General features: G+C 43.9%; 2 protein-coding genes and 3 long non-coding RNA genes across 17 annotated transcripts; 3 read left to right on the forward strand and 2 right to left on the reverse strand.

Annotated features, from left to right (window-relative positions):
- The first annotated feature begins 5586 nt into the window (after nt 1–5586).
- Nucleotides 5587–20195, forward strand: LOC136366066 (uncharacterized). Of its 2 annotated transcripts, none has more exons than XR_010744463.1 (2): nt 5587–6254; nt 19557–20195. It is a non-coding gene; the product is annotated as an uncharacterized lncRNA (long non-coding RNA). The 2 variants fall into 2 exon arrangements; XR_010744462.1 differs by lacking the exon at nt 5587–6254 and adding an exon at nt 6778–7727.
- Nucleotides 12598–19550, reverse strand: LOC136366065 (uncharacterized). Its single transcript, XR_010744461.1, has 2 exons — nt 15294–19550; nt 12598–14766 (listed from the first exon to the last, which is right to left on the reverse strand). It is a non-coding gene; the product is annotated as an uncharacterized lncRNA (long non-coding RNA).
- Nucleotides 20196–26616: 6421 nt separating the features above from the next.
- On the reverse strand, nt 26617–35626 carry CISH (cytokine inducible SH2 containing protein). 4 transcript variants are annotated; one of them, XM_066326882.1, is made up of 4 exons: nt 34822–35626; nt 34483–34644; nt 30101–30324; nt 26617–29617 (listed from the first exon to the last, which is right to left on the reverse strand). In XM_066326882.1, exons 3-4 carry the CDS (start codon nt 30246–30248, stop codon nt 29115–29117), a joined length of 651 nt encoding a protein of 216 aa, XP_066182979.1. In that variant the 5' UTR covers nt 30249–30324; nt 34483–34644; nt 34822–35626; the 3' UTR covers nt 26617–29114. The 4 variants fall into 4 exon arrangements, with proteins under 4 accessions (XP_066182979.1, XP_066182978.1, XP_066182977.1 ...); XM_066326881.1 differs by lacking the exon at nt 34483–34644 and having other exon boundaries at nt 34822–35121; nt 35301–35625; XM_066326880.1 differs by lacking the exon at nt 34483–34644 and having other exon boundaries at nt 34822–35625.
- A 379-nt stretch (nt 35627–36005) lies between these two features.
- On the forward strand, nt 36006–95996 carry MAPKAPK3 (MAPK activated protein kinase 3). 9 transcript variants are annotated; one of them, XM_066326895.1, is made up of 15 exons: nt 36012–36138; nt 36996–37103; nt 38936–39023; nt 42157–42408; nt 43455–43559; nt 43635–43984; nt 77838–77977; nt 78811–78875; nt 80937–81016; nt 82392–82515; nt 83978–84053; nt 84232–84356; nt 86171–86256; nt 88865–88945; nt 90247–95996. In XM_066326895.1, exons 6-15 carry the CDS (start codon nt 43751–43753, stop codon nt 90403–90405), a joined length of 1170 nt encoding a protein of 389 aa, XP_066182992.1. In that variant the 5' UTR covers nt 36012–36138; nt 36996–37103; nt 38936–39023; nt 42157–42408; nt 43455–43559; nt 43635–43750; the 3' UTR covers nt 90406–95996. The 9 variants fall into 9 exon arrangements, with proteins under 9 accessions (XP_066182995.1, XP_066182992.1, XP_066182991.1 ...); XM_066326894.1 differs by having other exon boundaries at nt 37006–37103; XM_066326892.1 differs by lacking the exon at nt 36012–36138 and having other exon boundaries at nt 36511–37103.
- Nucleotides 95997–112006: 16010 nt separating this feature from the next.
- Nucleotides 112007–116058, forward strand: LOC136366174 (uncharacterized). Its single transcript, XR_010744484.1, has 2 exons — nt 112007–113696; nt 115418–116058. It is a non-coding gene; the product is annotated as an uncharacterized lncRNA (long non-coding RNA).
- The last annotated feature ends 17896 nt before the right edge of the window (nt 116059–133954 follow it).

Below are 133954 nucleotides of genomic sequence, written 5' to 3' on the forward strand. Positions count from 1 at the left end.
AGCTGACAGGTCTGGGCAGAAAGAGAAATAATCTCTAGGTCTTCTGAGTCTCAGCCAGCAGCTCTGCTGCCCATCACCTTAGGGTAAAAGTCTCTGAAAGGAATGGTTTGATCACTGTTGGCTCCTTCTTCCATCTCTCTTCATTCATATTCGGTAGCTTGTTTGTCAGACAATTTTATAGGGTCTCCAGAAAGCAGAGGGTTGGAGTTTGAGACTTCAGCTGCCATCAAGCTTCCAAAGGTGCCTGTGAGCTTTACTTGTACTTCAGAAATTTCCAGAAGCCTTCTGGTGTCCTAAACCTTTGCACCAGGTGCTGTGCTGGCACAGCTTGGGAGTGCCAGGAGGAAAGAGAGAATCCTCTATGGTTGGACAAGGGCAGTGGTTTGTATCTTGTTGCATCCACTGGCTTTAAGGCTTTAGTTGTTTTTCAGGAATGGCACTTAGAGGTGAGCAGGGACCCAGAAATGCGAGCTCTGGCTCTAGTGTCCACTTGAGAACTCAGAAGGGACAGAGGCCTCTTTCCCTCAGTGTGACGTTTTTTTGCTCTCTCCACCCCAGGGGTATTTTGTTATCGCTGGACTTCCCTCATCACCCCTAAGGGACTCTCCCTGCGATCTTATCTCCCTCCTCCCTGCCCTTCTCTTTGCCTTTGCTCGGCCTGCACTCTTTGCTTCTTTCCTCCAGTATCTTGTGCTCCTGATTGTCTCTTCCCCAGTCCTGGGCAGCACAGACTGCCTCCTCCCTGCTCGTGTCCACTTCTGTCCTTTCTTACATGCTCTCTTTCTTTTCCTTCCCTGCACTTTATAGCTAGTTCCTCTGTGGCTGTCAAGTACTCTTGTCCCCTCACAATGCGTTGAAGGAGAACAAACGGACCAGTCAAGGTTTGCCAGGTCTTTGCTGTGCTCTTGATAAATGTGGTGTTTCTGTTGCTCCTGGTTCTTCCGAGAGCGCAGGCAGGGAGCCCAGCACCCCCTCCCACGCGGTGAGCTCACAGGGAGCTGTCACAGTTTATTCTAAGAAATCAGCTAATGTACAGTACTCGGCAGAAGCACCCCTCCCCTGGGAGGATCAGCAGAATTAGGATGTGCAGCAAGTTATCTTGGGGATTACACAATCTTATCACCTCCTCCAGGGCACCAGGGAGAGGCTGGCCGAGCACTCTGAGTCATACTTCCCCTGAAACGTGGTACAGGTTTCCTGACTCATTTCCTCCCAGGTCTTCTGTTTCCTTAGGTCTTTTCACCAACAGCACAAGAAAAAAATTGAAAAGTGATAGAGAAAGGAAAGTCAAGGCATCCATGGCCTGTGAGCCATGGGAGCGCCTGGCCCGTGCTCATTGTCTGTTCTGAATTGGGGTGGGAAGTTTCAGTTCTGCTCAGCAGGCAGTGTATGGAGAGCCACTCGCTGCTCAATATTTTGTTTGGCTCCCTGAGACAGCTGGGATGTAGCTGAGCACTTTCAGTTACATGGCTGGTTTCTATTATTTAATTTGGAAACACCCCATCATATATCTACAAATTAAATGCACCAGTGATTATCCTCCTGTGACTGGCAGTTTGTTCTCGCATCATCTGAGTCTGGAATGGAGAGAAGGGGTAGGAGCTGGGAGTGGGCAGAGCTGATGTGGGACACATCCTGCCCAGGAGCCTGCTGATTACTAAAACCAGATATTCTGAGCACTGATGGTGGGCCTGTCTTGCTGCTGGCTCTTAGTTTAGGCTGGTGCCAGCTCTGAGTCTCCAGCATGAGGAGATTCTCTCTGCATAGCTGCTGCTTTTCTTCAGGCCTCTGGACATACAAGTCTCTCTTGTTATGAGATAGTCTAGGATATGATTTTTTTATTATTATTATTTTTTAGCATATTCTCAGCCCTTGTAGTGATAGAGGGAGCTTGAAAAATACAACTCTGTGAAGGATGAGCAGCCTGAAGGCAAATAACCAGTCTCATGCAGCTGTTCCACCCTGACACCCCAACTCTGAGCATTTGTTCAGTTGTGCTCTTGAGAGCTGACTGCATTGAGAGCACTTGGAATGAGCCTTGTGCACTTGCTCACCTTACTTCAGTGGAGTGGGAGGGGATTGCTGAGTTACTGAAATAGCTGCCTCTTCAATACCTGGAAATTCTCTCTCTCTGCAGCACAGCCTAGTTCTAGAGCGCACTTAGTGGCATGAATAAATTCAGGTTGCCAGTCATCCCCAGGGCTCAATTTTGTCAAGCCTTTATGATGAAAGAAAGGACCTGTCTGAGATCTAAGAAGTCCTGCTTATCTCCACTGTGGCCTGCCTGGCAGTGTGGGTTTCCAGGACACTGATAGAAAGTCAGAGCCTGGTTTGGTGTCGCACTGCCCTGCAGAGCTCTGGATCAGGCTAGAGCTGCTGCTCAGTATCTGCCCCCAATACCATCTGTGTGCCAGTAGTAGGAAATCACCCTCCTGACCTCCAGCTTGTGTCTCCCTGCTGGTGTAGAGGGAAAGTGGAAGTGAGCAGGCCTTTCCATTCTGTGTTGGATGACTTCTCTGAGAACACTGCAAGGAGCTGAAAAGAGAATAAATGTGACACTGAGTTCCTGTGTTTGTGTGCTTGTAGCTTGGCAGGGAAGTGTGACTGTGTGAGAACTCCCCCCTCCTACGCAGGATGTGTCTTGTTGAATGAAGATTTACTCACACTCGTCAGTGAAGAGCTTGTCCTAGGGAGATGGATGGGGTTAGTTCTTTAGGAAGTTTGGCTTTCTGTGCAGGTCAGAAGGAGAGCATGTACAACCAGGCTTTATTGAAACACCAGGAACTTGCATTCTGCCTCCCAAAACAGCACTCTAAAAGGGATGAAACACTTTGGTCTGCTCAACACTTTTGAGCACAGAATTTTCTGTTGTTCTGACAGCAAAGATCATAGAAAGTTTGTTTTGGTTTTTTCGTTGGTTTGTTTTTGTTTTGTTTTTGTGTTCATTAGCAGGAGCAAGTGCTGCTCATCTTGTTAGCTAGTAATAGTCCAGGAATGCTGCATTCCAGCAGTGCTGGCCCTATGCCTGAGCCATAGATAATAGTCATGTTTTTCACTCAATTACAGGTGTACAAAGCCAGCAACAGCACTCCTGCAAGGATCACAGAGTACCAGCTGGAGTGTCTTACAAGACTGAGACATACCGAAGGTTTCCTGGCTTTTAGAAGGGGGAGCAAGGAGAGCCTCCGAGCACATCTGTGTTTGGAGAACAGGAGTAAGAGCTTTGGCCTGTGCTTTAGGTGGAGGGAGATGGTCTGGAGATGCTCAGTGGCAGGAGAATAGAAAAGTCGTGTTGTGGAATGTCCCAGCCAATGTCAGGTTCACTGCTGGTGGAAGGAGGGATGACAGTCATGGTCAGATCTTAACCATGAGCATGTGAGGTGACTGATGCGTCCTCTTGGAAATCTGTAGCAGGAGTTTACATTTCTGTGTGCTTTATGTGGTTGCCCTTCTTTTTTTTTTTTTTTTTTTTTTCCTTTTTTTTTTTTTTTTTTTTTTTTAAATCTCCTCTTTATTGACCTTTTTTAAAAAAAGCTACAGGTTCTAATAGAGTATCAAATTTATATTAGGAGTGATGTAACCCGACAGTGACTGCTATAGGTGCATGTTAAAGTGCTTCTAGCAGGGAAAGCCTGACCTAACAGCAAAGTCACTCTTCCCTTATGCTCCCAGTGAGTAGCTTGTGTTTGGGGGCAGGGAGTCAGGTGGATGGGAGGGACAAGGAATAGTTTGTGTGTGTCCAGGTCACCCTGCAGGAGAGTGGAGGAGAGGCTGCACTTCTAAGTTTGGAAAACAACCAGTTTAGCTCTAGCTGTCCTCAGTTTGGAGAGGTGGAAGGATTTTGTGATAGAACCTGGTCTCATTCTTTATTCCCCCTCTGACATCCCTGAGCACTCTCTGGGACACTGGGAGTTTATTCCCCATGTCTGTAAGGATTGTCTCCTAATACAACTGATAGCTAAGGAAGTTGTTTTACCGCCTTGTCTTGTTCTTTGGGTAAGACTCCTTGCTTGGCAGCACTTGCAGTCTAAACAATGCAAGATAAAACCACAGCTGATAAAACCCAGGGCACAAATCGAATGAAAGGTTAGCAAAAGGGCGGCTCAGACGTAAAACAGATTACATACTGAACTTCCCCTCCCCACCACTGGAATGGTTGATATTAGTAATGTGGGGAGAGGACTTTGCTTGGAGGTTTGTGTTGAGGTTGCAGATCTGATCAGAGTGGAGCTCCCTGCACATCTGCTCTGGTGCCTTGGTCTGCTAAATCTGCACAAGGGGAAAATCTGTGCAGCAAACAAAAGGCAGCTTTGACATCAAGGCCTGGGACTGTTGCCCTGACACTGGGAGGTGGAGCCCAGAAAAGAATCTGCAGCTGATAGGCTCTCGACTGGAGTGCACTTTGGCAGAGGGACAGCCACTATCCCTTCTTTCCAGGAATAATATTGTTTATTTCTATCTCACTCTCTGATTAGAGTTACCCTACTCAGGTTTCACTTCACCTGTCTCTATCACAAAGTCATCAGAGCCCAGGAAAAAACTGAATCTGTAGACTCCCTGTTCTCCAAACCTTCCACCTGAAGAGGGATAGGTCAATACTGCATATTTATCTTATTTTTTTTGCTTTGTTGACTTCATGACAGCAAATATCTCTTACTGAAGCTTTTGCTGGTTCAATTCAATAAACACCTGCATGTGCAGTTTGCTTTGTGTGTGGCTGCAACCATGTGCAGATGGTCAAGCAAGCACCTTTCCTGTATGCAGGAGCAGTGGTGGCTCTGGCTGTGTGTGTGACAGCAGTGACTGTGTAATTGTGTGTGTGTGTGTGTGCAGGATTCACTGTGTGACAGCAGTGACTCTGTGTGTGTGTGTGTGTGTGTGTGTGTGCAGGATTCACCGTGGGACCGCAGTGTCACTGTGTGTGTGCAGGATTCACCGTGGGACAGCAGTGACTGTGTGTGTGTGTGTGTGTGTGCAGGATTCACCGTGGGACCGCAGTGTCACTGTGTGTGTGCAGGATTCACCGTGGGACAGCAGTGACTGTGTGTGTGTGTGTGTGTGTGCAGGATTCACCGTGGGACTGCAGTGACACTGTGTGTGTGCAGGATTCACCGTGTGACAGCAGTGACACTGTGTGTGTGCAGGATTCACCGTGTGACAGCAGTGACACTGTGTGTGTGCAGGATTCGCCGTGTGGCAACAGTGGGTGTTTCTGCTTTGCGCAAGTGGCTCTGTCCTTGGGACTGAAGCTTTGTTCTGGGAAGTTCCAAAGTGTCGCAACCCAGCGCTGTGACAATCTGATGTTCAGTGGATTTGATACAGGGGTTTGATTTGTTCTGGAATGATTTTAAACGGCTCTATTTTTACATCAGTTTCAGGTTGCCAGCCTTTCCTGGGCAGACTGTACAAACTGTTGAGTCATAAATCAAACCTGTAGTAAACTGTTCCATATTTTCTGTTTTATTCATCTTCCCCGGCAGCTCAGTTCAGTGTGTGTTTGCCCCCCGTGCCCTTGGGGACACTTTGCCTTTGAAAGTTTAGGAGGTGAATACTAGCCTCTGGACCGGATGGCAAAGGCACTCTCGGGTGTAGCTGTATTTGGCTGCATATGATCCAGGGAGAGCTGAAAGGCGATTTTATGACCAGCTTTGGAAAGCTTCACTCAGTAAATCGAATCAAGTTTGCCAGAGTCATGTAAGCTGTAATCCCTGTTCACTTGTTCTTCAGGCTGGCTGCGGGGAGCAACCTGTAAATAAGCATACCCTCTGCTGCACAAGGCAGTACTGCTACCCAGACCATAGAATTAGAGACGTTTTCACCAGCTCTTGTTTAACCCTTCCAAGATACAAGCTCACAAGAGTGCTTTGCCCCTCTTTTTATGTACATATATCATACAGATGAGAGGCATTGAAAATAATCCTATGAGATATTAATGGCATAAGAGTTTAGAGCTCTGTCTGGTTTTGAGATTTTTTAAATTAAACACCCTTTCAGAAGACATGAGTTCATTTTTTCCATTCAGGATCAGTTACTCAGGATTGCCCCTGGTGAGATATGACTTTGCTATGTTGGCAGCCACTTGTTTCCTCCTCCCACCTCAAATTCAGGCATGGAGAGTGTCTGTGTCAAAAAACCCCCAACAGTTTAAACAAAGTTTTCAGCAGCTCCTCAGGTTGGAACATTTAACAGAAGTTGTTTTTTCCTTCTAGTTCCTAGCACAAGCCTGTTGAGGATCTGCAAGTTTTCAAGCTTGGGTAAGAGCTGTCTCTGCTTCTCTCTGTACTTCCCTAATCTGAATTCCTCACTGTGTGTGTTGTAAGTTTCTTTGTGTGTCATTCTACACAGAAGCCAGATCCCAAGAAACGGTAAGAAGTTTCTTTTTAAAACAGTGTTTCCGTTTATAATCTCTTGCCCCACTGTCTGATTGGGTGGTTGGCAGATGAGGAATTCTGCTCTTCCCTGATTTCCTGGAACAGCCTGGCTGCTGGCTGAAGCGACCACAGCAAGGAGGATGGGAGGGACTGCAAAAAAGGTGGTGATGGATGAGTGTTAATGGAGAAGAAAGAGTTCTTGGACCTGATTTAATTTCCCCAGCCTTCCTAGGAAAGGGAGGAGAAGGAATGCATCTCTCCCACACTTGACTGTTCCAGCTGCTTCCTACCCTTCCATATAGGCACTAGCACCATATTTCTATGTTGAGCAACAGAGAAGATGCTCCAGTCTGGACCTAAAGCATCTTGACACTTACACCATGGTTTGTTATTCTGTTTTCCACTGCATTTAATTAGACCATGTTTCTTAGACCCCTTGTTGTCTCTATGAACTGCCCTGTGAGAAGGTGTTTCTCTGGGTGGCACCCAGATGTTTCAGCAGGGGAAAAAGGAAAGGTGGAGCACTTGGAGACAAAGGAGAGGGCTGGAAAGATGAGCACACTGGCTGGGTGCTCCTGATAAACTAATTGGCAATGAAGTATTTAGTACTGGCACACTGCCATCACTGAGCATTGATGCAATTTGCTTGGATCAGGCTTTCAAGGTTTTTTGCCCAAGTCTTGGTTCCAGCAACCCCAGCAGAGGACTGCAGTTCATCACAGAAGAGGGGTGATAAATTGGTGTGATAAATCTCATGGCTGCCCAGCTGTGACAGGTGTAGGTGGGGGATGAAACGTGGAGAATTTCCGAGTATCGATAAAGTCAAATCCTGGCAATCCAAAGGCTGTTTGGAAACCAGCTCTGTGGGGAATGACTCCGCATTTTTTGCTATCTGGCAGAAAGACCTACTGGGGATGTGTGTAGAATTAAAATCCTGTGAGGTGAGCCTGGCACACCAGTGGTTTGCTGGAAAAATTCAGCAGTTATGTGAGTGCTGGCTGAAGGATTTCTCTCAGAAATGGGCTATGGCTGTTTGGACAGACTTAGAGTTGGTGCTATACTTAAACTCTGAGAACCCAAAAGGACTAAAAGAGGGATGTGGAGAACAGCTCTTCTCTCCTAGATGCTTCCTTTCTTTACACTCCCATCCCATGGAACACAGAGTACAAGGCAGGTATCTGATGCTATAGCAATGATGAGCAACTTTAACCACCATCTTGAGGGGTAAATATTATTTATAGTTGTGCTTTGATGGCTTCAGAAAGAGTACATCCAGAGTGAAGAAGGAGGAATATCTTGTTCAGCTGATTCAGTTGTTTTCTGAGAAAAGGCGGAAGCTTTGAGGTCCTGTCAAAGGTAAGAAAAAGCAGCGCTACAAAGTTGTGGAGAAAAAACTGAGGACAGTGATTTATCAGGATTGAGTACACTGTGTGTGCAAATTGGCAGCAGTTATGGTACACACTGTATTGAGAAGTTAATATGTAAAGGCAGGGTTATGTACTCAATTTGTGCAGTTTTACATTGCCTAAAGGTGGAATTGCATAAGGGATTGTTTTTCTGGGATTCAAACTTTCAGTGTTTTGGCTAGCAGAATTGGAGTGAAGAATAAGGAAAAATAATGGCTGGGTTTGTAAATAGAAAGAAAAAAAGAGTGGTGGTTTTCTTTTTTGGAGTGCTTCCTGCATCTTTCTCCTGCCATATCAGTAAAATCACCTCATGTGCTCTGCCTGAGTGAGAGTATTGTCTTCACTGTCTGTAACCTATTAACAGTTTGAGTTACAGCAGCTGAGCATTTTCGTTGTGACAGTCTGTTACATGTTTATCCCACACATACCATACAGAATTACCTAATAGGTAGGTTTCTCCTAGGATCCTCACTGTAGAGCTCATCAGGCCCAGCTCCCACCTCCAGAGAATTTTCCTTAAAGCTGTTGCCCACGTCATCTGATGCTGCCATTCTGCCTCTCAAAAAGGGCATTCTGCTTTCCATGATGTTGGTGCAGAGGGGCTTATGAACATGGTTAACCTTTTCACATATCTGGGATGAATCTGTAACCTATTTCACATTCCTGGACCTGCTGTATTTTAGCCTCAGTTTTAGAGATTACTACTCAAAGAAGCTGCTTGGAATTTAAGTGAGGGAGCTAAATTAAGAAGGAGTGAACATAACTCAGTGTATGGGTGGAGGAAGAGGAGCATCACCTGTCAGCTCCCACCCAAAGCATTCAAAGACTCAGAGAAACTGTTCGCCACTCATCACCAGGGGCCTGGTTGTCAACACATTCAACGTGAGTAACTCAAGGCTTGCCACCAGAAAGTCATCCCACAAGTAGGCATCCTCTAGTTAGTCATCTTTTGTGGATGGCAGCAGGAATCCATGGAAATCCTCCTGTCCTAAGGGCTGCATCTTGAAAGCCACTGGTTAATACAGCTTAATGGTGCCTCTGGTGATGCTGGTGTGTATTTTATAATGTCTTTTCTTTCTGTGTCAGAAGCTTGGATCTCAGGGAAGTCAGGCTCTGTAATCGCATGGGGTCACTGTAGACATTGTGCTGCTGGGTCAAAGCCAGTGCAGATTTGTCTGGAGTCTGGGTGAGTGAATTTTCTCCAAGAGCTCCTGGCCTTCCCCATTTGGCATTTCTCACCTCTCAAGAAATGTGTATTTTTGCTGTTTGTTCTTCACTTGTGTAGCAAGGAATGGTTTCCTTTGCAGTTGTTCCTTCTGGAAAAGTGAGACTAAGCTGTGGACCAGTGTCAGGCTCATAATCCTCTTGATTTCTGGCTGTTTCCTTGGCCCCTACAACTAGGACAAGAACTGTCCACCAGACAGACCATGGAGATCATGGGGCTGTGAAGAGCAGGCCAGAGTGCCTTTTGGGCACTGTGCATGCTCAATGGCCTGATTTTACAAACCACATCTTGAGGTGTGCAAGTATGGGAGGTTCCAGCCTGTTGAGGTTTCCAAGGAAAGCTGATGAGCCAAGCCAGTGTTTCTTTGGATCCCGTGGAAAAGGCAGTATTGCACATCACTTGCTCATTGCAGTTTCTGCCCACCCATTTAAACTGGTGTGTGAGTACAGAGGCCCCAGGTACCTGCTCTCTAACAACAGTGCTTACTGCTGGAATTCTTCCACACTGACCAGTGCCTCACTCATCTGTGATTCATGGCTTGAAAGGATCAGTAGTGCGTTCTGGGATCGTTGTACAGTCTAAATCTTGACATTTTCTTCTTTTTCCTCTTGCATGTAATAAATAATATTTAAGGAAGCTGTTGAGAAGGATGTGGGATTGAAAGCCCTCTTTCTTCCAAAAGCCCTCCCCCAATATGTGTAGACAGCTGTAAATATTTTTCAGTGCAATTGTCATGCTTGGTTTAAGATCCCAAAGGTGAAAGTCCATAGTAAACTTCCTGTTTTACCCAAATACACTTCTTTGACATTATGAAAAACCAAATAAACACACAGTATTGTGGCCTTGGGGACAGGCCAGGAAAAACGCAGTAAGTGGAGCAATATCATCACCTTTCACAGCAGTGCAGATCATTGAAGGAAAAGTATGTGCTGTCAACAGCAGGGAAATCCATTTCATTTATTTACTTTTCTTCAACTCCTGATTTTCATCAACCACGTTCTGGGTTTTTCTGGCTGTTACTTGTCAGCCAGGTGCTCAGCAAGCTTCCTTCTGTAAACCCTAAATCTGTCTGCAGCTAAATGCTGTGCTGGGGGAGCCCAGGCTGTGGCCAGGTTCCTTCTCCATTGGCTTGGCACAGCTTTCTTGAAGCAGAGAAATTGCATAGGATTAGCTAAGAACTTGGTCCCAGCCATGTCTTGGCTCCTGCTATAGCCATCTATTTATCTAGAAATAAATTTTATGGCCAGGTGTGTGCTTGGCTGTGCACACAGCTGGTTAGAGCAGAGTTAGGAGCCAAGGTGGCTTCTGAAAAAGCCTGGGGTGGAAAAGGTGCTCTATAAAATGAGGGCACAGGACTGGCCTGGCGTGTGGTCCTTGTGCACAACTGCCAGAAAGGTACTGGAGATTATGCCCAGCCTGGATTGCCCGTGTTAGGCTCAGCCGAGTTTAGACCTTGCAGATGGCAGATTTCCATCTTGGTGATATTTATTCTCACTGATGTTTGCTGGTATAATGTGTGCTGACACTAGAAAGGATTTTCGGTGTGATACCCAGGTGTGGCTGCTGCCTTTGGCAGAGCCGTTTTCATTTGCAGGGGCTGAAATCCCTGAAAGTAAAGCTGGGATACGGCAGGAGCAGGGAAGGCAGCGCCGGGCAGGGGGAAAGGTGGGAGCTGCTGCTGCCGGCTGCCAGTGCACACAGGCTGCAGCTGGGCTCATCCAGCACTGAGAAAAGAAGGTCAGAACAATCCTTCTGGGACTGACGTGAAGAAGGAGAAGGGAATGTCTGGGGAGCCGAAGGCCTCTTTGTGTACGGGGTGGCCTCTTTGCTTCCATCCTTCCCCCGCTGCCGTGGCCTGGCCCCCCATTCCCGGGGGGAGCGCAGCCCGGCGGTTCTAGGAACAGCTCGGCCCGAGGCAGCAGCCGCCAGTTCCGAGAAGCGCTGCCCTGCGGGACGCTTCAGGGAATTCTCGCTGCCATTCCAAGCATGGCAAAAGAGCTCCTCCAGTGACCTGAGGCTCCCCCGTGGCCGGGGGCAAAAGTTTGGAGTCAGGCCACGGCACTGGGAAGATTACCAGACACTGGAGGGGCTGGAGATTAATGCCCCACTCAGCTCTTTACTACAGAATGTTGTTTGGCTTCTTGAAGGATCGAGAGAAGGAATTTGCTACGTAAGAGACGGCAGTAGTGACCACAGGAATTTAGAAAAGGGATATGGAGTTAAAAGGTCAAAATTTCCCGTCGTCAGTCATCATCTCCGTGGTAGGAGTCTGAGAGGGCGCCAGGAGCTCAGACAGATTTGGGGACCCTGAAACATCTCACAACCACATGACCTAGAATAAATGAAGCAAGACTGATTGAGTACCACTGCCTGGTGCTGCTGTCCCACACTTTGTGTTTCCCAGTGCCACGACTCATCAGTCCTTGGCCTGTCCCAGGTTCAGCCCTCTGCTGCATGTTCCCTCCTTCCAAAGCAGGACACGATGGGAACTTTTCTACCAAGCCCTGCAGAGCTTCTAAGGAAAATACTCAGCATGACACTGACAAATTAATGTTATTCTTATTGCCCACATAGAAGTTAAAATTATTTTGCATGCTGCTGGCAACCTGAGGGGAGTGAATTTCTCACAGCACTTGGTTTTAAACACATCTTTTACATGCAGTTACTGAGTTGCTTTGGATTGACTTCAAATTAGCACGGAATTGAGGAAGTGTGTAAATTGGATATTGGCTGCCAAGGCACTTTTCTCAGTCACTGTAGCAATGCTTCAGACAGTGCCTGCCTTCTCAGATGTTGGGAAGGCACATGTGGAGGGGTCTCTCTCTAGGAGAAGTGGGCTAATCTACCACAAATCGCTCCAAGACAGGAGGGAAGGACTCACCATTTTCTGGCTTTCTGGCCAGACCAGATCAGTCCTCTAGGCCTTGACTTTGTCAATGCTGTGAATTTTATTGGGATGTTATAATTTTGCACACTATTTCCAGTCTAGTCCTACACTTTGAAGACCCGTGAACTCTGTACCAACTCTGACCCTGAATTTTGCTGCTCTTTTTTGACTTGGGCTGACAGCCACAGCTCTGTCACGTTGTGCTCCAGCCAGCGTGCTGTTCTCTGAGTCTGTTTGTTTAATGCCATCAGCTCTCCCCGAGACTTCAGTGCAAGTTGTTTCTTTACTTTCTGGTGTAATGCTTTTCTCAGGTACCAGTCAGCCCCCAAACCTCTTTGTCCCCATTTGTTTATTGTGGTTCTGCCTCTAATGTTTGATCAGACTTTCTGAAACTGCTTTTGAGTCTTTCCTCCTCTTCATTCTTTGTTATTTCCTCTGTATTTTTCAGTGTGGAGAAACTTCCATAAAATGAGAGCCAACAAAGTCTTTTCAGCTCATGTATGTCCTGGGTTTGGGAAGAAGCATATGCTCGTGTTTGTGGGAGAGGCAGATGTTCTTGCTCTTCATGTAAAAGACCTTAAAGCATTCACAGGATTATGATGCTGGAGTAGCTATTCCATCAAAGCCATAGCAACTTCCTTGTTGTCTTTCATTTTCTTAGTTATTTGTGTTTGGTTTCTATGAACAACTAATTAAAATGCAGAAGAGTAGCTCTTTATTAAGGTTTTATTAACATTTAATTTGCTTTTCGGTTTTTGGTAGGAGATCAAAAGGCTTAGCTCTTTCCTAGAAAGATAACAAAAGAGTGGCAGTGCTGTGCTAGGATAATGTCCCTCTAGGAACTTCCTGTGCTCTGCAGGGGGGTGGGCAGAGATCCCCTGCTCTCAGGGGTACATGGAAGGAGGCACAGGGGGGCATTTACCCAAACTTGGGGGCTCCAGGAGCCACAGGCAGGAGCAGCTCTTCCAGCTGCACTCAAAGCATCCTTCCTGCCCATGGTCTGCAGGGGGTTCTCTTGCTTCTTGCTCACTTGGAAATGCTGAACTCAGCCCCTCCACTGCCCTCCCTCAACCCCTCTCCCTGTTGTGCTTTTACACCACAAGGGTGAGGGCTGGCTAGAAGGTGGTTCCTTCCACAGCTCCTTCCTGGTCTCCCCAAGTTTTTGCTGGTGTGTAGTTGATGCAGGTGTTAGTGAATAAAGCTGTTGAAGAAAAGATTGCCTGTGGACTCTTCAGGTGAAGTCTTCCTTTTTCCTCATACAGGTTCAGTTCCATCTTCGTCACTTTTCTGTGCAAAGCCCTTGAGGAACTGGGAGATCAATTATATTTGCTTTGTTTGTAGATGCTCTGCTCTGAAGGAGTTATTCCCAGGTCTTTCAGAGCATCTCCACTGAGCCTGAATGTAGCTAAAACAGCAGAAGCAGCTTTTCTTTTATGTTTCTTCTTCCCTTGTTCACCAAATTTTCTCCTCTTGGATGCAGGCACGTGTTTAAAACTCACAGGACTCCTTGGGTTTGTGACTTGCTGCTTTGCTGCAGCAAAGAGACAGGATGAAGCTGAGGAGAAACCAGAATATTCTATATGAAGATGGGGGGGAAAAAAAGATATTTTCTTTCTTTTCTCCTTTTCCCTTTCTGCAACCAGTGTAGATGCTCCATGTCATTGTTCTCTCAGTTACCAGCTGCTGCTTACGAGGATAGACCCTGCATTTCAGCTGTTGCTGACTGCCAAGAAAGAGGGTTGGTTTGATGACAGAAAATTCTTGCTGCTGTCATAGATCAGTGGCAGAGAAGTAGAGCAATTATCTTGTTCGTTTGTGAAGTCCTGAGGGATTTCTGATCCATGTGCTGTTGTATTTTCTACTGATTTTCCTTCTAGCAAAGGTTTGCTTTGAAGTTTGCACATAACTCGTTTGTTACGTGCGTCTGCAAAGGGTGAAACAAGTCTCAACTCTTCTAGCTCCTCTCTTTCAAACAAGCTGTGCACTGTTTCCTCAAAGGAGCTGTCAAGGAATTAATTTTTTATGAATTTGTTACCTAATCTGAAGGATAGGGAAGATGTTCAGCTTACTTTTCCTATGGGGAACTGGAGTCCTAAAGCAAACAGATCCTCCCCTTCCCTAAACACACAAATTTGTTGCTATAATACTTCCTTTGTCCTGTAAGAGAACCCCCTTTCTTTCAGATATTAAATGCAGAGGTAGCTCGTGCCTGAGCAAGTTTCCTTGTGAGTTATGAGCAATGCCTGGGATTGGGACAGTGAGCATGGCTGTGTCCCCTGCAGGTTGGACTGGCTACCCACGGCCCTTTGGCTAACTGGCTTGTGCCATGGAGTGTTTTGGCTCCTGGAGTAAGGCAGCTTTTGCCCTTCCTCCTCCGGGGTGTTCTCTGTGCCACGTTGTCATGGCAAAAGTTGCAATGGAAAATCCCACTTGCTGGGCTCCATGGAACTGCTGCTGACAGCTGGAGCTGGCACAGCAAGGAGTGTGGAGCAGCTGGAGAGAAGTGGGAATAGTTACAGAGGAATGTTTAAAGACTGTCCTGGTCTCCTTGTGGTATGCTAAAGAAGGTGCAGAGGGCATAACCCTCATTGCCTCGTTAGCCAGGGGAGACATCTATCCAACCTGAAATTAATGCTGTCCTTGGAAGAGGGTTTTCCCTGTGAACTGGCTCCTGGGTGAGGTTTGGGGAAGGCCTGTGCAGATTTCTTGCTCAGCAGTGGATAAGAAGCTTCCAAAGGTATTCACAGCACCATATGGCTGCAGCATGATGTAGTGCCAGTGCATTAATTCCTCCTGAGACTGCGTATCTCTCCCTCTTTGTTTGCCTTCTTGTTGCTTAGTTTATTCTCCTGTTGCATGAGACTGTCTGGGAGAAAGCTGAAGGGAGCAGAAGCAGGTGAAACATTTAGAAACAACACAATTTCCTAGAATAAGGCATTAGCAGTTGTCTTTATCGATGCTTCTCAGTCCCAAGGGGATGTTTAAGGAGCTCAAAGAGTGTACAAACCATCTGTAATAACAGTACAGGGCAATGCAGGGGCTGGTGCCCCACTGGCACACCCTCCCTAGCCCCGTAGCCAGATCCCACTGAGCCCCTAAAGCTGCCAGGATGCAAATGGGGGCGTTTGCATGATTCACTCCCCCCAGTTTAGCAGGAGGTGCTGCAGTGCCACAGCCCAGAGCCATCTGCTCCAGCAGCCTGGAGCAGGAGAGCACACACCACTGGAGCTGCACAAATAAAAGCCATGTGCTTAGTGTCCTTGGCCTTGCTTCCCCCACTTTGCTGTGTGATCACCTAAAATGGGTTTGCACAGTGAGCAAGCAATTCCTGTCACAGGGTGAATTCTGAGTAGGTTTTTGCCCCGCAGCTCTCACTAAAAGTGCACGTGAGGCTTCCATCTAACCTCCTTTCTGGGCACTGCTTCCCACACTGGGAGCCCCTTGTCAGTGTAAGGTGCAGGCCAGGTGTGATTCCTTGAGACTCCAGGAAAAATTCATTTTCAGCTTTTTGTGCTTCCCTAGGCAATGTTTCCAGCCGATCCATCTTCCTTTCTGTGTTTCCTGGAATTTGTTCTTAGAGCAAAGCAGTAGATTTCGGTTGGGTGGAATTTTTTCCCTTTTATTGTTTTTTTCTGTGCAATAAAGCTGTTCAGTTATTTTCCTTAGAAATGCCTCCCTCGGTGTGCTGATGAGGCGTGTGGCAGAGGAGGGGCTGCTGTCAGCACAGCTCAGTTCCTGGAAGAGCTGAAGTGCAATGGAAATGACCCCAGGGAGCAATGGGCTTTCCACAGAAACCTGATGGGGGAAGGGCTGCCTGAGCCTGGATGGCCTTAAGAGCTTGTTCAGTTTTCTTTCTGCAGCCTGACAGGGAAAGGAAGGGAGCGACGGTGTTACACACAGCTTCAATCACAGCAGTGGGGTGTTAATGCAGCATCCTGTGCAGTGAAGACATTGGGACATCATTTGGTGGTTCTGTGCCCCAAGGCACCCTGTGGATGCTGTCAGCATCCTGCTCATCTCCAGACACCCAAAGGCTCAGTAGATAAATTGATCCACTCCTTCCTTACACTAGAGATTTGTAATTCTACATATTCCCATTTGTATGGTGTTTTCCTTCACCTTTCACTATTTCACTTGCACTGTTCCTGCCTTTCTGCTTTTAAAGGAACAAACATGAATTGCAAATTTCGTAGCTGTGATTTAACCTTTTTCCTCTGTTATAGTTCTCTGAGCTGGGCTGGTGATTTGGCCTGATATTTTTGGATCAGTCATCTCACAGGTGTTTTGATATTTACAGAATCACTGGTATCTTTTATCTGCACTAAATATCTGTTTCCTCATGCTTGAGGGCAGCCAGGGAAGAAGGAAAAAATACTACCTCAGTCCTTATGTCAGGGGCCTAAGGGAGTTCACATTAAATGAAAATCTGCCCGTGCCACAATCTGGATATAAGACAGCAGTGGAAAGACCTGGAAGCTTCTTCCCAGCCCAGCTTGCTTTGGGTGCAATGTCCTGTAGGTGCAGCCTGAGGTGTGAGCAGGCACAGAAAGGTGCTGCTGCTTTGGTGCTGTCAGCCTGAACCTGCCATGTAGGAAAAAGCTGCTGTGCATGAGAGCATTCCTGAAGGCTGCAAACCTTTGGAGCTTATGGCTTCAGCTGCCCTGAGCTCAGGAGCAACCAGCAGCAAATAAAACCCTGCTTCGTGGCTAGAGAAAATAAGAAGGGACTCTATTTTGCTTCCTGCCCCAGGAATTTGAGTTTCCCCCACTGGCTCCTCCATTCCCACATTAAAGCCTTTTGTGAGGCTGTCGGCAGCCACTGCTGCACAGAGTGGTTGTGACCTGCCCTTTCCCACACACCTGGGTGACTTAGCTGGGAGCTGCACCACATTTTCCACAATATGGGAGGAATTCTTCATACATTACAAAGTATTAGTGCACCATCTGGAAATAGCAGAAAGTACTTTTCCAAGCAGGGGGGGTGGGGGGGGTTGAGTGTAATTAAAAATTAACTTTTCCAAGCTCCTTTGGTCAGCGTTGGAGACTCAAAAAAATAAGGATAGTACTTGTGTATATATATCTGTGTATATATTTTTTCATATATATTGACAAGCTGAATACTCATTACAAAAGGCCTTGACATTTAACAGCACAGGGAAGTGAAACTAATCAGATATATTGTATGAAGACAGCATGAGGAAATGCTGTTTTGTAGTTGGTTCCTTTCCAGGCAAATCGTCCTAACTCTCTTTTGTCAAGTAAACACATGGGTGGAAGAGGTGTTTGTCAGGAGAAGGGTGTAGCTGGATGTAATTAGTAACAGAATCCAACTTTCCATGAAAAGCTTATTAGTGCAGAGTCAGACCTGTTTAGGTGCTGCAGTGCTTCTGCTCCATCAGGGTGAGCTTCCAGGGAGCAGCAGCAATTCCTTGGCCAGCAGAGCTGCCTCCACCACAGTGAGGAGGAAGGGCTGGGCAGTGCTGAGCACAGCACTGGGGTTTGTGCAAGAGCAGCAGACCACAGGGTGTGAGCTCTGGGGTCAGAGGTCCAGCCAGAGTTCGCAGTTTGAGAGGGAAAGGACCAAGGGAAGACTTTATATGGCGAGAACCCAGGGCCAGCTTTGCCTCCTGAGCATATAAAGCCAGGATCAGAAATGTGGTGTTGGTTGCTGTGGGGACAAGAGAATCCACCGATGCTTTCCTTTATGGTCCTACCACTCTGGTGCACTTGTCTCCTCTGGCAGTGCAGGGAAGAAGGGAGCTTGTGTCCCTTACAAATTGCTCTTGCTCAGATTTGAGGCAGCGTTGCAAGGGCAAGAAAGAGTCACCTTTGCACAGAGTAACTTTGGGCCTGACTTGCTTTGTGTCGAGGTTGCTGGTGTGGGGCTGAGCTCAGTGGAGGCGGCGGCGCGGAGAACCAACCCCTTTGCGTGCTGCCATAAGCATTTCTCTGGGATTGCTGTGGGGGTTGTTTGGAAGCTGCCCTGGGTGAGTCTTCAGGCCTGGGTCGAGCCGTGCCTGCTCTGGCGCCGGGCGCTTTGCCCACTGGCCATAAAGGCCGTTCCCGCTGCGGCGGTACCAGCCGGGAGCCAATGAGGTTCTGGGTCAGAGCAGGCAGCCCGGGGGACTCGAGCACAGTTTGGTCCCCTGGCCCCTCACCAGGGTCTGCCCCAGGCCACCCATGGGCAGCCCCCGTCTCCACACCACTGTCTGTAAACCCACTGACCCAACGGGAGGCATTCCTGTAGCCCTGTGCCAGCCCTGGGGATAGAGGAGTGATTCAAACTCTCTTCTTGGGTGGTTCCAAGGGGTTCTGACAAGGTGCACAGGATTGTTTTTAGTGTAAAATGGCAGTAGGGGCTGTCTGGTATAGGCAGAATATCTGGCTTCAGTGAACACACAGCTCCGGTTGGGCTGCTTTAACTTTGATGTGGAAAAAATGACCCACTTTTGGCAGGGACAGCTGGTCTTTGAAAACAGAAGTTAAATTGTTACTTGGTTACTGTGTAGAGTTTGAAGTACCTTTAGCATCTCAGTTTATCCTCAGCTGATGAACCTTGTGGCTGCCTTTGTGTGTCTCAAGGTCAGGCTGGTCACCACTGATAATTTTGTATCACTCAGGTATTTTCTGATGATGTGGAAGATCGCCAGCACAGGGAGTACAAATGAGGAATAACATGAAAACTCCACCCATTCAGGCACTTCTGTCAAGTACCATGCAGGAGATGCACACTGAGTCCTGGTGTCCTCAGTCTTTTTGTTCCTGCCTCCCCACTGGAGGTCATGGGGAGGACACACAAAAAGCCCAACATCTCTGCAAAACAAAAAGAGGAACCAAAGAGGAAACTTCCTCTATTTGCTAATTTTCCTTATGTTCCTTGAACATGCGCATAGTTCAAGTGGGAAGGGAGGAGAAAAAGAAGAAAAGCAATGTTGCTGAGGTTCATAGATCTAAACAATAAAAAATTAAAAATTCCAGAGACTTTTCAGTGCAGATTGTCAGTGTCTGACATTTTGCTGTAGTGATAGTCATTGCTTTAACTATTTACAAGTTTTCTTCTATCCTTGTACCACCCTCCTTTCCCTTGTTGCTGTTGGAAGATATCCCAGCCATGGTTCTTTCAGGGTAAGGGTCAAGTTAAGGGGTTTGTATCCATGAGGCAGGACTTGAGAACATGTTTCATGTTGATTTTTAACATAGTCATCCTGGCGTATGTACTGGTCCCAAGGTATAAAACTGAGGTTGGGAGATGAAGCTGAAGAAAGTCTGTGGGAACCATCTTTGCTAACTGGCATTCTTCACACAGGTGGAGTTTTGGGGATGTCTTCCCCAGTAATGAGTTGGGCTCTTTCTTTGGCAGTAATTGCAGCTGGCACGAATGCCTAATGGCAGAGAGGCTAAAGGGGCCTGGGTGTTCCCCTTTTCCTTTGGTTGGCAGCATAACATATAAACCTCATTTGACTTATTTCCCTTTGCATTAAAAAGCAATCTCTACAAGGCAAAAGAGACATGAGAAGTCTGTGTTCTCTGACAGAACTTGAAGTGCTTCCTTTTGAAGGCTTTAATCATCAGCTGCCTCCAAACAAGCACTGCTGCACTGATTATATCAGCCTTAGGAAGGCTTGAGGGAAAGGGTAAAAAAATAATTGCTTTATGTCTTGGTTTCAGTGACATCATCGTTTGAAGTGCCCGTCTTGGAAAGCAAACACCTTGGAAGAGCCAAGCACTGGGAATATTTATATCTCTGGAGTTGGGCAAGGTGAGCCCTGTGAGGGGTTTGACCTCAGCTGGCTGCGTCACACGGTGTTTACTGGGCTGTTCCATGAGATCCAGGGCTACCTGGAACCACCAGTGCCTGTAACATGTTCCCTTTGCTTTAGGTCATTTGTTTTGTCAATAACTGGGAATTTTGAGAGCTTTCTGTTTCTGCTCCAGTAAGAATTGGTGGTGCTAGTTACAGGGTTCGCTATAGGGTATACAGTATTTCCTGTAAGTCTTTTGGGTTTTAACTCACCTAAATAATAGGCTGAAGAGCAATGCTGTTGTGGGAAATGGGAGGAGAGAAAAACCAGCTTCTTTGACAGTTTCCTATTTCATTTAACTCAAGCATAAGAAGAGAATGTTTCTTTTGACTCACAGGATGAGGATTGTCCTTGATTTAAGAAGTTCTTTTGACAGGAGTGTTGTTCTTCCATCAGCTAATTCCTCTAAGAACTGAAACTAAGGACATGATTATTGGAGTAATTATAGAGTAATTATAGAGACAAAAGGCAAATACAAAATAAACTGCAAAATTAACATGCAAAATCTTGCTTGTTGCCTCCTGCAAGCTGGATAGAGAAGCATAAGCAGGGTAATATATTATTGTTTATTAGTCAGGTAGGTCTGGATTGAAAATATGTGATGGGGTTGTTTGGTTGTGTTATAGAGTGGACTTTTCTGAGCTCACCTCTCTTCTCATCCAAGACTGGTAGAGTATTTCCCCTTCCAGTAGCTGTTCTGAACTATCCCTTTGGAGTGATGGTTTGTATAAGCACTAATAGCAGTGTGATGATCAATGCATATCTTCTGTTAATGCCAGTGCACTGCTATGTTAGGAAACAGCAGAAGCCAGCATGTGACACCTTCACTTACTGCACCAGTCAGTGTCACACTGTCACTTGACACTGGCACAAGTTATTTTGTTTTCAGCTGTGTGCCTGACTTGTTCTGGCTTACATAGTGAAGTTTCCACTTTCAGGCTGTGCTCTCCAGCCAGGCAGGAAAAGAGCTAAGGGATGCAAAAACTGCCTTCAGGTGTCTGAAGGGATGAAGGGATGCCTTCAGGTGCTTCCTTCAGGTGGCACTTCTTAACAGGAGGGTGCACACACCGGGGCGGGTATGGACCAGGCTCCTTGCCTGCCGTGGGTTGGCAAGGCACTGAGAAATCCCTCCCTTAACCCAGAGCCAAGCTAGAAGGTTCTGTGCAGCCTAGGGGGCATGAGTGTGTCCAGTGGAAGCTGCTGTGGATGAAGAGAGATGTCTGAAGGAATAGTGGGGACGATAGGAGTGGGAGACCAGTCTGGTTTGTGTCATCAGAGGGCTCTGTTCAGAGAATGGAGAGTGCAGCTATTCCCTGCATAACACAATCCACACCTTCTGCACCAAAGTGGTTCCCTGCAAGCTCCATGGCAAACTCTTCCTCCCAGCTGCTTTTCAGTATCCCAGGGCATTTCAACATCTGCACACTCCAGCTTGGAGCGGCTGTTTGCGGATAATCCTGAGTCAGCTGCCTGGCAGGTCACGCTAACCCCGCTCCGAAGGCTTCCATCAGCAACAAAAGGTTCTGCGTGCCCAGGGAAGCCTTCACTCTCCTGTATTCTTGGAAAGAGAAGAGTAATAGGGAGTCTCCATGTCGGCCCACACCCGGATTGTTCTGCCCCTGCTGATCTATCCCCAGCCTGTTTGTCCTTGTTCTTCCCAAACTGCTGCCCAGTGCCTCTCAGCCAAGGTGATTTCCATGGCACAGGACTGAAGGGAACAAAACTAAAAGAGGTGAATTACAAAGAATGTTAAAAGAATGTAAGGAGTATTCCAAAGCCAAGGGCTTAGAAAGAGTGAGGTATTTTTTATAAAGTTAGAGAAATTTTCAAAAAAATCCCTGGAAATTAATAAATAATGTTAGGTCAATGCCTCAGGCTGTTTTCAGATTTAGGTTTTCATTATAACAACACCTTTTATTAGTGCTGAGCACTTTCAGACAAGTACAAACATATAGCATGTGCAGTCGGCAACATATTTCTTCATCATATTTCCAGGCTTGGAGGCAGTGTTTTGAACTCTGCCTCGGCAGTGTTTGGCAATGGCGGTGGTGAGACTTGCATGATGGGAAGAATCCTTGCCAAATTGAGTAACTTCTAACAAGTATAAACACAGCTCTGCCTTCTGTAATCTAGATTTAAAACCATGTTGCTGTTCTAGGGAGGAAACTGTCCTGACATTAAGGACTATGCAGTCTGTGATCAGCTATTAAATCTCTGCTCCTTTGCACTGAGTGAGCCCACAAGGAACAGGCAATGAGGGATAGCTGGCAGGGAAGGGCATCCCAGGAGATGAGTAGTGGGTCTTGCTGTCTGTTTGTCCCAGATATAACCTAGATCTGTTGTTTTTAGGAGTTTTCATCACAAAAAGCCCTGTCCTAGCCAAGGTGAAACAAGTTTGCTGAGATCAGTTCAGGCGTGGCTGTTCAGTTTTCCATGAGCTGATGTTTACGTCCCGAAGTGGCATTGCACATGTTCTAACTGGAATATTTGTAGGTGAACTCAAGAAAGCCAGAATTTATTTGTAAACTGCACCATGGGCTTTCCTTCTGCTTTAAAAAAACCCCTCCATGCTAGGTTTGTGCATGCTGGAGACAGTGTGTGAGGGAAGGGTGTTCTGTTAAATGAGCAGCACTTCAGTGTTAGAGTTTCCCTTGCAGACAAACTCATGCCAGAATTCCATCAGGGATAGAATTCTTGTCTGTAAAACCAGGAATATGAAGTGGACTGAATTCAGCCCTGAAGTAAATGAATTCCCATCCCACTCCTCGGGAAAGGAACCTGTATTTAGCCCGTTGTGTTTTACAGGTTTCCATGGCAGGGCTGTTTCAGCAAGGACAGCATTTCTCCAAGAGCATAGTTGGAAAAGTTGCAGTGTATCTTCCAGACCCAGGCAGTCACATGACAGAGTTACTGGCCAGGCCAGAGTCCAAGGAACTTCAGTCCTGGCTGAGCTCTGCCTCTGAGTGTTGATTGACCAGCTCTTCCTTTCTCCTTCCATCTGGTATATTTATATCAGAGTTTTGAGAAATACCAAGTCTCTGATGATCTGTTTGGGCAATCTAATGCTGCAGTAACCAGTATTATTTCAAGCTTTTATTGTCACTGTAGTACCATGGGGGGACATTAAAACAAACGCCTTTCCTGGCTAGATAGAGTGTTCTCTTTAAATAGCTGTTTTGACAAAAACTAACATTGTATTTGGGTTTTGCAAGTCAAATCTGAGCTGCTGCAAAGTGCATTTACACTGCATTTAGGAAGTAATGGCATTGAGGGGAAAACCCTGCCAGTGAGGTCTGAGGAAGAGGAGCAAAAGGAGGATGATAGTTCTTGTTCCTGAAAGGAAACTCTTCTCTGCAAATCTAGGTTGGTCTGTCAGGCAGGAGCAGTTTTGACTGAACCCTTTCCTCTGCTGGGCCAGGCTGCTTCCCCTGGGACTGCTCTTTCCTATATTTAAATTAATCAAATGAGGATTTTGCAACAGGGGAATCGATGGGCCAACAGCCTGTCTCCAGCTGTGACTACTGCCACAACTGGTTACGGGGGAATTGAAGGACTAAGCCAGCAGTGGTTTGCAGTAAAACTTCCTTTTTTGTTGTCTCATCTGTAATGAACATAAGCTGGAGTTCTGAAACTTTGTTGTTTTCCCTCCCCTTTCCAAATCCAAAAAACCACTCTGAATTATTATGTTAAGATTGTTATGATGTAAAGCCCAAATTGTATTTTACTTTCCATAGTTTTCTTTTGAAATTTAATGTCCAGGCTAACAGTGAAGCCCTTAAAATTACTTTTCTTCTCTCTGGTCAACACGTTGCCTATCAATACCCTTTTCTTCTGAAAAATATGTTATTTTTCAAGTAGAAAAAAATTACTAGTTCTTGCTGAAGTTTGGAAGACTGTATTTGTGTAGATTCCTTAGTCCACATAATTGACCCCTAAAAGGCACTAATTTTATTGCTAGGGCCACTTTGCCATTTTTCCCTGAGCTCGTTTTTTGCCGTGCAGCAGAGGTGATGATGGATGTCTGATGGATGCTGCAGGGTCGTGCCTGCTGCCGGGGGCCACTTGCTGCACTTGTTTGTGCAGTGAGCAGCAGCAGCCACATGATGCTTGTGTTTCTCGGGAAGCGGCAGCGGGACATCAACACAAGGTTCATTCCAGGCAGCATTCGCCTCCAGATAAAGCTGTGCCTCCACGTGTTCCTGTTCGCTGGGCTCTGGCACCTGGCATTATAAAACCCACAGAGGCAGGTCTGGGTGTGGGCAGGGAACAGACATGTCTGAGTCTGAACGTGTTATCAGCACTGGGAGCAGCGCCGGGCCTCCTCGCTGCCGAGCGTTGCGCAATGCTGGCAGCGCTGCCTTCCCTTGGACTGCCTCTTCCAAACTCAAAGCCAGCTTGCTGTGAGCAGACAGGAGATGAACATTGCTGCCCAAGGACAGGGTGGATCTCGAATACCTTATTTTTATCTCTGACTAGGTATTTTTGGTAAGGAACTGCCCAGACTGATGGGGTTTTCTCCCATTTACCCCTGTGAGTGATAGGTAGGGATCACTGACAGCGTGATGTGAATGTTGTGACAATGCTGCCCAGAACTGAGGGAGCTGGAGGATGTTACTTGGCATCCAAAATTGTTCTGGCACATCTTCACTGGATATTGCTTTACCCTCCATTCCAGACCTTTGGACTGCTGATGATTTCTGGGCTGGCAAAGAGGATACTGTCATTTCTGCAGGATTGCAAGGGTCTCAGCAGCCATTAGGGACAGATAGGAGAGGGCTGTGTTAACTAGCTTCTGACAGATTTGAACATAAGAACATGTTCAGCAGAACAGCCAAACAAAGAGTGTCCAGTTAATTTTGATTTTAATTCCCTTAATTTCATAGATAGCAGGTAAGACTGACAATGGAATTTGGACTAGAAATGACATGTAATAGGTCAGTAACTGGAAACACCTGACCATGTCTGTCCTAAGAGAAGTAAATATGCTCTTCTGATGCACTTGATTTGATGCTGGTTCCCCTGGCTTGGACTGAGGGATGTTTGGGCACCTGAGAGGATGTGGGGAAAGGACTAAGATTGCAGTAAGATAAAAAGGATAGGAATATGTGCATGTGAACATATTTTACCCTTGTATATGTTACTTTTTCAGAAGGCTGATGATTTAAGACTGAAAATGATACCATATGTGCCTGACAAATTGCAGGGGAGTTCTGCTGAGGCAGTGGGCCATGGGAGTTTGGTTTTGCTCAAGGACTGGGATTTCTATTCCCAGTCCTATCAGTCTGCTTTTCAGACTCAGTGAGGGCTTCACACCCATGTTTCTATCTATAGACAGAAACTGTAAACCAAGAGAGAATCCAAACTGTTGTGCATTAGCTCAACAAACCATACAGGGAGAGGAGTTGCAGCTGTACTTCAGTGCTGATAAAGGCCAGTGTGCATTGCCATGAATGCTCCTGGTTCCAGAGATGTGGAACTCAGCTGTAATAATCAGCTCAGTCAGCACAGAGGTTTGGCACAGGAATTTTCAGAATATGGACCTGTTTTCTTTAATGAAATGTGCTGAAGGTGCAGGAGTGGGAGTTGTTAAGGTAAGAGCTCATGAGGTAAAACCGTGTGTGACTGCAGCTTTGGACCAGCCTGGCTCATGCCAATCACCTCCACCCTCAGCCTGTGGAAAGGGAAACAGCAGGGTTTCCTGTGTGTGCTCAGAGGAAGAGTTTAGCCCAGCTAAGAAATTAAGAAATCATACAATAATGTATCTGAAATTTTTCTTTCCAGGTTTTTCCAGGCTTTGCAAAGTTTCTTTTTAAAGATAGATGCAGCTTTTCCTTTTGTTTCTGTGTTTCCATTTATTTTGTGTTTTGCTTCAATCCTATGCAGTTCTCTTCTCATATTTCCCAATAAACCAAGAGGGATGTGATTGTTTTTGTTTAACAACTTGATCTGGAACAGATTGTGGCATTACCAACATTTCCTGGTTTGGTGTGCAATGGAAATCTACCCAGGGACGTTAATGAAATTGTGGAAACAATATTTACTGGGAATGCCAGCTCCATGGCTGCATAGGAGGCACAGCTCGTGCTTCAAGAATACTTTAAAGCAGTATTTTGAAGACAGTGGATTCATAGAGGAAGAAGGATGGGAGAGGAACTAGCCCAGTTTGTTGGGGTGTTTTTTCTGAGCATGTTTTCCATTTTCCCGTGGTTGGGAGCACACTGTGCTTGCCCTGGGCAGGATGGAGGGCCTCCTCTCTTGGGCATCTCTCCTGGAAGAGGAGCACCGAGAGCTCACAGTGGAGTCACCTCCCAGCAGTGCTGTTGGCTCAGTGTGTTTGTTCCCTGTGTTTCAGAAGCTGGACAGATGGGGGGTCCTCTGTGTCCCTGTGACATTATAGGGCAGATCCACGTCCCCATGGTTTCCCTAGCTGCTGTCTGGTGTCTGAGATGATGTGAAGGGAAAGGCTGCAGGGCCAGACCACAGGTACAGGGACACTGCAGCCCAATGGCCCCAGGAAAGGAAAATGGATCTGCCCTGGATCTCCCACCCAAATTTATGCCCATTTATGTTCTGTCTTCTTTCCCCTGCATTGTATTGGTTTTCTGTGGCACACAGAAACAATAAAAGAATCATTCCTGTGTTCTTCCATATAATTAAAAAATGCTCCTTCATCCTCGTTAACTTGAGACTTGGGATCTGCTGCAGCTCATCTGTATGCAGTAGGAACCAAGCCCACACTAAGGATTTTGGTGTTTATTCTCCCAATATTTGAAGGGCCTGTTTTTTGTAAAAAAGCTTTTTGTCTTGTTTGAAAAAAAAAATGGACAAGAGTTTGCCCTGTGTTCCTGGGGAAGATTTCTCTAAACAAAAAATTAATTCATCCATTTGGATTTTACCAAAGACTTTTACATTGAGGGGCTTTAACATATATTTAAAATGTTTATTTAAAATCCAGAGTCAAATGATTTTTAACAATCTGTCTCAAGATAGAAGAAACTGACTTTTTGGAGTAACTGTATTGTTTATTTGTTGTATTGCAGTAGCACCTAGAGATCCCTACTGTGCTAAATGCAGAACAAACACAGAACAGAGCTGGTCCCTGCCCATGGGAGCTCACCGCCTTCAGTTTTGAGTCAACCAGGAGGTCCTGGGCTCTCAGGGGGCAGTGAGTCAAACCCACAGCTTGACCTCCCCATTGCCCCCAACAGAGAACAGATTAAGCAGGAGGCAAGACTGAGGGAGCTGAACAAACTGCCCTTTCCTGCTGTGCACTTCTCCAACTGATTTTTCTCAAGATGTAGTTACCAGGCCTGTGGCTGAGCTGTGTGGGCTTCCTGATATCACTGCTGCTCTTTGGAGAGCCGTGGTTTCTTGTTCCCAGTGTCCTCAGGCAGATAGAGATGTTTGGATAAAAGGAAGTCTTTTCAGTGGTTTATCATTTATATTATTTAAAAAAAAAAGTTTTCCTTTTTGCCTTCTACATTTTCATTCTCGTTCAGTACCTTCCCATGGTTGCTGCCATAGAGGGCAAGGGGGAAGGACATACCAAAAAGCAAACCTGACATCACACATGCACACTGTCAATCATCAAAGTATCAAAAACATAGCTTGCAACAGCACAAACTTGTATAAATGTGGAGAGAGAAAAAAAAAGGACACTGACTAAGCACATCAGGCCATCTTGTCCCTTTGGGCAGCTTTAAGACAGGGTGGAAGAATCTCACCCATTTTTTGAGCTTGTCTCCTGGGTCACCATCCCATCTTTTTCCCTCTTCTCTTCCAACACTCAGCTATAGCTGGGGGTTTGTCCATTCTGATTTACAGAGCCTTAGACAGAGTCCCAGGGAGAGATGAACAAGGAATCCTTAATGTTTGTTCATGCTAGAACAAGTCAGGGGGTCCTAGGGGCAAAATAAACCAAATGATAATTTCTGTAGACCTGTCTGTTCCCTCCTCTACTCTCATCGATGTTAAGGCTGGGAAGATGGTGGGATTCAGCAAATGAACAGGAAGGGGCATTTGTTTGTGCCAGTTTGGGGCAGATCCCATCTGCTGTCTGTCCCTCCTGTGTGTAAAAGAGCAGGGGAAGAGCCATTGTGCCTCATCGGCAGGGGGTAAAGGGATGGGGTGTGAGAATGAAACCCAGAGCCAAAAGCCTAATTGTGGGTAACAAACATGCAAGTCAGAGCTGGGGGAGAGGAGAGGTCTGGACCTTGGTAACCAGAAATGCTGGATTGTGGTTTGCAGTGGGTGCTCCAGCCTGGAGCTGGCAGAAGCCGTGTGGCCGGTGACTAATGCTGGCAGGAGCAGAGCATGCAGCAGCCTGGCATGGTGGGAGCAGGGAGCAAGGACAGCTCTGGGGGCTGAGGTGGCTCACAGTGGTACCCCAGAAATAAATAAATAAAGATCCTGAAGCTGTATGTGTCACTGGTGCAGCCCAGCAGAGCTCTCTCAGCCCCTGCTCAAGGAGACCCTGGTCTTGCCCTGTGTCTCAGGCAAGGGCAAGGTCAGGAAACTGCACTTTGAAAACACAAGCCAAACACAGGATGCTCTGAAATGAAATCCTACTGCCTGCATAGGAGAAAATTTGGTTTCTAATTGCTTGTTTTGAAATGTTTTGTCACAAATTTCCTTTGGAGATGGAGAAGATGGAAAAAAATGGGATGAGTGCTCCCTGGCCCAACCTCACTATCCAGATCTCTGCTCAGAGCTCTCGAAGAAGAGCTTCCTCAAATAAGTCTCCTGTCCACATGTGATGCAGCACACATCTCTGAGAGTTCCCACTGTGCTCTGAGGTTGTGATACCCTCTGTAGGAAGAAAAAACAAATAGTCTTTACCTCTGTAGAGGTGGGTCTGGATACAGTCATCTGAGTCTCACGTACCCCAGAAGCCTAGGAGAACTTGTGTGTGGACTCCTATAACCTGTCACAGGGACAGGCTCAAATAGAAGTTGTTTGGAGGTGAATCCAAATTCCCACAGAGCTTTGGCTGCCAGGTGGCTGGGAGCCTTTATGCTATCTCTAATTCCACAAAAGAAACAAAAAACCCAATAAAGTAAAAGGTGCTTTAAAAATACCATGAGGAGAGAAACTGCCATGGAAATAAATAGCAAAAATAACAACGTTAACATGTCCGGTGTCACAGCAACTCTGACATTCAAGTAGTGCGGCCATGCCCACAGACCTTCTCACGGCCACTGCCGGCATGGCCTGAGGGTCAGAGCTCAGCTGGTGCCGCATTGCTCACTGGAACAATCCACTCCTCCCTGGGGCTGGAATGGATTCGAAGAGAAGGGGAGAGGAAAGATGGATGCAGTCTCTGCCGATCATCAGGTCTTCACTGTGCCCACCTTTAGTGGGACGGAGACACGCAGTTCTGGTGGTTGTGTCCCTGTCGTTGGTGCCTGAGAGAGAAGGGCCATTCTCAGAGCTGGAAAGGATACTGCTTCAGGTATTCCTCCATCCGCCGGGGGAGCGGCAGCTGCTCCACGTGCGCCGTGCACTTGTTGATGCACAGGCGGCACAGGTGCTGCAGGCTGGGAATGCTGTCCTTGCGGCCCAGCGGCCGGATCAGCTTCAGGTGGACTGCCGCTGCTGCCATCTCCTTCTGCAAGGGAGGCAGAGGAGACGGAGGTGGGTACGGAGCCTCGCTCTTGCTTTCCGTTGTGCAGGACATGAGATAGTGCTGGATGAGGCTGACCACGTCTGGGAAGGCCAGGATGCGAGGTTTGGACAGGTAGTTGGAGTCCAGGCGGAACTTGCTGTCAGTGTACTCGATGCGCACGTTGGTGGGCCCTCGGTTGGTCTTGACGGACAGTGTGAACAGGTAGCTGGGGTGGGTGCTGTCCCGCACCAGGAACGTGCCCTCGGGCATCTTTTGCAGATGCTGCTTGGCCTCACTGGCAGTGATGGAACCCCAGTACCAACCTGGAAAAAAGTCCAACAAAGAATTTGTTAGGGAAAGAACATGTTATAGGACTGGCAGTTTATTTAGGGAAGCCTTGAAGACAACCATGTTCAGGGGCCTGGGAAGCAACCAGAGCCAGAGCTGGCAAGACCTTAATGAATTCAAGTTCTAAGGATTTCCTGCTTATGCTTGCCATTGCTGTGCTGGGGCTTGGGATGAGGTTGGCAGCTGCTGCAGCAGCTGCAGTTTACAGAGAAAAAGCAATTTGCTTTTTGCAATTCCTTCTCCCAATTCAATTACAAAAGCTAAAACAATAAATTAGTTCACGGTATAAGTTTGTAGATACTGCAGATACACTTGCTGTATGCACAAGAGCCAGCTGTGGCTGTGACAGAACCAGGTTCCTGGTCTGAAGCGGGATCAGGAGATTCTTCCTGGTGTTCACATTCTGCAGTTGGGTCTCTGCACCCTTCTGACCCTGTGACTTTGCAGTTGAGTCTTACCAGATTCTCGCAGGTAGGAGAAGGTTTTGGCAATGCAGAGAAGGTCTTCTTCAGGGTCCCGTGTCTGAGGCGGGTTGTTTTCTGGAACTGAAGGTGCAAGGGCAGGCACAGACTCCTCCTGGAAGGCCGTAACTGGGAGAGGCTGCATGATGGGCTCTGACAATTCCTCAATGCCCTTGAGTGACAGTCTCCTGATCTTTTCCTCTGCCAGCAAAGGATGAGGTCTGAAATGAAAGCCACATTCTGCTATTTCTCCTTGCCTTGAGATCGGTTCAGGGTCTATTCAGTGCATGCTACATTGTACCACAGTGTGTTATGTTTCAAACAGATCCTCAGCACCATTGTTTCTGAGAGAAACAAGGGAGGAGGAAGGAACACAGCTAAAGATGAGCCCGAAGTTTACCTCTTTGGCTATATAGAAGGTAGTCAGTCTTGCCATTTAAGATTATTTGAACCTGGTATTTTTAGATGTTGCCATTTAATACATAGTTTCAGGTGCAGTAAGATTTATAACAGCATTACAGCTTCGTTTACATTACTACAATGTTGGAGCATTTCTGTTTCTGCCAGTGGGATTGTCATTTACTGCAACATAATTAGAAGCAGAATTAGGAATATCTTGGGTTTTGTCCTACCCACTTTCTGCTCAAAGGTGACCTGGTCCTAAATGAAATCTCTCAAAACTCAGAGTGAGCTGATCATGTAGGAGAACAATGGGAATTCTTGTTTTAGCCACGCCTGTGCACTACACCCAGCCCACCACTCCACAGCTCGGTGGAGGAGTCAGTGCGGCTGAAATCCCTGCAGGACTGCAGGAGAAGGCTCTGCCATGGCCAGGGGGCTAGAACATGTATTCCCCTGTGGCCAAAAGGGGTGTAGCTATTCAGCATCTAAATGCATTTTCACAGAGCCTGGAGCTCTCATGGGTCCTCGGTGCTCCTCCTCAGCAGCACAGGGATTCCTAAAGGAAAGCAGAGCTCCAGGGGGAGGATGGATGTCAGAGGGCAGAAAAGTCTTCATTCCCAGGCAAGCCCCTGAGCAAAAATTCGTTTCTGTCCCAGTGTGTGTAAGCTCTGTGCCTCTGTGTCCCCTGTCCTGCTGCATGTCCCAACACACTTCAGATGTTTTTCAGACATTTTAAAGAAAAGATGGCTGAGAGAAATACACTTAGTCCTCAGTGTGACACTGCCACAGCACCACTGGTGCTGATGGCACAGGGTGCAGCCACCTCCCCACATCACTGAAGAGAAGCAGAAGGAGACTGAAGTCTTAAGTGCTTGCCTTTGGATCTTCCTCCTTCCCTGTGCTCTGTGTGAACAGGGCCACTTCAGGTACATAAATAAATGTGCTGTAAACTGATCTGCACCTGATCATAGCTGCCCTCCACCACATCAAACTGCAGAGGCTCAAGTATGGGACAGACAACAAGAGAAAGAGATGTGGGAGGAAAGTAGAGAGAACCTAGAAGCACCTTCACACCTTGTAAGTGAGAACCACGATCAGTTCCACATCTCTGCATTTCTAAACAAACCATGGAGGTTTGGAGTAAGGTTTTGTAAAACCACCAGTAAATTTAAATCTACAGAGAGATACTTCTTACCCTTGCAACACATAGCAACCCCCCTGCTATTCTGTTAGTATTTAGGAAAGAACATTCTTTCTTTCTCCAGGTGTCAAATCACATTTCAGAAGAAGGATACCTGCCTGGCTTTCATGGTATCTAATACATGTTTCTTAATTTCTATTAAAGGGTAGGAAGTCAGCCTGAATAAAAGTGATTGCTGGCCCTTGATCACCCTTGGTCACAAGACCTGCGTTTTCAGAGGCTTTTGTAGATCTGGATATATTTTTATACCTGGAGATCATTGTTGGGAAAGCTCTGAGTTCTCTTTTAAATCCTTCTGGAGATACATTTCTAAGTGTCGAGGCTTCATTTTTCAAGATATTTGGATGTCGCCCTCTTAATGTCATGGTCTTCACAAATGCCTAGCTACCTGTCTCCTCGGGGAATGGAGATTCCCAATTCTCCAATTACCCCCTTTTTTGCACAGGAGGACCATAAACCAGCTCAGCTGCTCGGAGCATGGTGCAAATACCACCAAGGTCATGGATTTGATCCCCATACAGGTCATTCAGAGTCAGACTCAATCATCCTTGTGGGTCCTTTTCAACTCAGAATGTTCTGTGACTCTGATCCTTGTCTGTGCTGAACCTAATTACCAATTGGTGCTGTGCAAAGAGGGTGTCCTGCTGGCAGAGCAGTGTCTCTCACACCAGCTGTTCCCTGAGCTGAAAAGGACTGTGACTGATACTAAGGAAAATCAGTCCTGCACCATTCACTCCCCAGAACTTGAATACTGAAGTCCAAGAGCCAAATCTTTCTGAACTTATTTTCTCCCCCACAATTTTTCTGGCCTACGCTTACAGAAAGGTTTGGAACATAAAGAAGACTTTCCACAGCATGGAACTTTTTTTCTTTTTATATACAATCTTTGGAGAGGAAATTAGGAATTGGCTGAGAGGCAGTGAAGGAAGGGAGAGATAGCAAAGCTACACAGGGAAATGTCTGCCATGAACTGGGAGGAAAGTTGTTACTTTCAAGGGCTGTACCAGTTCACAGTTTGGTCCTCCAAAAGCCACATCAGCTGTGTGAATTTTTCAGTAGGTTTCTTTTACAGAGCCCATGTGCTTGAGATGAGTTTTCCCACTGTACTCGTGCTCTGCTGCCTTACACTTTGTGCCAGGTGAGGCTGGAGGAGCCCAGGCGCTGTGAGGAACTGCGGGGATCCTTCCACTGCAGCCAGAGGTGGGCCAGGCTCTCACATTTCCTATCTGCCTTCTATACACCAGCCTTATGCCTCTACAAAACCTCCCAGTGTGGCTGTAGGCTCAAAGGAGCATGGTGGAACAGAGGAGAAGGATTAGAAATTTTGACAGACTGGGAGGTGCTGGTGTCCTAAAGAACTCTGTATTTAGGCTGAAGAAAGAAGAGCTGCTGCCAGGAGCAAACAGAGCAGCTCCAAGCACAGAAATGGGAGGGCAGAGGGATCAGCAAGTAATTAAGAACATTTGCAAGAGGGTTAAGAAAAGTTTTCTGGGATGAGGACAGGTTGAAAAAGGTTTGCTGGCATGAAAAAGTCGGCTCTTTGGTGGGGCAAAGAAGATTTGCAAATAGTGCTTGTAAGAGAGAAAGTAGAGGGAAGATGTGAGAATCACGACTGAATAGAGCTAAGTGTTCATACAGCAACTGTGAGGAGGAAGCAAACAACCATGTGAAATCTGGCATGTCTAGCTGGGAGTCTGGTGCACAGAGAGACAGCAAATGAACTTCCCTTTGCTTTGGCAATTAGTGTTTCCAGAAAGCCTTGGAACGGCAAGAAAGTTCAGAAGAATCAGATATGTCTGATCCCATTTAGTGTTGGCTTTGTAGTTACTGTGCTGACAAGCTGAACTTCATAACACAGTATAAACACTACAAGAAAAAGTGTGGAGCTGCTCTCCTTTCCATCGGCCACATCACAGCACCCCAGTGGGAGCTTGGTATGAATAGGACTGAATATGGAGTCCAGGATATATGAAATCCTAGAGGATAATGAAAATGGAGCAATAAATGGTCTTCAAAATTAGAAGAAAAACATCTACACATCTGGCTCCATAGTAAGTTCTTGGTGGGTAAGGGAAGCAGTAGCTCTGGTATATTGACCCTGGAGAAAAGCTTCATATAAGGATTTCCCAAAGGCCAAGCTGAAAACTAAATTCACTCTGCCATGGCTATAGGAACTGCAGCTGCAGACTGAAAATAAGAATTTAAACAACTCCCCTTGCATAGTAGGAAATTAGTGGTAAGCACAAGCTCTCCTTGTCTGTGGAACAGATTTTGGGGGGGAAATGTCAGAAAAATCCCTGTGCTTCAGTCATTGCAAGCAGACAAGGAAGATTTTACTCTGAGGAAAATCCACCATACACTGGAGTGTTAGGAAAATCTGACGTGATGGCTCAGACTGAAACAAATGCTCACAAGTTCCAAGTATGCAGCATGTGTAAAAAATATCAGGGGATTCCTGCACACCAGGTTTTCCTCCTCTGATGAACCGAGCTGGTGAGAGGGACAGTGAGGTGCCAGCACATCAGTGCTGATATCAGAGAAGGCACTTGGAGGTCACCTGTTCTCCTGAAGGGAGATGTGGAACTATCCGTGTGCCCCCTGTGGCTCTCACTCTACAGAAAGCCGTCTATATGTACACGCACTTAAACTTACATGACATTGACATTAATTTAGCATAAATATCTCCTTAGACCAAAACACTTAAACTCCAGGGAAGTTTGTTGGGGTTTTTTTACTCCAGTAAGCAGTTTGATTCCAAGAGGACTTTAGAAAGCACCTATGGTGTTGGGTTGGAGTCTGCACTGCTGCTGCATTCACCACACTCAACAACACCAAGTTATTTTTACTCTTCCAAAGACTGAATACCGGGTAGTTTTTCAGCAGTAGAAAGCCGGGAAATCAGGAATTCTTTATGGTTCCATGATTTTGGCCTTGGAATCTAAAACACACACACACACACACAGGACAGACGCACAGAACTCAGAACTGAGCCGGCCAAAGTCATTCCCATTCCATTACAGTCACACATGGCAGAACACAAGAGCTGAAAAACTGTCCAGAGATCCTTCCTAATTACAATTATCAAAGCACAGCTTTTTACAGAAAAGTATCTTACCCCTGAACACAGAGGATCATGTCACTCCCGGACCAAGGGAAAAGCATTAAGTCTTCAGGAAGATGGGAAATGATTTCTCCTCTTCTTTCCTTCTTTTCTTCCCCGAAGCAGCGAGTTCAACCTCTAGCTGGGGTTCACGGTGAGAGAAGGGTGGCGAGTCCCAGCCAACCCCTTCTGCAGGTTGTTTCAGAGCCACGAAAAGCCAAGCAGAAGACCAGCTGTCCGACAAAGACTTCAGCAACTTTGGCCAAGAAAATACGTGCGCTCTCGGTGCTTTAGAATAAATAACGTGTTCTTGTTCTGCTTTCCAGAAAATAGCAGAAAAAAAAACCCCAAAAAACCAACCAACCAAAAAAAAAAAAAAAAAACAAAAAAAAACCAACAAAACAAAACAAAAAACAGAGAAAAAGGAAATTACATATACTTAAAGAGGAACTGATCTTCCTTCAGAGCACTCTGAAATATTAATAAATAGGTACCAATAAATAAGATCTCCCCGAGTGCTGCGGGAAGCGCGGGAGCAGCGACCTGTCTCAGCGCTGGCTCCGGAGAAATGAAGCTCCGTGGAAGGAAAAAAAAAAAAAAAAAAAAAAGGCAAACCTCCTTAGTAATCTTTTGTGCGTCCCTTTTAATCTGTTCCAGGAAGTGAGGGATTCCTGGAATCGTATTGTGTTCGCATCACTCTTCCTATATCAGCCACGAGGGGAGGAGGAAAAATAAAAAAAGCGAAGGTATAAATAGCCGTCCCCAGCTCGGCCGCGTCCCTGCTGCCATGGCCGGGCGAGGGAGGGGAGCGGAGCCCTCCCTTGGGGCGGGCAGGGCAGGGGAGGGGAGCGGCGCGGGGCCGCCACCGCGCGTGTTCGTGGAAACGCCTTTGATCCATTTCCAAGAACTTTCCAGGAACGTGGGGCCGGCGCACCGGGCGCTGCCAATGGGCGCCGCCGCCGCATGCGCGGGGCCCGCCCGGGGCGGCGCCGGCAGCGCCCACCGCCTGCTGCCCGGGCTGGTGCTCGGCTCGCCCGGGTTCTACACGCGCTTGTGTGTCGCTTTGCTTCCGTTTGTTTTTTAGCATCTGTAGTTTTGCGGTGTCATTCGATGCCGCCCGTGCCCGGCCGTTCGGGCCCTCCCCGAGCTGGCGGCGCCTCTCCGCGGCGCCTGAGCAGCGGTGCGGCCGGGCCGATCTCCCGTCAAACCTGCCGAGTGGGGCGAGGCTGTGCTGCGGGGTGTGCTGCTCCGGGCAGCGATTGTGTGCTTGTCACGCTGCACGGGTTTCTTCAGAGGGTTGTCTTGGTCACCTGGGAGTCTCCTGTGAATCAGGTATCAGCTCAGCAAAGTCTCCTGGAAAAGGCTACGCCACCACTGTTTTGTCCTGCATTTATAGAACGCTGTCGAGTTAAAATCTGGCAACCCACGAGGAAATATTTCTGTTTCCTTTAGGGTTATTGAACCTTTTATATTTAACGCCTCATAACAAAAGCCTGGTTGCTTTTGTCTTTTCCTGACACGAGTTGCCGCCTCTTTGCTTATTAGAGATAAGAGAATGAGAGTGGTCTGTCTGCCACCTCCATTGGAGTAGCTTGAGTACTTAAAAATATTAGTAATCATTGTGCCATTCAGAACAAGTGGATGGGGCCGGGAGCAGAGGGGAAGGCAGGATGCTGATAAGGGTGAGGTACATGAGCCTGAGAGCAGAGGCTGCATTCAGCTCCTGACTCAGCCTTTCAGTCTCTGCAGTTTCATTTGGCATCTGCTCGGCCTCCTGCACACTTCATCCGTTTTCTGTCCTGAATCAGGGGCAGTGCAGTAATGAGTGCTCCTAATAATACCCAGCTATGCGAAGAGAGAGGTGCTGAGGGCCATCTCAGTGTCCTGAGTATCCATCCAAGTGCTCTGAGGGCCATCTTAAGGGGGTGGAAATGTCAGCCTGCAGGCACTCCTTAACCAGTTTGCTTCTGAGGCTGGCAGACTTCAGCTCGCATTTCTCTGAATGTGTGTAAATTCACAGGGGAGGCGAGAGGCTGGCAGAGGAATTTCAATCCTCACCTTTCCAGTGCACAGCAAGCCCAACATTCAGACCATCATTCGGAGGCCCCTTTGTAGCCCTGGCTGGGGGCTGCAGAGGACACCCGCGTGCCTGTGCCCCTTCACACATCTAAATCCGAGGCTGTTTTAAGCCTTCTGTAGGTGGTGCAGCAGCACGATGGATTTGGACAGATCTAGGCTACAGAGGTGGAAGCAGCTCTTGTCTCCGGCAAACCACAGTGAACCTGCACATTTAGAAGGTATTTAATTCGTCGTCAGCCTCAGGAGGGACGCTGAGATCCCAGCCGGGTGTGCCGGCAGGAGCGCTGCAGCCCGGCGCCGGCAGCGAGGAACTGGCTGCATCTTTTTTCCACTTGGAGTTGGGTTTCATGTAGTGATCCTCGCCTGGAAGAGGCTTTTTGGGCAAGTTGTGTGCTCGGGGCTGAGCAGCCATTCGTATCTCCGGCGCAGGGAAGGCACGCTCAGAACTGTGCAGAGCGAAGCCCCGCGCAGGAGCGGGGTCTGCGCTGGCAGCTCTGCGCTGTGCGGGCAGCGGCTGCTCCCAGGCCCCAGCTCGCCCTCCCGCCCTGCTTTTCCAGCCGCAGGCACCGGAGCCGAGCCCCTCTGCCCGCTCCTGCAGGACCCGGAGAGATGAGCATTGCCTCGAGGTAGCTGATGGGTGTGCGCATCAATGAAAGGAGCTTGCATTTGCATTGGAAGCTTCTCTAGGGGATGACCTTAAAAAAAGGTCGGGCCAGTGCCTGGGCTATTTTACCTAAAAAAAATCAGTGATCAGTTTGAAATCAGGAGCACTCAGCAGTGCTTCATCACTCGACATGGACGTTGTGCTCATTGGCACTCCTCGGGCACAGGGCAATGCCCCAAGAGGGAAACAGCCCAAGTGTGCCCGATATGCCAATGTCCCAGGCCCTGCACAGTCAATACAAATTGTTGCTATTCACACAAATTAGTTGTTTAAACTCAGTTTATAATCATATAAACGGCTTTCCAGAGTACTGTCTTGAATAATAAGAACATTAAAGAAGCAGTAGCAAGAAATACTGGTTATATCATTGAGTGCTAGGCTTTAGTTATGAAAGGTATCAAAGAAAGTTCTAAGCTCGCAATAAAGTCAGGGAACAAAATCCAGAAATAGTGCGGTAGTTAGTCCCTCAGGAAAGTTCACTGACACAACAGCACCATCTGCTGCTAAATGTGTGCTTGGGAAAACCGGCGGCCAGAGTCCCTTCCCACTGCCGGTGTTACACGGCTTCTGCTGTGCATTTGGACATTCCTGTGATTTTGTAGAGTTGGTGTAAATGAAAAGTGTCATCCAGAATCGGAACTCTCGAGAGGGTTCTCTGTGCCTGGGTACTGAATTTACCTTCACCAGTAGGCTGAAAGACTGAAAGAAAGTCAACCCTGTGGTTACTGCCTGGCCCTTGGCCTGAGCTGTAGCGTAAGGAACCGCACTGAATGACCCAACATTACCAATAAGGAGCAGCTGTTCCTTGTTTAGAGGGGCCAGCTCGTTATCTGAGGAGCACCAATTCCTGCAGTCAACAACAGGTGGTGCATTTAATGCTGTGGTTTTGATTGCCTAACCTTGTGAGTAACAGTGGAGGAGTCTCCGGAGTATGGGTGAGCTGTGCTATGGATGTAGGGACTCTCTGAGCTGGCTCCATGAGAGGTAGGATGTGCAGAAAGGAATGGGTTCCATTTCAAGCTGTGAAAAAGTACCCTGGGTTATTGTAAGGAGCTCAGTACATTTGTTGTCCCAAGGCTTGTGGCACATGGTGACCTAGAAGGTGATGGCAGTGTGGCATCTGTTGGGTGTTTTGCTGCTTGATTTGAATGCTGCAAAAATTGTGTTCCTGAGTGTCTGGAAGGCGACCACAGGACTACCAAGCAATGCTGTCATACCCATGAGTTGCAGGATGTTTCAATGAAATAGATTAATTTCTTCTGCTCCACTGCAGCATAAAATGAAGCACCATCTCCTCTAGACAGGTTAGAAGGCTTTTTTATGCCTTTGATTTATGATTCTTCTGTGAAAAAAAAAATGTATCTTTTTTTTCCTGTCTGCTGAAAGGGAAATGTCCAGCTGGTATCTCCCCATCAATAAGCTGTGGAGGAGCATGGATGGAGTCTCCCAAAACCTTCTCGATGACCAAGACAAGGTACCTGTAATAAGGTGTCTGAGCCTACGCATAAAAAAGCAGCTTTTCTATCCTTGTCTGTATTTCTATAGGAAAATACCTGCTTTGTGCTAAGATGGAGGAATTAATCTTGAGAAACTAAGGTACTAAGGCAGGCTGCTCAGATGGTGAGAGTGGTGTTCTTGAGACTTCCCTTTCCTTAACTAGAAGCTGCTTCATAGCCAGAGTTCTAATTCCTCCTGGAAACCATGCTAAAATCCCACAGACGCAAGGACAGGGGATGTTGAGGATAAAAGAGAAGTTGTTCTAGCAACAAAGCATCAGTAAATATCATTGCTTATGAAAGAGCTTTGTAAACCTGGGTTTGTGTCAGCCAGGAGAGAAAAGAGCCAAGCTGTTTGCTGATGAGCTTTTTGAGTTTGGTATTTTTCATGCCTTTTTGAGACAGACACCTCCAGAGCAGAGCCAAAAGACAGGCAAAAAACCATGCATGTAGTTTGCGTTTCAGACCACTGTGTACATGACAGGCTAAACTAAAGATCCTACGAGAGGCTGCTCTTGTTCTCCTTCGTATCAAAATACTATTATGCAGAGCTGCCCTTTCTTCTAATGCCATAGATGCAGTTTCTGAAGAACTTCCTGGGGGATTCGATAAGGTTGTTGCAGCCGCCCAACCAGACAAAGCCATGTCCTTACTTCAACCTGACAGTAGAGAGGCTTTTCTCTTTGGTCACATCTATATAATGCATCCTGTGAGCATGGATTTCTCATGCTGAAACAGCTGAAAAAAAATAGAGAGCTGTGACTCAGAGGAAGCAAAGGTTCAGAACAACAAGTCACTGTTTTTCACCTGATCATTTCTTTATCATAACTGATGGGATTTCCATGAGACACTGCTGTCAGAGGGCTGACCCCCAAGCAAATCACTTTTCTATATAAAGAAACTGAGATCCCTTTACCATTCAGGCATCACTCCTCAAGATCTGCCATCCTTCAGAGAACATTTGATGACATCAGCTTTCCTAGCTCTCCAGATGACAGCAAACTCAGTTATTTCATTTTGGTTTTATTAGGAAATGAGACATTTGAAAGTCTGAAATGTCTTTGATCCCGGTTATTGAATTGCTACAGCATGGCAAAGAGGCAGTGAAAATACCCAGTAGAATAGCCAGAATTAACCTTCTCTGTTTAAACAAGAGAAGTTGTTCTGTCTATAAAGTGGTTTTGTCTTCTCTGTCTGTCTGTAAAGCAGATAGCTGTGATATCCGAGACACAATAAAATCAGAGAACATATCCAAACTGTGTGCTGGCTAAAATAAAAAGCTTCACCAGGTTAAGATACTGGTTAGAGGAAGGGGGCTGCTGCCCCAAAGCTTCTTGATAGAACAGGGCCTTAATATTTGCTTATTTCTCCTATAAGCTGGTTTGGGTTTTTTTTCTGGGGACAAAGCAGGCATAACTGAGCTACCAAATTCTCTTTTGAAATTTAAATTGCTTTGTGTTGTTGCTGATGGGGACTTCTGGTAAAAATAGGATTAATGTTTAATTTACAGTGTTAGGCATTTTTGTGAAGATGAAAGAACTTCTGCTGTAGTGGGGTCTTCTCCTGTAATGGTACTGTTTTAGGGGGCTTTTTAATTTTTTTTTAACTTCAAAAAGCAAACATCAATAAATAAATAAAAACATCTGTTTGAATGAAAAATGTCCCCCGGCTCAAGGAACTGCAAGTGGGCCTGTCAGTCTATTCTCCATCAGCATCTCCAGGGGATGCCAACGGAGCTCCACCTGCCACAAGCACAAAGAGAGGCTTCAGGAGCTGCTTTTTTTTTTTTTTTGGCGTCATCCTTGTGTAGAGTGAAGTTGTCTGATACTTGGGCTGATGCTAGAAAGGCTTTTTAGGAGTTTATGGTGGTTGAAATTAGCAGAGGGTTGATGTGAGGCCTTATTAACCATTATTCATACTGCATTTTGAAGGTGGTTTTCCCTGTTTAAACTTAATACTGGCTGCTGGTAAAATGATGAACTTTGCCAAGAGCATATCTAGGCAACATCAGGTGGTGAACCTAAACAAGCTTTTCATCCAGTGAGATACCCCGTGACTTGAAAAATGCAGTTTGTATCCTCCCAGTTTAAGTTTCCTCATCAGGAGATGGCTCGTAACTAAGACATGTAGAACGAAGTAATTTCACACATCCTGTCTCATTCCCTCATCTTTCCTCCTTGCTTTTCATGCACAGCTTATTTTTTTAGAAACTCATTCTTGTAATAGTTAGAAAGAGTCATAGTTTCTTAATGAAATTCCTTACTTCTGACACGCTATAAAAAATAGCACACACTTAAGTAGACATCTGCTTGGAATTTTTGCAACATTTAATATTTCCTAGAATAGAGCCATAAATCGCCTTCTACCAGCTTCAATGTGCTAGTCAGTGTACCTCCTGCCTGCTTTGGGCAGCCATAGGCTTTTGGGTGAGAGTTGCACGGAAAGATCCAAAGTGGGGCCAGGAATGGGAGCTACAGATGGGTGTGAGCAAATGTGGTCTTTAAACTAAAAAATGCAGAGGAGAACGGAGAGATTTAGAAGTTTTCTGAAGGGTTTGGCCCCCATGACTGAGTGCAGAGAAGAGGAGGAGTAGTTACCTGTTGCAAAGAGAAGGAAGTTACCATCCAAGACAAACAGAAAAGCAAAGACAGGCAGAACCCCATGGAAGGAAAATCAGAGCAGGCTGGTGACCGCAGAGCCATGCTATTGAAGGTTTGCAACCTGGGAGCCCACAGTTACATATACACTTCTCTGAGACTACCGCAGTGGGAGGTGATGCAAAGACTAAGAAGGCTGACAGCTAAGCCAGAAATGATTGGAAATAGCTGTTTTCCTCAGGGATTTGATTAGCCCAGAATAGGTGAACTGAATCAGGAGACCAGGGCCTCCGGCAGCTGAGCTGCTGAAAGCCTGGAAGGGAAACCTGAGGCAGAATAGCTGTAGCGTCACATCACATGGTGATGTACTGCAGATCTGCATCTTGCTAAGTTGAACTACTTTTTATTCCTTGGAGAAAGGGCTCATTAGCCCTTTTAATTATTTTCCTAACTGCTAGAACTCCAGATGCCATTATGTTATGTAAAATGACAAATGTATTTTTAACTTGTAAAGCATGTGAACTTTAAGCTCCTTCCAGTGATACGAATACAGCTCCATTTCGAAGCATGACTCATCTTCACATGTAGGGAAAAAAGCTCAGCATTTCAGATCCCTGGAACCATACTCTGTGCACCAGTGATGAGCGATAGTTGCTGTGGGAACCATCACTTTTAGTATCCTGACTGTGCATCCGAAAGTGCCGAGAAACGCTGACCGCGTCTTTGGTCGCGTTCAGTGACTGCATGCAGTGAGAGCATCCTTTCGGTAAGCAGGCGCCTGAAGGATCGCTGCCCGCTATGGAGTCTCATTGGAGCAGGCTGTTGAACACAGGGTTTGGGGCGAACGTGGCGATTCTTCCCTTTCCCGGAGGAGCCATCGGGGGAAGGGGCGGCGGTGCCACCGCGCGGGCGCGCTGCGCTACCGGCCCGGAGCCGCCGCCGCCGCAGCCTCATTTCCCCCTCTGATCACAGCCCTTTACCCTAATAAATGAATACCGTGCTTAAAATCACCGCCCTCAGTCACCTTAAAACCAGCGCGGGGGTTGTTCCCCGGCAGGGCTGTTGAGGGGAAGGCGAGCAGCGGAGCCCGAGCCCGGGGCAGCTCCCGGTGGCGGCCGGGGCTCGGGCCGGTCCCGGCGCGGCTCGGGGCGGGAGGGCGGCGCGCACCTGCCCGGGGCGGACCCAGGCAGAGCCCGCCTTCCCCGGGCCGCTCCGGGAAGCCTCGGCCGGGGCCGCGCCGCCACAGGCAGGTAATGGAGCTCCGGCGTGGGGCTGCCCTCGCCGCCGCCGCTCTCCCCCGCCCCGCTCTCCCGGCTGGGCCTCACGCCTTTCCCGCCTTCCCGCCTTCCCGCCGTTCCGCCGCCTCGGCGCGGGGCACTGGGGGCGCGGCCCTGCCCTGATGGTGGGGACCCGCTCCGCCCCGGGGATCGCCCGCGGGACCCTGGGCTCTGCGAGCCGCGCCACCGCATCTCCCTGCGCTTCAGTGTGGGGCGGTCTGCGCCCCCTGCCCCTCGCCTGTGGACTCAGCAGTTAAAGGACAGCCCCAGGGGTCGGTACCTGCCCGGGCGGTGCCGCTCTGCGGCTCAGTCCAGGTACTCCTGCTTCTCTTGCGCAATTTGGAAGTGTCGGGATGAGGCAGGCGACCATTGTGAGGATTTCTGCATAAAACATTGAGGCAACAAGTGGTTGATAAGGGTTTATAAGCTCGAAGCTCTGTTCTTTCGGACAGAGCTTAGCTGTAGTGTTAGTCCAAGACTCAGCAGTTACTCAGTTACTTTTTGTTGCAGTAAAAGCAGTGCTTTATACCTGCAGACTGAGAGCTGTGGGTGTTGGAACTGGGGAGACTGGTCTGCAAAGCCAAAGTGCTTTCCTGAGGTGACCCTGCACTTCTGTTCTCTCTGGCACCCGGTCATCTTGGTAAGAGAGGAGCGGTGAGGTGGGACAACACTTAGTTGACATCAATTACTAACACGTGTTTACATTTTTACTCAGGACGAAATGGCGAGCAAAGGGACTGTTTGAAGCACTGGATTTGATTGCCTAAGGGGCTCTGCTGAGGATACCCACAGGAATCTGTCGGGAATCTGTCATCCCAGACTCTTCCTGATATGGAACAAAGTGAAGGTGAATCTCAGGAGCAGGAATCCCAGGCAGAGAGTCACACAGAGAGCAAGAGCAATGTGAGATCCTTGCCTGGGGGAACAGCCCATGTCAAACTAGAGATAAAAAAACATGCAGTTACAGACGACTACAGACTCTCCAAACGTGTGCTAGGGTTAGGAATCAATGGCAAAGTACTGGAATGTTTCAACAAGGAGACAGGCCAGAAATGTGCTTTGAAGGTATGTGTGTTTTGTCTTTTTTTCCTTATTTATGGTTTGTAGGCCAGAGTTCACTCCCAGAATCCTGTAAAAGCTACTTCTGTTGCTTACCTTTCACAAAGCATGATGTGTGAAGAATCTGAATATGTGGAAACATTTGCTGTTACAACACTGGAGTCCCAGCTTGAGCCTTTTCCAGAATATTCTTTGTAGTTTCCAGAATCATGTTATCAGCCATGAAATTCTTGTGTTCATATTTATAAGACAAGCAGGGATGAGAACAGTGTCCTGGTGTGTTCTGGGAGAAAACTTGCTGGGTTTTGAATGAACATATTATCCAATACTCATGAAAGAAACAATTTTGGATCTTGTGCAGTGAACAGGCCTAAGCTGTGAAATACTTAAATCTTTATTGATCTTCAGTCTTTCCTCTGTTTGAAAACTTTTCTTAAGGAGTATTTCTAGGCATTCATCTATTTTCCTACTTTATTTTTGCAGTCCATTTACCGAAGGATATTTCCTGGGAAAACACTGGTTACACTAGTAGGGCAAGTGAGTTTAGCAAATATTTATGGTGATAAGTACCACTTAAATAAATGGAGCAATAACCATTCATTGGTTATTAGAGAGCATAAAGATCACTTGCCTTTTGTTCTGCAGGTTTTAAACTTGAAAATTTCCTTGATGCTCTTAAACAACATTATTAGGAGGAAAAAAGCAGCCTAAATGAACCAGGATGGTTTAATACCAGAAAACTGAAAGCAGCTGAAGTAAATGTCATGAGAATTACTGGTGGATGTTACAGATTCCTTGCTGGTGATAACCTGATGGGTCCAGGAGGCTCTCAGGTATCCTTCCTTTCAGTAAACCTGCTCCATGTGTGCTGGGAGCAGAGTGGATCTGCCAGTGGTCAGCTGGAGGCTCTGCCAAGGCCTACCAAACAGAACTGCTGTCCCCACCAAAGCCTTTGCACTGTGATAGAGAAGCCTGGAAGTGTCTGGCAGCTTCAGGTACTGAAAAAAATTTAATAGCAGGACTAGAAAAGTTTATAATACAATAATTTGCTCATTAATTCGCAGATTTCCAACACTTTCATGTACTTTATCACACTCTTTTGTATTAGCTGCACATAGCTGACTCACAGAAGTTCATCACAGGGAAACTGGAGGTGTTGACAAACAGACTGTAGGTTCTGGGGTACAGTCTGGTTTTTGCACCTGTCATGGGGAGTGTCATGTCCTTGCATCTCTGAGGTGATCCATTAATCAGGGCCTTCTGGAGCGATAGCAACACTAATTTCTAAACTTAGCGTAACTGTGATGAAGGATAATAGTTAATGCTGAAGCTCATCTACTGTTTCTGAAGAGTTCAGTGGCTTTGTTGCTGATTAGAGATCATTCATACTTCAAAGAGTTTGCAGTCATAAGGGCTGGAAGCATTTTAAAACAGAAGTTGCCTTTCCAGAGGTCAATCCAGTAGCAATAAGTATGTTACAAAGCAAATTTTTTAGGAAATAGGAAAGTAGGAAATAGGAAGTAGGAAATATATTAGCATCTGGAAATTTTTTGTTGTTGTTGTTGTTATTTTAGCCCTCAGAGTTGGGGAGAGGGAGAAGAGAATGGAAATTGCTGTGCCCTGATAGAATGTCTTCTGCTTGATGGGTTGGAGGAACCTATGGTGGAGTCTCCAATACCTGTTTGTGTTTAGCACTGATTGATATGGCTGATTTTTCTCAGAACTTTTAATATATGTCGAGGACCAAAGTCCCACCTCTCCAGTCATTACAGGTCACCAATAGCTGATACATCACTGAACTTACCCTGTAAATGTGTTTGTCATCTTGTCTCCATCCAGCTGTGGAATGTGTGCACCTTTCTTCTCGAAGTATGACAGAAGTATAACAGCAATATTGAGATGTTTATGAGTTCTCTAGGGAGTTTGAATGGCAGAGAATAGTTTGCTGCTTGCATGTGTGCATTTCTCATAGTTATGGGTTTAAGTGCTGAATAAAGTAAAACTGCCAGCAGCCCAGAGAGAATCTGCTGCTCTCTGCAAAGATGGTCTAGTGAGAAGATTACCCAACAAGGAGGGATAAAACCTCTGCTTGGTTAATTGGCAAGAATATAAAGATATTTTCCCAGCCCTGAAGATATTTGCAAGGATCAAAATAGTCAGAAGAAGTTTTTCCTTTGTTTCTTGTGAAACCTGAACTGGGCCACACAAGTCCCAAACCTGCTCCAGGTGACACTTCAGAGAAAATCATCCAGTCAAAGCAGTTATGTAAAAGGGACTAGAAGCCTGGGAAAAAATACTCAGAAATGGCTTCAGAGCAGAATTCTCTGTGTAGGGACAACAGGGCCTTGCCACTGCTTGTTCTTCTCAGGTGTGATGGCAGGGTTATCATTCACTTACAGGAATAGAAAGTGGAGGCTGATGAAGCTGTCACAGAAAAAACCCAACTGGTATGACAGGGAAAGAGAAATGGAAAGACTGAATTGCAAGTCGAACATGGGAAAAAAAAGGGATGCTGGATGGATTTTTTTCCAGAGGTTGCTTGCACATATCCATTGAGATTTATGTATATTTGTGGACAAATACTTCAGGCATGAGAGTGCTTGCTGTAACCTGCTCCTGGGAAAGGAAGAACATCACTCCTGCTGCTGAAGATAAAGTGTAATAGGCTGTTCCCCTTCACATGAAACTTGCCCATTAAGGCAGCTCCTAACTGGGCAGATGTCACTGCTTCCTGCCCGCAGGTTTTCTTTTAAATGGGAACAGAGCCAGCACAGCCAGGGTCTGGAGAGAAATTACTCAGTGAGAGGAATTTTAGCAGAGGTACTCAAGAGGAAAGGGCTTGAACAGGCAAAAATATTCATCCCTAGAGCCATGCATCAGTCAAGCACTCCATGCTGTAATTGGGAGGTCCCTGTTGCTGTTGTTAGTCCTTATAATTGGAACTGGTTAGAATTTCACTAATCATTTTGGAGTGGGAAAACACAAGACATCCTTTTGGAGATACTGCAGAAATTTGGTTATCTTCCTAAAATACTGTGTGGCTTAGTTTACTGTGCCTGGCATTGTGATTTGCAGCCCAGTTTACAATGTGCTGTCAGCTTTGTTTCTGTTAAATTGAAATGCCACATGCACTGCTGTCCTGCTCCAGAAAATCTCATCTGGGTTCTCACTTAGACACATAGTGACGTTTTGGCTGAGCAGCACCGTTTCCAAATAGCGAGAACACAGGGATTTGGACAAGTAGAAGCATAAACAGAACTGTTGTGCAGGACTGTGGCCTTCTAGAAGGTAGCTATGTTTTGGCCCTGTCTCCCTTACAAATAGAAAAGCTTCTCAGATCTCTTTCCATAGTTGATCCAGAAATAGCTGTCAAGTGAAGTCTAGTCACTCTTCTATTTTTATCTCCTCTCTGCCAGCATGCCCCCTTCTGTTCACTTTACCTTTTGGGGCTTTAGGGCAAGTTTAACCTCCACTTCTTTAACACTGACATCAGCTCCAGTGTTCTCTGCTGGTGTTTGCAGTCCTCACTGTTTTTGGGGAGTGGAGGAGACCAAAATAGCTGGTTACCTGTGAGGATAAATGTGAACTCCTGGGACTTGCCTTTCATTAAAAAAAACCCCAACCTACAGCTCCTTGTTCTTTCTTTTCTTCTCCCTCATTTCTTTTTTGGCACAAATTTCTGTGAAGTGGTGTCAAAATAATGCTTCAATGTATTTGATAATCTACTTTATTTTTGTGGAAGATGGTAGGAAGGGCTCAGAGCTGGGATTTAGACATAATAAGAATAGAGAGAACGGAGAGGTAGAGAGCCTCCTGCAGTGTATTGGGGCTTCTCTGCATCTGCAGCTTCAGGATTTTGGTGGATGTTTCAGGATGTAAAAACAATATTACATGTCACTGCCATACTATTCATCTTCAGTAAACAGATGGTGCTTCTTTCCAGAAGGAAAGGAAGGACGATTCAGGCATAGCCACAAAACAAAGACCCTTGGAACATTGGCACTTTGGGATGAGGAAATCCTGAGCAGCAGTGGTAAAATGCTTCTCTCCTAAGCACTGGGCACATCCCCTGTGTTCTACAGATGTCTCCACACTTCCCGGTTCAGGTGGAGTGGGTATGAATGGATCTGCCACTTCATGGAATTGTTGAGGTTGGAAAAGACCTTGAAGATCATTAACCCAGCACTTCTAAGTTCACCACTGAACCATGTCCCAAGTGCCACATCTACACAGACCTTATCCTCTAGAATAAATAGCGAGAGTTCCATCCTCTGCCTCATGGAAAATGTGTTGTGCTGCTGAGTGCCAGCAGAAAAGTGACTGTAACTTGCTGATTTGAAGACAAATAGGCATAGCCCAAATGTTAAATAAATCAAAAAACAAAGACAAATTTGAACAACCTCCTGGCTTTTTAGGTTTGAAGAATGTTTAGTGAATGATAGAGATGATAACTGTAGAGTAGGAGTCTCTGCTGTTATGCATAAAAGTATTAGCATGACTTTCTTCTCAGAAGGAAAGAAAAGAGGTAATGGAGAAAGAAATTTTGCAAAAAAAAACCTCCTTCTCAAAATGATTCTTGGGACCCACACATAGGGACTATCCAGAGAATGTCGTTCTGCTTTCTATATGTGAATTGCTGAGGACAGAGGCAAGCATTCTGCCTCAGTTTCATTTAGTCTTGACCCATGTTTCTGTCTCTCATTCAATTTTAATGTTTCTGATTACATTAAATAGTTCTGCATGACAAAAGCTAATAGTGGGATAGTCTGTTTTCAGTTAGTTTACCCTGAAGCCAGGTCATGATTGCTCATAAACAGGAGACTGTACAGTCCAAAGTATTTGTTTTGCAAGTTATCTAAATAGCTGGTGCTTGTAAAATACCCTGCTTGCTGCCTGAAGTAAGATGATTATCAAGGAAAATGATGCAGCAGTGGAGAAGTGAAGGTTATTTTAGGCTGATGATTGCTGGTAGAATAGGAAATGGTGACAGTCTTCTTAGATGCTGCAGATTGCATTTTTAGAAAAGAATTATGCCAGATTAGGAGTGAAACATTCCAACATTTTTGGCATGAGGAACCATAATGGTCTGCTAAGCTTAGAACTGTGATGACAAATTGGGGAACCAAGTGTAATGGTTGGTTAGGTTTTATCCAGGGTGAAGCAGGTCCATTAGAATGATTGTGTGTTTCTGGAGGAAATCAGCACTTTCCAGTGAATATTCTGTAGTTCCCTCTTACCTCCCATGTTTCCTGCAGGATGTTTATCCTGGTTTATCTCATGCTGCAGTAAATTCAGTGTCAGTAACACGGCTTAGTCTGAGTAACAAAGTGCGGGAGCTGTGCTGTAGATCAAAGCTGGATACAGCATAGAACGAGTCTGGGTTCAGAGGAGTTCTAGTTAAATCACAGCCCTGTCTACCGAGGAGTGCCTAGAACATGGATAGCACCAGACTGGTCTTGAATTTTATCCTTCAGTGCCAACGTTGGAGACTATTACGTAAATATGCATAAAATACCTAAAATAACTTTCAGTCGATTAAAAAGTGGGTCGTTTCTACTGCTAGAAGAATTGTTTTTAAACCAGTGAGTCATTCAGAGTCTTTGAGCACTTTGTACTTATTGGGGCCAGACTGGCACCTTTCAAAGTGTCAGTTGGACTAGTTAATTTTTAAAACATGAGGACTTATCCATTTACTTTGAAGATCTGACATTCTTGACTGGTCTGCTCTTTATTTGAAATACAGCAAATAATTTAAAAACTAAAAAGATGGGCTCGGTCTGAAATAATGAAACCATATGTAATAAATTTACTTTTTTTCAACGGCAATTCATTAAGCCTAAAAAGCAGAAACAGAAAACCAAATGCTATAAATCACTAAGTCATCTTGAAAAAGCAAAAAAAACTATGTTGATGCTACTTTGCACCTTCTCTATTCTCCCTCAATCTCTCAGCAAACTGGCACAAGTTACAGCCTGACGAGTGGCAACAAAGCTCGGGAAGATCAAGGCGTGTTCCCCGCCTTGCCAGGTTCAAAGAGCTGATAATGTTCCAGATAAATGTTTTACTGCAGCTGTGGTGAAGGTGCTGAAAGCCGAGCACGTGTGTGCCTCGGTCAGACGCCGCTGATGGCTCGGACTAGAAGGCTCTTCTCTATCCCCCGTCCTCGCTTTAGAGTGTAAATCCTCCTGTGCCATTTAACCAAAGGAAAACCTCGCTGATTTGTGCTAGTGGGAGTCTCGTTACAGGTAACTGGATTTTACAAAGCAGCTTAAAGTCCAAAGGAGCAATATGCAAGAATTTTAAACATAATTTACAATGCAAGTGTACTTCAGGTGCATTTACTTATGGCCATATCATGTACTGAGTTTCCCAAATTGGAAAAACCTGATAACATTTGGGAAGAATCAGGTCTACTCCTGATTGTCAGGGCTCACACACATCCCTTTTTTCTTTGGTGTGTTTTCCTCTCTCTGTGGTAGCACCATGTGTGTCACCTGGCCTGAGAATAAATGGCTTCTTGTTGTGATTTTTGCCAGTTCAGTTTCAGCAGAAAGCAGAGATTATGTTCATGCTGTGATAAATTCATGGGAAGCAGAGAGAAGGAAGGTGTCACGATTATTAGGAGAAAGAGCAAATGTGAAGTTAGTGATTAATTGAAGAAGTTAGTGGATTAATATCTTGCCTATGAAGACTGTTCCATTTTAATCCCTTCACTGTATACAGTGATTTATCTTTTTCTTTAAACAAATGATACAATCTTTGATTTATTTACACCATCATGCAACATTTTGCATCCATAAGTATTTTTGCAGTTGCTTGACCCTGAGGAAGTTCCCATTTCTCATATAACCTGAATATGTTTCCCTGGAGGTTTCCATTATAAATATGTCTTTAGAACAGCAGACTTTAGGATGGTGTGTAATATTCTATTAGCAACAGTACAGCTGTCTGTAGAGCTTTATGTCTTTTATGTCTTTTGGTCCTTCAGAGTTGTTTGAAGTCTGTGTGGCTCTTTCTCCAAAGACACAGTGACACTGATGGGAAGGGAAGTGGCAGGAATGTGGCCCGTGCTGGAGGTGCAGAGTAGATGGCCTGCTTAATTAATTGGAAAGCCATGAGAACTTCTTTCCATCAGCAGCAGTGAAAGCTGGTGGTGTGGCCTGTTTGGATTAGGGTATATAAACTGCAGGGATTGTGGTATTTTACAGAGACTTCCTAAGTATTTAAGATGATTCAAAGCTCCATAAATGAGATTAAGCTGTAACACTGCAGCATTTTAATACCTCGGGAGAGAAGAGGGAGAGGATTCTTGCTCAGCATGTAAATCACGAGTGGCCTCTGAGTTCCTGAATCTTTGTGATAACCTGGCATTTTGCACTGGAGCTTTCATGGCCTGTATTAAGAGAAAACCCAAATATTAAATTTGTGTAAAAGGTAAATTTTCCTCCAGAGAAATTTTATTGCTGAATTTGTTTTTAAAAAAAAAACCCCAAACCAAACAAACCACTCTGAGTGTGCCATCTTTATGAGTAATTTCAGATGATCTGGATAAGGAGTTGTATTAAAGTTGCACTGTGCACAGATCTTAAGTCTTGCCAGTTCAAAATCTGGCTCTTCTCCATGGGTTTTTTCCCAGGATTTTTGTTTTGAATACTCTCTTAAGGATGCTGGCATTCCAAGTTACAGGCCCTAAAGCAGCTCCTGGGATCTGATTCAACAAGGGCTGAAGACAGATTTATAAAGATTTATTAAGGGGAGAAATGAGAAGAAATGTTTATGGTGTTTTGGATGGCATTTGTGATATGTATAACCTGTTTGGGAATGGCAGGGCGTGGAGCAGCTCACGGCCAGGACTTTGTCATGCTGAGTTTTGGCTGGGTGAGTTTTTTGCCCAGGTGTGAGTCAGCCCTGGCCTTGCGAAAGCCTTTCAGTGCTGGTTGGTGCCAGCCCTGCCTCTGTTGTGCTGCGGGGTGGGGTTCGGTATCGTTTTGTTTTCAGAGGAGAGCAGTTAAAAACTGGAGGAGCTGCCTCACACACCTGTGTTCTGGGTTAGCCTTCTGTGTGCTCCTTAGCCCTGAGCCTACCAGATATTTCAGGGATGAAATGTCCTTAAAATCCCTTTCCAGTGCCACAAGGCCTGGCGTTTGCCAGCGTTCTCCTTGCCTGCTGTTCTAACACTGAGAAACACTCTCCTTTACTTGCTTAATTTTTAACCAAAATCGCATTTATTTTCATGTAAAGGATTGATTTCTCTCAGGGCCTTCCATTTTCCCACATGTTGCTTTGAGTCAATGTGGCTTTGTCAGCAGCAGTCTGGTTTCCACGGCAACGCGTGGTTGTCTCCAAGGATGTCAGCGCTCCAAGGTAGGGAGGGGAAGAGGCTGCGTTTTCTGGCTCAGCCCTGGGCCACGTACCGGCCTTGCTGCAGCCACGCTACAGCACAACGTCCCCGTTGTCTTCCCGAAGAGTAAAACCCTCGCATTTTGTTCTCCTCTTCCCTTTCCAATCAATTTACAGTCGGAATTTGACACTTGGGAGGTAGATGGGGCTTGATGGTTCCTTGATGCTTTGAAGCTTCCTGTTCTTTCAAAGCCCTCTCTCTCTGTTCTAAGGGCGCTGCTGCGTCCTCTGCTTTTTAAAGAGTTTTTCTGTGGACAAAATAGGGCTTTTGCATACGTACAAACCCTGTAGCAGTAGGTTTGTGATAAAGGGGAGCAGAGCACTATTCTCTCTGACCCATGTTCAGTGTCTGCCCGTGAATGAGAACACAAAAAATTGTCAATCTTTTCACCTTGCCCAGTAATGTGAAACCTGCTTGGCTGGGTTTTTCGAGGCACCCATTTCCTTAGGGTGGGAACTGAGCCTCGATGCTATTGACCTTGGAATATTGCATTATTAAAAAGGATTTCCTAAAACACAGTTAACCTGTGAAATTTATTGCCCCGGGAGCTGAGAGGTTGTGATGCTGTGAAGTTCTTGAAAGAAAACAGAGCTTCTCTGAGCATTTCAAATGTGAAGAAACCCCCTGTGGTTTTAATATACGGTAAAAATTTGGCTGTGATCTTCCAGATCCTGTTGTTACAACTGATAAATACAAAACTGTCGGGATAAATAATGAAACTTTGAGCTTCAGAACGCGTATTTTTGTTTCTCTTGTGTACAGGGGTACAATATCCTCCTGTCTAAGGAGAGGGAAATGGAGCTGTGGCCTCAGCTCTGCTGCTGGCTGTGCCTCTGGGTAATGTCCATCCCTTGCACAATAGTTTCCTATAAGGGTGTGTCTTCCTGGGCAACTTGTACTTGTCTAAACTTGGGTGTAAACATAAGGTGAAATAGGTTTTTTTGCAACAGCTATTCACATTTAGATTTTTTTTTTCCCTTCTTCTGAAGGGCAGGGCAGGAAGATACTTAATGAGAGACTTGGCCTGTGGAAATGTCAACAGTGTAATATTATTGGAACTTCTTTTCAGGTACATTCTGGTTCTTATTTTCACTTTTAATATGAATTAGGGTAAAACTCAACTGCTAAAGACAGTTAAAACCAGAAGCTGAAACTTTAGAGACGTGGGTAGTTAACACTTTAAACTGGCTTAAATATATGATGAAATCGTGCACCCTAATGCGGGTTTTAATTCAATTTTTGCATGTCTGCTATTGGCTTTTAAAGGCTAAACTTTGTATCTGGAGCTTGGAATAGAATTGCAAACTCCTTTGGTAGCTGGTTGTGTTCCTACTCTTTATTTCTCTTTCTTAACAAGGATCTGGCCTTGCATCAGAGTTCATGGTACGTAAGCTGTGATTACAAAGGGCAAGATATCTGCACAGCTGTCTTGTGTACTGGAATTAGGTTTTCCAGGTTTATCATGTTTAGTTGGGAGGGTTTAAACTTGATTTTTTTTTTAATGTTTGAAAACCTACAGAATAGCATCTCCCAAGATTGCTGGCACCAGAGTGCAGGGAAGCAGACTGCCCAAGTAAGAGTGGTGTATGGGGAAAGTCAATTAATTTAGAAACAGTCCCGGTTCTGGTGGATTGGTATCAAGTAGAATTTTTCTCCAGTCTCTTAGCCCTGTAATAACATTTTCCTGGTGCTGAGATGCTGTTGTTAAAGGCCTCTTTAAGGTGGAGGGAGTGTGAGAGTGACTTTCCTTTCCAGTTGAATTTCAGAAACCCTGCTTGCCTCTCAGGTGTGACTGCCTTGGCTTGGGCCTCTGTGGCTGCTACTGTTGAAAAATGGGACAAGACACTCGAGATTTGCAAAAACTGACCTCTTGCTGCACTCGGGAGGAGGAGAACACAGTTTACATTATTGATAAAACACCTTATACTAGAGCAATTAGTACTGAGTCTTCCCCACCTCTCTGCTGTCTGAATCAGTTGTGGAGGTGTGAGGGAAGGGGCTGTGTTGTGTGCACAAAAGCCAAGTCTCCCAGGGAAAACAAGGAAAAAGTTCTCACAAGTGTTGCTTCAGTAAAACATCCAACACAGCAATTGTAATTTATTGTTAAATGGTTCTTGCTGTTTGTGGCAGTCTTCATTTTTTGCAATATGAGGTAATAAGTGTGTAGGACTGCTTGGGTCTCAAACCAAAGCAGGATTTTTTCCTCCATCCTACAAGAAGGGAGCAGGTTTCACAGCAGGGCAGTTCTGGGGGAGAATGGCTCGAGCTTGGAGCCTGGCCAGTCAGTGTGAGAAAGGGCTGTGGGACAGAAACCTCGGAGGGTAGCGTGGGAAAGCATCCATGATCCTGCTCAGTGTGGAGCTCCTGCCATGTCTTCTCTCCCATCTATCCCAAACATCAAAGCTCATGAGGAGATTGGTGTTCTCTGGTGTTCTGTAAACCCTCTAAACTCAAACTCCTGAGGCCACTCAGTGTGCTGTGACTGTACTGTGTGCTCAACAACTGCTTTCTAACTCAATCATGCAAGTTCCAGATATTTATTTCTGCTTCTTGAGGATGCTGTGACTGGGCAGACCAAAAGGGAAAATTCTGTGTTTTAAGCTTGATCTTCCATCTGCATTTGAGCAGATTAAAATAGGGATGGCTTGGTAGGGGGAGGTGTTGTTACTATCACCACTGGCTACCAACTTCTCGTGTGCACAACATGGCCACTTTCATCACCGAGGAGCATTGCTCTGTTTTATATTAAAAATTAATAACATTAATGTGTTCCATCATCCCTTGGTTTCCTGCTGTGCAGGGGATTACCAGGAGACTACTGCATGTCATTCCCCCTTTATGTGCACAAGAGCATTAAATGCTCTTTGGCTGAGATTAAGACTGTTAATATAATATTAATATAAATTAAGGTTCTGGTTTATGTTTCTTTTTATTACCAAGGGCTCCTCACTTCTCTGAAGACCAGCAATCTTTAAAGCTCCCAAGTCTACCAGGTTTGAGTTTTTTTTGCAAAAGAGGCCACTGGGATAGAACTCCATCAGTTTCAACTTTTTAGCTTGAAACAATTCATAGGAGGAACTTTTCTGCTGCAAGGATCCTACTGACAAATTAGGCTATATTGACGTTCAAGCCTTCAAGGGAAAAAAGTAAAAAATTTATTTAAATTATATTTAAAAACTAAAATAACTTTAATAAGATCATTTGCACCATCATACCACATTTCATCTGAATCTCCAAGTTATTAATTGAAAAACCTTCTATCTGTGCACTGTAGCAATCTTTAGATTCCTGTGCAGGATTTGTTGCATGATAATACAGAAATCTTGACTGGTGCTTTGTATCTGAACAGAGCAGTCCATGTCCTTGCTTAAAAACTTGTGAGGGTTTTCTAGTTTTCTGTTTACTTTTAGAAAATAGGTTAATTGCATTTATAAAGCACTTTCCTAAGCACACAGATAGAATCCTGTGCACATTGTGAGCTGTCAGTGTGTGCTGGTCACTGTTGTGGTTTGAAAACAAACCGATTGAGAGGCTCCAAGTCAGAAATACAATTTAATGAGAAGAAAAGGGAAAAAAAGGTAAAATAAAATAAATGAAATAATACAAGAAAGACCACTGACAGAGTCAGAATACAACCTGATCAGGGTGATGGAAGCAGTCCAGGTCTTCCTGAAGCAGTGATCTCGTAGAAAGGTCTGGTAGCTCTGGTCCTCTGGGAATCCAGTGGGTGAGGGCTGACTGTACTGTCCCAAATCCCAGCTTATATCCAGGTGAGAATGCTTGGCTCCTCCCCGTGGGCGGGGCATCTCCCAATGGAGTGATGAGTCATACAGGGGCTCCTTGATGGCCCATTAAAGAGAGATAACTCCTGGAGGGAGTGATCTGTGAGTCCTGCACAAGGCATTGATGGGCCATTAACTGAAGATGGTGATAGAATACATCCTAAACTACAGCCCAGGACAGTCACTGATTCCTGCTGGGACATCAGGAGCAATGATCTCTCTCCCTTTGGTGGGACTGATGGCCATTAAAGGTCCAGAGCTGACTGCTTGTTTTGTAGGGAGTATTTCTAGGGAGCCCAAAACCAGTATTCCTGGGAGCTCTGACATCCTCCCCCTTGTTTGGGAGAACTTCATCTGCAAATACTCGTGGTTTTGTGCTTTCATTCAATTTATTCCACAGTTTTCATCTTTTTTCTTCTGTGTAATCAGAGCAGATTCCCTTCTCTTCCACCCCCACCTTTTTCTGCTGTTAATTCCCTGGAAGGATTACATTTTAACTATGAAATGTCAGTAAATGTCAACTTTTGCTTCCACCCCACAACTTCAATTTTTTTATTAAAAATTATATGAGGGGAAAGTAATATGTGAGACATCACTCTTCACATTTTTCCCTTTTTCTTAAATTCATTTAGCTGTCAGTAAATAGAAATTGTACTTCTGAAGTATGATTGAATTTGGTGCTAATTTTTTCCAAACTACTAAATTTGGTGTTTTCAATATGTAACTTTTTTTAATATGGCACCAAAGAGAAAAAGTAAAATTGCTTTAGAAATAAAACCAGAATTTGCACTTGAACTTTTTCTGAGGCAAGATATAACTGTATTATCTCTACTTTTTCTTTAGAGTTTATATGCTCCCCATTTAGTGAGGCTTTTTCACCTAATTTTATTGTATTTTTACTAGTTATGTAGAAATATAAGCTCTGGTATGTTATTTGCATGTTTCTTGTTTAATGAAATCACGGACCTTGTTAGCTCAAAATCAAATACATTGGTTTGCCCTTTTTTACATGTTTTTATATATCTTTGTGTAAGAACATGAGAGCCAAAATTCGTATTATTTAGGGAAAATGGAACAAATAATCATTAATTACTGGGAACTGTAGCCCACTAGAGGCTTGTTAGTAACTGCAAATATACAACAAACCCAAACTTGAAGGATGAGTGACTAAACCAAAAATGTTAGATGCCTTTCTGCCCTTTTCCTGAAAAGCCTGCTGGAGTTTGGCTGGAATTGGGAGCTCAGTTTTGGAGCTCTGTTTGCTCCCTGACTGAAAGTAATAGTCAGTAAGCATTTTGGGGAGTACTCAGGCATCCATAGATTCTGTAAATCAAGGATATAGGAAAGAGGAGTCCCAAAGCCGATGGTGCTGCTGGTGTTCCATGTCACTGTGCTTTGTGTCTCTAATCCTCCAGTAACCCAAGGTTCTTTCCTTTAACACTGTCCCCATGAGGTCTGTGTTCCACCTTCAACATTTACATCTTCCTGTCTGTCCACACAGGACTATATTTTGCATCTTAATTTTTGCCAAAATATGTGTAAAAGATTTGGATATATGAAGCTTTTATTCAGCAGAATATGCCAAAGTTTACCTTGTTGTTTTGTTCACGTGTTCCCATGGAAGACTTGGAGGAGCTATGAGGCACATTTAGTATTTCTGCTGTTGGGCCAAAGTACTTTTTCCATGCAGTTGTTACTTTTGCATGCATTTTGAGAAGTCTGGGGGAGCAGTGGGAGTGTTCCCTGTGCAGTTTCCCCCCTGGCTGGGCTGTGTTTTGCTGCTGTGTGCAGTGTCTGCTGCCTATGGAGCTGCTCTGGGGGAAGAGCACAATCACTGCCCCACAGTGACTCTGTGCAAAGGACGGGCTTTGACCGCACGAGGACCAGGAATATTCTGGGATGTGTCTGTCTGTTCCCCAATGCACGTGCTCTCCACTCAGGAGGTATCTCCAGTACCATCCCCAAGTGGCTTCTCTGCTGAGGTGACCCAGGTCTGAGGCTGAGGGCAGCTGCGTTCATCAGGGTGATCTGACCCCACAGATGCTGAGGATGGCCCCAGCTCAGTCTCTCAGTGTTAGTGTTCCTTATGAGGAGCAGCTGAAGGCACTTGTTTTGTTCAGCCTGGAGAAGACTGGGGGGAGACCTCACTGGGGTCTTCAACATCCTTTATGAGGGGCAGTGGAGGGGCAGGTATTGATCTCTTCACTCTCAGGAGCAGTGAGAGGACTCCAAGGAATGACTTGAAGCCAGGGAAGGTTTAGGTTGGATATCAGAAAAGTGTTCTTCCCCCAGGAATGGTGGGGCACTGAACAGGCTCCCCAAGGAATGGGCCCAAGGCTGCCAGAGCTCCAGGAGCATTTGGATAACACTGTCAGGGCCAGGGTGGGGTTGTTGGGGTGTCTGAGCAGGGCCAGGGGCTGGACTGGAGAGTCCCTGTGGGTCCCTTCCCACCCAGGATACTCTGATTCTGTGAGGGCTATAACTCAACGCTGAATACAGGTGTCCGACCTCAGCCTGTAACCTTCATTTAGGGAAGGCAGCAAGGATTTGTGTCTGCAGCTGGCTGATGGCAAACCTGATCCTGTCAGCACTGCATGGCTCACAGCAAGCTTGGCTGCTCCCAGAGCTGCTCTGTGCACTTGTGCATCAGCCTGCTTCCCCTTCCCTCATAGTGCTACTGAACTGGGGTCTCTGCTGGAGCAAGAGAGAAAAGCATTATAAACGCCATAGAATTGGCCAAACAGTCTCGGACTTCGTTAGTTTGATTACATTTATTTAAAATTATCTTCTTAAAATATAGTGAGTTATTTATTGCCCCACAAGTCATGAAGTGAGAAATAAGTATCTTCTAATTTCACCTCTTTCATTGATAGCTTGAAATGGGAGAAAAAGAGGCAGTAAATTACTTACCTGTAGACTTTGTAAGACAAAAAAAGTAAGGTATACTAATAATCTGGTATAGCCCAGTAGAACTGAGGAAAATAAAACCAACTAATAAGTATAGTGGGACTGAAAGACATGGAGGTAATGACCCTTACTGAAAGAAGAGAGCAATCAGATAAATGAGTCTAAGAATTATTGATTTTATGATTTCAGTTAAAATAAAACAAAATCAGAGTGGTAGAAAATTACTTTTTTTTAAGGCAGTGTAGTGTTACAATTTTGTGTAATATAATGCTGAAATGAAGATAATTCCTAGTTTTGATTATTGGATCAATCACGCATTAATAAAGGTAGCAAGTCTTTTATTTAAGTATTTGAGTTTTTACTACACCAGAAAAAATTAGGCTGCATTTGAGCAAAGCAAATGAAGAAGTTGCAGTAAAAGATGCTGAGGGTTGTATTAAGTAATTGATTCCTCTGCTTTTGTAAATGATTTTCAAGCAGAACTATGAGGTGCAGATTAATAACAATAAAGTCATCAATATGATGTTATGAAATCAAAACAAATTGGAAGACATGTACTTCTCCAGAAGATAGGAGAAATAGGCAGAAGTAAAATATTGAGCCTGATGCATGTAGATACTTGAGTTTATCCCTTCTGAGGATTAATTGATGACAGCACAGAAGCATTAAAAAGTTAAAGAACTTTCTATGGAGACCCTCAGTTATATTTGGTGCATCAAGGTTGATCTGATTTGGTACAATAGTGCTGGAAACACTTAATGTGTGGATGGAACTGCCTTTGCAGCCTGCAAATCTCAGCATCAAGTGACAATGCTTATCAAGGAAGCATCAACCATCTGAATTGTTCCAAAGCAGATCGTTCTGGATAAGGGGTGTTTGAAGGGAGAGCAGTGATGAAACCTGAATAGATGTGGTTTGAGGACAGCATCAGGAAAAAGCATCTCAGAATGCTGATTGCTTTTCTGATGTAATTAGCCTCTAGGGCCGTATCAGAATTCATTGTGGAAAGAAGCAAAAATAACCACCAAAGTCATTGTCCTTGCTCAGGCAAAATAACTGTTAGTTGAGTGAATGGTTTATCTTGGTGAAGACATCAGATCTGTGACTAATGTGACAAATCTTGTGTAAAAAGAAAAAAATAGATGTCAGGGGAAATGATGCTATTGTGAAGTCAAAGCTCTGAGTGTTCTTTCAGGGAGCTCCACTGTGCCTCTGGAAAGAGGCAGAATTGGGCTGGACCAAGAACTTTGCATCCTGGTGGGATTGCCTTGGTCTGCACGGCCTCACACATCTTAGTATTCTGACAAATTTGGAGGATGGTTTTTCCTGTGCTGAACTGAAATAGTTTTGCAGGAGTTGTTTAGGCAGAAATTTTTCAACCTTTTCCAGTAATAAGACTAGAGGAAAAAGTTGTTTTGACTGCATAAAATACAAATTTAGTGTCCAGTGATTTGCCTGTTAGTTGGATTTGAGGCTTATTAAAGGGTGAATTTTGTTCCAGGCACATCTTGCCATCACCCTTAAAATTATCCCAAGTTCAGTCAAGTTCCAAATCTGTAATGATCAATCTGCCCTCACATACACAAAGCTCCCTCATAAATAGCAGTTTTGTGTAGGTAAACTGAGCATTCAGATGTAGGAGATGTCAGGATCCGTGCTGTGTTTATACCTGTGACTATCTTGCACTCTGTATTTTCTATCCCACTTAAGGATTTTTCAGTGCATAGACAAAAAATATTAAAGTGGTAAATGGTTGATTTCAATAGCTGGTTTCTTTGTCATTGTTCAGTGTATGGATTTCTTTATTTCAGCTTCGCTTAGATCTGCTCTGAAAACAGGGTTTGGGTTTGTTTTGTTTGTTTCCTCCTGGCTGTGCTTTGAGGAGTTTTCACTCTAATGGCTGGATCACTGTTATTTTTGCAAAGTGGCTTTAAGGTAAGTTTGCATTGTCTCTGTTTTGTGTATGTGGAGCAGGCGAATAGGTTAAACTTGTAAAATTCCACCAGATTTTGTGAGCTGCATATGAAATATGTCGGGTGAGGGTGGCTTGGTTTGGTTCCCCCCACAGGTAGAGATGGCACTTGAACTCAGTCGAGCTTTTTAGACCCAAGCTGTGCCCCAGCTGGTTGTGCCCAGGACTTTGGCAAAGCCAGCCACGGTCCAGGCCCTGGGAAATGAGGAATAGACAATTAGAAAGTACCCGTGTGGCTCAGCTGACTTCCTGAGCATTGCATGAGACATCAGGAAGAACAAGAGGAGAATCAGGATTTCTTAGAGTACCATTCAGCTGTGGCTAAGCCACAAGACACTTCTTTCTTATACTGCACTGTCCAGTGTCTGTGTGGAGTGCAGAGGAGATGGGAGGGGCTGCAGATGGCAGCTCCTGTCCCTCTGCATCCTGACTGGGTTCACGTTGTGCTCTGGTGTAAGGGTGAACTTGAAAGGGGAGGAATAGTGTGTAATAATACTGTGTTTAATACATATAAAGGGAGCAAATATCCAGGTTACTCAAGCACCTTAATCCTGAAGTTCACTAATGTTAGAAAGGTCATTTTAATAATATAAAATCTGTCTTTTGCTTTTGGTAATTGTCACAAAGGCCTGTTCTTAGCAAGTAGAAGATAGACAAATGGTTCTCTTTTTATCTGTGACATTTTATTTATTATGTATTTATTGAAAGGGTATTAAATGGTTCCGAGAAAACAATGTAGAGAAACAGCGTAACTGATGGAATTGCTCAGTTCTGCCATGTGCACAGAATTTATATGATTAGGATTTATTACAGTTTCTGTCATCTCTGTTGAAGATTGCCAAATAATTTATGCCAAAGCACCCCATTGCAGTAAAACACAAGAAAGTGACATCCAGAGACAGATTTTGTCCCAAAAGAAGACCAAAAAAAGGATCTGAGATTCCTGACTCCAGTCTCTTAGTGGCAAGGACTTAGGCTCTTGACCATGCCATAGCAGCCCATGGCTTGCCTGTATATAAATACATTACCCTGCCAGAAAAATCCGTGGTGAAATCTTCCAGGCAATTCCAGGGCCATGAACTGCAGGGAACTTGGACTCAGTGCCACGTGGAGAGGAGTATGGCACAGCAGCCTTCAAGGAACACTGCTCAGCAGTTCAGTGGTGCTCAGCTTATTGCTGATGCTGCCATCAGTCCCTTCCAATAAAGCCTCACTGTTCTTCCTTTGTTTCTCTGAAGCCTTACCAGTGAAGCCTGCAACCTGCGCCTTGTCTGCTTTACTGCTAATTGATTTATTTTTTAGTCAGGAACATGCAAAGAAGATGATTCAGTTTTTACTTCTTTTTTTTTTTTTTTTTTTTTTTTTTTTTTTTTTTTTTTTTTTTTACAAAAGTTACCTCACTTGCCTAAACTAGGTCAGAACTTCAGGGTTTTGAGTTGCCAAAACTTCTTTTACAGGTGCTTCTGTGTGTGCAGTGGTCACAAGACACTGCAAATAGCCCTGGTGGGAAAATAAACTGTATAGGCTGGGTTTTCCTTTCCCGTTTTTATTGGTCTGGCATTAACAGCTCAACTGTGTAAAAGAATATCAATGTATCTGAAAAATCTAAACATTTCTGGAGCTTTGGAACCAGCAGCCCTGTGTCCTCTGAGCAATGAAAAGGATCTTTTTTGGGGTATTGCAGGAGATGAGAGGCTCCAGGGCTGGAGCAGAGGGAGGGAAGATGTGGGATTATGGATGTGATGCCTGCTCTCTTCCATGTGTTGAATTGGTAGCTACCACTGTGAGTTCTATACTAACTTTACCAAATAATAATGACTTGGGAACAAGATGTCTGAGCTAAAGGTACAATAAATAATAAAAATAATAAAAAATCCCCACTGAACACAAGAGATTATCTGTAATACGAAAATCTATGGCAACAGTATTAACAGGCAAAGAGCATGGAGATGGGAAAGATAGGGTGAGGAATGTGGCTATTGACTGTGTGCCCTGGATTTTAGGACAGGCAGGAACAAATGTGTTCTGGAAAGTTTGTGTAATCAAAGGAGATAATGTTATCGTATGTGGCCTAGATGAAATCTGGACTGAGAAATATTGCAATAATGTACAACGCTATAGACTATTTATAAATCTGTAATCTTTACATTTGACGGTATCTTTGCAGAATGCAACCTTTAAATTTCACCTTTCAAGGGCCAGAGAGCACTGGAATTTAAATATATTTTTATCTTTTTTCTTCTGCCAGATATCTGTTTGGCTTTGTACCTTTTGCAAGGTATGTAAGACAGCTATGTTGTTGTATCCAGGAGAACAAAGTTACTGCGCACATTGCAAAACAGCCAGGGATTCAAGGCCAAGGCCTGCAGAGTTGAACAGAGCTCACAGGTGGGGAAAATTTATTTACAAACTTCCAAAGACATGGGCACTGTGCAGCTTTAAAAGCTGCAGCCAAATCTCCTTTGGGCAGAGCAAGAGGTGGGGTAGTGGCAAATGTTAGAATTTCAAGTTTCCAGACATGTCTAAAGGAGGATGGCAGGCTCTGTGGCTCACTTCACTTGATTCACATTCTTGGATTGATTTCTGTTTAATTTTTAGTTCCTCTAAATAATTGCTTAATTTGAATATGAAACATTATTTTCTATAACTCTTTTTTTTGGTCGATTGGTTTGGTTTAGTTTAGGGGTTTGTTGCTGTTCTGGGGTAGCCAGAATTTGGGTCCTGAAAAATAGGCACTTAGTCATTTGAGTTGAGTATCCAGACTTCCATCCTGTTCCTGCAGCCAAGCCTTATTCCATCTTTCAACAAGCAAGATAATTTTCCTTTCTGATTCAGAGGCCGAATCCTCCTTAATAGAAGTTGCCTGGGTAAGCAGGTTACAGAGTTATGAAGAGGCTTCACTTTGAGTCTTGTGGTCTTTTCACAGAAGGTTCCCTGGAATACATGAGTGGAACAGATATTTCTGTAACAGTCCTTTGGGAAATAGCAGGAGTGTTTTTCCAGCAGTTCTTGCTATGGCAGTGTATAATCTGGAAAGTAAATGTAGCTCTGGCCTTGCATCCCCTGAGAGTCCTGCATGCAGCTCTCTGCTTCTGCCACTCTTGAAACTTGCCTCAGGGGTGTCTTCTTCTTTCAGCTCTCTTCTGAATCCCCCTCACCCTGTAATGAATCCATGTATCCCTGAGGAGGTTTTCCTGCAAAGGCTCACCTTTTCTTTTGTTGTGTGACAATTGGTTGTGGGAATACCTCCCTTTACACTGAGCAGGAAATGGTACTGTGATTGTATGAAAACTTCATCAAATACAGCAGTATCCCCCACACTGAGAAACACCCAGGAAGTTTTAAAACTCCTCAGGAGGAGTGAGAGCAGCTGTACCCTTCCCAAAATAGACAGTGGTTCCCCCTCAGCTAGGCTCTGAAGAACACAGGGCTATGTCTTTATTTGCCAGCTTGTGTTTCAGGTGTCAAAACTGGGAGACACTGCGCACTGTGGGCATGCAAAGAGTTCTGTAAGAGCTGGAAGGACTCAGGTAGTGAAGTGGTAGACCCTCATCTAATTCAGGCAGAGCAAGGATTTGGAAGTAGATTTCTGCAGCCAGACTTAATAGGAATTTGACTATGTGTTATCTCATCTGAAAATCCAGGGTCTCTTGGCGGTTTTCCATGGTTCTGTCCAGGACCTATGAATGCTTTTCTACCAAGCTGCTGTATATTTTCATGTGAAAACTTTTAGTTTTGACGAAAATAGTTCTAATCTTGCAGTTGGAAATACAGATAGTGATAGATAATTATGAATTCTGGCAGATCACCCCCTATGTTCAAAATATCACAGCCTCTTAGTTTAGAATAGTCACTTCTAAGAAGAAACTGAGACTTCAGGAGTTTTGAGTTTTAATGCTTTAAAGTTTGAAAAATGTCTCCAGATCCTGCAATAGTTGATATCATAATTTAATATTAAGAATTGTTTTGAAAGGGATCGCTTTTGATGACCTGTTTGAGCTCGCCCTGTGCAGTTGTGTGATGAGAACAATGTATCACTGTCTTGATGTTCTTTCCCTAGACCTTCAGGGATTCTCCTCCCTCACCCAAAAAGTGGAGTGGAGAAGCCTGTGGTGGCAGGGGCACTGGGATGCTGGTCTCCTGCTTGTGAGCAGCCCTTGTAACTTCCATTAGAGACTAATGGTGGGCAAGAGAGTCAAATGTATGTCTAAATTTACAAACAAATAACTGCCTTCCCTGGTCATGAAATGATGAAGATGGATCAAGAGATGGTTTCTATAGGTTTTCAAAGCAGCCCCTACTTGGGAAAGTGTTATGTGGCCACATATAAATAAACATAAAGCATTTTGATGATGGCAGAAGGATTAGTCCGTGGAAGTTGGAATTACCACTCTCTGACATGTCTTGAACAAAATCCTGCATATTAAGCAGGTGTAATCCAGATCTTCTGGGGTGTGTCAGGATGTTCAAAATCTGCAAATTACCCTTGCAGTCTCCACCTGGGGATCTGCCTTCCCAGCCAGAGGGAAGAGCATCGTGGCTGAGTGCCTTCTCCCCTTGCCATGCCTGCTGTGAAGTACTGGAGCAGCTCTGTGGAGGGAGCAGCAGCTGCACGCTCGGACAATCTGTTTCCCTGTTAACATGGCTTTAGTGCAGGGATGTTTTCCTGTTTCCCTGGTGGGTCACATCCAGGAGAATGAGACTGGATGAACACACATTGCTTCTGTGACAGCATCACCTCAGGAGTCAGGAACACTTCCATGGGGCAGCTGTTTCCAGGGTACTGATGTTAGTTGGAAGCAGGCAGGTGGCTCCTGAGTCCCTTTTCTGCTGCCCCAGCTTTGTCACTTCCTCCTCCCCCTGCCTCAACCCAGACTCTCTCTCAGACACGCTGACTTGTGGAAGTGAGCCAACATTGCAGTGTGTCACAGGCAGCTACTGCTGCAGGGAGAGTAGAGGAAGGACAGTGCCTTAAGAAAGGGAAACTGATGTGCTTCAGGTTGGAAAGATGAAAAGGATCTGATTCCTGGAATAATTCTTGTTTTTCATCAGTGCTTTTGCTACGTCTCATTTTTCTGACCCTTGTGCAGTCCTCTGAGTGTGGTGCTGCTTTAGACAAGAAATCAAAACATCAGACTTCCAAATATTCTCGAGATCCTCTTCCTCTTCTTTTTCCATTACAGCCAACACAACGCAGGGAGAGAGAGGACATTATTCAAGACTGTGAAGGAAATGCTCTTGATTTTGGGAAAAAAATCACCCTTCCATTTAAGCTGCTCTGTTCTACCTTTGTGGTTGTCTGACTGCTTCCTGTCTGCTGGTTGCAGGGAACATGAACCATTCCTCTCTAACCTCTGTCCAAGAAATAGAACATAGATGTTGGGAAAGAGGTGTGAGCCCTCTGCTCACACCTCTCACTCCACAGCATATCCTGATACAGGGAAAATCTTTAGAGTGAGGCAATGTAGCTGAGAACTGAAATAAAGTGGGCAGCAAAATGGAAAGATGTTCCCTTCCCTCGGGATCACTGGGGGAGTAAAGTCTGCTTGCCTGGGGTAGCTGAGAGCTGTGACTGGCCAGGAACAGGAGTTCTCAGCTGTTGTAGGAGAGTCTCCAGGGCTTGGGTGCTTGGAGAGGTGGGAGCCTGGATGGGCTGGGCAGGTGCCAGGTGTGGGTGGAGAAGGGAGCTATGGTCAGGAGGCTGTGGGTTAGAAGGATGGGGCATTAACCTGGTGAGGGGATCTTGATTTAATGGTGGCTGGCAGGGTGTTTAAGGTTTCTGAAAGGAAATGGGAAGGAATGTATGGTTGTGTATGAACTGGCAGCTCCCAGCTGCGTTCTAAGAAGTGTTTTCCAGCGTTGTGGATATTAAAGAGCTCTTAATCAGGTAATGAGTTCTGTAAGGCATTAGCTGCTCCAGGAGTGTGCTGTGGGGCTTGAAAGGAGCTGTGCTGGATTCTGCTGCCATTGTAGCGGAGCAGAGCTGTAACCAGGGGTGGCTGAGCCAGTGCACCCTGCAAAAGCCATCAGTGAGAATTGTAACATAAATAACAGTTTTACTGCAGTGTCACTTGCCTATGTTGATTACATCTGTTGAATTCCCTCTCCCTCTGGAGTATTTTTCTTTTCTTTCCTTGCCTTTCCTGGGAACCACTTTACTTAGCTCTATAACATATATTCAGACAAAATAAGGACAAGAAGTGTTGGGAGAACAATCTACTTTTTCTTTTAATGGCTTCCTTTGCATTTCTAGCTCTGCTGAATGCCACAGAGTTTTGTTTCTGTTCACAGTCACACTATTCTGTCATGTCATGGCTGTACACAACAACCAGTTCCAGGGATCCTTATGCCTGGAGGACCATTAAGCTTCCATCCACAGAGCTATGGACTGAGTTGTGCCTTAAAAACAGATCTTTCCTTGAAAATGCCAGCGGCAGAGCTTGCACAGACATGAGTGTGAAAGCATATAGCAGTGATTTGAAGCACTAAAGAAATCTTACAGATGTCCTTGCTGAAGGCCTTAGGGCTTTGTTTTATTACTGAAGATGAGCTAAGCTGCCACAGGTGACAGCTTTTAGGATTGAGTGCTTGATGCTGCACTGGCCAGAGTCACTCCACTCAGATTCCCAAGAACTGGGACAAATCTCTGTATCTCTGCTGTGAGAGACATGAGGTAGAGTTGCTGTCAGTGCCACTGATGTCAGGGATTTGGCAAGATGCTAAACAAAGAAGAGGAGCCCCATGGAATGGGAGAAGGAAGATTTGAGAGGGTTTTGTTTATTTCTGAGTTCTTTGGATGATTTAGGAATACTTGAGACAGACTATGCAGCAGGAGAGAGACACTGCTTGGTCATGCGACAGAATGCACAAATGTGGGTGTCAAAGAAGAAGATGTTGAGGAAGAGCCAGCTCTGTCTGAGAAAGAGCTGGCCTGGGGTGGCACATTGCCCAGCTTTGCATGCATGGATGGCAACCTGAAATTCATATGGAAGGCGATGGGAAGTCAGCTAACAGAGAGTTTAGATGTGTGGGCAGTGGCATGACAGGACAGTATCTTCATTCTGAATTTCTCTGCCAAATGGTGGAGCCGGGGAGGAAAACAGAGCTGCAGCTGTTGGGGGGAAGCTCAATAAGGTGTCAGCTGTCCCAAAATGGGGCTGGGGTGCAGAGAAGGGTGAAAAGACAGACATGGCAAATGGCCACAGCAGGAACCCAAAGAGCCTCTGTCAAAGCCTCCCTGGGAGTTCTTGAGTGATTTAATCTTCATGACTGTAGTCACACATGCAAAAAATACAGAGAAAAGCTGGGGGACAGCTTAGGTTTCCCTCGGAGTTACTGTTATCTGTGGTTAATGAGATTAAACATGTTCCTAATTTCTGTTTCTACTTTGTTTGGTATTATCACATCTGTGTTAATTTTCATACTGCTGATTAGTGTGAAGGCTAAGAAAGAGAACATCAGACACAGGTCTTCTCAGTGCCTTCTGCCACATCCTGCTCCAGCAAAGCTGTGCCATGGCTTACTCATGCCCTGCTGTCCCACACAGTAGTACAGGTGATTTGCATGGCAATTAGAACTGAAATTAGAGTATTCGGAATAACACCTATATTTCCTCTTTCCCGTTCTTTCTGTGGATAACCTATGGAGGATGTTACTACTAGTTAGAGGACTTTTGGTTTTATTTAAGAAAAACAGAGGTGTAAGACAAAAATATACCAAAATGTAACAAATGGCATGGTGTCAGATATTATTGGGAGGAGGGAGGATTAGGGATGGTTAAAATGGAGTTTAGGAACTGTGACTGTCAGTTTCAGCTGCATGTGAGATGGTCATATCCTGGCAGACATGTTCCAGCCCATTTCACGGCCAAAAAAAGCGCTGGTGTATTGTGCAGGTATTGCTGTGTCACAGTCATGGCACAGAAGAGTGTCAAAGGTAAGTTTAGCAGCTCCCTGTGTCACCCGGCTCAGCCAGCCCTGGCACCACAGTGACACTGAGGGTTCTTGGCTGACCAAAAGCAGGGACGTGGCAAAGGCAGGAGGTAAAAGATGGGACTCTTCAGAGACAGGGCTACAGAGTTTATTGGATCAGAGGAATCCTCACCTCAGGGCTCTGTCAGAAGAGACCCTGAGGATCTGAGGGGAGCAACTTATAAAGGGGGGTGGGTCTCAGGGGTGGGGAACAGCGACAAACCAATAACAGAAAAGTCAGGAGTGACTCTGAACATGACATACAGGTGCAACATCAAATCATAACCAAATGGGACGGGACCCCCTTGGTTCTGCCCCATCACTCGACGCCTCTTTTGGAATTTTCTGGATGCAAGGAGAGGCCCCAGAGTGACTGACAGGACCAGAGGGTTATGTAACTAATGATTGACACTTAACAAATATCTGACAAACAACTTGGGGATGAGCCAAGGGAAAGGAACAGGAGGGGGGTACAAAGAACAAACCATTTTACATTAAACTTTCTGGAAATAGCTCATATAACAGAACAAGCAAAGTAAAATCCAGAACATGCACCACCACAGGTAAGGAAATACAACTGGCACTTCAGAAAATACAAAGAGTGTTTTGTGATAGCCATAGTTCTTGTGGAAATCTGTGTCTCAGTCTCAGACTGGCCCCAAGGACAACCCTGAGTCCTGGACAGGCAGGATATGTCCTCATTGTGGGAGATTTTACTATGGCAGTGTCAAAACTCTTTGCTGTAGGGTACATCTCAAAGTTTTAAGTGATCCTTTATTTGCTTTGATTCAAGGCATAGGGATCTTAGACATCTGGAAGATCAAGACTGTAGTCTTGAATTTACTTTAGTTCTATGAATACTGAAGTCATAGCAGAGGGAAAGTTTGATTGGCTGAAGATGTGAGGAAGTGCCTCAATATTTTGTACTGCTGGAATTTTCTTAAACAGCAAAGTTTCACAAACAAGGTCCATTCGTTTTGCTCAGCCAAGGATTGAGTTGTATAAATTGCTGAAGCCAAGTCAGCTGACTCCTTGTTCCCAGAATTTATGAACTCAGGGCTGGGAGGAGTGAAGTTTGTGTTGAGGTGGTTTTTTTGGGTGCTTTTTTTTTGTTGTGGGTTTGTTGTTTTGTTTCTTTTTTGGGGGTTGTTTTTGGTTGGTTTTTTTTTGGGGGGGGAGGGGTGTTTTTTTTGTTTGAGGGGGTTTGTTTGGGGTTTTTTGTGGTGGTGGCTTTGTTTGGTTTTGTTTGGGGTTGTTTGGGTTTTTTTAGGGGGTTTTGGGTTTTTTGTTTTTGTTTGGTGTCTTTGGTTGCAGTGCAAGATGTGACCAGCAGTGTGTATTCTATTGCCGTCTGTTGAAAGCAGCTGGGGAGGTGTTTCCTTTATCTCTTCTATGGCCCATTCCTCACCACTCACAGGGCAGGGGGGTGTCTTCTGTCAATGGGGCAGCTGTTAAACCAGCTGGGGCAGTGTTCTTTGACCCATCCTCCCTCCAGGGGGAATCTGCTGTTCATGGGCCATCCAGGCTCACTGCAGGGCTGAGACAATTCCATCATCCCACTGGGAGAGGCTCCACCCAGGGGGAGGAGCCAAACATTCCTACCTGGATCAAACCTGGGATTCAGAGCACCAGCACAGCCTGTCTGCACTGGATTCCCAGAGGGAGAGCAGACCCATCTCACCACCACTGGGCCTTCAGAGGAAAACTACAGCCTTCTCCAGGATCATCTCAGCTCCAACAGAACCACATCTGTCACTGCAGGAGGACTGAACGGGACTGCTGCCAACATCCTGACCAACAGGGGGTCAGGCTGTAGTCTACTCTGTCAGTGTTTTCTTTTTTGTTTGTTGGTTGGGTTTTTTTGGTACTACTACATTTTTATTTTTAATATTCCTACTAAATAATTGTTAATCTCTATTCCCCTGTCTTTGCCTGAAAGCCCTTGATTTCAAAATTATAATAATTTGGAGGGAGGAGGTTTATGTTCTCTGGGTTTTCCCTGGCAAACACCTGTCTTTCCAAACCAAGACATTTGGGTTTTTTTTTTGTTTGTTTTTTTTTTGTTTTTTGTTTTTTTGTTTTTTTGTTTTTTTTTTTTTTTGTTGGGTTTCCTTCTTCTTCTTCTCTTATTTCCCTTTTCAAAGGCAAACCTCATATCAGACACTCGAGTGAAATTATAAGGTAAAAAAGTCAGAATTTTCAGCTGGGAATTTAAATTTCCTCAATTTGGAAATTTAGGAAGAGTAAAAATAGTTGCAGAGCTAGAGATTATTTTATTTTAATCACAGATTAGCATGTCTGAGTTTTGGAAATGGTTTTGCAGCAGGTCTCCCCAGCTACTGAATATTGACTGCAGATGTTGAATGCAGTTGTCAGTGCTGGCTAAACAGCATTTTGTGGTAGAAATTGTCGTCAGGAGAAGGTAGAAAGAGGAGTCGATTTCTGGGCCTTCTTGTATAAACAAGTGTTTGAGGATGTTCCTGTCTGGTAGCAGCATGTTAGTAGCTGTTGGTGATGTATTTTTTTTTCTGAAATCTATTTGCAGTGTTTTGAATACAACAGAAGCCACGTGCAGCTGTTTTGTAGCCTGTCACAACTGAGAATAGCTGGAATCTTACAGTGCCAGTGGGAATATGTTTCCATACACACAGAACAAGCACAGTATTAAAATACAAAGTAATGTGGTTCTAGCCAAACTCATCTGCTTTTCATTTAAATCTCTCTATACCCCATGGTATTGAATGTACAGTTGCATATGTTTGGCACTGCAGTTCAAATACATTCATGTGAGATTATCAGAGTATTAGAAAAGTCACTTTTCTTTGTGGGCATTTTGGCTCGTTTTTGTGCTTCGTTTTATGCCAACCTCACGTGGGCAAAGGGATACCTTTGAAATGTATCCTGGCCCCTAGCTTTGCCATTTCAGTTGCATTCCCTGTATCTCCACTAACATTTATGAGCAAAGACAGCTGACCTTTGCAGAGTGAATGGCTAGTTGCATGTGTAATTAGAGCATTAATAGTGCTATGTCTCATTTATTTACCTCAGGTTGTAGAGTCATAGTGAGTGCCTGGTGCCGTAGTGAGTACTGCTACAATAAATAAAATTCAGAAACCACATCAAGATATTTTTGAGAGACCTGGTTGATTAACTGCAGGAGAGAGGCTTGGAGCAAAATAATATTTGTATGGTGTGTGCTCTCTAGGGAGAGCAAAGGAGCGAGCAAAGTTTTTCAGCTGACTTGCTCCACATCCAGTGTTCAAACTCTAAAGAAAACAAAGAATATCTCTGTTAACCTGATCTTTTTATCTTGGTCCATTCTACTCTTTTCTCCTGTTTTCCCTTTAAAACATGTGCATAAGGAATTTGAACTCATGTGTGTCAGCCGGGAGCTGGTTTCAGCACAGCTCTGACTCCATGTGCAGAGAATCCTCCCCAAGCCCTTTGTACATCCCCCTGTGCTGGCAAGGTCCCAAAGATCTGCTGCAGCTTTTGCCATTTCCAGGATTAGCTGAGTAGAGGCTGGAAGAGTAGAGGGGAGAGGTGGATGGAGAAGGATCCTTCAGTGCAGTACAGCCCTGACGCTCCGTAGGGTGAGGGAAAGGATTTGATACCGCAGGCAGGAGCGATGGGAAACTGTGCTGCTTGACTGTTGTTCCAGTTACAAGCTTGGAGAAGCCCATGTTTGGGACTGGCTGTCTGACTGAGCCCACACTGAGAGGCCAAGAAATGCCAGCTGTGGTGGCAGCTTGGACAGCTCTGCAGGAATCAGACAGTTTCTTTCAATGAAGCCTCCAAGCAGGTTTAAACTCCAGCAGCCTAAGGTGGATTTGAAATAACAGCAGAAAAGTGCGAGGTTTACACATGACCTTCTACCTGTGCCTGCCCTAACCCTTAGCTGTAGACTGATGGTTCAGTACTAAATAATTCAAGCAGAAGTGTGTTGTATTTTTTTCGTTTTAAAGAACAGAATTGGTTCTTGGAGATTTGTGCAGGAGTGGATTCCCCACTCGCTGGGCTGCCGTGGCAGGCACACAAGTGGTTTCCTGCTGCAGCTTCACTGATGGGCACTGCTGATGCGTGAGGAAGGAAATCTTGATCATTTCAATTCCTTGAGTATTCTGACACAAAGGATGGCTTTATCCCTTCTGAAGAGACCTGGAAACAGACAAAGATTGTTCACATTGAATTAAAAGATATATTGGAAATAATCACAATGTAATAAAAGGCAAAACATCCAAAGCCATACTGATAGCTCTCTTTTCTTTTTTCTTTTTTTCCCTTTTCTTTTAGTAGCGCAGGAGAGGGAGGGAATGAAAGAAACTTTATCCAAGCCTCTTTTTGCCATCAACCCCTCTTGAATAAAGAGAGACTGGAAGAGCTGCTCTGCTGCAAATGGTGTCAGGTTCTGTGCATCAGTGTGAGTTCAGTTCTCAAGGCTTATTTGTAGCATTCAGCATTTTGGTAACAGCGACACACAAAGAGGAAAGCAAGCAAAAAAACTGCTTCATTTAGCCCCTTAGACTTTCTATTTCCCAGCTAGAAATAGAAATAAGCTAGACGCAATTGCCTATGTGTCAGCATTGCGTGCTGAGGACCCTTAGGACTGAAAATTTCTGCAGGTTCCGTTTTGGTTTTAATAATGGGATGCCTTCTTGTGAGGGAGATAGCATAGAGATTATTCACTGTCTTGTGAAGAGGAGTTCAGATTCTGGAATTAGTGTATATAAGACAGACATGGTTGTAGTGTCAGATGCTGCTTTAATATAGCACATGGAGTAGATGAGAACGGAGCCTGTAACACCTCTAATCCAAGCACAGCACCTGTTTGGAATTAGGAAGATCTGTTGAAGTGTAAACTAAATTAAAAAAGCATACTGGAGGTCTTAATTTCCTGTGTAGGGAGCAGATAGCAGGTCTGACAGGAGTCTGTAATCTGGCAGTGCATATTCAAGTTAAAGTAAGTCACTGAGAAGTGGTTGTTCCGTCCTCAGCCTCATGCCCATGGGTATCTTCCCTCTCAGTTGTTACAGATTCAGAGTACAGAAGATCACTTGCCACTCCCTGGAGCCCTGAGGTTATTTCCTGTATAGATCAGACCATTAAGGTATGAGGGTTCCTGCTGTCCTTCCTCGTGTACACCACACCAAATCAAGGGAAAAGGCATTAGAAGATACTGTGTCACTTTTTAGCCTTTTTTTTTTTTTTTTTTTCTTTGTTTTGTTCGTTCGTTCGTTCTTTCTTTCTTTCTCTCTAGAAATTCTGCACAGGAAGAAATTCCGTAGAGCTAGCCTTCCAAACTGCAGTTTCGAGTTTGTTTGGCAGGTGCTCCCCAACTCGAGTTAGGCCAATGCCCCAGAATAAGAGTCCAGGGCTCCCTGCACTGCCCAGGCCCTGACTTGGCAGCACATCCTGGAGCGTCTGCTGGCATCTGCCCTGTTGTTCCTCAGGAACAGGCTGAGCACTCCCACTGTGCTGCTCTTTTCCCTCTTCAGCTTTTTCAGATATTGAGGACAGTCGTGTCAATCACATCCTATGCTTTCTTGCCTTCAGTCCATCAGCCCTGTTTTTGGTGACCTCCCTGTTTCATCTGCTGCATTTAGGCAGTGGTTTGGTGATGCTGAGCTCCAGCAAAACTCGTTTTGTACTGAGCAGCTCCTAGTGCAAACTGTGTTGTCTGACCACACACTCATGGAGTTGTGCAAAGGCTGCTGTGCTTTGTGTCATCTGGTCTGATGAGAAATTGGCAGATGGAGATGTCTCTTGGGGTTTGTGTGCTTTTGAAATTGGGCTGGTTCATGATCCTGCCCACAGCCTGTTGTGACTTCGCTGAACCCCAAGGACACTTTAGGGCAGTGACTGGGGGCTTCCTGTTCCCCAAGTTGCTTTTCCCTCAAACCACCAGGAAAATTGATCTGAAATTCTGCGTTTATTCGCAATTGCCTCTGCACTTTTGTACATTATCAGGGAACCCAAGTGAAGTCTTATCAAACCCATTGCAGCAATAGAAGTACAGTTGCTCTTTGGGCTCAGGAAGATGGCAAAATATCCATTTAGGTTCTTAGCAAGTTTGTGATATTTAATCGCAAGTATAAAATTTTAGACTGTTGTTAAATCATCACCTAAATTTTGCAGAAATTGGTACTTTCAACCCTACACAGCTTTCATTTTTCAAGTGTCTATGTGTCTAAAATGTCTTATAAGAGGTACAGTTCTGCCTTCCAGTTTTAGGCATAAAGAGAAGATTTAATTTGTTCTTAAAGTTCAGAAGGAGAAATCCAAAGGTAAACGGTTGGTATATCAGATGTCACTTGGTATGTGTATCTGCTCTTTATTTCTGAATTTCCCTTTCTCTGCTCCTCTAGGTGTCATCTTGGCATGAGTACATTCAATGTTGGCACAAAGAAGTGTACAAAACTTACTTGAAGGGTGGAGAAAAGAGACTGCAGCATCCTTATGTGCATCAAAATGCTTTGTAAAAGCTCTTCAGAGAGTTCAGAATTCAATTCTCTGAAAAAATTTTCGTAAGCACTTGGTACAAACCTGAAAAACAGCATCTCTGTGCACTGTGCAAGCACAATAGACACAGATTATAGTGCAGTTACATTAGTATAGAGAAAGGGAATGCCTGATCAGTGGCACAGGATAGAGGAGAAGCTTTTAGGAGTGTCCTACTCAGAAGTGGCATTAATCCAGTAACATCCAAGCAATAAACACTGCAAGGCCTGGTTAGTCTTGAGGGTGTTTGGGCTTTTTTGTGGCACACATCATTTAATGAACTTTTGAAGAGACCTCTAGGCAACAGCCCAAACTCAGAAAGGCAGAGGGGAAAATTCTGATGGACAGTCCTACTGAGCTGGAGCACAGTGCCTGTGAAGGAAAGGCTGCTGAATGGGCTGATGGGCTGAAAGAAGCAAAGCAGCCGCACTTGGACTCACTAGTGGGCTCTTTGTCCCAATTGGAGCCATCTCTTTCTTTAGGAAGTTATTTGTGTTGGAAATGAGGCCATAGCCAGGCTGGAGCAGGAAGGAGGAGGCGGACAGTGATCTCAGAAGGGTGTGCTCTGGGTGCACAATGACAGCCCTGCCGGAGGTTGGCTGTGAGGGCAATGAACTTGGCCGGAGAGCTCCTCCAGCCCCTTGCTCTGCTAAACCTCCAGTGCAGGAGCTTTGGAGCTGGGCTCAGGGGCCTGGGCTGGGCATGATGTGGGGTTCCTGCACATTCAGCTGCAGAGCCAGCTGCCCTCCTGAGCCTTGTCCCCCCTCTGCAGCCTTCGTGTGCTTCACAGAAAGACAGAAATGTGCACTCAGCAGAGGAGTAGTTGTCACCCTTTTCCTGCTCCTGGCCTGGAAGAGAAGTGTTTACTCTCTTTCCAGTTGTTCCTGAGCACTTCCCCAGCATTGTATGAAAGGCTGCAGGCCTTTCCTGCCTTGTTACTGTGTCTGCTCTGCTGAGAGGGATGCTGGAGCAGCAGAGGTGTAAGATTTTTTCCCAGTGATGTGAATTGTCTGTATTGAAGTCAATAAAGTATACAGAATTTGCATCTTCCTTCCTGTGACCTTTAATGTTTGCCTGTATTGAAGGTGCCTGAGACACCACTTGTGGCTTAGCTTGGCTATTGGACAGAAACAATTTCGGTTTCCTGCTCTGATTCATAGGTCCCTAATGACAGGTTACATGTTAATTCTTGTTTTCAGCAATTGTCATGCAGTTGTGTTTTCACTGGGACCTGATAGCAAACGTGAGTGGAAAGAGCTTCATGCTGAGGCCTAACAGTGCAGCAATGGTACTTTTTATTTGCCTGTCTGGAAACAGTTCCCCCATGGTTGCTGTGGGCTTTTTCTAACACAAATATATCAGAGATGATTGTTCTTTGCTTGATTTTTATTCTGTTTCACTACCTTTAACAATGCTTTATATAGCATCAGTTTTGTTGCTGCTCCATCATCATCATGATTACTACCATAGGGCATAAAGTATCAAACTCAGATCACAGCTGTATTGTGCAGGAGCTGTACAAATGTGCAGTAAAGGGAGTCTGTGTCACAAAGTGTTAGTAGTGTCTGGAGAGCCGAGGCAGACGGGAACAGGCACGATTCAGCACTGTGCCCCTGCTGCACAAAAGCTCAGTTGTGGTGTTGGGTACAGAGCAGGGCTGCAGACAGGAAGGGACATGCTGCTTGTGCACGAGGTTGCAAGATCAGGAGGGATGAGCTCTTGCTGCCCTTCTAGAGATCAATGCCTTTAAAATAAACTGGTCTTGTGTGTAACAGAAATAAGTTCAAGCATCTAGATAGCCAAAGGCCCCTTCTTACCTTGGTGGGGTCTGAAGTGTGTGTAGTGTTTAAGAAGCATATTCAGAGTCCCTGTAAAAGTCCTCATTGTTTCAAATCTCACTTAACTTACACGATTTGCACTGCACCCACCTGGAAGTCTCTTCTCCCAGCAGCTGGGGGCAGGTGGAAGAGTTATTGTCCCTAGCAGGGGGATTCTCTGTTTTAAAGTTTTGCAAACACATAAGAAAAATTTGCTGTTTCCCATCCAGAAGTGGGTAAGGTAGACCTGCCTCCATCTCAGATTCAAAATCTCTTCTTATTGTCATTCAAGGCCTTTCCAGTTCCAAGGGGGACCAGTTTTTTTCTGTGTTCCTCAGTCTAACAAGTTGGTCAGCCCAGAGACGGTGAAAATGTGGTTTTGGATTCTCATCCTTTGGCTGGAGAAGGTTTTCTCATCTGGAGCTCATCTTTGAGTCCCAGTGCACGTTGGTGCCAGTTGATGGCAGGATGGTGGTGCCTCGCTGACTGTGCTCTCTGCTCTTTCTCTACAGCTCCTGTATGACAACCCCAAAGCCCGTCAGGAGGTGGAGTATCACTGGCGAGCCTCGGGGTGTCCTCACATTGTCCATGTACTGGATGTGTACGAGAATATCCATCATGGAAAGAGATGCCTGCTCATTGTCATGGAATGGTATGGACCAGCAGCAGCCCCTCACCAGGCACTGCCTTTGGAGGGATGGAGGGAATAGGAGAATGTGTTGGCTTAGGTGGCAGCTGGGGGTATTTCTCAGCAGCACAATTTCGGTTTACACAGGAAATCTCTTGTTCCCTTTATGGAACTGATAAGGAAATGTGCAGCTGCTCCAGGCATACTGTGTGCTGGAAGAATGAGGAACCTTTACCAGAAAATAAATTTTCATTGTGATCCATAGCAATTGTCCTCATTAAAGCATTGACTAATTAATACACCTTTGAAAGATGTCTCTACCAATACATTCTGCTTTGGTTGTGATCAGCTTTCAACTTCAGATGTAAATCCAATGATCCAGTGTGATCTGTCTTGTCATAACTACTTTCACTCTAACTTCCCCTATTCTCTCCCTAGTCTCCAATACCTGAGTTATTGTCCTTTTAACTGAGGACACACTAATAATTCTTTTGGGTGTCTTTGTTTTTTTCTTTTCCTTCCTCTCCACCCTTTACATGAAACAAGATTATTGTCAGCCTCCCAGTGCTGGCATATCTGACTTCCCATCTTTGTGTGTCGTGTTCCCTGTGACAGGGTACATTAAACTGAAAGCATCAAAACTCCCTGGTCTTATTTTGTTTTCTATTTATGCCATACCAGAATGGCTTTCTGCATTGATGTGAGTGTGATTGTTTAGGAAGCACTGGCATAAGAGGCAGCCTGTAATCTTTATCTGTTCCTCCTGGGGTTCCATGAGATTATATCAGTGCACGGTCAGGTGTTAATTTTGTCCTTTCTGCTGATATAAGGTGAGGTTTTTGTCTTCTTTGTTCCAGCATGGAGGGAGGAGAGCTGTTTAGCAGGATCCAGGAGAGAGGAGACCAAGCTTTCACTGAGAGAGGTGAAACATCACAAGTTTAATTTTAAATTTTGTGAAAGATTTTTTTTTTCTTCTCCATTTTGCTGTCCCCTGTTTCCTTTTAGGATTTTTTCTTTGATTTTATTTGTGGTGGTGGTTTGTTGTTGTTATTGTTATTTATCCCACTGTGTGTTAAGAGTGATTATGAAAAGTTCCTGAGAACCAGGAATTATGAGAATTGGCCAAGTTCAGGCAAAATATGAAAGGTTTGGGGAAAAAATCTTTCTACAAACCTGCTCAGCTTTTTCATTTCTGTACCATGAGAGCATCTGTTCCTCTGCTCCCTGGTCTTGTGCCAGACCAGCTCTTCCATGATCAGTGCAGCTCCTGCTGAGATCTCTCTCTGGCTGTCCCTCAAACAGCTTCATTGCACATTGTTGGGTCATGAGTATAATGAACAAATCACATCTGATGAAACATTCGAGGAGATGCTTGAAAAGAGGTGTTATTACCCACACTGCAAACAAACCTGCCTTCTGTAGGTGGGACTGAGCACACGTAAAGCCCTGTCTTGAGGCAGGGACAGAGCTTGCACTAGACCAGTCTTGCCATTTTTATTGTCTTTGCTATTTATTATTGACAGAGAACCACAGGCCTGCTTGACTAGGGTTTTCCTTGGCCCCTCACAACAGATAAGAGCTTGTTTCTGCTCAGAGTAAAACCATTGATGTTTGCAAGGTGATAGTGTGTGTAACTATTGGCCTGGCAAAATGATTAGAAGCAGAAAAATACACACCCGGGTGTGTAAATTACTCTGATTTATTTTGCAAATCTGGTGTAGAGGCCAGTCTGTGTTCTTCTCCTGTGTTTCCTAGCCTGGGATGAATCCTTTATAGTCCTGTAAGAGACTTGTGTAGGGAAAATGAGCAGTTTTAGCAACTTTATTTGTTCTTCTCTAAAATACAAATTCCAGGGAGAAAACTGGTTCCATTAACATCAGTAACTGCACTCTACTAAAAACATTATTTTTCTATGTTATATATAGCATTGTATAGCACTATAAATACTTAAACAGAAATTTCAACAAAAAACCACCTTCATTCTTTCCTGAGGTAAATGAGTCCTGTGCCACTGGATTCCCCAGGTTCACTGCCTGTTTATATAGCCACAGCTTCCCATTAGGACCTGGAAAGAGGAGGTTGTGCAAGGTTTTCCCCAAAGTATAGGAGTGTTTCTGCATTCTGATTGTCCTTGTCTGAGATTGTAGAGTTTCAATATCAAGGCATGTGAGAGAGGATTCCAGGTTGCAGTACAAGTTCTGCCTGTGCAGAACCCAGAAGGATCAGGTCGAGGTGTCTGTTGTTTCCTTGCAATGGAGATGTGATATAATGCTCAGATGGGAATGTCATTCCTCTCTGCTCTGAAACCCCTCCCTGTATAACTGAACCCTTCCAGACTCTCAGAGCACTGCTGTTGCAAGGCAGCTCCACCGCTAGAATTTCCCACTGGGACTGTGTTAAATTTTTGAAGCATATTATTTCAAAGGTAGCAGTTTGGGCTTTGCTGAATAGAACTGTTGATTTTGTTCCTCCTGATGAAAAACTCCTAAGACAGTGAGGACTTAAGATGTGACCTATCCTAAAATTACTCTATTGCTGTGTAGCTCTGTTTTTAGAAAATCTGATAGATCATCCTCTTACCCTTGAACTAGAAGCTGAAAGTTAAATTTTTGTCTCAAACAACCAAGGACATGTCCTGAACAATTAGAGATAAGGTTCTGGTTGGGACTCCTTTCTTCACAGTTGCTGTTTGTGTACCTGCTCTGCTCTTGCTGCTTTTTTTGGTAAGCAAATTAAAGCCCGGATTTCCGAGCTCCTGAGGAGTCTGAGCTGCAGCACCTGCTCAGGAGGAGACTGAGCAGCCGGGCAGCTGGGGGCTTGGTGCCTGCAATCCCAATTATTAGGGCTAATTTTAGGGTTTCTCTAGTCTTGACGCTTGTTCCGTGTTCCAGCAGGCTGTTTGTAAGCCATAAGCATTGCCAAGCATGTCCCTGAATTACAGTGGCAATGTTAATGTGACCTTTCTCCAAAATTGTATTTATAGAGGCCTCTGAAATAATGAGAGACATTGGGACAGCCATCCAGTACCTGCACTCCATGAACATCGCACACAGAGACGTCAAGGTGAGGCCCCAAGGTGTGAGGGCTGGGAATGAGAACTTATGGCAGGAAAGAACTGGGCAGAGTGCTTTTAACAGAACTGGGAGTGCAGTCAGATGGTCAAAGTGTTCCTGTTCATCTGCCAACGTGGGAAAGGATTTGCTCACTAGTTCGCAACTAGTCCAAGGTTAGAATATTCATGTGTGCTAATGCCTTCCAGTTGTGTAAGGAATGCAGGAAAAAATCTCATGATAGTCAGATGCTTAAAGAGATACTGCCCACTTGCAGTCCATTAATTAGCAAGTAAAATAGCATTGCTTCAAGTGAACCTTTAACTTATGATGCAGTCTTTGCCAGATATTAGTTACTTTCAGCATCATACTTGTATTAAAAAAACCCCCACCAAACAAACAAACAAAAACCCCCAAACAAACAAACAAAAACCCCCACCCAAACAGCAAAACCCTCTTCAGAAATAGGGGAAACTTCTGGGAGGAATAATATCAAGTTCATGCATCTAACCCACTTCAGTGTGTGAATATTTTGGAAAATCAGGAGATCTCAGTTCCTGCCAGTGTTTGATAAGGTAAAGTTTGAACCCCAGTGTCACTGTAGGGGTTTGACAGAGTTTGTAGGGTTGTATTTCATGTTCATGCTCTGAAGTGCCCAGCACAAGCAAAGCCACGCTCACTGCACCCCAGCACTTCCAACACAGGGACACAGCGAGGAATGGAATGTCCTGGAAAGCAGGATATGTAATGATAGACTGAGGCATCAGATCAGTTCCACAGCTCTGAGCTGCTGGATTTTCTACAGATGTTACCAGGGGGTAAACTGTGAAATGAGTTGAACTAATTGTAGATAATGGAAATACCCTGTTGTCCCTGTTCTTGGGCACAAGAGCTTGTATTTCCCTTTGTGTCACTTCTGCCTGTATGGAATGTGGAGCAAGAGAGGAATTAACTCAGGTTTCAGGAGACAGAGGAGGGGGAGGCAGCAAAAGGAGTGTGTCTGTATCAGTTAATTTTGATGGAGTTGTCAGTTGCTCGTGGAGGGTTTGGCTGAGGATTTCCCTTGTCCTGCCCCTCGGGTGCTTGAGGATCAGCTGCTGTCACCACACAGATCAGTCCCAGGAAGGGAACTGGGAAAGGTTCAAGAAGCCAGACTGGATGCCCACTGGACAGGGTCTTGTGCTCAGCTCTCCCAAATACCTTGCTAAGAAGGATGCTGATGCTTAGTCTGAGGAAGAGTGCTGCATGTTGGGAGGGAACAATGCTGTGTGTTTGGTGGGGTTGTGATAGAAGTAAGAAGACCTAAATGTTGGTGGTGGGTTTGATCTGTCAGCTCATTAGAGACATCTCTTCATTGTCCTGTTTATGTTCTTCTGGTGGCCTTCCAGCCTGAAAACCTGCTTTACACATCTAAAGACAAAGATACTGTGCTCAAACTCACAGACTTCGGCTTTGCCAAAGAAACCACTGTAAATGCACTGCAGACCCCCTGTTACACTCCTTATTATGTTGGTGAGTTATCCAAGGCACATTTCTTCTGTTTTAGTCATTCCTTCCCTTACAGTGGGTGGGAAATCTATTGTGGATGTAATGTGAAGTGTTAGCTTCCAGGATTTAAATTGGGATCCAATCCAAACCTAGTCTGGTTCCAGTACAGTTCAATGCTCCTGCTTTCTGCCTTGGTGGCAGAGGAAACAGCCTTCACAGGAGATATAAATGAGGATATACAAGGAGAGAGAGGGAATTCCTCCTGATTACACTTGAAGTAATCCTGATGTTTCCTCTGAATGATGCAATAAAAGCCATAATTTGAACTGAGCTTCATGATATTTGGGTGTTTCTGTGCAAAACTTTCCTTAGCTTAAATTAATGCAATAAAAGAGAAGAGTATTGCCTCAGCTGTAAAACTTCTTTTAACTGGCAAATTGAAGAATTAGTAATAAGGAACTAACATGACTTAATGGTAGCAGAATTTTTCGTTCATTTTGTCTAAAGGTGTGTACTGTGTACTGTTAAGAACTGTGTAATGAATGCCACAGCAGACTGTCCTTTATGCACTCATTTTAGTCTTGAGTTAATAGTCATTCATCATATGATTTGACTGGGCAGTCCATGCTTGGAATTTCTTTGCTGGAAAAAGGAATTAATTTGTTTGAAAAATTACTTCTCTAATTGAAGTTTTTATAGTTTTCTGTATTGAAAGAGACCTATTCACTGGAAGCAAATGATGACATTAGCAATACTCTTTTTCTGATGCCTTTTGTATTTTTGTACGCTGGGTTTAGTGATAAAATGTTAAGGAGTTTACACACATGTATTTTTATGCCTTTGTATTTGTGTATAAACAAAGCTGACATTTCCCTTCTCAACACCTTTTTATAAACCAGCATGATTGCTTGTATGTTTAAAGAATAATTTTCCTTACAAAATCAAGCTCCCTGCCAGTTTACCTGCCCCAGGGGACAAAAAAAATCCCCTCTAAATGTATCTCTGTCTAATTTTGTTACTTAGTGGAAAAAATATAATGCTCTGGAGACCAAAGAAAAATACAGTGCCCTGTAGCTGCTGGAGCTAAACACACAACCCAGATATCATTCAAAATTTTATCACAGCTCCAGTAGGGCCTTTCTATTCTGATTGCTGGAACATATGCTCCTGCCTCTTTCAGTGCAGTGTCTCCCTGTACACATTTAGCTGTAGCTCCTTCTGCTTTTTGGTAATCTTAGTACTCTCCTGAGCAGAGAGACACCAAGGTGAGGAGTGGGACATTTTTCCAGCTCTGTTCCTCCTTTTAAAAGCTACTTTAGATGCCTTTAGGAACTTGTCAATTGGAAGTGCTACCCAGTTCCTGCAGTGAGTTGCATTTTTTAATGCCTCTGATACCTGTTGTTGAAGTCTGCTGCTACTTAGAAGGTGATAAAGATGAAGAAAAGTACTTGGTACTCTGTTTACTTGTGGTTTTCATCTTCTCCAGCCCCAGAAGTCCTTGGTCCTGAGAAGTATGACAAATCTTGTGACATGTGGTCATTGGGTGTCATCACATATATTCTGTAAGTATTCGAGAAGGAACTTGGTGGGCAGAAAGAGAACCCAACTTGGTAAATCTGCACTCACAAGTAATTGTTCACTGGGATTGTGCAGCCTGCAGTAGAACACAGGCTTGAATAAAACTTTTTTAGAGGTGAGAGGACTTCCTTAGTTGCAAAATTCTTTTGTTCACTCTTACAGCCTGTGTGGGTTCCCTCCATTCTACTCAAACACCGGTCAAGCCATTTCTCCAGGGATGAAGAGAAGAATTCGGATGGGGCAATATGGATTTCCCAATCCAGAGTGGGCTGAGGTATCAGAGGAAGGTAAAATCCTCCCTGGTGTTGATGAGTGTGAGCATGGTGGTGTGCAGTACTGCAGTGCTTACAAAGAGACTATTTCTAAAAATCTCTGAGCTTTTGTTTCCCTTTCTTCTGCAATTTAAATCAATTTTTATAAGGTGCTGCAGAGAATGACTGGGAACTCAGATGCCAGCCAGCAACCTCAGTGCTACAAAAGTAAATGACTACTGAAAACTTCATTCAAAATCCAGCTAGTGCTAGTGAATGCTGATATTAAACCCCCTGGAAACAGAAGTCTCTAATCCTGAGAAAGGGAGACAGCCAGGACAGCTCCAATGCAAACTGAACTGGAAGAAAGGCAAACTGTCTTAAGATCTTATTCAGTCTTTGCCCTCCTTGGTAATCCAGCCAACTAGCAAGTTTTCATGCTAGCTTTTTTGCATGTGGGAATTTGCCAGCCACCAGTTAAATCAAGGTCAACGATTTATTTTGTATAAGTCAGTGATCAAAAGCTGCTGGGCTCAAATCAGTGTCCTGAAAGTGGGTATTTTTAATTGCCTCTTATCCTGACAGTCTCATAAGCTAGAAGTCTCACCTGGCTGTCATATTAAACAGAAGGGTCAGCAATGTCTGGGCTTGTCTGTTTTTCTTACAAGCCCTTTATATTGCTGTGATCCTGGTTTTGTCTGCTGTTTAGCAGCAAAAAATTTTCCTTGGACCCTGCTGTGCTCTGTGGCATCTTCCCCCCTCACTGGACCTCATGGCTGTGTGTGCAGCACAGCCTGCTGAACACTGTTGAGGGAGATGTTTTAGTCAGGGGTTTCTGGCTAAATATTTTCTCTGCTTTGGGTCTTGTTCATATTCCAGCAGTTAAAAACAGACTAGAGGAGCTCAGTGAGGGAACTTGCACTGGGACTGTGTGTGAGGGTTCTGTGTGCTTGCATGGATGGAGGAAGGGACCCTCTACCTTCAATCTATTGAGATCATCTCATCAGTGGGTGTTCTTTAGGCTAATGAGGCACCTTCAATAGGTTACTGATTTTTTCCCTGCCTTGTCCTTTGCAGCCTCTCTCAACAAACTAAACCTGTCCCTCTGGCAGCTTCTTACAAGCATTTAGTCATCTTGCATGTGATGTTCCTAAAAGAGCACTCTTATATAGAAGTTTTTATAGGTTCCCTAAGGAATTTTTGTGTAAGTCCTTCTAAAGAACTTCCTTTGGGTGTACTGTTTCCAGTCTGTCCACCCACATTAGTGAAACTCTTGTCTAGACTCTCAGCATCTCATATCTCAGTTATTAGTGCTCTTGCTTTGGCAGATCCCATGTTGACAGAAAGCTGCTGCAAAGCCTGTTTGTGCAATCCATTTATTTGACTTTTTAATCTTTTTAGTGGCCTCTCAGTTGTCAAAGTTTGTTGTCACTTTTTTCCACAGCCTGTGCTAGTTGTTGTCTTCCATCATTTCTCAAAACATCAACTTATGTATTCAGTCAGCCCATAATGCCCAGCTTGTTGCCACCTTTGAGGCAGGCAGCTTTGCAGCTTTCTGTTCCTGTGCTTCTCCTTTCCTCCAGTTGTTATTCTCAAAGCAGTTGGTATGTGCTGTAGAGAGCATAGCTGGAATCCCCAGTCTTTCTCTTTCCTTCTTGCCTCTTGTTTTGGATGTTTTCCTGGTTTTCCCCTTTAAACACATTAACCAGCCCCACTGTACGTGGCTTCTTAACATGGTCACAGCAACTGGGAGTAGTTTTGAGTTTTGCAAATCTGTGTTTCTTCATTCCCATGGTTATTTGGGAATGCAGTCCTAGACTACACCATGACCTGTTGGTTGTGTTTTTCAGCCAAACAACTCATTCGCCATTTACTCAAGACTGACCCAACAGAGAGGATGACAGTCTCTCAGTTTATGAATCACCCGTGGATTAATGTGAGTCTTATATCTCTTTTTACACCATGAATTGATTCGTACATGCAGAGCTTAGGTGCACACAGCACAGCAAGAGAGGGGCTGTTATTACTGTTGGTCCCTTAATTAACCTCCTGTGCCCTCCACAGAGGGTCACCTGCCCATAAAACCATAATTCTTCTTGGTGTTAGCAGAGGACACACAAGGGGAGACACCCACAGTCGTGTCCTTGGAAGCAGCAGCTGAAGATGTCTATATTCTGTGAGCAGGCGGTCTCTGTTGACTCTGCAGCATATGCATGTGTTACTCTCTTAAAAAATATAAAAATAAACTCTATGTGCTTACTTCATCAGTGCAGGATTTAAAGAGCTATAATTAGTGGTCTCAGGCACCATTGTACATAGTTGTGTTAGGGTGAACATGCGCCTGGGCTCAGTGGGAATTCTCATCCTTGGCAGAGTTTGGAAATGCCTGGGGGAGGAGCAAGGGTCTCTGATTGCTCTGTGAGAGATTGACAGGTAGGGTGATACACAGAGCTGTTCATGGTCCCAGTTCAAGTTTCATTCTGTGACTTGGTTGAATTTATTTCTCCATAAAAGAAATATTTGGGGGGAAAAAGAAAAAAAATTACTTTATTAAGACAATATGGACTCTTCCAAATAAGAGACACAACTCTCAGAAGTTACAGGACTGAGTTTCATACCATCTCTGCTCTGTAGGTGTCCCTCAAAATAGTAGGTTATATTTCTCACATTTGTGTCCAAAAAAGTACCAGTCTTCTTCTCACTGCCCAAATTATCATCAGCCAGGAACAGAATCACTTCTGCTGTAGAATGCCCTTTGTTCCCATAGTGCTGGTGTGGCTGTGCTGATCCACAAAGGATGGGGCAGCAGCAGAAGTGGGGCTGACAGTCCCCATTCCTACAGTGCCTGCTGCAGGACCTGAAAGCCTTTGGAATCAAATGAAATGCAGCTGTAGGACATCCTGATGAAGTAGAAAGGTGTCATTCAGAGGTGAGAAAGTGAGAAACAGACTTTGTAAAGACTCTGTAAAACAGACCCCAGACAATATTTCTGAGTCTTTTTTAACCAAATGAAAGTGTAATCACTGCTCAGAATAAAAACCTCCAGCTTTGAGTGCCTGAACCCCCAATAAGGTGTTTCTGAAGTCGGCAGGTGATGAATTTCATGGAGTGAGTGCCTAAAGCTGAAGAAGCTACCACCTACAGCAACATTTGTTACTTGGAATATGCACAGAGCCAGTTAATGAGGAGGAGATTAGAGACAAGGTCTGCAGACTCTGCTGCACCTGCCCCCGTTGGAGCCCTGCTCTAATACCCTTCCTGGAAGAAAGCTGCAGGTTGGCTTTTTTCTCTGCTGAACCTATTGCTCACAGGGAGCAGAGGGAGGGAGAGGGGAAGACCAATACAGTGAATGTCTGTGTTCTCCCTTTTCCTAAATCCCAAAGTGGAAACATGTCTTGCACAGTGGAGGAGGCTGCTTGTGTCGCCTTTTTTTTTCCTTTCCCCTCATTTTTTTAAGGAGATGGATGGCAGAAGTATTTTACTGTGAATTAGGCAAAAATTGTCCGTTTGAGTGGAGAACAGACTCATTTAGTTCCTTCTGTATGAGACTTTTTTTTTAACAAGCAGCAGCTCACAGTAGAAAGGAGAACACTTTCCACATGGATAGGGACACCACTGAAACCAGTCTGCTTGTTTTCCATTTCCCTTGTCCCCAGCTGTGTTTGTACCCTGGCCAGCTGGGGTCCTTGTCCAGAGAGTCAGAATTTCTGCTTCACTTCTGTGACTGCTGCACTGCTGCTCTGAGCACTGGTTCTAGTGTAGGGTTTGTTTTACAGGGATATAGAGGGATCTCCTAGACTTCATTGACATGCAGCTGTAGGATGCCACAGCAGCAAACGGCAAGTTTGGGTAGAAAGCATAGGGAAATAGAGTATCCAAATGAAATTATAGTTTGAATTATGAACTGGCAAGAATTGCCATGATTCTTGCTGAGTTTAGTCAGGGTACTGTGCTTCCTGCTTTAGAAATTGTCCCTTATTCTAATGTAAAATATCTCCTGATCTTTCATGGCAGGTGAGCAGAGATCTCAGTTTCATGTGGATGCTCTGTCTTCTGAGCTGTGCCTTGCTTGGAAGATTTGTGTCATTTCCTCTTTGGGCCTCACTTAGTCTGATGAAGTGGTAATCTCAGTTAATGCATACACACATTTCCAGTGTGCAAGGAAATGTCTCCTACAAGAAATCCTAGGAGATAAAGGTCAAATTAAACACTTTAAGGCATTGACTAATGAATAGTGAAATGACAGTTAAAATCTAAAACATACATAAAAATTTATCTAACACTGATTGGATAAATTGTTTGGATTGGAAGGGAGTAGAGTGAGAGAAGCTCAGCACTGATTTCTCCTTTTTGTTCTTTAAATGTTGTATGGGGAATGTAGTCCTTTTCTCCTACACACGAGTTCATTTGTGGAGTGATTGGAAGCAGGAATAATGAGGCCCGTTGGAGGACATTAGATCAAGTTTTATGCCAGAGAAGAGCAAGAAATCATTTCCCAAATGTTGTTTTTCAAAACTTCTTTTGGTATTTTTCTTTGTTCTCAGAGATCAATGTCAGTGCCACCAACTCCTCTTCACACTGCACGGGTCCTGCAAGAGGATAAAGACCATTGGGATGAAGTTAAAGTGAGTCAATCCAAATTCAGATTTTTTTAAGTCAAGTGTGATAAGAGATGAAATGTGCTGCCTTCTCTGGGAATGTGCATTTCCTTGGATACTGTGGCTGTTTTGAATACAATCATGTCAAACGAGGGAGGCATAAACAGTCTTGGTTAGAACAGTTGTGTGTATGATGACTGTTTAAAAAAAGAAGGAATGCAGCCTTACAGCTGCACCAGATACCAACAAAGATGGTGTTTATGATAAAAGGCATTAATGATGCTCCTGCTGAGCCACTGCATGTACCCAGGGAGGAGAAGAACAGTGCTGGGGCAGTTTGAACTTCATTACGGTGAAGACCATGATGAAAATGTAGGGGCACAGGTGAGAGGGCTGAACTGCATTCTGGTTTTCTGCAGTGCTTTTGAATTGTGGAACACCACTGAATAACCTTAGTCTTGTCTTGTTGTGATATTTGGTGAGGGGAAGAGGAGACAAAAAAAATGGTCTTTTCCTTAATCTAAGCAGGTGCCTCACCTACTGTGTGTACCAATGAATGCTGAATGCTTCCTGCAAAGCGAAACTGTAGGGCACAATGAAAGTCTTAACTCTATCCTGCTGGCCTTTAAAAGGTTGGCATGCTTTTACAATTAATTCTCAATTTTCCGCACTTCAAATTCCTAGAATTATGACAATTGCAACATTCCTGTAGAGTATTTTATTGATCACTGATTTTATTTAAATCACTGATGTGTAGTCTCAGCTGTTGAGCTATGTAATGGTAAAATTTTCTAGGACCTAGGCAACGTTTACCTTCTGAGTCAGAGATCAAGCAGATATTTTCACTTAGCTGCCTTATTTTCCATGTTTCTGAGAATTTCTTATGCTGTGCTTTTGTGTAGGTCCCAGAGGTATTCCCTCGAGCTACCAACATACTCATGATATTGAATTGGTTTTCCTTTCCAAATGCTTAGGCATTTGTTTACTTACACAGGTTTTTCTTTACAACCTTATTAAAAAGCTTAAAATATTCCTGTACTTAAGCATTAATTCTAACTAAGGAGATGTGTGAATTTGAAGCACATTCTTGTAAAGATCTTTGTGTGGGGGCGCAGAGGCAGCCAGGAAGGAGTGCTGGGCGTGGGGACAGGGTGGAGTTTGGGCCAGCCGAGCGTGGAGCTGTGTGCTCCCGTGTGAGATGTGGTGCCATCAGTTCCTGCTGGCATCCCCTGGGCAAAGGCAGCCTTTGTTCCCGGGGGTGACACAGGCTCCTTGTGTCCCTCTCTCCGTGCCTCGGGGCCTTCACCGCGTTGCTTGCTTGCTTTCAGGAGGAGATGACCAGTGCTCTGGCTACCATGAGGGTGGACTACGATCAGGTGAAAATCAAGGATCTGAAAACGTCCAACAACCGCCTCCTGAACAAGCGCCGCAAGAAGCAGAAGCAGTCGGGCGCCTCCTCGGCGGCCCCTGGCTGCAACAACCAGTGAGAGAGGAGCCCAGGACCCGTGGGTGAAGAGGAGGAGTTAAACAGAGCAATTTAAAATCATATCATCGCCTCAGTCCACACCGCAAAGGCAGTGAGATCGTGAAGACGCTGTCCTGCAAAGAGGGAACAGTGTGATAACGTTTTGATAACTTGAATCGGGGCTTTGCTTTTGTAGATTAACGGATCTGACTTGATTCTGTTGCATATTGCAAGGGAAGGTAGAGTAATGCCAGAAATGTTACAGCTTTTTGGTTTGGCTTTAACTGTGTAGGACAAGAGGAGAGAACAGGAGGCAGTCTCAGCATCCTAATGCGCTGAGGCTTTAACAGCCATCTACCAGAGTAACTTCTGCTGCTGTTTTGATTTGGGGAATAGAAAAGTGCCAAGTGTTCTGCTAAGAGTGTTTTAGTAGTTTAGTAGAATTGATAATAGTCTCTATTTCCAAACTTACCTCCTCTAGTTACAGAATATCACCTAAACTGTAAACAGTTATTCTTGTTACAGGAAAAAGCATCCATTTCCATTTCCATAAAGTCTTTGTGTAGTCTCATGTGAAGATCTGAATTTGTCATGGATTCCCATTTGGTAACATGTAAATTTTCTGAGCTGTAGCCACTATGTTGTGTCTTTGCCACTGTCAGACTCCTCTCTCGTAGTGTTTTCAAATCAACTGGTACTTTATGTGAAGAGTTTCAGGAAGGATTTAAGTAGTTGGAAGTATCCTGCAGAGAATATTGCTGTTCTCCTTGGATCCACAACCTCCAGGGTGTGCAGCTGGACATGCAAGGGAATGCTTTAGAAGAGAGACATCTGAAATTCGGGCAGAAGTGGCAAATGCATGTTCTCTGAACTCTTCTGGTGATTATCCTGTGCCTAAGATGTGCTGATCACAGCAAATTGTGGGGTGTTCAGGTTGGTTTGTTTCCTGGGGGCAGGAGGGAGAGGATGCTGCTTTATTTATGGTGATTTGGTGGTGTTTCAGGATCCAAAGATTTTCACCACTTAAGGAAGATTACTTTTAGGTACATCCACCCATTTTTTCCCTGTTTTAGTACTTATATCATGGGAACCTGGCCTTGGTTTGGTGGTATGTTTTATTTTGTGATCAAAATATTTTCTCTCACTGTATTTTGGTGTTTGGCTTTATTTTTAGTTTAGGTGAAGGCAAATATTTATGAAAGTGTTATCAGATTCTGGGATGAAAATTATGTGCTTCCAGTGATGGCGACAAATAGACCTTTGTGGTAGGCACACAAAGAGTACTGGTATGATAATAGGCTTGGAAGAATGTAAAAAGACAAAAAGGGAAACGAGGCTCCAGAGTGGATCTGAATTGTTAGGTCAGAGTGACACACAGCAAAGCTCAGCTCAAGGCTTTGGACCTCATCTGGGGAGCCCAGTTCCCATCTTCAGATTGGTGAGTGAGACCTCAGTTCTCCTTTGTGAGCTGGTCCTAGGGTTTTGTAACATGATTTATTAAAATCAGTTTTTAACATTCCTTCCTCCTGTCATCCCTGTTTTTGTTGAGTTGTTGCAGAGTTTGCATTGCTTTGCAAGGTACATCTGTGTTGAAGGTGACAGGGAAGGGGAGAAGGAAAGTGTTCCATGATGTCTACGTTAAAAGGCTGCCCAACTTGGAACATTTTTATAAGATCACAAGGTTTTGGGTTTGAATATCAGTCTCTCTGAAGTTGTATTTTTTAATTATTTAATGTCTCAGGTATCTGTGCTTATAGCATGTCCTGTATGTTTTTGTTTTGCCATATTACTCCAATGAATTATGCAATTATTATTCACTACCTGCAAATGAAGAATTATGATGTGTTCAGGGTGCAACAGTTGGATTTAGAGCCAGGTCCAAGTTTCTGTCCCTTTATCTAAATTTTCTGAGGGAGGTCTGTGCATTATTGCTGCCATTCCACCTCTGTGCCCATTGGGTGACGGATGTTTCCAGGACAAGCAGAGTACAGTGTGCTGCCCTGTCTACCTCAGGGACAGTGCCACTGAAACTCTTGCAAACCAGCTTCTTTCCTCTTGTTAAAATTCACTCTGGCTAGGCCAGGGTTTGAGCAGGAGCTCTCAGTTCCCATCTGGTACCAGCTGGCTCGTCAGTTCAGTCTGGAGCTCAAAGATGTGTCTGTTCCTGGGTGGTTTTCTGTAGAAAACCTGTGAAACACACCTGGGCCTGATTCCCTCCTGTGGGGTTCCAGTATTTACTGCAGATTGGAAGCTGGAACTGAGGCACCTGGCACAGCACCTTCAGCCTTCTGTCCCTGTGTGGCAGGACAGTCCCATCTCATCTCAGCCTAAGTTCTTGCCTTCTACACTGCAGCAACAGCACCCAGGAATGCTGTAAAGCCCTGCAGGAACCGAGAGGGGCCTCAGCATGGCAGACATGGAAGTGTATGCAAGTGCTGGATGGAAAGGTTTGTGTTTATTGCACAGAGGGAAGGACAAGACTCCTTGGGAGCTGGGAATCAGCTGCACTGTGATGTTTGGAGCCTCAAACTGCTGCCCTGCTCCAGGCACCACTGCCTTCTGCAGCCCAGTGGAGCAGGACAGCTCGTGTTGTACCTGGCTCTGTGTTACCTGGAGCTGGGAGGGGCAGCCAGGGGCCAGGTTTGGGGTGTCAGCATTCCCCCAGCAGGGCCTGTGTGTTCCATGGGGATGTGGGGATGTATGGAGCATCCCATGGACTTTGCTCCACCCACTGCATCACCTGCCCCCTGTCCTGCCAGCTCTGAGAGCTCCCCAAAACCAGCCTGCCATTAGCTCCCCAGGTCTGAACCTGCCATCAGTTCCCCAAAGCTGAATTGGCCATCAACTCCCCAAACCCTGCAGTATCTTAGGCCCTCCTCTGGGTGTGTGGCTCTGCTGAAGGTGGTGTCCCTCTGGCTGCCAGACCCTCCTCCTCCCTGCATTCACACACTTTATAAAGAGCTCTGGTGAGCTGGTGGTGATGTTCAGGTCTTGCCTGTTCCCCCAGCCATGTCATATAATAGTCTTTTTAGAACCTGCTGCTCAGGATCCAATTTTATAGCCTGTTTTTAGAAAGGATAGGCTATTACAGAACTGATTATGCATTTGCATATTCATCAGCCATATAGAGGAGGTAAAGAGCTGGGAAGGGACGGAAGAAATGAATGGTCAATAGAGAAGGCTTCAAGGAGAACACAGATTAAAAGGTCTATTTATTTTTTGCAGCAGAAGCTAAAAAAAGGATTGTGCACAATTCCCCACCCCATCCCCTTTCATAGTGATTGCTCATGGGCCACTGCCTCCCCTTGTGTTCCTCTGCTCTGTGCTCCTCACACACGTGGTTCATGTGCTCTCCCCAGTGCTCTTGCTCTTATCCACACACAAATGTGTGCCCAGGCACGCAGGAAATTCCCTTCCTCTCTTTCCCAGCTTTTGCACTACACACTTTCTTACCTCTTTGTCCACATCTACCACATAGTGAACCTGGGTTTGACATGGTGCAATTCAAAACTCACATTAATGATAAGTTCTTGGCCTAATTCTGTGTTTTTCTATTTGTCAAAACCCAGCGTGCAGTCTTGGGATTGCTTTTCTGTCTTAACACTTCACTGCCTTGAGTCTGGAGGCCCAATTACGTAAGTGCTTCTGACTTGTCTGACATAAGGGATAATGAGAATGCTGCATACTCAGTTTGATCTAATTTCCCTGCCCTCTTTTCAATTCACACTTTATTTGGCCCATGTTTAGACAAAGGTTCTTTAGAGAAGAGGAGGGTTCAGTGAGGAGAGAGCCAAAGATTTAATTACTTGCAGGGAATCATGAGCACTTGCAGTGTTTTAGGCCTGTGGTCGAGCTGGGGAGGAGGTGTTAATGTGTGCTCAGCTCCTCTGATGTGTTCTCCTGCTCAGCCCAAGGATGGAGCCAGCTCAGCTAACAAACCTCGGGGACAAAGAGAAGAGGCCAAGCAGGAAATTACTTCAAATGCAGGAGAATTCAAATTTTTCTAGGAATAAGTGTTTTGGGAGTTTTATTGTGAAAATATCAGAATCGTCTTTTTCCTAGGTTCCAGTATTTCCCTTCTTCACCCGTCTGTTCTCAGTCGTGGAGCTGGCATAGCTGGGAATGGACATAGTTCATTCTCTTTTAGAGAACCTAAAAAGGACGAAGGCAATGAAGCAAACTTGAGAGACAGAGAACACATACTCAAAATCTCAAAACAAAAAAAAAATCCTGTTAAAAATTCTTGCAAGCTAACAGGCAATTCTTCGGCTTCATACTTAAATATGTCTCACCTGTGGAAAATTGAGGTTACAGCAAGCCTAGGTAATAACATTTGCTGAAGAAATGTTTCCCTGAAATCTTTGCACCAGGTAAGAATTTGAGAATTAAGTCCAGCTTTAAAATAGGATTATTTCTTTTTACTTTGTGTGGTTAGAGGAATTCAGTGGAGCAAAGGGAGCAGAAATGAGGGATAATATGTCATGTTGAAGAATAAGATAAGAAATGTCTGCTGTTGTGTTCTACTCCAACTTACTTTTTTACTGCAAGTACTACCTCTGTACAGATATAGCAAGATAGATTCAACTCTTTATTAGTCTTTTTTAGCACTGAAGAAGGAGGATGTTGATGCACTCTAGGGAAATGTGGAAGATAACCCTGTGACTGTAGATGAACATCTATTCTGGTAAATCTGTAAATGATGCCTAGCATTAAATTTATTTTAAAATTTCCTGCCTCATGAATCTGCCAGATGCCAAAGTCTCACAGGTCTGCTCTCACTGCATTATGGCACAGAGACATCACTGTCAGTGGGTTTCCTCCTGCTGTTTGGGACCACAAAAAGAAGTTGCTGAAATCTACTGCAGTGGTTTTAGTTTCCAGGAGCCAAAAGAGGAAAGAGTGTCTTGCAAATAGCTGGAAATGACAGAAAGGGCCAGGCTGTCTTTTATCTGGGGAGGGGTGTCTTGACCTTCAGTTCAGCTCCGAGAGCTGCTGCTAACAATGTTTTATCCATGTGGGGCTGTGGGCCCTGCTGAAATCTCTGCTGCTTTGATGCCATACCATTGTGAGCCAGGGAAAGCAACTCGCTGGGGCCACGGCTGCAAACCATTGAGAATTCCTGGTCCTGGGGCTGCAGGGAGCTCAGTAATGCCAAAAAGGAGCAGCTGCATTGTTTGCTTCCGTGTTAGGCCTCTAGGTATGTGTCTGTTGAATTTTCCTGCCTCCAAGCTCCATCCCAGCACTGCCAGTGTAGCAGCTCTTTCTTCATTTGTTAACAGGGAGCACAAAGCTTCTTTGGGGGACTGCATTTCTTTCTCTGAATTTCAAAGCTGGAATGAAACTCTTAAACAGCCTGGTTATTTTGCCTAATGTGTTCTCCCCAAACTTCCAAGCCAATCCATTTGGGAAACATAGAAGATGTTCCCAAGAGACTTCTTATTGCTTAGCTACTGAAGCACCTGCTAAAACTGAGCTCTTTTAAAAACTGAAAATTATTCAAATGTGAAAAAGAGTGGGTTGATCTGGAAAAAAACCTTCTTAAAAGACTAAAATTAGCATGGAATGTGTTAGAAGAGAAATATTGGTGGGGGAGGAGGACTAAGGGTTTTTTTTTTTTAAATAAAAATGTTACTGCTTGAGTAATGATCAAGGAAATTCTGGTTAGGATATCAGCTGCTGCTCCAACCCAGAACAGTTCCTGGATTCAGAAATAATTATGTTTTCCTAAAGATAGATCTACAGTACAGACTTTTTTTCTGAGTTAGTCTAAAGCAAGGATCAGCTTGATGTTTATAAATGAAACTTTTGAGTAAATGCTGGTAATAAACCAAATAAATAAAGCTTTTTTTTTTTTTTTTTTTTTTTTTTTTTTTTTTTTTTTTTTTTTCTTAGAGCAACTAATAACTGAATAAATAAGCTTTGCAGATTAACTTCTGCTCCCCTAAAGTTGCCTAAGTGAGCAGCTAGCAGAAACCTTGTAAGGTGAAGTCACCTTTAATTTTTGCTTTTGGAATTTTGCATTTCTATCTTGTACTTACTTTACCACTGCATGTTTGATTTTTGTCTTGAATAAAATTCTAATTAGTTGTCCCAAGGCTACCATTCCATGATGCAAGGTTTTTTTCTCTTTTCTTGGCTCAGTAGCAGTTGTACCACTTCTTTTATTTCTGACCTCCTTGTGGTGTAAAGGATTGGAAGAGTTTCAAGGAATCCCATTACCTGGCTGGACGCAAAAAACGTCATTGTCTGTAAAATGGTGAGGTGGCAAGTTCCAAGCAAAGGCTAATAGTTGGGAAAAATCACCCTCTGAGGGAAAAAAAGGTCTCTACAAAGAAATACACCCAACTAAAAAAGAATAAAATGAGGTGGTCTGGTTATCTTCCTTTTAAATCCTCTGATTTTCTTCTCCTCCTTGATTTCAATAGTTGGATGTATTTTATACTGCTTGGAAGTAATGAGTACTTCCTTTAGAGAGACCTGACTGCAGTATTTCAGTTTCTTCCCTCAACATAAAAAAAAAAATCCTACAGAAGTTTTATGCTGTAGGATATTTTAAAACTGAGGAGTAGGAAGGAATTGCATTTCCTGATTTAAAGTGACTCAGCTCGGTCTGCCTCCTTGTTTCGTAATAGATTCTCTGCATCCAGCTCAAACCTTGGCTGGCACTCGGGAGAGGTATCAGATGTTTTCTCCAGTGATTTGTCATTCCTGCACAGAGTCAGTTTTTAAGCTGTTCCTTAAGGCTCCTGGAACAGCCATCCAGTAAGCAGTGATTAGCTCAGAAGGTGCGTGCCTGTGTCACCAGGCATCTGCTGCTGTTCCTTGGAGCTTCTGGCAGCTCCTGTTGGACAGTGACGCGCCTGGCCAGCAGGAACTCAGCAATCATCACTCATGACTTGATTAATACTGTGTGGTTTTGTTTTATAGTATCTGCAGCCACTCACACGCATCAAACGTTATTCCCATAACCTCAGTCCCATATGAGGTGTTTCTTACTTCTGTACAAAACCTTCATGGTGGTCATGTTCTGTACTAAGTAAATTAATTTCATAGTATTTTCTTTTAAGTCTGATGCTTTTTTTTTTGTAGGATTCTTGAGATTTTGTGTTTTCCTTTGGAGCAGATATTGTTCCCACCGCCAGAAAATTATTTCCAGTGAGAATTGGAAAGGAAAGTCCATATTTGTTAAAAAGAAAGTTGATATTTGTATGCCATATATGGATGCATATGACAAAGTCATAATGTGGAAGAATCTAATTAGTACTATCCAGACAACGGAAGACCTTGAGCTTGCTTGATTAGAAATAACTGCTGCATACATGAAAGGAGAAATTTAATTCAAATTCCCATTAATCAGAAATACCATCCTGCCTAAATGATTAAAAAAAAAAAAAAGCCATGCTAATTTTCTTTTTGGATGACGATGATGTCCATGTCAAGAGTGATTTTTGTGTTGCTTTGATCTTTGAAGTTATATACTAAGGTAATGTATAAACAGAAGTATTTCAAGTTTTGTGACCTGAATGCGTTCAATTCAGAAGCACAAATATATATTTACATTCATAGAAGTAGGTACAAAGCCTCCAAAAATGTTGTTGTCAAGTTCCCTTTTGCCCTTTCCCACAGCATCATGCAGGTAAGGTTCTTTCTGCCAGTGAATGTTGTTGATTCAATTTCTCTGTTTTCTCTTTCCCCTCTGCCCTTGGACATTGCTTTGTCCAAGGAAGATGAGGAGAGCAGCAGAGGGGACGAGCTGGAATTCCTGGCTGGAATTGCCTGTGTTGTTCAGCACGTGCAGGTGAGGCCTGGCAGGACAGGGAGTTGTGGCTCTCTAAATGTTGCTCAGTGTCTGCACCTTGGCTCTGTGGGAAATTTCAGTGTTTTGGGAAGCTGTTGGCAGATCATTACCACTTCCTTGTCATATTTGGGGTTTCTTCTGGGTTTTTTTCTGCAACAATTGGATTATAAGAAAAACATGCTCTGTTGAAATAGTTTTACGTTAGGGAAAGGCTGTTTGATGTGCAGAGTGCCAGCTTTGTAGTGGTTTGTGTGTCACAAGCTATCAGAGAGAGTGATGAAATTGTGTCTCTCGAGCTCAGATTCCAGCCACAAGGATGCCAGCATCCTGTCTCAGACAGGTTTGGAGGCTCTCTGTCCATCCTTGTCAGTCTTGTGAAGTCCAGGTAACACAACTCAATGTGCTGTGGCAATATCACAGACCAGGAATATCTTTTAGGTATATGCACCTGTTTGTGTACAATTGGGTAAAAACCCTCACATGTGACCAATTGTCACAAAAATGGAAATACACCACTCACATGAGGAGTCATGTACAAGCTGCTTTCCTGATATGCAATGGGAGCAGGAAAAGAAGTCATCAGGGAATGGCCAAATGCTGAATTTCATGTTCTGTTGGACTGTGTGTTTAGCTGAGGGGTTGAACATCACCCTCCTTGATATAAAAATTAATGGATTCTCTTTGAAAGTGGATCAGAGCAGGGTATGTTCAACTGTTCATCAAAGTGCAGAGATGTAAACATTAGACTAAATTTCAAAACCTCAAGCACAAGTAGCAACAAAGGGGAAAATTATATATAAAGTGCACAAACTTAGCTTCATGCCTTATTTTGAAAATAATTCATGGTAATCTGCATGTTACTTAGAGTGCCATCTCTGGGCAACAAACACTTGTTTTATGAAGGAAACGTTCTTATCCTTGAAAGTTGAAAGGGACTTACTAAACACCTTACAGTGTTTGAATTAATGGTGCTAAGGTTTAGCTCTGTGTGTGCTTTTGAGGAAGGCTCCTTGATTCTGTGAATCCCAAACGAGCTGGGATGGAGCGTGGGCTGCACTGATTAGTTCATCTGTACCTGCAGCTGCAGGACTGCAAGGGACAGTCACACCCAGGCTTCCATGGTGGCAGATGGACCTTGAATTCCTGTAATTGGGAGGGCAAAACTGAGGCCACTCTAATTTGTTTCTCATTTAGTCCTTGATCCTCTGTCTTTATTCATGTCACTGGAGATAGGACGGCTCTGGAGGGGGAGCAGGACATTTCAGGCTGCCAGCCATACCCATGATAAATGGAGACCCTGACTGTGTGCACAGAGCCAACCCCAGGAGGTGGGGCATGGGCTGGTTCCAGCCTGGTTCACGTGAGATCTGACCTTATGCTGCTGCAGGCAGACCCCTGTCTCTGGCATCGCAGCTGTTTGTGATTCTCACACCTTTTTAATATTTTTTAATTTTTTACTAGGAAGGGTAAAAATTCCTGTGCTCTTCCTTTTGATTTGCATGTATGTTCCTTTCCACTGCTTGTGGGATTAAGGTCTCTTCCAACCCAGACTGTTCTGTGACTGCTCTGTGATTTACAGTCATTGCACTCACTGTGTGAGAGTTATAAGGAACATGGAGAGATCATCCTCTGATCCTGCAGTGCAGTCACTGCCTGAGCCAGGCACCAGCCATTGACAAAGGGGAGATAATGTCCCTTTGAATGTCCCCAGTTAGGATAATTTTGTTTTTCAGCTGTTCATTCATTAGCAGAGAAGTAAACAGTGCAGCAGAATGTTGTGAAGCAGGGTGTTTATTCACTTGTTTCCTGGCCTTCTCTCTGGATTAATGAAATGACTCATGGACAGTAATAACATGCTTGGAGGGGAGAAAAAAAAAGGAATAGAAATATCTGGAGGTGGGACATACAAGGCCAGATCCTTCTGTCAGGACACCCACAATTCACCTTACATATGTGATCTGGTTCTGTTTGTTACATTTGTTAAATGTAAAGAATGAATCACAGCCAAAACCCCAGGCCAAAAGAATGAAATGATCATCTAAAATGTGCAGGGTGGTTTAGATCTGTGTGGAAGAAAAGGCTGGTGGAATGTGAGGCTCTGCAATTGCTTGTAAACATTTCTGTGCAGCTTGGCCTTTTCTCATCCCATGTTTCCCTCTGCCCAAGAGGAGGGACAGTGTGTGTGATGTCCCACAAGACAACTGACCTGGTCTGGCTCTCACTGTTACGGTGCCACTCACCCTCTCTGCTTCCAAAGTGCCATCCCATGGTGATGCTCAAACCTGTACCAGTCTCACAAAATGGTGAAAGGAGAATAGTGAGAACTATTTGAACTGCTTTGGTTTCAAAGATACTCAAGGACTCACTGTTCTTGGAGAATTTGGAGCTGAAAGGCTTGGAAAGGTGACGTGGATTTTGGGCAGAGAAGGAAACCAAACACAGAACCAGGTATCACAGATGCACTTGGAGCACCCATCTCGGTCCTTTCTACTACAGCTTCCCAAGGAACACCCATCTTTGTGAAGGTGATTGTCTTAGTTTCAAAGACAGCTATTTGCTGTGGAAGGCAGGAGCCTCCCTTGGAATGAAGAATGTAAAACTTCCCCCTACATTATTATAATTTTGAAATTAAGGGGCTCTCAGGCAGGGATATGAGGGTAGGAAAACAGTTCTTTACTGGAATCTGTAACAAGGCAAACAACAATAACTATGGCATTAACAACAGAACAGAACCAGGAACGTTGTGACGGCCTTCTCGGCCGAGATGGGAAGGGATGGAGGAGAGGGATGGAGGAGAGGCTTTGCTTCCCAAGCCCCGGGGCAGTCTGATCCCAGTGCCCCTGCAGGACTCTGAGGAGCACCAAGCTGGAAGGGCAGGGATGAGCAGGTATCCTGGGGGGGATGAGGTATATCAGAGGCTCTGCAGGGTTAGCTGGCAGCAGGGATGAGCAGGAATCCCATATTAATTTTCCATATTAAAAGCTGCATAAGCAATGAAGAACAGGTATCTTTTAGTTTAGCAGCACAATTTTTTTGGCAAGGTTCAACAAACAGAAAGCAGGACAAGAGAGGAATAATAATTGTGGAATCCTGAGAAGAATTAATTTATAGGAGATACTACCAGGCAATTCTGATGTTGGACAAAATAAACTGAGATGCACCTATGTGATACTTTCAAATACAGAAAATGCTGCTCAGCATTCATATTAGAAGTTATCAATTCAGAATCCTTGTCATCTAAGGGAAATGATGTGTGAAATGCTGTCCTAAAGACCTCTTTGGTTCTGGCTTTGTCTCCATGGGAGTACTGATCACATGGAAACCTAAAGCCCTCAGCCAGCTCCTACTCGGAAAAATGCTTAATTTATGAATTCTCAAAAAATCAGTTTATAGCCGAGGTGTTCTTCTATTTATTGTTTATTTAAAACTGTTTGTTGGTAGTTTCTATGTTGTTTCATTTTGAGAGGAGCCAGTATATTTAGGGTGGAGATTTAAGCCACACAAGGTGAAAAACAGGGATGAAGCTGGAGAAGGAGAACTTGTCAAAGCCTGTAGAGAAGAAGTGAGGATAATTAATCAGACAAATGGAGATAGAGAGCAGGGGTGCAGAGGGAATAGTCTGATGGAACAAAAAGGCAGTGGAATGAAAATGGATGTCAGAAGAGGTGTCTCTCTATTTTATGCATTATCAGCTGTAACAAGAAACGTTTTCCTTAACAGGCTGAATTTTTATTTTTTTGAAAAACAGCCTTACAAACATTAATCAGAACATGAGCATTTTATTTTTTTTTATCGTTAATTGTTTATTTAATATAAATAAATTGATTCAATGCTGGCCACCTAAACAGTGAAGATGGAGTCTCCTCACAAGCCCATGAATTCCAGCAAATGACTAAAATACATTATCCGAAAAACAAGTTTCCGTAGTTTGAGTAAAGGAAATATGTTAGAGATACTAAACTGGGAAGAGAAAGGGAAATGCAGGGCAGGGGCAAAACCAGTTTTCCCTTGACATGTTTGTAAACCAAACATTTTTCAGTATTTAGGTCAGCACAGGAGGCAGGACAGTTTATAAACTGCAGTGAGAGGGAGCAGTTGAGGTTCACTCTGGAGCAGGCAGAGTAAGGTCAGGTCCCCTGTTTCTCTGAGCAACAGAGCAGTGTCACCTCCTTCTGCAGGGAGCAGGATGTGGCTGACAGCCCAGAGTCCGCCAGAAATGGACATCGATTCACTGGTTTTGCAAAGAGAAGCAACTGGTATCACTTCCTGCTCGGAGATGGAAGGGAATCACTCCCTGGCTCTGTGTTTTCTGTGCAGTTCCCCCACAGAGCTTGTTGCTGGATTACAGGTTTTTGGGTCCTGCCTGCACTTTTTCCCTTCTCAGGGCAGCACTAAATTGTTTTGTTGTTCCCTGGAGGCCAGAGGGCTGGGAAGGGATGAGCACACCCAGAAATGCTGGCTTTCTCTGATGATTGAAAAGGAAAATTTGGAGGAGTAACTTAAAATGAATTAAAAAAGGCAGGAAGGAGAGAAACTTGAGACCACAGCCCTACAGATTTGCAGATGGGATCATCTCAGGTGATAACAGACCCGAGCTAGTTATCTGTGGTGCCTGCCCAGAGTGATTCAGATCATCTCTCCCTTTCATTTGATCCAAGTCCTGCCTTCATCCTAAAATTTAAACTGACACTAAATAACAAAAAAATGTATCTTGAGCCAGGTGAATGTTAGTATCTAATAATTACAGTCTAATAGTGTGATTTTCTGTGCTCACAAAGATGATGGGAGAGGCCCAATGTGGTTTTCTATGTGTCCCTGCCATACACAGAATTTTTATTTGTAAAAATATCAGATATCAGATTGTTCCAGTAATCACAAGCCAGCTTTCTGCATGGGCAATCAAAGGCTGTGTTCTAGATAGGGAGGAAAGTTAAAGAAGTTTTCTGATTTAGTTATTTTAGCAGAGGAAGCCAAGTACCAGAGTTACGGCAATTATCAGACTTTTATTTTTCTTTCCTTTTTTTTTTTTTAGGAGTATTTTTTTAACATTTTTTTCAAATATTATTTGAAATTAGAGGAAATACCAGAAGAGACTGATCTGGACTGAATACTGTCTAAATTATTCTGTATGATGCAACTGTCTTAATGCTTTCCTCTCTCCCTGTGGATTTGATCAGGATGCAGTGTCCAGATCCTTGCTCAGGAGTGAGCAAGGATCATTCCTTTACCCTGAGGGTCACAGCATCTCAGGAATTAGTGTCAGGGGAAGCAGGACAGAACTGTCAGACTGTCAGACAGAGCTGTCAGATGGTTTAGTGTGGCTTTGGCAGTGCTGGGTTTACAGTTGGACTCAATGATCTTAAAGGTCTTTTCCAGCCTAATGACTGTGACTCTATGTTTAGCTCCAGGTTTCAGGGAAGAAAAGGGGGAAGAGATGCAGTGGGAACACAACTGTGATATTTGCAGCAGTGTGCCTTCCCTCAGAAGTTCACTGAGCGTTCTGCATGGAGATGACAAAAGGTAAAATCACCATTTGTCCATGTTAAAATAGACTGGCCAGCACCATTTTCCCAAGGTCATCTGTTCTCAGACTCCGTAGAGTGGCTTTTCTGCACATAGTTGAATTTTGTACTCTTCATTAGCTGGTAACCATACACAGTGCATTAAACCAAAACCAGATTCTTCCAGGCTTTTAATTTCTTTCATGGCAGATACTTTCTTAATCTCTGCCATGTTTAATCATGAACTTAACACTATGCTGATAACTTTCTGAGACTAGGGAATTTTTAATGGTGTTTATTCCTGGAGCTCTTAAAAATAATAAGCCTGTGCATGCTGTGCTAACAGATCCAGAGCCTCGAGAAGGGTTTCCTCAGTTCCCTGTGATGTCAAAGTCCAGGGACGTTTTTCCTGGATTAAAAATAAGCCTAAAAAGGAAGTTAAACCATGTGAACTTGTGCAAGAAGCAGGCTCAGCAGCATCAGTGAGATGTCCTTTGCTTGGCTATAAGGCAGAGCTGCTGCTTCCTTCTGTCTGCTTCAGCCCTACCAGAGACTTTTACAAAACCCTTCATACTCATTCCTGGTGTAAAATATGTCTGGATTCCACATCCAGCCTTGGTATCTGTAGTTGTGGCGTCCATGCTCCAGGAGATGTGTCAGAAGCTCTCTGCACTTGCATTTGCAACTCCCCTGTGGGAGGGTGACAGCTGTGGTAGGGAATTCACTTCCATTCTGAATATCCTCTCCCTTTATCCCTAGGCACACCTATACATGGAGTGTGCAGTCCAGTTCCCCTTAAGAAGTAAGTGGTATTAGGAGCTATTAGTAGCTTGTAGATTAGCACTTTTCTGTTTACTTTATTATCAGTACCTGCATATTTGATAAGTTATTTAAAAGTTTGTCTGGATAATTATTTGTGATTTCCACATAGGACATGTCCCCAAACTAAAACAAAATATAAAACCTGTAAGGCCTCCTCAGAGATGCTGGTGGATGATCTTTTTTTCTGGTTTTCCAAAAGGAAGCTATAAATCCTTGGTTCTGACCCAGTAAGTTAATACTGCAAATGTTGAAAGCGGTCACGAATCATTAATTTGAGTAACCAGTAGCCCACAGAAATATCAGAATAACATCATGAGAAAAACAACTCCCATAGAGAAATCTGTTGTCTATCTCTTTTCATGCATGATCCCTACCCTAATCCAAGGTGAATTTCTTTTAATTCTTCAGAGATTGAAAAACCAGGAGTCATCTTTTATCTGTTTGCTTAAGATAAAACTGTGCCTAGAATAGTTTAGGGCTGCTGTGTGCCACACAGTCTCTGTTGTGCTGTCTGTGATGTGCTCATGGCTCACCAGAGCTCTTCTGTTATGGCTTCAGGTTTTTGTGAGGCCACCTTATCTTTAGAATGGGTCTATGGTCTGCTGCAGGGCCCCCAAATTGCACTGATATGCAGATGGGAGAAAATTGCTACCAAAAATCAATCTCAAAAGCAAGAGATCACAGAAGCAGGACAAGGTACCATTTCCAGATATTAGAAGGAAAACAAAAACAAAACAAACAAACAAAAAAAGGGGGGATATTTTAATTAATCCTAAAGTGAGTGTCTATATGGTTGCTTGGCTAAAGTACCACTGTGACTGTAATTCACCTGTAGGCAATGCATTTCCATGGTGTGCAGCAGGAACAATAAAGAAGTTGGTGTTGAGTGATGAACACTGACCTCGGTAGCACAACAACCCAGCCAACACTTCAGGGATACCTCTGGCAAGTTGTGCAGAGCAGTTCCTGGCAGGGAGCTCTCACCGCCAACACAGCAGATCCAGACGTGGGTGACACAGGCAGCAGCAGACTGGCATTGCCAGGGAGGGAGAGAGACCCATGTTCCTCAGGTAATGGAGCAGGGACATACTGGAGGAGAGAGACCTGTGTTCCTCAGGTAATGGAGCAGGGACATGCTGTAGGAGGGAGATCCATGTTCCTCAGGTAATGGAGCAGGGACATGCTGTAGGAGGGAGATCCATGTTCCTCAGGTAATGGAGCAGGGACATGCTGTAGGAGGGAGATCCATGTTCCTCAGGTAATGGAGCAGGGACATGCTGGAGGAGGGAGACCCATGTTCCTCAGGTAATGGAGCAGGGACATGCTGGAGGAGGGAGATCCATGTTCCTCAGGTAATGGATCAGGGACATGCTGTAGGAGGGAGATCCATGTTCCTCAGGTAATGGATCAGGGACATGCTGTAGGAGGGAGATCCATGTTCCCAGGTAATGGAGCAGGGACATGCTGTAGGAGGGAGATCCATGTTCCTCAGGTAATGGAGCAGGGACATGCTGGAGGAGTGAGATCCATGTTCCTCAGGTAATGGAGCAGGGACATGCTGGAGATGCAGGGAGACCCATGTTCCTCAGGTAATGGAGCAGGGACATGCTGGAGATGGAGGGAGACCCATGTTCCTCAGGTAATGGAGCAGGGACATGCTGGAGATGGAGGGAGATGGGAGGATGATGACACAGCAATAAAGCTCTGTGGAGAAGCACCAGGTACATGTCAGTGATGGTGAGAACAACCCATTGCCACCTGCAAGAAGCTCCTATGAGAGTCACTTCTTTTGATTCACACACGTGCTTTGGTATTGTATGTAAGCTCAAAATAACTCTGGTTTTGAGATTTTATTTATTGTATTTTTCATTTTGTTATGGTTTCATTTGATTTGGGGGTAAAATTACTCATGGAAGTAATACTTCAAAGTTAGTTCTCATGCCACAGCTTAAAATCCATGAGTCTGTCATGCCCCTGTTATTTTCTCTGATTAAAATGGCTTTTCTCCCCTGGCTGGCTGCTGGGCTGGAATTCAGCTTTACAGAACAGGCAGTGTTCAGTGACCAGATGAGTATAAAACATCACAGGACAGGCAGTAACAGCACACAAATCTTGGAAATAACGTCTAATGAATCTCAGGGAGCAAGCAAGGTTTGCTGAGTTTGTCTTCTTGACAGGTGAAGTGGAGAGGCTCCTCCATGCCTGGTTCACTCTCTCCCTGCTGTGCCAGGGGGAAGATTTATCTGTGTGCCCGGGAACCCTGAGCAGTGATCTTACAGCATCACCTAGAAACAGCAGGGCTTGCCAATTCCTCTCTCCCCACCTTGTCTAACCAATGAATCAAAGGGAGAGTTGTGTTCCATTCTGGTAGATTGTGTTCCTGCCCACAGGAACACAGGAAGGAAAACTTAAGCTGATTAATGAGAATTATGCTGAGAGCAATAGAAAAATAATATCCCAAGTCCTCTAAATTTTCTAGACCTTGAACTATTTCTTAAAAACAGAACAAGATTTTGGAGAAAGCCAGGCAATAATAAGGGGCACCTGATGAGATGTGAGCAGACATGCTCCTGGTGTTAGTCTTAGAGACACAATGCCTGTTGCCAACAGATACCCTGATTTGGATGTTAGCCAGTATATTCTTGTTTTTCACACATTTCAGGTGTTTCTTTGTGTAACGTGGGCAATATTGTTCCTCTTAACATCTCTTAGTTTTTATCTTCCTCTGACGTAAGGTGAAATTGCCAAATTTCCTATTCTGTTTTATGGTTTGTATTTTAATTCTCTAAAAATTTAGGATTTTAGATTGTGTTGTCATTTTCTCATTTCAATTCAGGAACCTGTGTGTTTGTATGTCTGTGTTCACACGTATGTACACATAAACAGTTATTGAATTCTTGAGACCTTAATTCTTGCTGTAAGGATATGAGAGCTGGCAGGAGCTGAGTTAAGAGCTGTAGGAGCAGCCACAGCACGTGAATGTCCTGTGTTTGATGCTCAGCAAAGGGAGGTGACTTCCAGGGCCTAAGGAAATTTGAAAAGTAGCCCTAAAACACAGCATAGCTGAATTTGGGCACCCTGCTACTGAGAACTCAGCAAGTCTGGTTCTTTCAGCTTAATTCTCTCTAAGTAAATTAAATTTCCCTGAAATAAATATGTGTAGGAAGAGTTCTGTTTAAAATTCAGATAGTATTTTAATCTGATTTAACTTGTTAGATAGACAACCAATAATTTTCCCCTTATCTTGAATAATTCTGTATGTGGGTAACACTGTAGGGTGAAATAAATAAGAGTACTTTTTAAAATTTGACTGGGTTCATTTTAGGATAAAAAAAATCCAATTGTTATGAAAATACAGCATGCTAGCACCTTTCTGTGTTAGCTTTCTGCATATTCCTCATCCACGGCATTAAAAGGAAATGACTGTGGTTCCTTTTCTGCTCCTCTTTCAGTGATTATTTAGAGCTAGGAGATTATTCAGCTTGATAGTGATCACTTCTTGTTAATCTGCTGCGCTTGAAAATGAATTAGGATTAGGAAAGTAACCCTTTATCATGAATGACAAAGACTCAAAGGTCACCAGTGGGTCACCTACAAACCTCTCTGTGGTCAGTCTTGTAGACAGCTTGGGCTGGAAGGATTTTGCTGATACATTTTTCTGAATCCATTTGATTCAGCTTTTCTCTTATTGCTGTACCATAAATCATCTGCAAATCCTTTCCATGTTATTCTTTCTTCTGAATTTCTCTTTTCTCCCTCAGTATAACTCAGTCTCATCTTTATTAATAAGCCTCTAGTAGCTTCAGAGTACTTTGAGGAACAGTAAGTTGTTTGTAGAGTGCAAATTGTGCACCAATGAGGTAAATGAAATTAGAAGAATTAAGTGATATTCCCTGGGGGAAGTTTGGTGAGTAGACCAGGATTAGAAATCTGCTCCTACCCTTCCATTTTGTGATTGAAGTGTCTCTTTGCTCTTTCTTTCTTGCTTGCTTTCTCATCTTTATTTCTCTGACCTGTGTTCCCTTTCGTTCCTTTCCTCCCTCCATAAATCCCTTCTGTGTTCATTGGGAGAGCAGCACCTCAGAGCAGGACCTTTGCCTTGTGTCTTCTCATCCTTTCTTCCTCATTAGAAATTGAGATTATGGTTAAAGAGGTCCCTTCTGGTGGAGTTTTCTCATGAAGTCTTAAAAGTAGTTTTGACTTATGTCAGGGAAAGTAAGATTTTAAAGCATTTAGAATTTCCTTTATTCATGCTGGTTCCATTAAAATGTCACAAATTTAAAATAGAGGTTCCACATGAAACTTAGTTTCTCCAAAATAATTCCTGGGAAACAGTATAAAACTGGCTTCCAACTAAGTAGCATAAAAAGAGAAAAAAAACTTCAAGTGTGATTGAAATTCATCTGTTTTTGTTCTACATTTGGGCAGACAGCTCAATTCCTGTAAATTGGGGAAGGAAAATTTAAAGACATTTTATGGTTCAAATTCTGTGTTATTAACTGAAGTCCATATGGCAAGAAAAAACCCCCAAGTATTATGTATCATATATTCTATCTGTCCTACTGTAAGGCAAAAAATATGAAATTTGGTGTATAAATATAGAGCTGGCCCTGCAGCTTTTGCAGCTAGGACTGATGGGTCTCAACTCTTAGTCATCCCAGGGAGCACAGTGGGATGACTTCAAATAGGAATTGCAACTGAGACAAAAAATTGTGGGAATTGGAAGTCCAGGGTCCCCTGATTTCAGACAGTGGTGAAACCAAATCCAGCTTTTAAAGTGCAGTGAAAAACGCTGGAAGAGCTTCATAAGAACAGACATCAGAAAAATGGAACAAGAACTCATCTTGTTTGTGTTTATTCTGTTCATACAGAATGTTTTGAGTAAGAAAATCTTGTAATTGATAGTAAATGTGTAAATATTATTTGCACTTAAACTTCTGTCCACACACTAAGAGATTAATATTGTGGCTAGTTTAAAAGTTCTGTCCCAGTTAGTCCAGCAGCAAAGCAACTATTCACCATTAAAATCGATGAGTAAATGGAAGAGCTGTGTGAGGAGGAAGGGAATGATTTGTAACTCATTTCAGTCCCCAGGTCTCCAGCCCGTGGTTTCTAGAGACAGAGACCACGTTTCCTGACTCAGAGCAGTTACCAGTTTGTGATCTGGGGGTTTCCAGGGAGTTTAGGGCCTGTTTCTAAGCCCACTGCTAAAAGAACAGTTACAGGCTATTGTAGATCAAACTTCAGAGTTCTATTTGCATTGTAAAATATTTCTGTGAGCAGTGTGCAGGAGAGTGTTGGTGAGGGGATGTGAGTGCTCAGGGAGAAACAGGAGCTCCATCACTTAGGGAACTGAGAAATACTCACAGGGCACCTGGTTCCTGACTGCTACAAACAACAGCTCCTCCCTTGGCTCTGGCTGAGCTCATTCAGCTGGAGCCTGGGCCTGGGTGGCTGCTCTGAAGAAGGTGATGTTGCACAAGGGCAGGATTGGCTTCAAGGGCTTCTTAGGACCAGGGAGAAGGAAAAAGCCTTTCGTTCCTTCCTCCAGAAGTGCGCTTTAATTAGTAAGTTGGGTTCTTTGGGCACTTCTTGTGGCATAGCTGGGTGTGGTTTTGCACTCTGCAATGTGTAAATTTGTACTTGTGTTTCTTTCCTAAAGCAAACCTGAATCTCCCGTGAAATCTGCCCAAATCCCACGGATGTTTAGAAGATGACATTGAGTATTCCTTAAGCTCTAATGCAAGAACATTGCATAGTACAGCTGCAGAAAGTTAATGTGAACACAAGAGATTGCTTCCTCTGTAAACTGCTGTTTCCTTTTTGGAAGCTGGGAAAAGCAAACTCTGTAACTTATTCTAAAATACAGTTTTTACTGATCTCCTGTTTTTCTGCTTGTTCAGAATGCCAATGCATAGAAAAACCAGACACTTTCTGGCCTTCCTGAGACTCCAGTGCTTACAAAAGGACAGCAGTAGGACAAGGGGATTGTAATTATGTGTTGACCTCTCACTTCCTGAGAGAATGCCATGAAATTCAAAATAATTGCCCAGTGCCCTGGTACATAATGCTCTCCCTTTGGGATTAATAAACTGAGGGGTCTTTGGCCTCTGAGGCGCCTGACCTTGGTGGAACACACACAGAGGCACTATTGGGACCAGCATGAAGAAGGATCAAAGCTGGGAGGGAGAGCAGTGGTGGTCAGTGCCCCACATGACAGTGAGAGACATCTTGGTTCTTTGTCTCTCATGGACTCCATGGACTTCAAACCTTTATCACTCCTTTGCCAGGGAAGTGCTCTTGCCATGAGATTACAAATTTGCCAGTGGCTAGGAAAAAAAACCACAACAAAACAAAACCAAATCAAGGAGACTGAAGAGAATAAGAGGGAGAAAAACATCATAGAGTGATGGAGAGGCCATCCATGCACGGTTTGATGTTCATTTCAGGGCTGGTGATATTTGCTGCTCCCTTGGAGGGATAAAATTCATAACCACTTTTCCCCCAGTAAAGCTGATTAGTGTTTGTGCCACCCTTGGCTGTTTCCAGTCCCAGCACTAACTCAGCTCCTCACTCCGTGGGCCTCTATGCAGTGCAGGTTTATTCTGAAGCCACACATATCAGGTTTGAGGTTCCTTTGCAAGTCAGTTTGTTAGCCCAGAGGTGATTGGATTTTTGAGAAAACACTTTGGTCTCTGCTGTTGGTTGGCCGAAGTGTTGCATCACTCTCCATATTCTCTGTTGTCACACCTGCTTTGAGGAGCCTGATTTTTTTTGGTGAATTGTGAATTTTGGTGAATTGAAAGAGCAGAGAGCTCTTTCTCAGGGATGAGCTGTGTGATCCCAAGTGGGAGCAGGGGTGATCACCCTCTCCATCCCACACAGAGCTCTCCTCATCTGAGTCCAGCCCAATGAGTATTTTTATTGGCATCTCTCCTGCTGGTAGAGTAAAATCAGTCATGTATTTCTGCAGGAATTAAATTATGGCTGCATTGTATATCACAGAGTGAGGTGTGGGGTTTTGCAGTTGTCTAAAAATGGATTTAAATGCAGTATTTTACTGCTAATTTATATGGAGACATGACAGAGGTAGTTCTGTAAGCTCTGATATTAATAAAAATATTACCTTCTTATTCCCATCTCACTTGAGAGACCCCAGTATCTAATGTGGTGCAGGTTGAAAACAATTCTGGTTTTCCACGTGTTTATTTATTAGGACTCACTCTGTTGTTCTGAGAAGGTGTGTTACATCAGTGCTTTCCCTTCAAACTTCCTGTTTTGTGGATTTGTAGGATCTGGATGAGTTTTCAAATCAGTCAAGAGGTTGTGTGTGGAAGAAAAGGAAAAGACAAAAAATAGGAGTAGTGTTTCAAGAAAAATCTGGGTTTGTGGTTCATTTTCTTGATGAAAAAACTGACTAAAATTGCCTGTTCATTATGTTTCCGTAATTTGAGATTGGAATTGAGTTTGGGTTTTGGCTTTCTCTTTGTGTTTGTTCTCTGTTTCAATAAGAAAACAGAAAGGCAATTTTACTGTTTTCATGCTTAGGAGGCTCTGAACTTTGGACAAGTAGATGTTTTATTCTTTCCAAAACTTCCATCTGAAACTGTGTTTTTCTAGCTCAAAAATATGTTTTCATCTTTGTAATGACTTTGGCAATCCTGTGACTTCTTTTCCTCCCCATTTCATTATTTTTTATCTGAATGAATGTGGATATACACCACCAGTGAAGTTCCTAAGCTTCAGTAAAGTGGCTTTGTTTTATTTGGGGATTTTTGGCCATTAAGGTTCCCTGCTGAGGGTTGTATAGCAGAAAGGTTTATTTACTCTTTATTTACAGACATCTCTGATAACACGAGTTTAGCAAGTGCAATTCTCTTTCACAAATTCCTTTCTCTCAGAAGATGCACACCATTTATTACAGTTGTCATGAAAAGTCAACTTTTCAACTAGTTTGATTAATTTTTGAGGAGTTGTAGCCTTGTAAAATTCTTGCCACCAAAATGCAGAAAGATGACTTGATCCACCCGGGAAAATTCAAGTGGAGCATAACTCCTACTTTGCACCCCAAATCAAGCTGTATCAATCTTATGACAGATCACATTTTACACAGCTTTTATCTGAAGAACTCCAGAGGGTTTTCCATCTGAAATATTTACCTGTGAGGTGAATTGATGTTTATCAGCTCAGTGTCTTATATTAGGAAGACACCATGACCAATATTGTGTTAGCCTAAAACTGGCAGTGAATCTGATGGGCTGAATGTGATCTTGCTAACCACTGCTTAAGGGGAAACCAAAATGCCAGAAATTCTGCCCTGGGCTTACCAACTAACTGGTATTCAATTAACCTTAGGATTAAAATTAAAGAAATCTGAGTAGTCATTTTAAATATTCCACTTCTGACAAATCTCCCTCAAATCCATTTAAAAAAACTGCAGCCTGACTTTTGAAAGGAGTTCAGGAGCCCTCTAAAATGGCAGTGTGTAATTGAAATTCCAGCCATGTGTCATCAGATTTGAAGCAGCACATTGTCTTCTGTCAGATAACACACAGTGATACCGAGCCAGCCCTGAGGAAATCCACTCTCTGTTAAAGCTCCAAGGAAATGAGTGGAAGAGGCATCACTTGGGTCAAGAGTCCAAGCCATTCCTATCATGAGCAATCATATCAGTATAAATCCTTCTGGCAAGTGGATTAGGCTTAGTCTCAGAAATCTAAGTTGCCCCTGAAGCTCTTCTTGGAGAACTGTAACAGAAACTTGCTTCAGCTTTCATTTTACTTCAGCCAGTTTCTGGCCATTGATTTGGGATGCAGATGTTTTAGCCTTTCCTCCTCATTTGTCTGAGTATTTGTCCTTTTAAAGTGTTTTAAACAAATAATAACTCTCTTCTTCACCTTTTTTATAGAGAAGCTGACTGTTCTCTTCTTAAAAAAGACAGGCTTTCCATTCTTCATCTTGTTATAGTGGTCCCTCAAGGTGGCCTCACTGAGGGAATTATTCCTTATAAAACCCCACTCCCAGAGTTCTAGAGGAGGTGAATTACCCAGTGGTAGATATTTCTCTGTCTTCTCCTGACTTTTCTCTCCTCAGCTGTGCACTCCCATGTCCTGCCCATGGTACACGGGGGACTTGGGATCAGCTTCACCTTTCCTAATAAAGAGAAGGATTTTCCTCTGTCACTGGACACAGGTAAGGCTAAGGCTCATGGTAACCTTTTTATTTTATTACAAGTAGCTGTGAATTATTAAATTTTAATCCTTATTTATTCTCTTAAACAAGATCCTCCACAAATAAAATTCCTGTATGTAATAGCCTGTGCATATGCTGTAGCCTCAGCACATGATGACTCTGCCTCCCTCAGTCATCAGGAACTGCCACAAGTGCTCCTCTACTTTTTGAACCAACACTATTCATTAAAATACTAAATAAACATGGTCCCAGATGCAAAGCTGATGAACACCAGTAGTGGTGCACAGCATTTCCCCATTCAGAACAGTTGTAAGGGTTTTAGCCTTAAAAAAAAAAAAAAAAAAAACAAAAAAACCCATCTTACAGTTTTTATACTGGTCCCTTTTCCAATTTCATAATTCCATTGTTTCTCCTCTGTTTCTACATTGTCTGTTTTTCACAGGCGTGGACTGTGGCATTCAGGTCATAGCTCCCTTTAGATATAAATAAATTTTACATTATAAGCAAAGCCAAGTACCTTAGAAATTTCTTATCTGAGGTTGTCTATGCCAGTGTGTCCATAGCCTATCATATAATCTAGGAAATGTAATTTTTCCACGCTTTTAATAGTTTTTATTGAAAATAGAATACACATAAATTGCTCCAAGGTGAAAAATGCAGTAACTAAACTGATCCAGCTTAGACTGAAACAACAAAATAATTCAAGTGAGTGTAACTACAAATTAATCCACCAGTTATGAAGGCAAAGTATGAAGCTGACATTAGAATATTTTAGTCTCATTTAATAAGACACTGTCTAACCTGCAGGATGCATAAGAACCAGATGCACTGAGGTCAGGCCCAAGCACTGCTCAGGCTGGAGTCTAAGGACTGAGCTATTGACAGGTGTAAGGCAGGAGTCCCTCAGCTTGGATTTGTTGGGTGTTAAACCCTCCCAAACCCCAGTGGGACAAGCTGGTTTGGGTTGTCTTATGGCAACTTGAGCTTCTGTAGCCTGGCTTTTGTTACCTGTAGTCAGGCAGTGGAGGCTTAGTTGAGGTCAGTAAAGTTTGGGCTGCTCAGCCTGGCCGTAGCACAGCCTCAGGTATTTCACATGCTGCTCCTGGAAGGCCAAGGAAGAGAAGAAAGGAAAACCTGAAGCCTCCAGAACTGTTCATTGGTCATTCGAGATGCATTTGGCCTTCATACAACCTTTGCATTTCATAACTCTCATTAGCTTTAGGAACTATTCCCACGACTTCAAGATCTCCAAGAGCCCATCTGGTCTGTTCCCAGAGAGCAAAATCCTCAGGGCGAATCAGAAAAGATTTAATTCCAGAAATGCAAAGCACAGGATGTGTGAGTGGTTACTGCTGGTAATGTTATACCACCAGACTTCTGACAGAGGTGGTGAGAACAACACCCATGATTAGGAACTAATCAGTAGCTAATTTCTTAAGGTTGCCTAATGATCTCATCATCGTTTTTCCATGTACATGTTCTTGTTCTTGCAGTTATTTCCTGCATTCTCCTTTTTCCTCTTTTAAGAATTCCCCCAGACCCCTTGCTAAATAAAAATCTGGGAACCGCCAGGTCTCAATGCACAAACCCCTTTTACTTTTTATGCAAAATATATGGAAAGAATATGCAGTATAATTTATGTACAAATAGACTATGCATGTGTGATTGATTAAAAGTTTCAAAGGCCAGCTTAGCTCAAACCTCATGATTTTCATCTGCAGAATCCCTTTTACCATGACTTGAGTCCTGATCTTTGAGTTTCTGCCTATGACTGATTGGCCTGATGTGGTCGCTTCTGTGAGAGCTGACAGCCCCTCAGGCAAGGTACTGGGCTTCTCTGCTGTAATTACCCATCCTTTGTGTGAATATTCTGAAAAGGTTTACATTCACCTAGATATTAATCTATGGATTGTCTGTATTGCAATAACAAATTTGTTATTAATCCTGAGCAATGAAGAAGAGCAGTGGCTTCAAAGAATCAGCCAGCTTTAGTAACTCTGAAACCTGCATGCTTGAAGAACTTCTTCTATCCTTGAGCATGGGCCATCTGTGTGAGATTTTTTTTACCTGGGGGAAAACTGGGCCTGTGCTTTCTTCAGTGTGTGTGTGTGCAGCTCCTGTTAGCATTAATTGCCAAATTCATGAAGAAAGTACACTCTGAACTATTGTTTCAGAGCCAGCAGCACAGCGGATCCTACAGCTGTGTGTTTGTAATTGTGCCACAGTGAAACAAGCCCTGGAGCACGCAAAGAGCCTTGGAGATTTCCCACCTCCCTGACAGCTTCTCTGACTAATTCAGCTGTGCTGGCAAAGTCCTGCCAGTTAGCACATGCTATTTTCAGAATAAAGTGGATCCAGCACCGAGCAAGAGGCTCCAGTAATGACGTTTCCCCTTTGTTGCAGAGAGGTGTATTTAACCCTTCTGCCATCTCTGATGGCCGCTGTGTGGGTGTGATGTGACAGAAAAGATCCTTTTGAATATTCACGAAACTTTGGCTTCTCTCTGCACAGTTGTTCTCTCCTTAAATTCTGACTCCAGGGGTTTAAAATACAAATACCTAAAGGCCTGTTTTGTAGGAGTTCTTCCCTTTTTGTAAGCATGTCTAAGAGTCTTGCTGGCCTGGGAAAATGGCCTGGTTTGATGTTTAATTGCCAGTTCTCTCTTCCTGGAGGGATCTCGGTGCAGCTCCACCCCATCACCTCATCTGCCCTCACTCTGCCTTGGGCAGGGGTTTTTCTCCAGCGCCCTGGCTCTGCACAGTCAGCAACTGGGCAGGGAAAACTCCCCTGTCCCTCTTGTGATGTGCCAGTGAGCACCTGGCTCCAGTGGCACCTTCCAGCCCTGTCCCTGGGTGGATGCTTGGGACCTCCCTTCCTTCGACAAGGCTCCAGAGGAGCTCATGTTTTCTGCTCTTTCTCAGCTGGAACTGGATTAGATTTGAATTTTATTGTGATAGAAATACAGTAATAACATAAAGAGTAAAGAATACCTGCAGGATTATTTTGTTTGGTTTTGCTTAAGATATGGAGTAAACAAAGAAGGCTTCTTCTTGAAATTCATTTATTCTATCAAAGGGAAATTAAAATATCTCTGCAGAAAAGTGCAGTAGACATAATATTTTATGCATAAAGACTACTGGATTAACTTGAGTGACCAGTCTTCTGTTTTATGCAAAGCTTTTATGCATAAAAATTAATGCAGGTAAGAGCCATTACTCAAGTTTTGAGCCATTTTGACAGTGAGAGAATTCCTTTTTATTTGCTCTGGAGTCTCTGTATTCTTCTAAATCTGGAGATGATTCTAACTTATCCCTTTGGAGCTCCTGAAGGCTTGTCTGGTGTTCTGCAGTTCTCTTGAGACTGCTCTCTAAACATCTGCCAAGGTGGTCATTGGCTTCTTCTTAGCAGAGCAGCCTGAGAGCTCTGGGACACGATGGGGTGAGGAAGTGAATGGACTGGGAATGTGGATTTCAGCAGCAGCATGGCCATTGCCCAGCACTGAAAGTTTGGTGAAAATTGAATTGGTTGCTTTTCAAAAGTTGTCTGAACTTATTTTGTATATTAGCCAAACAATTTTCCATTCTCTGGCTTTGTTGTCACAACCACCTAAACCATCTGTCTGCAAAGGAAGAATAATTACCCCGCAGGTGATGATCAGCATCAGAATGATCAGACTAAATGAGTAAAGTTTGGCACAATTATAACTAACTAAAAACTGCATCTCCTGATGTCAAGTGTCAGAACAGTTTTAATGAAGAGTATTTTCCTGCTTTATCACATCTATAGCAGAATCTTCAGTGAGTCCTAGAAGGAAATAAACCCTGTTTAATGTCTGTGAAAGTGAAAACAGAGGTGTTTTTCTTGAACTGTTTAAATGTCTCCTTGTGTTAGTATTGTACTACTCAGCATTAAAGTCTAAATGGATTTCCTCAGCTAACAAAGTGAAATAGTTCATAATATGCCCCAGCTCCTGCAGCACCAGTGCCAGATTGTGCCATTAGAAGGATGATAACTTACAAGAATCGCTGTAATTCAGTCGAACTTGAAATAAAAACTGTGGAAAATATGTTGCTTTGGGGGAGATGCAAATATACCAGCAATATTGATCTCAGTAGCATATGATGTTCGTGCTGCATTCCAATGTGACAGGACAAAACAGGCAAAAATGAGAAGCTGGCTGCCTGTCACATGACTCAGCAGCCTTTTGGAAGCAGGGATGTTGCTTTGTGTTTCCTCCCAGTTCCTCTCCCCTCTTTCTGCTTAGGAAGAATTACCAAAGCAGGCCCTCCTGGGTTTCTGGCTGTTTGCTTTCCTAAGAGAAGTTTTGGATTTGTTTGTTTTGAATAGAAAGCTGTTCCTTGAAGCTAGGACATAAAAGAGGTTTGGCAATGAAAGAGCTTGTTATTTAGAGTGGATAATTCTTCTCTAAAATTGTAATTCTTTTGAAAGATATGTAAGACCCTGTCCTTCTCTCTCCCTTAAATTTTTGCTTTCCCTTTTTTCTTTTGAAACTGCAACATTTTCATTCTTATATGCCAAGAATGAGGCTTAGACCCAATACATCCATATGGTCTGTATCAAAAAATGCTGAAACCTTAAGGATAGCTATATCTTAAGATCTTTGTCTACCTGAGGGGAAATATATAATCTGTAAGCAATTAATTGATGAATGTTGAATTCATCTAACCGAACAAACATATTCCTAAACATCATTCTCTTATTTCATTGGGCAGAATTTTACAAAAATAAAAGAAATTCCCTCTCTTTGGCTAAAGATAAACTGAACACTTGCTTTCAATGCAGAAGCTGTCACTGGAGGTGATTAAGCTTGCTCTAATTTATTGTAGTTTACGAGGCAATGGCAAAATTACATATATATATCATACAATCCATATGGTGCTATGGAAGCATTTCTCTCCAGTAGTATATGTTTAGAAAATGTCTCTCTGTGCCAGTGCTTGAAGCAGTTTCAGAGTAAGCCTTTGACTAGTGCCATAAAGATCTTCTGTTCTTCTCAGTTAAAAAATCATGGGAACAGCTGCAGACCTGGAGCTGTGTCTGTGTCTTCGAGATCGTTTCTAGGGCAGAGGCTGAGGTGCCTTGGTTTGGTTGGGCAGAAATGTCAGTGATCCCTACAGGTGTTCACAGTGCAGCCCCTGTGTGTATTTCAGCAGGCAGAGGAGCTGTGCCCGCCTCTGATCTCAACCCCAGAGCTGGGAACTGGGGCTGATGGCACCCAGTGGGCCTTGGCAGGGGTGGACCTGCTGCCTCTCCCATTCACCACGGGGCAGGAAACCAGGACAGCGCTGTGGGGGCAGCTCAGTGCTGAAAGGAATGCACAAATCCAAGTATTTTCTCCCTTTTGTCATGCTTTCATAAATTTTTAAGCTCTCGTAGCTCTTCTAGGAGTGGCAGGAATTTCTCCTCACGTACCTGCTGTAGTTGTGTGACACCCCAAACTTGCACAGCAAGTTTCTTTATTACTTTCATTCTGCTACCTGAATTTTGCATGTAAGGCTTTTTGTTAGAAAGGATTAGAAACCCCGAAACTTCTTTCCCCATTACTATGGTAGGGTTGTGTGCAATTTCTTTCACAGTTCTGGCTACCAAGCTGTTGTCATCTCCCTCAGTGGTGTTTGTGTCTGCGGACGTGCTGATGACACCATTTTGGTTTAGCTGTGCTGTGCCTCTTCTCCTTCTGTTCTCGTGCTGATCCAAGTCCCAGATTTTTCCTTAAGAGGAAAGTGCATGTTATGTTTCTGTCACTGCAAATTCTCATTTTAGTGGAATAATCCTGTTTTTAACATTCCAATCCGTCGTCAGAAGGTATCCTAGCAGGATTTTGTTGCGAATGCCACGTGTGCTGATCTGTGCTTCATCGTGGCTCTTGACAATGTGTGCAGTCTCAGAAACCCACTGCCTGCAGATTCCAAGCGGGATTCTGCCCAGGATAGGAAAAAGTGTGGCTCTTGGGGCAGGCGCAGCAGTCCAGGAGGCTGATGCTCATATTTTTGGGGTATTTTTGGATAAGAAAGAGAAGTTGGACAAATTGCTGGGAATGATAGTTGGTATGGCATGCAGGAAGATCTCAGTGCAGACAGGTGGCTGTATTTAGCAGATACTGCCAGCAATAAGATTTTTATCCATATTTAATTTGCCTTAATGAACAGACTGGTTTGTATTCAAAACTGTTTTCACAGTACACAAAAATGGCAGGAGAAGAAATACTGCTTTGAGAAAATTTAGGAATAGCTGGTGAAAGACAGAAGTTTCATCTGTTTATTCAGGATGGATTAATTATTCTCCATGTGTGATTTCCAGAAACTTTTTCCTATACATATTCTTTTGAGCAAATAAATCATGTACTTTTCTAACAATACTAAAATCTGACCTTCCATTTTTGTTCCCCTTTTCATCCCTTCAGTTGTGCAATGAAGCAGAACATTGTCCCCATACACCACATGAAATTTTCAGTAAGTTTTTAATATTCTGTACAGAAAGGCAAGTTTGGATGTTTATGTCTTTTTTTTTTTTTTTTTTTTTTTTTTTTTTTTTTGGGGGGGGGGGGTGGGGGAGGGTGGAGTGGAGGGACTGGGAATGGGATTCTTTGATAAAAATGTCTCCTGAGACTCTTATCTTGTTCTCTAGAATATGCAGATAAATTATAGCTTTGAAGACACTGTAGTCTGGTAGAAGACAATTTATCTACTGAATGCATTAGCCCAGATCCTCTGCTAGTAATTATTTGGATGGAGCTAAAGAGATTTACACCAAAAATGCATGTGTTGCTGCTGTGTGAAGGATATGGGTTGCAAGAAATGTGCTGAGACATTGGGAAAACAAGCATTGGATATGCTGAAGAAGTATAGCTTAGAAATGCAATTATATTTTTACATATTTCTGTATGAAAATGATCTTTCAGAAGGATCAAGGTGCGTGAATAACAACTTAAGTCATTAAAGCATAAATCGTTAGGGCTGGGAAGGACTTCTGTGGATGATGTACTCCAACCCCCAAGGAAGACAATCTATAGATTTTTTTTCCATTTTCTTTTTGCTTCTTTCATCTTTGAATGTTTTCTTTTGTTGCCAGTATGCACGGAGTGAAACTTTTTAAAGTATATTCATCAGAAATACAGGCAAATGCGCACTGAAGGGTGCTGGCTGTGAAGTGCTTCTGTTCTCTCTCAGCAGATCAGTGGGTTGAGGAAGGAACAGACAGACCCAACATGCTTATACCTTGGAAATTTTCCAGGGTTGGAGACCTTGGGTCCTTGTTTACATGCTGTGGCTATGCTCAAACAGAGTTTCGTGAAACTTTTTGGATCAAAATCCTTGTTGTGTATGCATCTAATTCAGTGGTGCCTCTTGCAAACGGAGCTTTTGAAGTTTCTGTGGCCCCTGTTTGCAAACCAGGGCAGCTGAGAGTGCTTGAGCCAGTCTGCACCCACTGACCAAGGGATCTGGAGCTCTCTGAGTTCTCTGGAATTCCCATGGGACACTCAGCGCCCTCTCCACGCCCCTGTGGCCAGCACGGCTGTCCCTGCAGGGCCTGCAGATGGCTGCTGTCAGAAGCAGGGGTGGGAGCTGTGCTGCTGTTCCTGCAGTGCAGCACATCTGCTCACAGAGCTCAGGCACCCGAGCAGAGCCCATGCCTAGGACCTGGAGCCTCCCCAGCAATTCTAGTGCAAAGTGCCTGAAGTGATTATAGCCTTAGAGGAGCTTCCAAATTAGAGAAACAGCAATCAGTGAGTTTTACTCAGTGGTCGCAAATAAGCATGGAGCATGCAGAGTGTGGTTACCTGGGGAAATTTAGGGAGTTTTAATCCTCAGATTGGAAATCAAAGCATTAGCACATAGCTGGGGAAAGATGATGGACCTTTTGTTTCTAAACATTGTAGCTCAGGCTTTCTGGCAATGTCCATGGGATTATATTCTTTCCTTCTGAAGCTGCAAATTGATTAAATTACATCAGTGAAAGGCCACTAATGACATGTTTTAGCTTGCTTTCTATAGCAGCAGCATGTTAATCTTATTCAAATTTGGAAATTGAATGACACGGTGGCTGCTGTTCCAAGGAGCTGTTGGTCACACACGATCCAGTGAAGCCTCTGACCACAGCACTTAGGAAACAAAGGAGGAAAATCCTGCAAGTCCTGCTTCTTCTCCACATTGCCAGTGATGGAATAAAACTGCTTTGTTCCAATCTTGTATCATGGGTACGTGGAATGTGTTATGTAACAGTGCTCTCTAGGTGTGGTGCTGAAACATCTTTTCCCAAAACTTTGTTCTGTTTCTTCTGAAAGTTTCAACACCCCCCTGTGTGTGTGTCACTGGACTCTGGGTTTGTGCACCTTTAATCATTTATACCCATCAGTGACACCATAGATTCTCCTTTTTCTTCTCCCCATGTACAAAATCCCAAGCACACAGGGATGGATTGCTCTGGCTCACTGGGGACTCCTGTCACAAGCTCTCAGTAGAATTTCATCTGGTTTTATCCCTTGAGTTCTCTGCAGCTAAACTTTAAATCATAATAGCTCTATGTGCTCCATTCCCACCCTGTCTCCTGAGCTGCAGTGAGACTTTTTGGCACCTCAGAAGAGCTCTCTGTATCTTGCATCCTGTCCTTTCCCCGTTTCCCTCTGCCATCACACTGCCTCTAGTGATAGCTCCACACTGGTGACTCCTTTCCCTGGGGGACAGCAGCAACCCCTGTGGCTCAAATAAATGTCTTCCTTATGGCACCTTCATCAACCTCAAGGACTTGAAGTATATACTGTATATTTAGTGGAATGCTAAAATGCATTTATTAAATAGTTCAGATAATCGGATTTGAATTATAAAGTTAATGACATAATATTTAAACAGCTACATATTCATGTAATTACCTAGACTTTAAATGAGATTTAGGCATTACTTAAAGCTGCACCTTCAAAATCCTTTTATCTCTAAAACTTGCATAATCAGGCCCAACTCAGTATTGTTGGGCCTGATATACCTAAATAGGTATAATTTACATTTTTGTCTTCCCATCTCAATATAAACCACAATTATTTAGTTTCCCATTTAGATAATCCCTAAAATGTGATTCACATCTCCTGTATGCACTGCTCTTGCCATTTAATTAAATTAGTTCTTACAGCAGCCTTAGGTACCAGCACTTATGCCTCAGTTCTGAGCACTCTTCGCTGATTTCATCAGGTTTCTGGAGTCCCAGACGAGGTTTTCTGCAGAGTTTGTTTGCTGTGCAAGCACCATCAGTGCTCATTTCTGCTGGTGGCATTCTGCAGGGTAGTGAAGCATTTGGGAAAACTGGGCTATAGCTACTGGTGTGGAGCCATGCAGTCAATTCCAGGAGTTTATTTTCTCAAGTTCTCTCAAAGCTGGCAGATAAGGAGTCCCTTTGGAATATGTAACTAGGCTCTAGACAGCTCTGAAGTGAAGTGAATACGTCTGAAAATCTCTGTTGGGGTCATGTCTTGCCGATGTGGATTACCAGCAATCACAGAGTTAGAATTGGAGGAACATAGAAATTGTCTATGAAACAAATTTTGAGATTAAATTACAAAAAATGGCCTTCTTCAAAGCTGTTGAGGTTAAGTATCAGATCCTTTTGCTAGTCAACTGTGTACTTGTGTATGTAATTTGAAATGCAATTATACAAGTTCAGAATTTGATACAATTTTTTCAGCATCAGTTTTCACTGCAGGGGTAAAATTGAAAGCTATGAACCACAGCCCCTGAAAATTGGCTTTTCATAGGAGCTTCAGACTGCAATTTCTCCTGTTATTGGCTAGTCCAGCAACACAGTCATCCCTAAATAAACTGCACTTCTTTTTAGCCAGGTGAGTGATTGTCCTGGTAGTAGTAAAGTTTATTTCCTTGAGGAATATCATTGTATCTGTTCCTTTCTGTGAGGTTCTTGAAGGACATTTTTCACATAAACTGGCTTTACTCTATCAAGCAACAGAGTCACTGGGAACCAAGGCTCCAGAAATCCTGTAGGATCCTCCCACTCAGTATTGCCTGGCAAGCCAATTAGCTTGATATTTTTATCTCTAACCTGATTTGGATTAATTGTAAATTACTATTTTATGATTCTGTTTTCTGTGATAAATGCCCTACTCAATTATTATTAGATCTGCTCCTAGGACAGCTGAATCTTCTATCTATGCCATACCTTGTGGCTTTGCAATCTAAGGAGGATACAGAAGCACCTCATCCTACTTTACTGATTCTGGATTTTGGCCCAGAGCACAGGGGAATGTGTTCACTCTTTGAGACAGGCAGGATCTTCTAGCACACCTTTCACTGTGGTGAAAGTACCATTGGATGAGTAATTTCATGTCATTTGTCTAATATCTTCAAGATGTCTTCAAAGGAAAGCCCAGTGCTCTACACTGAATTGAGAAAGTTTGAGCTGCTTCAGGCTGTAGTCCAAAACAGTGTTCTCTGCTTTTTACTTGATTTCTTTTTTTAGTCTCAGGGTCTACCATGGGCTAACATTTATTATAAAGCTTGACATGCAGTTTTTACCACAGAGTGCATCTACCTTCAATGCAATTTTGAGGTAAATATGTCAGTCCTTCCCATTTAGTGCACCTAGCCCCATGTCACTGAGTGGTGTCCCAGAGCACACAGATTCAATTCCTTCTGGTTTAAATTAAACTAGAATATGCAGTCCAGAAAGACCCATGGACGTGCACTCCAGGAACACCTGTGGATGCCCATTAAGCAGTTGGAGAATGTCAGTTCCTCGTCCACACCAGAGCTTAAGCAAAGTGACACACATTGCAGAGTCTGTGTCCTCAGCACCAGGGGCTTTGCTGTGCAGGAGTTCTCCTGTCTCACTTCTCAGGAGCACTGAGCTGATGGGGATGTGGATGTCCAACACAAAGGAGACCCATGGTCTGAGAGGCTCCTGCTTGCCCCAGCTGTGGGAGGTTCATTGGAGGAGCAGCATCAGAGGCTAAAAGCTCAGCTGTTATTGTCTGCCTGTTCCCCATTTCTGTTCCAGCTGTGCTCAGGAACTGAGAATCTTGGCAGCTGTTCCAGCTGTGCTGAGTGAGGGTCATGCTCCTCCACCTTGGCTGAGATCAGTCCCTGCATCTGGAGACCTGGAGTGGGGGGCATGGACAGGAGAGGCACAGAAGCAGTTTGCAGTCTGACTTTGCAGGGTGTGCCCAAGCTGAAATCTCTCTCTAGTTAGAGCTCCAGGAATCACTAGAGTCACACTCAACTGAAAGAGCCCTGAGGAAGGATGGAGTATGTTGGAACCACGGGTACTTCCCAAACCTGCTGCTTCCCTACAAACCTTGGCTAACTCGCTCCATAGAACTACTGTCAGAAAATGCAAGATTCATCTACCCAGATTTAATCCTCTGCATCTGAGCTTTCCTTACTCCAGGGCTGTGACAAGCACAAGCAGCCACAGGCAGCTGAGTTCATGGAGTTGTGTATTGAAAATATGCAAAAGTGAGCTTGGTGCTCCGAATCCCTGAGCCGAGGCCTTTTCCTTTGGCATTTTAATCAAGGCTTTTGCTACAGCAAATGTTTAGCACCGTAAGTAATTGGTAGAGACTGCTGACATGATAAAATTGTGGTAGGTTCAGCCTAATCTGAAAAAAATCCCTGAGGACATTAATTGCATTAGCTGACCCAGTGAATCATCAGAAAAGCAAGGCATAATCCAAATGTTGTGCACAGCAAGTAGAAATATACCTGGCATGTTTCTGAAGGCCAACACTGAGTAGAAACAGAACTGGCTGCTCAGAGTGGAGCATTTTCCAGGTTTTCCATGGGAGCTGTTCCACAGAGACCCCTTTGGTCTGTTTGTGAATATCCCTTTGGCTACTGGGACCAGTATGCAGATGGCAAAATACCATGACTGCTTTTAGCATTGCAAAGTCACTTTGGTATTGAAAGTGCAGAAAGTCATGATCTTATTGGAAAAATTCTGAACATCTGAGTCAGAGCCACTTGGTAATTGAGTCAAGGCTTGTATGATTCAAGAGCTGTACGTGTTTAGAAAAGTTGTTAGAAATTATAGTGTTAGAAGTCCTTTTCTCTAGGCAAAAGAAGCTTGAGGACACTAGGGACTGATGGCAGTCAGAGAGGAAAGAGCAAGTTTGTATACAGCCAGATAACAAAACAAATGTAAGTAATATCCAGTAGATGTGATTTGATTTGTGTATTTTAAGAACTGCCAATACCTGTGAATTCCTGTAGTCAGTATTGACCATCCCTCTGACCCCCTGTTTGCCAAGCTGTCATTTCTGGGATTTATTGAGCCGTTCAAAATCTCTGAGCAGGTTCAAGCAGCTGCTTTTCTTAATGAACACCTAAAGCTAGAGGTCTGTCTTTAATACTGAGTCAAGATGGTGCTGCCCACTGAGACCAAGGGAGAGCCCAGTGAGAGTTGTCATGTCTATAGCATCTTTTGGTTTATTAAGCCTTGAAGGAAGCTTTGAACCACAAAAATAAGAGAAGTGACAGGATCCTAACAGCTCAATTATTTTTTCCTGGCTGTGAAAAACACCAAGGCAGACATGTTTTGTGGTGATCTTTTCTATCGTTTGGCTGTTTCAGGCAATAAATAATAAGGCTTCTCTCTTTTGACCCAGGCATAAATGGAAGTCTTTATGGAAAATGATGGGAAAATTGCTTCTAATTTTTAGAGATGTCTGTTTTGTAATGTAACATAACACTTACTGTTAGAAAACCTCCATAGTGTAGAGGTAGCTTCTAGTGATGTAATTTTATAATAATACCTGTATGTGCTAGTATATTCATACAAATATATTTTTATTTTCAATAATTAAAATAAATTTTTGTTAGACTCACCTACTTAATAATTTGTTCTATAGAAAGTGGTAACAGTAACCTCCCTTGAAAAACATGAATCTGAGGATTTCACCTAAGAACTACCTCAAGACTGCCCTTCATGCTGAGCTAATAGATGTTTCTCCCAGTGACAGCCAACCTAGAGTAAAAGGCTGCAGAAATAAAGAATCTCATATCTTCTGGTAAGTTGTGCTGCTTATTCCCATGGTCAGCAAACTGCAGCTATTCCAGTCTGAGCAGTTCATCAGCCTTGAGCCTTAGTGCCTCTGCCAGATTTGAAGAGCAATCAGAAAACTCCTTGTGTATGTGCTTATAGACATGATCATATCAGACCTTACACTTCTCCTTTGACAGAGCTAAAGAGATTGATCACTTTAAATATCTGTATTAGGAAGGGGTTTTTTGTTTCCCAGGTCTCAAATGAAATTCTTTTGGCTCTTTTTCCTCGACATTTTCTGTTTTCCTTATGGGGAAGGGTGGACATCAGAAGTCAGCACAGTATGCTGCAACATGAGAGGGATGTAAAGTTTTGTGGTGGGATTGAGTTCATGCAAATCAGTTCGAGGGAAATGTTTCCTGTGGGGCTTTTATCTTCTGTTCTTCTGTTAGAGCCAGGATTAGTGCTTGGGAGACGCCGTTTCGTGTTCGGACTCAGATGTTCATTAATTCTTATCTATAGTACAGTCTCACAAGTTGTGAGTTCTTGCTAACAAAGTAGAAAATGGCTGTCTCTATCTCTTTCCAAGGTCTTTTAAGCACAAATTGTCCAATAATTAAATGACATCTAAATTACTTTTACTTTTAACCCAATAACTAACCACTCATGGTCTGCAATGCAGATTTTTTTTACCCAATTACAAAAAAAACACCCAGACCCTTGAAGAAGAAGGTGGAAGAAGGAGGACTAAGCCTACATCCTAGATCCTCCACCTTGACTTATATATATTACTATATACTAAAGGCTTAAACTCTTAAGTTTTGCACCCTGTGATATCACACACTTCTATTCAAACCACACACCCATAATCCCAGTGCTATCACTCAACTTTGGAAGCCTTTTCCAAGGCCTCAGGTCAAATGTAGTGTTTTTTTGGGGGTCAGTGCCTGCCAGCACAGAAAGCCTAAAATTCTCAGTGCCCAGGGTTCCAACAGTTTCCTTTTCCTGTGAATCCACCTGAGCTCCGTGTGGCTCTCACTGGGGCTTGGAGCAGTGTGAGGTTTGTGGTGCTGAGTTCTGATCAGCTCTGATTGCTTCATTCCAGTTGTGTGATCTGAGCTGCTGCTGGTGGCAGCAGTGAAATCTCCGGAGTGTTGTATTAATCTCTATCAAATCAGGAATGCCCAGGGCACTCATCAATGGGATTTTAGCAATGACAATTACCATTATGTTTTTCAGTGTTATAATCCTTCTGTGCCAAAAACACTTTAGCAAACACATTTAGATGACATTTAGTGGGAAGCCTCCTATGATTCATATTTGTTGTAAATATAATTTTTTTAAATATTTCAGCAAATAATCCTAGAGAAATTAGACATCTGTGGATTGTGAAGGTCTGAGTTGGTGGAAATAATTTCCTGGAGTTTATCAGATGTCTCACAGCTTTGGAATGCAAAGCTCCCTGTGTAGGATCCATCATTATTTTATAGCTTGCTAGAGTGAATCACATAGCCTTGATTGCCCACTGAATCAAGTGGCTGCAATTCCCATAAACATGTATTTAGAATAAAACAGAAAAATGGGACTTCTTCGTTTCAGGTGGCTCACCCTGTTTATCTTTGTAAGCAACCTCACTGTGTACAGATTTCTTGTAGCTCACCCTGATTTTATAGGATCCCTTCTAGTATAATACTCGTAATATTAAGAAACATTTGCAACTGCTCTTGGCTATGATCAGCAGATGGATTATTGGCTTCAGAATTATTTCTTACTATTGCAAATTTTCTCCAGAAGTGTCCATAAGAGGGTATTGTTTGCTTCAGTCATATTCTGTGTTTGGGAAGGCAGCTCCCATACAAGCTCCTTAATGTTCATTCTGGGTTCATTCAGAGCTTTGGCTCCTGGGCCTAATCTCTGTCTGGTTACAGCTGCTAAAAGGCAGGTTATACTACTTCTTGTCTGCTTTTATCACGGTTACATGATATGTAATTACTCCTCTCTCCAAAAGAAAATGGTGATAAACGTATTTAGTAAAAAAATAGGGGGACATGCTTTGAATGAAATATTTATTTTATTACAGTAGCAATCTAATAGAAGGCAGAGTTTTTACTGCAAAACAAGATCTTGTTTTGGACATTGGACTGTTAATGATCTGCCAGCATCTGTGTCTTCTGATCATTGTTCAACAAGTTGGTTGTTGCTTGGATCACTTGCTCTTCCATTGAAATGCAAGTATTGAATCTGTCTCATTTTAAGACTGGAATGTGAAGATGAAATGTATTACAAATGTGTGATTTCAGAACAAGGCATGAAGGTATCAGGTATTTTAGCATTTGGTCCATAGTGTGGCTGTTCCCGGTTGTGTTGACCTCTTCAACCTTTGCCTCCTTCCCATGAACTTTTCATGGTTTTCATTAACACCAAAGGGTGTTAATCTGCCATGCAGTGCATGAACCAGTGTCACACCCTACAGAAAACTGTAAAAAAAGGGGATTTTATTTTCTAGATTACTTTTAAGCTCTGTCTCATTTTCCTTGTAATGTTCTCACATTTTTTGCCTTTAAAAACAAATCAGGTCTGAAAATACTTTTTATTATTCTTTCCTTGATATAGTTCAGATTGAGTTATGGAAGTTCTGTCTTTCTCCCTTCACGTTTTACAGTTGTAAGTTGTACCTGTCTCTCTCCAGTTCATACCTTTTAAAAGACCTTTTAGGACTTTCATTTGCACTTTTATCCTCTTTTGGAGTGCTTATTCCTTTGGAGCCCAAGTTTACTGAAATCTCTTTGTTGGTATTCACTTCTTAGAAATAGTAATATATTTACTAATTAAATATATTCTAAATCTTCACATTCAATTTCAAAAGTTTTTCAGCCCAGTTATTTTCAGTAAACAGTTACCACAGTTACCCAAAGATTCTTCTATAACCAAGGCTGAGCCAAATGTTTGTTCACCATTCTGTTTCATTTAAATTGAATCATCTTATGTGCATTTGCTCCAAGGCTGTTTGGTCAGCTCTTCTTGTTGAGATCCCAATGGCACAACAGTGGTATCGCTTCATGAGAGCTGCCTAAACGTTTTGGAAGGCAGTGTGGCAGCTATGAATGCTACCAGCAACAGGAACATTTTCCCCTTGCTGTCCAGAGAGTTAATTCCTACCCTGACACAATTTCTAGAAGCAATAAAGTTGAAGCACTTTCTCATTAAATCCAGGGTTAGAATGCTCTCGAAAATTTTGAGCAAACTCATTTGTTTGCTCATCAGTCTCCAAAATTATTTCATCCCAGACAAATTCTGTCTTGTCCATGCTGCTCACATTTTTATTCTCTTTGTTTCATAACACAAGTAAATCTATATTTCTGCACTTTATTTCAGTAATTTATTTTTATCATTTTTCATCATCATTTTTCTTAGATGTTTCCATCAGGTTCTTTTAAATGGTGCATTAGACATGCACATTAATTATTAGCTATTTAGACAGCAATCTCACACACAACAGTAAAATATTTCCTGATCTTGCTATATATTATTTATTTTTCTTTTTATTAGTTATATTTTTATACTCTTCAAGGAAAAGCTGTATTGCATAATTCCAACTATAAAAGGTTATATTTGTGTAATAAATTCCAGTCTTTGGCTGTTTCTGTGCATTGTAAGTGGTTTTAATAACATTATTTCTTCAGTGGCTATTGCACCCAAAAATGTATCCCTTTTTTTCCCCTCAAAGTTACCTGAGTTGATCTAATAAAAGCTACTTACATTTTTTCATCATTTGTGGTGGAATGAGCAGCTTGCAAACTGCAACAATTAATATGAGTTCCAAATAAACTCTCAAGGAACAGTGAATTTCTTTCAGTGGGCGAAGAACAGATTTTACCGGGTTGCAATGGAATTAGTATTAATGGAAGATTACCTGGATCCTGGAAATCCTGCCCTCAGCTCCTCCAGACAGCAGCTTGAAATCTTCACTGTGTGCTGAGTCTGGAGGGTGACAGGGAGCAGCTGTCCTGCTTCAGCTCCAGCTGACATGGCCAAGCACCCCGAGAACAACCCAGCATTATGAACTGCACTAGGGAATGAGAGGTGCACCAGAGGCCAAAAGATTTCATATTAATAGGAAAAGATAAAAGAGCATCAGCATCTATGCTCTTCTAATTCTGAACAGTAGCACATTCATAGCAGTGTTTGCTGAGTGTAAACTCTGGGAGACCAATAGGGAGAAAAAATGAATTATTAAAAATTGTCTGAATTTTGTCTTCATAATCTGAGCAGGTTCAATTAGTTGAGAGATCTGTTTGCAGTCTGTGTTTGCACTTTGCTTGCAAGCCATGTTATTTCTATATTGGTTGCTGGGTTTAATACTGCTAAATAAATATGTAAGGTTGTTCACTCTCTGTAGGACAGTTGCAATGGCCATAGTCAGTCCAAAACCTGGTGATCTTCCACCTCATGGTGGATAATTAATGAATCATACATGAAAAATGTATTTTTAACTTTAATCTGTATCACATTATGGGTAAGTGTGTAAAAAATAGCTTTTGCAGACTCTTCTCCAGGCCTTCCCTTCACTTTGAAGGAATTAAGGGATTTAAAAATGTCTGCAAACTTCCATTTTTATGGCTGAAAGAGTACCTGGGTCATAGCTAGTGTCTGAGAGATCATTTTAAACTGCCTTCCTTGTTGTTTTTTTTTTCTTTTTTTTCCTGTGTGTGAGACCCTGTGCCTGTCATTGAGTTCTTTCTAATGTGAATGTATTTCCCTCTTTCAGTGGCCTGCCCTCAGAGGGAATGTTTCTAGGAGGGCTTTTGGGGAGAACTCTGCACTCCTGCTCCTGCCAGCTGTGTTGATTTGTGTCGCTATTTGTTTAATATGTTAACAGAACATTAAGAATTACAGTTTAATTGCAGAGCTTTACAGGAGGCTCAGGACATATTCTTGCCTTTGCACAAAGCAATCTTAGATGGCGATTTTCCCCCATGTGGATACCACCCATCTAACTGAGGCTGGTGCTCCTGCTGACTGATTCAATCACCTGAATCAGTCACTCCACGACATCAGGACATCTCTTGCTCGTTTTCAGGAAGGTGCCTCCCAGGAATGAGCTGTCTGTGTGTCTGCAGCAGGCAGACAGCCTCGTTACTGCTGTGCCGTACCTGGGGCCACTCACTGGGCTGGGGGGACCTGAATCCGTGTCCTTTTTGCATAGTGAGCAGCTCTCACAGAACTGTACTCATTGTGCTGCTGGAGTGTCAGGAGGCACTAAGGAAAAAGGAATTCTCAACACCTCTGAGAAGATGTGTGGGTGTCCTTCCTCTGCTTCTCAGCAGAAGACAGCACTGGGGTGTATTTGAGAGCTCTTGGCCAGTTGTGCTGTAGTACATTACGGCAGGAGAGTGAATTGTGTGGTTATTGATTACTTCTTTGTGGGGACAGCTGAGGTGTTTGGGCTTTTGTTATTTAGATGAATCAGCTGCTGGTCGCTGTGTGCTGATTCACTCCCAGAGCTGGATGTGAGTATTTGGATGGATTTACAGGAACTTCATCCTTTTTACTCGGGGACATGCCAGTCTGCAGAATTGCTACTACTGACTCATTGTTCTGTGGTGTCAGGTAACAAAATATTCTGCTTTCTTTTGTTCTGCTCAAGAAGATTTGGTTTCATTACATAGGTCAAAGCTCATAAAATAAATTCCCGTCAGATTTCCCCCCTAGTTAACCTAAGTGACACATGTGGGTGTCTTTGGATGTCACTGTATTGAGGCATGCATGACACAAAATTTCAAGTCTGCTTTATAGAAGACTGAAGTGGTTTTGGCAACCTGGGAAACACTTATAGACTATATCTCTTAAATATTGGAATACAGTAATGCCTTTCACAAGGATATATTTCAAATTAATTTTGGAATATCAAGCTTATATGAACACCTAACTGTCAACTACTTGAGCTCTGGGCACATGAAACTAGGAGTTGGAAACCCGATTTGGCTCTCTGTCAAAATCACAGTTCAATTGTCTCCATCTTAACAAAATTAATTTTTTTTAAGATTTGTAATATTTATATATTATAAAATACACTATTTATTTTACTATAAAAATGTACTGTTTGTTTTGACAGTACATATGTACAATGAGGGATGTGTCTAGCTAAAAATAATCAACATAATTTTACAGATAAGCACATAGAATGTTTACTTTTCAAATATAAATATGTGATTAATATGGACGGACAGCAAAATAGTAGGAGATGTTAAACAGTGTTCCTTGAGTATTGAGCATCTTGCCAGGACTGTGTATTTCTGTAATCGTTAGCTGAGCTGCAGAGCCGTGCCCACAGCTGCACCGTGTGCCCCAGCATTCCCATTCGAGAAAATGGGATGATAGGTCCAGCATGATTTCAAGTTATCCATCTCGGCAATTTCCAAGTTCCAGTTTTACCGATTGCTTACGTTAGTGCAGGTTTTGTTTCCAGATGACGGCGTGTTCCCTGCAGAGGCGCCGGCCGGAGCCCAGGCTGTGCCCGGGGCTGGCAGGGCCGGCGCTCCGTGCGAGATGCCGAGAGCGGGGGCAGGAGAGGCTCTTCCCGCTGTGCTGGGGGAGCTGAGCTGGAGATCGGCGGTGCCGGGACGGCTCCGAGCTGCAGCGGGGCCCGGCAGCGGCTCCAGCACCAGGGACAGCGGGCAGGAGGCGGGAGCGGCGGGGCCGGAGCGGGCGGGCGGCCGCAGAGGCTCCTTACGGCAGAGCCCGCGGGTTCCAGCCCCTGGGCCGCTGGGGCTGCGGGAGGGGACAGCACGGGAGGCACACGGGTTCCTGCCCTGCCATCAGCCCGGCCGGGCCGGACACCTCTGTCACCGCCCGCACAGCGCAGACCGTGCCAATGACAGCGCGCAGCTCCGGAGCGCTCAGCCCTGCTCCCTGGAGATGGGATAGATGTTGTGTGCCAACCACGGCTCCGTGGTCCCTGAAACAGAGCCGCAGCGCCAGAGAGAGCGCTTAAAAATCCCTGAGCAAAGCCTGTCCTCCCTGGCAGGAATTTGGTTAGGGGCTGATTGTGTGATAGCTCAAATCACTTTGAGCTATCTGGAGCAGCAACATGCTCATTTCCGTGACTGATGGAACCACTTCTCTGATGTTGCCTTTCAATAGTATAAATTTCTTAGCATGACAAAGATCTCTTTCACCACAATAAATCCATAAATTATAAGAAATGCATAAGGTCAGAAAAAAAATGCAGGAAAAAAAAAAAAAACCAAACAAAC

Source organism: Sylvia atricapilla, chromosome 11 (genome assembly GCF_009819655.1).
Source record: "Sylvia atricapilla isolate bSylAtr1 chromosome 11, bSylAtr1.pri, whole genome shotgun sequence".
Lineage (NCBI taxonomy): Eukaryota > Metazoa > Chordata > Aves > Passeriformes > Sylviidae > Sylvia > Sylvia atricapilla.

Coding starts and splice junctions, on each gene's coding strand:
- MAPKAPK3 (XM_066326898.1), top strand. CDS start 43,751: ATGGAACAAAGTGAAGGTGAATCTCAGGAGCAGGAATCCCAGGCAGAG. Junction 78,876..80,936: donor CCAAGCTTTCACTGAGAGAG/GTGAAACATCAC, acceptor TTGTATTTATAG/AGGCCTCTGAAATAATGAGA. Junction 84,357..86,170: donor GGCTGAGGTATCAGAGGAAG/GTAAAATCCTCC, acceptor TGTGTTTTTCAG/CCAAACAACTCATTCGCCAT.
- CISH (XM_066326879.1), bottom strand. CDS start 32,071: ATGACATTAAGAGGGCGACATCCAAATATCTTGAAAAATGAAGCCTCG. Junction 30,325..31,955: donor TTCCCAACAATGATCTCCAG/GTATAAAAATAT, acceptor CTTTCATTTCAG/ACCTCATCCTTTGCTGGCAG. Junction 29,618..30,100: donor CTCCTACCTGCGAGAATCTG/GTAAGACTCAAC, acceptor ACTTTTTTCCAG/GTTGGTACTGGGGTTCCATC.